This window comes from Heterodontus francisci, chromosome 36 (assembly GCF_036365525.1).
Source record: "Heterodontus francisci isolate sHetFra1 chromosome 36, sHetFra1.hap1, whole genome shotgun sequence".
Lineage (NCBI taxonomy): Eukaryota > Metazoa > Chordata > Chondrichthyes > Heterodontiformes > Heterodontidae > Heterodontus > Heterodontus francisci.
Genome location: NC_090406.1, coordinates 7,004,223 through 7,148,401, shown reverse-complemented (window position 1 = coordinate 7,148,401; position 144,179 = coordinate 7,004,223). Strand labels below are relative to the sequence as shown.

Below are 144,179 nucleotides of genomic sequence, written 5' to 3'. Positions count from 1 at the left end.
GGAACTTACAGTGGGAGAGGGAGGGTCCAGTTGTTGTAGTCCATGTAGGTACCAATGACATAGGCAAGACAAGGAAAGAGATTCTACATAGTCAGTTTGAGGAGCAAAGCACCAAATTAAGAAGCAGAACCTCAAAGGTAATAATTTCTGGATTATTATCTGAACTACGTGCAAATTGGCATTGGGCAAATAAGATTAGAGAAATAAATACGTAGCTCAAAGGCTGATGTGGCAGAAGTGGGTTCCGGTTCGTGGGCCACTGGCACCAGTACTGGGGAAAGTGGGGGCTGTACCATTGGGACGGTCTACGCCTAAACCGTGCTGGAGCTGGTGTTCTATCGAGCCGCATAACTAGGGAAGTACAGAGGATTTTAAACTAAATAGTGGGGACAAGGGATCAAATTTGGGAAGATGTGGTAAAATAAAGAGTAGAATCAAGGCAAGAGAGAAAGGTATGAATATGGGAAATGATAAACAGACCGTGACAGGAAGGGACAGAGCGTACAAATCTAAGAGTAGTCAAGGCTAGATATTACAAAAATAATAAAAGGACAAAACTAAAGGCTCTGTATCTGAATGCACGTAGCATTCAAAACAAAACAGATGAACTGATAGCACAAATTGAAATAAATAAGTACAATCTGATAGACATTACAGAGACATGGCTGCAGGATGACATAGATTGGAATCTGAATATCGAAGGGTACATGACATTTAGGAAAGACAGGAAGCTAGGAAAAGATCGAGGGGTAGCTCTGTTAATTAATGATGGTATTAGCACATTAGAGAGGGATGACCTAAGTTCAGGAAAACTGGATGTAGAAGTAGTTTGGGTAGAAATAAGAAATGATAAAGGTAAGTCATGGGAGTAGTGTACAGGTCCCCTAACAGTGACCACACAGTAGGACAGAGTATAAAGGAAGAAATAATGGGAGCTTGTCAGAAAGGTACGGTGATAATCATGGGGGATTTTAATATACATATAGACTGGAAGAATCAGATGGGCAAAGGTAGCCTGGATGAAGAGTTCATAGAATGTTTTTGGGATAGTTTCATAGAATAGCACGTTCTGGAGCCAACCAGAGAGCAGGCTATACTTGACCTGATATTGTGTAATGAGATAGGATTAATTGATGACCTCATAGTGAAGGTGCCCCTAGGCAGCAGCGATCATAATATGATTGAATTTTGCATCCAGTTCGAGGGGGAGAAGAATGGGTCCAAGACTAAGGCCGGAATTTTACCCTCATCAGACAGGAGCCGTTCACCGACTGAAAAGTCGGTGGCGATCCCGCCTCCGTCTGCCTTGGTGATCCAGTCTGGAGTTTACGGTCCCCAGGCCCTTAATTGGTCTAAGGCGGGACTTCCACCTCATTGAGGCAGGATGTCCTGCCTAATGGAGCTGCCAGCCAATCAACGGGCCGGAAACTGTTAGTCCCAGCAGCGCCACTGGGAGCGGTGGCCACTGCTGGGACTGCACCCAGCTTCCACATGAAGAGGAAGGGCGGCCCCAGGAAATGGTAAGTTTTTGGGGCCTCGCGGGGGGTGATCAGTCAGGCCCTCCGTTGGGTATAGGATGCTTGATCATGTGGGCACCCCCTCCCCCCCAGGTCATCAGAAAGTTGCCCACTTTTAAAAGGTGGCTTTTCCTGGGCCTGGGCCGCCCGCTTGCCAATGGTAAAATCCCTGTGGTGGTGGGCAGAGGCCCTTAAGTTGCCGTTAACTGGGGACTTAAGGGCCTTGATTGGCCTGGGTGGACAGGTCGGTTTTCGCTGCCACTGCCTCGCGTAAGATGGCGGCGGAGGAGGGAGTGGGTCGGGAAGGGCCCCTCCAGCCTCCCACTCCATTTTAGGCCTCCCCCACCCCGCCACCATCCCGCTCTTTGGGGGAGCGTAAAGTTCCAGACTAGTATTTTAAACTTAAGCAAGGGCAATTATGAGGGCATGAAAGCAGAGCTAGCTAAAGTGAACTGGCAAATTAGGTTAAGGGATAGATCAATAGAGATGCAGTGGCAGACATTTAAGGGGATATTTCAGAATACGCTGAATAAATACATTCCAACGAGAAAGAAAAATTCCAAGGGGAGGATGCACCATCTGTGGTTTACTCAAAACATTTAAAGATAGTATCAAACTTAAAGAAAAAGCATATGATTGCGCAAAGATGGGAGGCAGGTCAAAAGATTAAAAAACAGACTAAAAGATTGATCGGGAAAAATTAGTGTACAAAAGAAAGATAGCTAGAAATATAAAAACAGATAGTAAGAGTTTCTATAGATATTTAAAGATGAAGAGAGTTAACAAAGTGAGTGTTGTTCCTATAGAAAGTGAGTCTGGGGAATTAATAATGAAAATAAGGAGATGGCAGATGAATTGAACAGGTATTTTGCACCGGTCTTCACTGTAGAGGATACAAGTAACATCCCAGAAAAAGCTGTAAATCAGGAAATGGAAGGGACGGAGGAACTCAAGAAAATTACAATCACCAGGGAAGTGGTAATGAGAAAACTGTTGGAGCTGCGGGCTGACAAGTCCCCGGGTCCTGATAGACTTCATCCGAGGGTCCTAAAAGAAGTGGCTAGTGCGACAGATGATGCATTGGTTTTAATTTTTCAAAATTCCTTAGATTCAGGGAAGGTTCCAATAGATTGGAAAATAGCGAATGTAACTCCTTTATTCAAAAAGGGAGGGAAACAGAAAGCAGGAAACTACAGGCCAGTTAGCTTAACATCTGTCATAGGGAAAATGTTATTAAAGATGTTATAGCAGGACATTAAAAAAAATTGAAGGTAATCAGGCAGAGTCAACATGGTTTTGTGAAAGGGAAATCATGTTGAACCAATTTATTGGAGTTCTTTGAAGAAGTAACATGTTCTGTGGATAAAGGGGAACTGGTGGATGTACTTAGATTTCCAGAAGGCATTTGATAAGTTATCACATCAAAGGTTATTGCAGAAAATGCTCGTGGTGTAGGGGATAACATATTGGCATGGATTGAAGATTGGCTAGCAAACAGGAAACAGAGAGTAGGCATAAATGGGTCATTTTCTGGTTGGCAAGATGTAATGAGTGGTGTACCACAGGGATCTGTGCTGGGGCCTCAACCTTTTACAATTTATATAAATGACTTGGATGAAGGGGCCGAAGGTATGGTTGCTAAATTTGCTGATGACACAAAGATAGGTAGGAAAGTAAGTTGTGAAGAGGACAAAAGGAGGCTACAAAGGGATATAAATAGATTAAGTGAGTGGGCAAATATCTGGCAAATGGTGTATAATGTGGGAAAATGTGAAATTGTCCATTTTGGCAGAAAGAATAAAAAAGAAGCATATTATCTAAATGGTGAGAGAGTGAGAGAGTGAGAGAGCTCTGAGATGCAGAGGGATCTGGGTGTCCTAGTGCATGAATTGCAAAAGGTTAGTATGCGGGTACAACAAGTAATTAGGAAAGCTAATAGAATGTTATTGTTTATTGCGAGTGGAATTGAATACATAAGTAGAGAGGTTATGCTTCAGTTATACCGGCATTGGTGAGATCACATCTGGAGTACTGTGTACAGTATTGGTTACCTTATTTAGGGAAGGATGTAAATGCATTAGAAGCAGTTCAGAGAAGGTTTACTAGACTAATACCTGGAATGGGCGGGTTGTCTTATGAGGAAAGGTTGGACAGGCTAGGCTTGTATCTGCTGGAGTTTCAGAGAGTAAGAGGCGACTTGATTGAAACTTATAAGATACTGAGGGGTCTTGACAGGGTGGATGGGGAAAGGATGTTTCCTCTCGTGGGAGAATCTAGAACTAGGGGTCACTGTTTAAATATAAAGGGGTTGCCCATTTAAGACAGAGATGAGGAGAAATTTTTCTCTCTGAGGGTCGTGAGTCTTTGGAACTCTCTTCCTCAAAAGGCAGTGGAAGCAGAGTCTTTGAATATTTTTAAGGCAGAGGTAGATAGATTCTTGAGAAGCAAGGGGGTGAAAGGTTATCCGGGTGGGATTGTGAAGTTGAGTTACAATCCAATCAGCCATGATCTTATGAAATGGCGGAGCAGGCTCGAGGGGCCGAGTGGCCTCCTTCTGTTCCTAATTCGTATGTTGGTATGACTCCGGTCCCACACCAACCTGGTTGACTCTTAATTTTCTCTGAAATGGCCTAGCAAGGCACCCAGATGAATCACTACCTTCCCAGGGAAAGCAGGAGTGGGCTATAAATGCTGGCCTTACCAGTGACACTGATGTTCTGAGAATTAATTTTTAGAAGTACATGTAGATAGGGAGGTGAGAGAGAGTCTGCATAACAGGCTTGTTCTTGTATCCTGTCCAAAGGTTTTTGAAGTGCTTTGGGGCGGCACAGTGGCGCAGTGGTTAGCACCGCAGCCTCACAGCTCCAGCGACCCGGGTTCAATTCTGGGTACTGCCTGTGTGGAGTTTGCAAGTTCTCCCTGTGTCTGCGTGGGTTTCCTCCGGGTGCTGCGGTTTCCTCCCACATGCCAAAGACTTGCTGGTTGATAGGTTAATTGGTCATCATAAATTGCCCCTAGTGTAGGTAGGTGGTAGGGAAATATAGGGACAGGTGGGGATGTGGTAGGAATATGGAATTAGTGTAGGATTAGTATAAATGGGTGGTTGATGTTCGGCACAGACTCGGTGGGCCGAAGGGCCTGTTTCAGTGCTGTATCTCTAAACTAAACTAAACTAAACTAAACTCTGACATGAGAACAGTATTCAAGTCTTGGATGAGTATTGGCTTTTGCCAAGTTCAAGGATGAGGAGGCAAGAAGACTTGAAAAAGGAAATGGAGCTTCTGTGAACCTCTGTTCATACATATGTAACTGCAAGGAGTCCAGTTAGTGATAAATGTGTTTGCATGAGCTTTCTATAATTAGGAGGTTGCTGCAGTGGCTCAAGATAGATTAGCTGGCCCTGCAAGCGTGAGTTTAACATTCTGCTTGGAATCCATTGCTGGTCACTCACCCGCCTGCATGCTGCAGAAAGATCCGAGTCAGGGTTTGCATGGGTGGGGTCACCTGTCTCAGATGATAAGCCTTTTCCTCAAAAGAGATGGGCTGGGGTTCACCGCATTGAGACAGGAATACTATTTCTGTTAGTTATCACTGCACCACAATGGCTGCAAAAGCAGTATTGAAAGGAGAAGTTAAAAAAAGAGAGATGGGGGTTGGGTTGTTCTGACTAACGGGTCTTGGGTCTCGCAAATTAACTCTGTCAGAGCTGAGCACTGTTGCACGGTCAATCAGTGACAGCACACGATGTCAAACAAGATCGTGCAAAAAGGAATTGTAACAACGCAGTGCCTTTCACGACCTCAGCAATGCCTCAAAGTGGCGTGTGGTCACTGTTGTAATGTAGGAAACGTGGCAGCCAATTTGCACTCAACAAGGTCCCACAAACAGCTGTTACGAAAGTGACTCTGTGTTTTATTAAATATATTTTTTGAGGATTCATTTTTGAAAGATTGAAGAAATATTAAACTTTGGGGTTTTCAAAGGGGGTCATGTAAAGGCCACTTGACTTTGAAAAACAGTCCCTGGAAATGATTTTTAAAAGGGGCCCTGAGAGGCCTCGTGAGGAAAACAAGCCTTTCTGGGAAACCACTTGACTTCCAGCAACAACAACAAGCCGTTCCAGGAAACCACCTGACTTTCAGCTCAATAAACAGCCGAGAACTTTGGACACCTAGAGAAGTTGTTTAGAAAGAAGTGACAGGTCAAGATTGATGAAGGTCAAAAGATTTTGTTGGTTTCGCTTTTGAATTATTTTGATTTGGGGTTGACTGTATAGAAAGGGAGAGATCTTCCAAAGTGAAAAGAGAGCTTCCAAGGAGAGAAGAGAATTCCTAAGGAAGGAGAGAAGACCACAACCCAGCTCAACTTCCAGCACCTCTCTAAAAGACCCTGAGAAGTCCACTGTTTCAATTCTTCTCCTATCTTTGAAAAGACTACTAAATTAATTCTCAGTACCACCTGAAAAGAATTGTTCTAAAAGATCCCAGTAACCCGTCTACTGGCCAGACTGTATGCCTGTTTTGGAACGCAACATATCTCATGTGCTGTTTCTTCAAGAATGAGCAAGTATTCAGCCCAAGTGATTCTGTGTTTTTTTTGTCTGTAATAGAGCTCTAAAAAAAAATCCCTTTATTTTCCGGTAACCAGTTTATGTGTGTGTGTGAGTATGAGGGGCTAAGGTAAAAAGGGAACTTTAATATTTCAGGCTGTGTGTTTGTGCTTTACTTCATTACTGGTTAAGACTTGTTTTATAATAAACTGATAATTTTTTTGTTTATTAAAAAAAACCCTAGTTGATATGTTTTATTCTGGGATTAAAATAGAGTCTATGATTGACAGTATCGATAAGGGGGAAAAATTTTAAATATATGTTGTGACCCATGGAGAAGTTGAACTAGAATAAACAGTGCACTCCTCCTGCCTCAGTCGTAACACAGCAATGAGATAATGACCAGATAATCTGTTTCTGATGATGTTGGTTGAGGGGTGAATATTGGCCAGGACAACTCCCCTACTCTTTTTCAAAATAGTGCCACGGTATCATTACCTCCACTTGAGAGGGCAGACGGGACCTCAGGTTAACATCCCATCTAACAGATAGCACCTCCAACAGTGCAGCACTCCCTCAGTACTGCACTGGAAGTGTCAATCTAGATTTTGTGCTCAAGTCCCTGGAGCGGGACTCAAATGTAGAACTTTCTGAGTCAGAGATGAAAGTACAACCAACTGAGCCAAGTATGGTATGAATTACCCTTTGTGTGCAAAACTACCCCGAACTACAATCGCATTAAGAGAGGCTGCAGTACCCACTGGCAAAGGGTAATTATCAGTTGTCAACTGTTTGTCTCAGCTCAGTCTGAGGCAGGTTGTTGGGGTATACACTCCCAGTGCAGTGCTGAGGCAGTGCAGCACTGTTGGAGGTGTCATCTTTTGGATGAGACGTCAAACTAAGGTCTGCCCTGTCAGGTGCCATGGCACCATTTTGAAGAAGAGCAGAGGCATTCTCCCTGGTGTCCTAACCAATATTTATCCCTCAATTGACATCACTAAAACAGATTATCTGGTCATTATCACATTGCTGTTTGTGGGAGCTTCCTGTGCGCAAATTGGCTGCCATGTTTCGTACATTACAACAATGACAACATTTCAAAAGTGCTTCATTGGCTGTAAAACACTTTATGATGTCCTGAGGTTGTGAAAGTGTCTACATAAATCCAAGTCTTGCTTTTATTTATACAATACCTGACCCGGAGCATATATTTAGTTTAGATTAGTTTAGAGATACAGCACTGAAACAGGCCCTTCGGCCCAACGAGTCTGTGCCGACCATCAACCACCCATTTACACTAATCCTACACTAATCCCATATTCCTACCACATCCCTACCTGTCCCTATATTTCCCTACCACCTACCTATACTAGGGGCAATTTATAATGGCCAATTAACCTATCAACCTGCAAGTCTTTGGCATGTGGGAGGAAACCGGAGCACCCGGAGGAAACCCACGCAGACACAGGGAGAACTTGCAAACTCCACACAGGCAGTACCCAGAATTGAACCCGGGTCGGTGGAGCTGTGAGGCTGCGGTGCTAACCACTGCGCCACTGTGCCATAATTGTACGAAATGTGAATGTTTCATTTCCAAACCTTAGCATGAGCATAAAATTAGGAACGTTAGGAACAGAAAGATGCCGTTCAGCCCATCAACAGAAATCTATCGATCTCAGTCTTGAAAACTCCAATTGTCCCCCATCCCACCCCCTCAACATCCACAGCCATTTCGGGGAAAGAGTCCCAGATTCCCACCAGCCATTTGTGTGAAAAAAATGACACAAGTATTGGTGTGCAGTGTGATGTACAAGGACAGTATTTGCAGGTTTCTGGGATTCACACTGGCTGTATTTTTGAAGATAAATCTATATCTTAGAGAAGAATTAGAATTATGAGGCTATCAGACTATTCTCAGTGCCCCTCACGTACTAATGAGCCCTTGGATTGAAACCTCTTGCGAAACAACAATCTGAATATGCTTCTTGGACCACAGGAGAACTGCCCAGGAGAGACAATTAACTTCAAGGGGTGGCGAGGAAATTGGAGAGGGGGCTAGCTCATAGCCCGTTACAGACATGCCTAGGACAATGCCAATGAGCAAATTAATAACCCTGTTATCCTACAGACCTTTGCTACCTTAATCCAAAAGATCATTCTGCATTTGGTCCACCACCCAGGACAAAGCAGCCCTTTTGATCAGCACCCCATCCATCACCTTAAACATTCACTCCCTCCATCACCGGCACACAGTGGCAGCAGTGTGTACCATCTACAAGATGCACTGCAGCAATGCACCAAGGCTCCTTCAACAGCACCTTCCTGAAACCTCGAACATCTAGAAGGACAAGGGCAGCAGATGCATGGGAACACCATCACCTGCTAGTTCCCCTCCAAGCCACACACCATCCTGGCTTGGAAATATATCACCGTTCCTTCACTGTTGCTGAGTCAAAATCCTGGAACTCCCTCCCTAACAGCACTGTGGGTGTACCTACCCCACACGTACTGCAGCGGTTCAAGAAGATGGCTCACCACCACCTTCTCAAGGGTGACTACGGGTGGGCAATAAATGCCTAGCCACTGTCACATGCATCCCAAGACTGAATTAAAGGAAAATGTGTGAGTCTAGATAGTGAGAGGCAGGATATCTGATTGAGGAGGACATCACAGGTGAACTTGAAACAAAAACAAGAAATGCTGGAATCACTCAGCAGGTCTGGCAGCATCTGTGGAAAGAGAAGCAGAGTTAACGTTTTGGGTCAGTGACCCTTCTTCGGAACTGACAAATATTAGAAAAGTCACAGATTATAAGCAAGTGAGGTGGGGGTGGGGCAAGAGATAACAAAGGAGAAGGTGCAGATTGGACCAGGCCACATAGCTGACCAAAAGGTCACGGAGCAAAGGCAAACAATATGTTAACAGGTGAACTTGATCCTGTCCCTTCCTCACACAGGGGTTTCTGCTGGGGTCACAGGGCAGCAATCAGAGGGGTGGAACCTTGGTTGATTTTTTAACCTCTCCCCTGCTTTATCAGCACTGAGGCTAATGGTAATTTGCTTCCTCCACCTGCAGGTGAGATCAGCACAGACTGGAGATAGGACTGGGATGCACTGAATGATTGCGGGGAGGGGGAATTTTGTTTTTAAGTGGAAAAATCTTCTTGTCAATGAAGAAATACTATCACAGAAATTGAAAAACTCTTTGACATGATGGTTGTTAGAATTTTCTTTTCTAGAATCAGTTTCAATCGAAACCCCCACACAGTGTAATTTGCATTTCTAATTTAAGCACTGACACATGTTGGATACCAAGAGGCTGAAAGCTACAGCTTACTGTTTCTGATCTTTCTCTCTTTTTGTGTTGTTGTTTGAATTATTTCTCTTTGATGATTTAATATCCTCCCCTCCCAGTTTTCTGCCTTCCCCTCTTGAAACTGGTGACTGCTTGTTGGAAACAGATATCAGTTGCCCCTCCCTCTACCCCAATTGCTGGCCCAATTGGCCAGTCATTGTTTGTGAGCCTAAGCAGTTAAATGGCAGTGGGCTATTGAACTTTGGAGGACATCACAACCCAACCTGATCCTGTCCTTGCCCAGGTCCCTGGATACGAGTGGTCACCCTAGATACTCTCACACTCTCCAACCTTGCCCATAGCTCAACAAAACTGATAGAGACTAGGGATGGAAGTTGGGACGTACCTGATCTGAATGGTTCATTACCACCACAGACTGTGTCTACTGGGTCAATGGGTGGAATCACCTACCTGCTGCTTATTGCCCTCGAACTATTTTGACAAAAAAGGCAGATAACGCCCCTCACTCTTCTCCAGTGGTATCTCAAATCGAGATGCATAATGAGGAACAGCACATATAGCAACCTTAAGAAGTCAATGGTCAAGTGATTGATTCAGTGATTGGGACTCAGTGCTATCATTTCAACAAAAGGGAGAATTCCCCATCCCCCTCTACCCCTTTCCACCCACATAAGCAGAGACGTCCACCCTGAAGGTCATTCCTTGGACACCATTATGTTGGTTGCCCCCTGAGATGACACTTGAGCTGGGAAAGGAAGGACCAATCAATAGCCTCTGATTTGCATATGTGTTACTATTTCACATCAACAAAAAAAACAAATTCAATGGGAGTTGTACTGAGATATCCTAGAATCTGATACAGATCTCTTGCATATTTCACCTTTTTGACTTATTTTCTGTTGACAAACCATGGGCAAGGCCTACGCCTGAAACACAGATACCAACAACATTGAAAAGAGGTAAATTATAGAATCATAGAATGGTGGCAGCACAGAAGGAGGCCATTTGGCCCTCCATGTCCATGCTGACGCTCTGCAAACGCTACTCAGCTAGTCCTACTTCCCATCCTTTCCCCGTAGCCCTGCATTTTTTTCTCTTCGTATAATTTAAGTCCAGTTTTAGTCACCACACTTTAGGAAGGATGTGAGGGTCCTTGAGCGGGTGTAGACATTTACCAGAATGGTTCCAGGGATGAGGGGTTTTAGTTACAAGGTTAGGTTGGAGAAGTTTGGATTGTTCTCCTTGGAGCAAAAGAGATTGCGGGGAGATCTGATCAGCTGTACAAGATTATAACAGGTTTGGATAAGGTACACAAAGTAAAACTGTTCCCATTAGTTGATGCTACAATGTCTAGGGGACGCAGATTTAAGGTTTTGGGCAAGAGATGAGGGAGGGATGTGAGGAAGAACTTTTTTTATGCAGTGAGTGGTAATGACCTGGAACTCGCTGCCTAAGAGGGTGGTGGAAGCGGAGACAATCAATGATTTCAAAAGGAAATTGGATGGGCACTTGAAGGAAATAAACTTTGCAGGGCTACAGGGACGGACTAGATTTCTCTACAGAGAGCTGGCATAGACTCAATGGGCCAAATGGCCTCTTCCTGTGCTGTAAATGACTCCATGCATCTAATTATCCAATTCCCTTTTGAAAGCCACAATTGAATCTGCCTGCACCACACTCAGGGAGTGCATTCCTGATCCTAACCACTCACTGCATAAAAAAGTTTTTCCTTAATTCGCCTTTGGTTTTTTTGGTTCTTAGTGCTTAAGTGATATCAAACATGGGTTTTGATTGTTTATAGGTGATAGGAAAAATTGAAAAAAATGAAGGAGGTAGGGAGTTCAACAAATTTAGGATCCTGGGTAAGTATGAGTTTGAGTAAGAGATGGAACATTTCTTCATTTTAACTCAGTGTGGATTAATGGAAGGCAGAATTGGCACTTAGACCAATGTTTAGAGAAGGAATGACTATAGGTATACTGATAACAGAGAGATAACTGAGACAGAGAAAGGTTTGGAGGTTGAAGAGAATCATCAGTCATCAAAGGTTTAGCTTTTTCCCACCCCTAATCCCATCCAGAAGTTTGAGAAAATCTTTCCAAAATATGGGCATTGCATTCAGTATTGGGCAGACTTAAGTTTTGTGAAGACTTAAGAGTTGACGGGAAAAGGGAGTGTTTAACATGAAAGGGGAGGCAGCTTTAGTAATGAAGAATAGGTCAATTGTGCCAATAGCCAAGAAGGTGCCAGCTGTGGCTCAGTAGGTAATGCTTTTCTTCACTAAGTGAGAAGGTTGTGAGGTTAAATCCCATTCCAGAGACTTGAGTGCATAATGCAGGCTGACACTGTATTGTGGTACTGAGAGAGTGCTGTGTAGTCAATCTGTCTATTGGATGAGATGTTAACCTGAGGTCCTGTTTCTTCTCTCAAGTCAGCATAGAAGTTCTTGTGGCACTATTTTGTCTTCCTGGTGACCTGGCCAATATTTATCCCTTAACCAACATCACTAAAATCAGATTATAGAAACATCGAAAATATACGCCACAGAAGGAGGCTATTTGACCAGATTATGTGGTCATTTATCTCATAGGTGTTTGTGGGAGCTTGCTGTGCGCAAATTGTGTGCCACATTTCATATATTACAACAATGATCACACTGCAGAAATACTTTATTGGTTGTAAAGCACAATGGGACGTTCTGAGATTGTGAACAGCGCCATATAAATACAAGTTCCTTCTTACTTTCTCTTTCAGTGGCCTAAGAAAATGCAAAGCATCAACGTATTGCTATGGCAGACAGAAGTTCCCCCTCACACATAATGTCAATTAACATTCTTTTTCAGTAAAACAAAACCCTTTGCCATGTCATATCGAGTTTACAAAATTCAGAGTCCTCAGGGAGTCAATTGAACTGCTAACGAGACTGATTAATACAATGGTAATTGGCCTCTCAGGATTAACCCATCAGCCAAGACCTGTACTCAACACAAACAGTTACTGAAATAGTCATCACACTTTACCGGACCTCTTTGATTTGATCTCCTGTCTTCCTTCCAATTTTTTGCCCTCTGCTCCTCAATTCGCTGACTCAGGATGGAATCTGTTACAGGACAACTTCTGGTACCCCTTCCCAGTGACCCTTCCTCATGGCTGATTGTTGATGAAGTGTCTCTGCGGGCTATCAGGGGAAGCTCAATGGAGTGTGATCCTCTGCTCATCCCAAAGCTCAGACTGACACGTTCTCCAAAAGGAGTCACAAACAGGAACCCAGGCTGATTTTTCCTCTCCCGAGCCAAGTTTGTAACGTTATATCCTCTTCATTTACTGTATGAAAGTAAACACTAAGTCTATTGAAGCAACTCTGCTGGCCATGCCAAGTGTAGAATTGCAGACACTCGGAATATTTCAATTGTAAAAATTATGGAACAGTTTGTAGGGCATTTGGGGGAGTGGGAAAAGGAAGGCGATGAGGGAAGTGCCTTAAAGAACTTGGAGTAAATGAGTTTTTTTATGCGGTGATCTGGAATGCGCTGCCCGAATGGCGGTGGAAGCAGAATCAATAAGAACTTACAAAAGGAAATTGGAAAAATACTTGAAGAGGAAAGATTTGCAAGGATATAGGGAAAGAGCAGGGCGATGTTGGAATCATTGGATAGCTCTTTCAAAGAGCTGGCACAGGCAAGATGGGCCGAATGGCCTTCTTTTGTGTTGTAAGATTCTATGATTCTAATGTTGGCATCCCAACAGACAGAACATACATATGACCTGCCATTGCTATTGGGGTGGCTTTGTTTGACATATTTTATGTTTTTTGGGGCAGGGAGCAAAGGCCTCTTGAGAGGTGGAACTCCTTTTATTCTGGACCAGCAATGGGCCTTGGTTGCAGCCTCAGAATATAACTATCAACAGCAGCATGGTGGCATTCCATATGGTTTTCTGAAGGAGATTTCTGATTTATAATCAGGTGCTAGCTGTGGCTCAGTGGGTAGCACATCTTGCCTCAGAAGGTTATGGGTTTAAGTCCCACTCCAGATACTTGAGCACATAAACTATGGCTGAGATTCCCAGTGCCAGTATTGATGGAGTGCTGCACTGTTGGGTGAGATGTTAAACCAGGACCCCTTCTGCCTTCTCAGACGAACATAAAAGATTCGCCATTTCAAAGATGGTTGGGGGAGCTCTCCCTGGGGTCCTGGCAATATTTGGCCCTCAACCAACATCACAAAAAGAAGATTATCTGGTCATTATCACATTGCTGTTTGTGGGATCTTGCTGTGCACAAATTGGCTAGTATGTTCCCTACATTACAATAGTGACTACATTTCAAAAAGTTGAAGCACTTTTGGACATCCTGAGGTTGTGAAAGGTGCTATGTAAATGCAAGTTAATTCTTTCTTAACAATTAGTGGAGCAGACCCATAGTCTCTAAGAACTGGTTTGAATCTGCCTCAGACAGAAATTAGCCAGAAGAGACTTGCATCCTATCAGCCCGGCAGGAGTGGAACCCAGGTTCCCAGACATGAAAGGCAAGTGGACAGAATAGGAGAGGAAATAGTGAAGGGTGGGTGACACTAAGGATAGATTCTGTCTTTTAAGAAAGCTGTATTGCAAGAGGAAGGCAAGACTGAAGAGTTCTATGTAGAAGAATGTCAGCATGCGATTCGGCCATGGTGGATGGAAAGTGATAGAGCAACGAGTCTTGTTTTCAACATCATGAGGTTGCAAGAAGGATGAAGAGGTCATAGGATGAGACATTTGGCAATGAGAGTAAACACAAGAGGAATGCTCAAAATCTGACAGTTTGGCTTCTGTTGCTGCAGAGGGTCACACCCTTTTATGAGAATGGACCTTTGTGTGCTCATAAGAGCTGTTATTCATTTCCAAGAACCAATACTGTTGGCCATAAATAGACTCACAGCGGGTTCTTCTTATCAGATAACTAGTAAAGCAGAACCTATAAAGGAGAACTTTGATGTCCCAGGGGTATAGTGGTGTGTGACAGGTTGATTCATAAGCACGTGAAACAAGGAATTAAAAAAAAATGTTTTTAAAATGTGATGTGCTAAAGGTTGTTTCCCAGGCACAAGAGCCAGAGATGGGCTGGCAATACGGGTTTCATCGAACCTTTCGCTACTTTTACAATGAATCTGAGAAACCTAGGGGCAAAGTCAGCAAGGATGGAGAGAATAAGAGAGAAAATGCTTGGTGAGCTGAGAAACGATAATTGTGCCATCTTTCAGATGAGACTTTAAACTGAGGCTCCATTTGCCCTCTCAGGTGGACGCACAAGTTCCCATGGCACTATTTCAAAGAAGAGCAGGGGATTGTAGCCAGTGTTCTGGCCAATATTTATCCCTCAATCAACATATTAAAAACCGAATATCTAGTCACATTACTTGTGATACCTTGCTGTGCACAAATTGACATAACTTTTAGGTTTGTAGGTGGAAGGAGAGACTGAGGGAGATAAGGATTGGGGCTCTGAGAAAGAACGAGTTTGAGTCGGAAATGACCCCATTGGCAATGAGTCTTGATTTCACCAGAGTGAGGATAGAGAGAGAAGAAGATTGTGTGGGATGGAGAGTTGTAGCTCAGGAGTAAAAACACAAGAAATAGGAGCAGGAGTAGACCATAAGGCCTATCGAGCCTGTTCTGCCATTCAAAGTGATCATGGCTGATCTTCGGATTCAACTCCACTTCCCGCCCACTTGCCATATCCCTTGATTCCCTGAGAAACCAAAATTATGTCTATCCCAGCCTTAAATGTAATCAAGGATGGAGCATCCCCAACCCTCTGGGGTAGAGAATTCCAAAGATTCACAACCCTTTGAGTGAAATAATTTCTCCTGATCTCAGTCCTAAATGATCGGCCCCTTATGTTTAGAGATACAGCACTGAAACAGGCCCTTCGGCCACCGAGTCTGTGCAGACCATCAACCACCCATTTATACTAATCCTGCACTAATCCCATATTCCTACCACATCCCCACCTGTCCCTATATTTCCCTACCACCTACCTATACAAGGAGCAATTTATAATGGCCAATTTACCTACCAACCTGCAAGTCTTTTGGTTTGTGGGAGGAAACCGGAGCACCCGGAGAAAACCCACGCAGACACAGGGGGAACTTGCAAACTCCGCACAGGCAGTACCCAGAATTGAACCCAGGTCGCTGGAGCTGTGAGGCTGCAGTGCTAACCACTGCGCCACAGTGCTGCCCTGAGACTGAGCCCCCGAGTTTTAGATTCCCTGACCAGTGGAAATAATCTCTCAGTGTCTACCCTATCCAACCTCTTTAGAATCTTATATGTTTCAATGAGATTACGTCTCATTCTTCTAAACTGTAGAGAATACTGGCCCAATTTACTCAGCCTCTCATCATAGGACAACATAGAAACATCATCGAAGAGAGGAACATCCAAAGGAGCAATGATTAATAGAGAAGTGAAGAGACAGAGACCCGAGACGAGGTAGAATTTTCACAGGAGATTCCACCAAACCATTTAAGATTGCTGAATAATCCATGGGAATTTTGGAGAAATGTAGTAACCAATGTTTCTTGAGATTTCTGCGGATCCTCTGCTGAAGTTACAGTGAACGATCAGGAAAACCTCCATGTAAATTCTACCCAGCATTGCTTTTTTGTTGAATCACCCACATATTGAAGTGGGCAGCACTCTCGCCTCTGAGTCAGAAGGTCGTAGGTTAATGACGCCCTCCAGAGACTCGAGCACAAAATCCAGGCTGACACTCCAGCGCAGTACTGAGGGCGTGCTGCACTGTTGGAGGTGCGGTCTTTCAGATGAGATGTTGAACTGAGGCACTCTCGTGGATCTAAAAGATCCTGTGGCACTATTTTGAAGAAGAGCAGGGGGGTTTTCCCCGGTATCCTGGTCAATATTCATCCCTCAGCCAACATCACTAAGACAGATTATATGGTAATTATCACATTGCTGTCTGTGGGAGGTTGCTATACACAAATTGGTTGCCTCGTTTCCTGCATTACAACCGTGACTAGACTTCAAAAGTACTTCATTCCAATTACTTTGTACAAAGGCTGTCTGCAATACAGGAACAGATAGTAATGGCTTTTGATCTGGAGTGGGAGCTTAGGCTGACTTTCCCCCTGTTTCCCAGAGGTACTGAGATCAATTGTAGCATCTCTACCACCAGCTGAGCTGAGAAATGCCAACTGAACCCAGACCAAAGTTGAGCCTGGAATTTGCCTGGACCGTACATCTCAGTACCACCTCACTTGTACTCTTGAGCTAAAAGAAAACATTTGCTTGGCTTATTGGCAACAGTGGGTGGAGATGCGAAGAGTGAAATGACACTGTGTATGAATTTATGTAATTCCGAGCCTTAACTAGAAGATAGTTTTTACACAACGAGTTGTTGTGATCTGGAATACGTTGTCTGAAGGAATGATGGAAGCAGATTCAATAGTAACTTTCAAAGGGGAATTGGATAAATACTTAAGAAGGAAAAATTTGGATAGCTCTTTCAAGGAGGCAGCAGAGACATGATGGGCTGAATTTTACGTTGCCCCAGCTGGTCGGATGGTGGCTTGGGGACAGAGGGGGGCTCCGGGAGGCTGTCCCACCCCACTCCCACCTCCGGTCAATTTTACAGTGGGTGGGCGGGGGTCAGAAACGGCCCTCCCACCCGAGGCCAATCAAGACCCTTAAGTGGTCACTTAATGGCCACTAAGGGCACTCGACCGCCTCCAGGGGTATTTTACCTGTGACAAACAGGCGTGCTGGGTACATGAAAGGCCGCCCAGCAATAGCTGCCAGCCTTTCTGAGCGCCGGGTGCCCGATTGAGGGCCGTCCCCGCCTCCCAACCCACCCCCGGGACCTAAGACGCCCCACCCCCCAAACGACCACCCTAGCCTCACCAGGGCACGATCGATCTCCCTGGTGAGGCATGCCCAACTTACCTTCCCTTCTGGCTCCATGTCGTTGGCTGGGCTGCAGTCCCTGCAGTGGCCACTGCTCCCAGTGGCGCTGCTGGGACTAAGAGCTGCCGGCCTGCTGATTGGCCGGCAACTCACTGAGGCAGGACTTCCTCCCTCAAGCGGGTGGAAGTCCCGCCTCGGGACAATTGATGTTGGTGGTGAATTCCCGTCCGCCTAAGGTAAAATCCAGCCTGATGGGTCGAACAGCCCCCTTCTGTGCTGTATGATTGTTTTTAGAAGCTTCAAAGAATACTGGCTAATGAGGCAGAAAATCTAACAGAGGCGTCTACAGTATGATTCCCCGATCCTTCACTCCCAGTGGGGACCTGTACTCAAGGGGAATGCAGGTTAGAGTGTTGGGACCATGGTACTGTAGCCCCGCCTCTGACTGGTTCACCCTTTGAGTGACTTCCCTGTTGGGAACACGGAACAACAGAATCAGTTGGATGTTGTATCAGAGCATGTTATGAAGGACATGGTTTTTAACAGAAGTGTGAAGGTCTTTCCAATGTTCCAATGTTTTTTGCTTTTCTCCCCTATGCCACCTCATTCCTGTTTTTTAAACCCCGACTTTCTCTGTTTTTCTCTGCTTATCCACTTTCTCCTCCTCTCCTGCAGAAGTCTCTGACTCGTACTGGGGCTCAATTCCATATTCACAGCAGCCCCCCGCCAATGCTGCACCCAAATGGCCATTTTTCATGCATGAACCTAGACATTGGTAGTATGTGGGCTATTTGGCATTAGGGGGCAGCATAACCCAGCGAGACTGTCCTCACATCATGTTCGTACACGTTTGCATTCCAGCAAAGTGGCGGGGGGGGAGGGTGGTGGGCAGGTTGGGGAGGTGGTTGGGGGAGTTGGTGACATTGGATACAGATCAGGAGTAAGAAACCAAATTGCCATCTCCAGTTGTGGAAGCTTTGTTGCCCCAACTCAGATCAGTTGGAACCTGGGATCCTCCCACCCTCTGTGTTTCAGTACCATAGCTGACAATTCATTAGCAGGACTTCTTTATAGTAAAACTCCCTGCAAAGTTGGGGCGAAGGGAAGGGCCATGGGCTTGTACAACCACACTGGCGAGTTTTGATAATGATCCCCCATTCTGAAAGGCATCACTCAATGGTAATACCAGTCTTTGTACGAACCATTCCATAAAAACAGGAAATGGCTGTGTCTGTGACTAGTTTCCCAGTCCTGATAAAGGGCGTTCTGTGCTCTGTTCCAGTGATGAGTCACGGTCTAATGCTGAAATGGCCTACTGTTCTGATAATGTTGGGTTCTAGGAATTCTGTAGATGCTCAGTAACTCTCCACAGTGAGGAGCTTTTGCTGAGCTATCCTGGTCATAACAATTCTGTCCCACCCCAATCTTCTTTTAAGGAAGAACTTGCCTACATACTGTTCAGGACATTCCAAAGTGCTTCACAGCTAATTAAGTACTTTTTGAAGTGTAGTCACTGTTGTAACATAGGAAACATGGTAGGCAATTCACACACAGCAATGAGATAATGACCAGATCATGTGTTTTAGTGATGTTGGTCTAGGGATAAATATTGGCCCAGGACACCAGGGAGAACTCCCCTGCTCTTCTTTGAATAGTGGCTGTGAGATCTTTTACATCCACCTGAGAGAGCAGATAGAGCCTTCGTCTAATGTCCTACCTAAAAGGCAGCACCCCCTCAGTACGGACCCTCTGACACTGCAGCACTCGCTTTTGTACTCAAATTCTCTGGCGTGGGGCTTGAACTCACAACCTTCTAACTCAAAGGCAAGAGTGCTACTGGAAGGCAGAGCAAATATAGACCTGTTAAAACACAAGTAAATAATGCAAGGCTGGATTGCATCTATTTTAATGCAAGGAGTCTTACAAGTAAGGCAGATGAATTGAGGGCGTTGATTAGCACATGGGAAGATGATATTATTGCTATCACAGAGACATGGTTGAGGGAAGGGCAGGACTGGCAGCTCACTATTCCAGGGTATAGAATCTTCAGGCGTGATGGCAAGGTCGGGGGGTGGGGGTGGTGTAAAAGAGGAGGTGGCATTGCACTATTGATCAAGGAGTCAATTACTGCAGTAAGGAGGAATGATATCTTAGAAGATTCCTCAAATGAGGCCATATGGGTAGAACTTAAAAACAAAAAGGAGGCAATCACTTTGCTGGGACTGTACTACAGGCCTCCAAACAGTCAGGGGGAGATAGAGGAGCAGATATGTAGGCAAATCTCAGAGAGGTGTAAAAATAATAGGGTACTAATAGTAGCAGATTTCAACATCCCCAATATTAACTGGGTTGGTCTTAGTGCAAAAGGCTTAAAGGGGGCGGAATTCTTAAAGTGCATACAGGAGAGCTTTTTGAGCCAGCACGTAGAAAGTCCTACAAGAGAAGGGGCAGTACTGGACCTAACCTTAGGGGAATGAAGCCGGACAAGTGGTAGAAGTGTCAGTGGGAGAGCATTTCGGGTTAGTGACCATAACTCTGTAAGATTTAAGGTAGTTATGGAAAAGGACAAAGATGGACCGGAAATAAAAGTACTGAATTGGGGGAAGGCCGATTTCAATATGATAAAACAGGATCTGGCCAAAGTGGACTGGGAGCAGCTACTTGTAGGAAAGTCTACATCAGACCAGTGGGAGTCATTAAAAAGGAAATAGTGAGAGTTCAGGGCCAACATGTTCCCGTAAAGGTGAAGGGTAGTACCAACCAGTCCAGGGAACCCTGGATGTCAAGGGATATAGAGGACTGGATAAGGAAAAAAAGGAGGCTTATGGCAGATTCAGAGGGCTGAAAACAGCGGAGGCTCGAGAGGAGTATAGTAGGGGGGTACTTAAAAAAGTAATTAAGAGAGCAAAGAGGGAGCATGAAGAAACACTGGCAGGCAAGATAAAGCAACATCTCAAGGCGTTTTATAAGTATATTAAGGGCAAAAGGATAACCAGGGAAAGAGTAGGGCCCATTAGGGACCAAAGTGGCCATCTGTGTGTGGAGCTGGAGGACGTAGGTCGAGGGTTGTTTTTGCGATTGGAAGCCTGCGACCAGTGGTGTACCACAGGGATCGGTGCTGGGACCCTTGCTGTTTGTAGTGTACATTAATGATTTAGACGTGAATATAGGAGATAGGATCAGAAAGTTCTCAGATGACATGAAAATTGGTGGTGTCGTAAATAGTGAGGAGGAAAGCCTTAGACTACAGGATGATATAGATGGGCTGGTAAAATGGGCAGAGCAGTGGCAAATGGAATTTAATCCTGAGAAGTGTGAAGTGATGCATTTTGGGAGGACTAACAAGGCAAGAGAATATACAATGGATGGTAGGACCCTTGGAAGTACAGAGGGTCAGAGGGACCTTGGTGTACTTGTCCATACATCACTGAAGGCAGCAGCATAGGCAGATAAGGTGGTTCGGAAGGCATATGGAATACTTACCTTTATTAGCCGAGGCATAGAATATAAGAGCAGGGAGGTTATGATGGAGCTATATAAAACGCTAGTTAGGCCACAGCTGGAGTACTGTGTACAGTTCTGGGCACCACACTATGGGAAGGATGTGATTGCACTGGAGAGGGTGCAGAGGAGATTCACCAGGATGTTGCCTGGGCTGGAACATTTCAGCTACGAAGAGAGACGGGATAGGCTAGGGTTGTTTTCCTTAGAGCAGAGAAGGCTGAGGGGGAATCTGATTGAGGAATATAAAATTATGAGGGGCATTGATAGGGTAGAAAGGAAGAAACTTTTTCCCTTAGTGGAGGGGTCAATAACCAGGGGGAATAGATTTAAGGTAAGGGGCAGGAGGTTTGGAGGGGATTTGAGGAAAAATGTTTTCACCCAGAGGGTGGTTGGAATCTGGAACGCACTGCCTGAAGAGGTGGTAGAGGCAGGAACACTCACAACATTTAAGAAGTATTTAGATGAGCACTTGAAACGCCATAGCATACAAGGCTACGGGCCAAGTGCTGGAAAATGGAAGTAGAATAGATAGGTGCTTGATGGCCGGCACGAACACAATGGGCCAAAGGGCCTGTTTCTGTGCTGTATAACTCTATGACTCTATGAGCCATGACTAACAGCTATACTTTTCTACTTTGTTCAAATGAATTAATTTTTCCCCTGAGTCTGAACAACTTGTAATACTGAAAACACCTCCCCCTTCCTATATTTTCTTGTGCAGTTCTATGTGTACTGTGTGCCCTCACCCTTAAGCAATGAATGACCTACTATTTGACTGTAGGAGGCATTACAGAAGAGTTTAATTTTGTCCTCACTTGACATTAATGCAAGCACATCTTGTAGTGTGGTTCAAAAAAAACAAGAAATGCTGGAAATACTCAGCAGCTCTGGCAGCATCTGTGGAGAGAGAAGCAGAGTTCAGTGACCCTTTACTGACCTGAAACGTTAACTCTGCTTCTCTCTCCACAGATGCTGCCAGAGCTGCTGAGTATTTCCAGCATTTCCTGTTTTTATTTCAGATTTCCAGCATCTGCAGTATTTTGCTTTTATATTATTGTAGTGTGGTTCACTGGATAACAATTAGGGTCAGGAACCTAGGCTAGTTCTTTACCCGCCTCGCTAGCTCAAAGGGGCTGGGACGAAGTATCACATCCCTCATGGTGACTGCTTAAGATTGCAAAGTGCAAAGAATGAACGAGGCACTTTCCTAATCCATATGCTTCAGTAACTCATTGGGCTGTGCATCTATCCCCAGAGCCATCAGAACCTGGAGCTGAGTGTTAAAGGAGATCAGTGTGCAACAGTTAAATAATTGGTAACTCTGGGGATCAGTGTGTGAGTGTTAAAACGGAAATACTTCCATTTATATAGCGCCTTTCACAACCTCAGGGCACCCCAAAATGCTTTACAGCTCATGAAGCACTTTTGAAGTCTAGCCATTGTTGTAATGCACTGCATCAGCCAATTTGCGCATAGCAAGATCCCACAAACAGATATTTTTTTTTTTAGTGATGTTGATTGAGGGGTAAATATTGGCCGGAACATGAGAGAGAACTCCCTAACTCTTCTTCGAAAATAATGCCATGGAATATTTTTCGTCCACCTGAGAGGGCAGACTGGGGCTTAGGTTTAGCGTCTCATCTAACAGATTGTGCAGCACTCCCTCAGTACTGAACTGGAAGATGGCAACACTAAGGGTCAGTGTATAACAGTCCAAAGATGTGGTAACTCAAGGGAGTCAGCGTGTGTTAGCTTTAAAAGACAAGGGGGCTAATTTTAAATTAAACTGTCCAGTGGGAAACTGACCAGGTGCGATTGGCTGCGAATTTTGCACCCTGCTTGATTTAACTCTCCAACATGAGTTCAGTTACAATTCTTTCTTTTCTTTCTTTTCTTTTGGGCCTCCTTATCTCGAGAGACAATGGATATGCGCCTGGAGGTGGTCAGTGGTTTGTGAAGCAGCGCCTGGAGTGGCTATAAAGGCCAATTCTGGAGTGACAGGCTCTTCCACAGGTGCTGCAGAGAAATTTGTTTGTTGGGGCTGTTGCACAGTTGGCTCTCCCCTTGCGCCTCTGTCTTTTTTCCTGCCAACTACTAAGTCTCTTCGACTCGCCACAATTTAGCCCTGTCTTTATGGCTGCCCGCCAGCTCTGGCGAATGCTGGCAACTGACTCCCACGACTTGTGATCAATGTCACACGATTTCATGTCGCGTTTGCAGACGTCTTTATAACGGAGACATGGACGGCCGGTGGGTCTGATACCAGTGGCGAGCTCGCTGTACAATGTGTCTTTGGGGATCCTGCCATCTTCCATGCGGCTCACATGGCCAAGCCATCTCAAGCGCCGCTGACTCAGTAGTGTGTATAAGCTGGGGGTGTTGGCCGCTTCAAGGACTTCTGTGTTGGAGATATAGTCCTGCCACCTGATGCCAGTTACAATTGCCCCATGGTAATTCTGCAGGGGTCAAATGGCGTAACATCTGCCTGCTCTATTTGCAAAGGTTTGATGTCAAGTGCAAGGTGATCGCAATGGAAAACAAAAATGCGAAAGGAGAGCAAATGAAAGGGAACCTATCTGGAACCCTGCGCACATAGGGCGGCACAGTGGCGCAGTGATTAGCACCACAGCTCCAGCGACCCAGGTTCAATTCTGGGTACTGACTGTGTGGAGTTTGCAAGTTCTCCCTGTGACCGCGTGGGCTTTCGCCGGGTACTCCGGTTTCCTCCCACAGCCAAAGACTTGCAGGTTGATCGGTAAATTGACCATTGTAAATTGCCCCTAGTATAGGTAGGTGGTAGGAGAATTGAGGGAAGGTGGGGATGTGGTAGGAATATGGGATTAATGTAGGATTAGTATAAATGGGTGGTTGATGGTCGGCTCAGACTCGGTGGGCCGAAGGGCCTGTTTCAGTGCTGTATCTCTAAAAAAATAAAAAATAAAAAAATAAAACATAAATGCATTTACACTTTCAAAACAATGCAAAAATATAACGAGGAAGGTCAGGGGTTTCTAAACTCACGGGGGTACCCGTAAGAGATCAAAACACAGCTCTAACTTCTGTCATCATGCAGAGTACCCCAGTGTATCACAATGTTGCGGGGGAGAGGAAGGGGGAATGGCAGGGAAATTGAGTTGACACTTGCACCTCACTGGAAATGAATGAAAGGTTTTTGAGAGAGATTTCAAGATCCCAAATCTTCCTGTCTCACCATTTCTTGATTCACGCTGGGGTACAGTTATTGTCAGCCAATCCCTCGGTACCTTATGGAATCGTACAGCACAGAATGAGGCCATTCAGCCCATCATGCCTGTACTAGTTCTTTGAAAGAGTTATCCAATTAGTCCTCCTCCCCCTCTCTTTACCCATAGCCCTGCAAATTTTTGTTCCCTTTCTAAATATTTATCCAATTCCCTTTAAAAAGTTACTATTGAAGCTGTTTCACTGCCTTTTCAGGCAGTGCTTTGCAGATCATAACAACTCTCTGCGTAAAAAGAAAAATTATCTTCCTCTCCCCTCTGGTTCTTTTGCCAATTATCTTAAATCTGTGTCCTCTGTTTACTGACCTCCTGTCAGCTGAAGCAGTTTCTCCTTATTTACTCTATCAAAACCCTTCATAATTTTGAACACCTACCAAATCTCCCCTTAACCTTCTCTGTTCTAAGGAGCACACTCCCAGCTTTTCTAGTCTCTCACTCTGGTAATATTCTAGTAAACGTCTCTGCACCCTCTCTAGGGCCTTAACATCTTCCTGAAGTATGGTGCCCAGAATTGGAGACAGTATTCCAGCTGAAGCCTAACCGGTGTTTTATAAAGGTTTTGCATAACTTCCTTGCTTTTGTTATCAATTCCTCTATTAATAAAGCCAAGGATCCTGAACACTTATTTAATGGCCTTGTCAACTTGGCGTGCCACCATCATTTGTGAATGTGTACCCCCAGGTCTCTCTGTTCCTGCACCTTACCTGACTGAGCGTCAATGGGCTATTCGGCTGTGGAATTAGGAACACTTTCTGAATTTTTTTTGAAAACCCACAAATGCTGGACAGCTGAATTAAACTAGAAAATGCTAGAGGGGTGTGTCAGCTTCTAAAGAAAGGGGAAAAGACCATTTAATGTCTTGAGTAGGGACCTTTCATTCTCTACTACAGATTCTTTCCCCACTCTGTCTCTGACCTCCCCAACCCTTCGCTGCTGATTCTACTCTCCATGTTTCCAACATGGTGACTGCCCCTCCCCTACCCCTCTGGCCACCCACTGCGACCCCCCCCCCCCCCCCCGTCCCCCATCAGCAACAGATTTTCATGTTATCATGGCTATAATCTCCACAACTCTTCTTCACTCTGCCTACTTCTCTTCCTTCCATCAAATGCCTTCTCAAAACCTGACTCTTGTTCTCCATTAAGTGACCATCTCCTTCCTTTCGGTCACTCCCCCTAACTCTTCAATTCCTGTGAGCGACCATTTTCTTTTCTTTGGGAAACATTGTAACATGTTTTAATCTATTAAAGACAGCGGACAAACACAAGTAGTTGTCAAAACTGAAAACCTGACTGAGGGTCTCTTCCCCACAATCTTACAGATGCTGACAAAGATTCTGTGCATTTTTGTGACTTCCCCTCCCTTGTCATCTCTAGTCTTTAGTCCCAATCCAACCACTAGCTAGGCTAACACCAGCTAATGCAACACAGCCCAAGGATTGAACCTGAGACCTTCGGGGTCTGCTGTGATTCAGTTCCAACTCAAATCGTCACCTCATTTTGCCCCATAATTCCTTTTGAATGGCGATATCCTATTCAGGCTAGACTTCAATGTCTGACTGTGTTGTTGAGGTCGTTGTGGAAATGTCCAGTCTATGGTGTTAGCTTTTTCAAGGCTAAATTTCAACAGGACCTCAAGGATCACAGCAGTTTAAGGAGAAGGTCCAATGCCATCATCTGAAGGGTCACTAGGGATGGGCAATGAATGCGGACCTTGCCAATGATGCCCACATCCTGAGAACAAATTTTTAACAAATGGAGAGCTTGCTTCATTCACATTCCCCATTCTAATGGGAGTATAAGGTTGCAAAATCCGAGAGGCTTCCAAAAAGTTAGTGCACTCAGCTGCTTCGAGGGCAGAGCGTTGGCAGGCTGGACGACAGAATGCCGACTGTTCACCCTGACTCCGAATGACCCATGCCATTGTCAACAGGCTCTCATAGAAGGACAGTTGCCTTTCGTTTCCCAGGGTCGCCAACTCTGGGTTAGACATAGTCCTGGAGGTTGCATCACATGACCTCCTGCCGCCAACTGCCCTGCCCCCACACTCCTGCCATTGGTTGCCCAACATGTCTATCCTCAAAATGCCCACTTTCCGACAGCCAATCAGAAAGCAAACAGACTCTTCTTTAACCAATTGAACAATTCTTGACTGTCAGTCAACAGCCTTTTTTCTCTATCTGATATTTTTATAACTAATAAACTTAAATGTTCAAATACTTTTCTTTCAAAAGCACAATTTTGTTTTTAATGCTCCTTTGATTTTTCTTCCATTGTTGCTCACAGCAGTGTCATGGAGATCAATCTTTAATTCCTGGAGACTCCAGGGCAATCTTGGAGGGTTGGCAACCCTACTCACCCCAAGCCCGACAAGTAATCCCCATCTGATCTTCTGCACCTCCAGCAGCCACTGATAGAATAGTATTGGCAAGAATCAGGGAGTTGCTGTGATGTTCCAACTTGGGTGGATGTCCTAGGAAAACTGAGGGACAATAGGCAGGGAGAAGGGAACATAGGAACAGGAGGAGGTAATTTAGCCCCTAGACCCTGTTCTGCCATTCAGTTATGAACATGACTGATCTGAACTCCATTTACCCACCTTAGTTCTGTCACCCTTAGTATCGTTTCCTAACAAGAATCTATCGATCTCAGAATGACAGTAGCCAAAACAGATTGTGAAAATATGCAGCTGCTTTTGAGCATGCTGGAGGCCCAATGCATTTCAATTGAATTGTATTCCTATGTATCCGTCGCAGCCAATCTACACACGGAAATCCTGTCCTCCTGGTCAGTCAAAGTTTCCGGTGTCAAATCTCTCTCCTTCCCACCTCCATGACCTCTAGGGTCTCCTGAGTCTGGTTTGCATTTCCTTGGCCCTGGTTCAGAGGTCACACTCTCTTTTGTTTGGTCTCTGTGTCGTGTGAAGACTGCATTCTGTTGCTGCATGCTCGCCCTCTGCCCTGCACCCCCAGTGTTTCAAAATCGAGACTCACTGAACCATCTCCTACTCTAATTAATTCTTTCCCAGAGCTATGGACATCCTCACCACACCCCACGCCCCCCAGCCATCCAATTTTCCTATAATCTGCAAGATTTACAAAGCCCAAACTTGATGTCACCTAATCACGAATTCCTCATGGCTTTTGAGCTCTTCTCGGCTCTATGCCGTAGGCCTGTGTAGATGCTTACTTATTTCTGCTGTCTCCTCCTCCAGCCCTAAAACCCTCTGAGATCTCTGCGCTCCTCTAATTCTGGCCTCTTGAGCATCCCCGATTTTAATCGCTGCACCATTGTGCCTTCAGTTGCCTGGGCCCTAAGCTCTGGAATTCCCTCCCTAAACCTCTCTGCCTTTACCTCTCTTTTCTCCTCTAAGACGCTCCTTAAAACCTACCTCTGTATCCAAGCTTTTGGTCACCTGTCCTAATATCTCCTTATGTAGTTGGTGACAAATTTTGTTTGTTAACGTTCCTGTGAAGTGACTTGGCACGTTTTACTATGTCAAAGGTGCTATATAAATGCAGGTCGCTGTTATTCGCTCTCTTTGTGTACATAATTTACATATTTTTTGAAAAAATCAAAACTTCATAACTGTGGGTGTTGTTAATTAGGCAATGATATCACCATGCCAACTGGTTGTCATTGTGCCATCTGCTTTTCCATTAAATATCTGGAACCCTTTGCTCAGACACTTCACCTTGGCATTGCTGCCCAGTTTCAGTTTCCCCTTTTGCTTCTTTCTTCTTCTGAAGATGCATGAGCATGCATTGTCCATGAGACCCATCTTGTGCTCCCGTCACCCCATTCCCAGTAAATTGTCGACTGCCCATCTTCCCATCCCGGCCCCTAGGTCAGCTTTCAAATGTAAATGGACCCCTGGCCTCAGGTACTGGCATCTCCCTTTTCAAAACTGCTGTCATCATTGCCCACCTCCCTCTTCAAAGCGCCCCCACCCCCCCTCGACCCCTCTGTCCTTTCAAATTTCCACCCCAACTCCAACCTCCCTTCCCTCTCTGAAATCTTTGGATTAGCTGCCGTTTCTTCCAACGAAATATTCTGGAGACAGGAAGCATTCTCTTCTCTCCCGCCCACCACCACCTTGCCGTCGATTCCAAGCAGCTCCCAGATCATTGTGTCACACTGAACCAGACTGTTCACAACCTCAATGTCCTATTTGATGCAGAGCTGCTGCTTCTGACCACATCAGTACCCCTAGGCTAAAGAGGAGGAAAGCAAAAAGTCGGAATACCCAGCCATGATTATTGTCTGGTAACTCGCTGTAAAGGGCACACATGCGGACATCAGTTAAAGACAGGATCAGTAATTGCGGCATCGGGGTATCTCCTTTCAACTTTTCTGCAGCTTTGTTAAGGAGTTAATCATTCAATAGAATTAGCCCAAGCCAAGCTGAAACTGCATTATTGCAACAAGATACAGATAATATGCAAAGAACTCCTCAGCTTAAAGGGACTGAGTTTCCTTTGAGGCCTCCCTTGACAATGCTCACAACCAGATGAGGGACATTAGCTACTGAACCAGAGTTAATTTTTTTTTCCATTTCCCAAACCTTTATGGCCTCTCAGTGAGATTGCCAATTAGTGTTTCTCTTGTCCGATTGGTGTTTGGGTTCACAGCTACGGTCCCAGAGGTGAAAGAACAGTTCACAAACTCACTGCACTAGCGGAGTTTCTGAGAACCATATACTGAAAAAAATGGAGACAAATGCTTTTAACAAAAGATTTTTTTTCTGTATTGTGTTTGTATTGTATTCAGCAAAAGCTTGATATGTTCTTGACTTTTAGTACATTATAATTATATTGCACATTTTGAGAGACTGGAGCAACTGGCATTGTTCTCCTTACAGCAGAGATGACTAAGGGGAGATTCAATAGTGGTGTTCAAAATCATGAAGGGTTTTGATAGAGTAAATAAGGAGAAACTGTTTCCAGTGTCAGAAGGGTCAGTAATCAGAAAACATGGATTTAAGGTAATTGGCAAAAAGGCCAGAGGCAGCTTGAGGAAACTTTTTTTCTCCAGCGAGTTGTTGTGATCTGGGATGTGCTGCCTGAAAAGGCAGTGGAAGCAGGTTCAATAGTAATTTTTAAAAGGAAATTGATAAATATCTGAAGGGGAAAACTTTGCAGGGCTATGAGGAAAGAGGAGGGGGAGTGGAACTGATTGGATAGCTCTTTCAAAGAGCTAGCACAGGCACGATGGGTCAAATAATCTCCTTCTGTGCTATGCCTTTCTACGATACAGCACCTAGGGAAGAAAGGCCATCATTTCCTAATAGCTGCATAGTTTCATAATTTTTCAACTGTCCAAAATGCTTCTTTTCATCTAAGTTATAAGATTCTCAAGGGGCTTGACAGGGTAGATTTTGGGAGGATGTTTCCCCTGGCTAGAATTAGGGGCTAGAACTAGGGGTCACAGTCAACCTTCCCTCTAATTTTGTTTTTGGAGTGTGTGGATGATTTATTTAAGTCCGCGACCCCTTTAAATTTTTTATGTGTGGCCCCGCATGCGCAATAACTTAAAAAGGGCTGACTTCTGTGCGGCCTGCACGGGAACATTTGGGTTCTGTGCGACTGGCGGCCACACAGCTTACAGTGAGCAGAATGATGGCGGCGATGAGGAGAAATTTCTTCACTTGTTGTGGATCTTTGGAATTCTCTACCCCAGAGAGCTGTGGATGTCCAGACATTGAGTATATTTAAGACAGAGATTGACAAATTTTTAGCTACTAAGGGAATTAAGGGATATGGGGATAGCACGGGAAGGTGGAATTGAGGTAAAAATCAGCCAAGTTCTTATTGAATGGTGGAATAGGCTCAAAGGGACAAATGACCTACTCCTGTTCCTAGTTCTTGCATTCTTCAGTTTGGATAATACCATCTTGTATCTGTAATAAAGATTAATATTCTGAGATTGAAGTATTACAATGGAGGGCCATTACCACAGTGAGGCATCTTATGAGAGACTTTACCATATTTGCATACAGAGGAAGACACAAAGACAGTAACAGTAATGTTATTGAATAATGTAAGTGAAAGGTCAAGTCTCACAGAGGACCAATTTTGGAAAGGATAGACTAGAGGGTAATAGGAAATCTAAGACATGGTTATATGACAGCAGGGTTATTTTAGTTGTGTCAGCCATGACTTAGTTGGTAGCACTCTCACCTCTGAGTCAGGAGATTGTGGGTTTAAATCTCACTTCAGGGACTTGAGCACTAAATTATAGACTGACATTCCCCGTGCAGTTCTGAGGGAGTGCTACACTATCAGAGGCGCTGTCTTTCGGATTATACCATCTGCTCTCTCAAGTGGACATAAAAGATCCCATGGTACTATTTTGAAGAAGAACAGAGGAGTCCTCCTCGGTGTCCTGGCCAAAATTTAGCCCTCAATGCTCCTTCCGCTGTTTGCATTTGGTCACTGCCTGGGCATGTCAACGTTGTTCAACCTGGCTGGCGCCTTCGCAGATACTTCTTCTCCATTTAGGGCAGTCTCGGGCAAGAGATTCCCACGAATCAGTGGAGATGTCACATTTTTTCAGGTAGGTTTTAAGGACATCTTTGTAGCGTTTCCTCTGCCCTCCTGGTAGCCTCCCGCCGTGACGGAGCTCAGAGTAGAAAGCTTGTTTTGGGAGTGTTGCATCAGACATGTGGACGATGTGGCCTGCCCAGCTTAACTGACTATCCACGGGCAATGTGTCGATACTGGGAATGTTGGCCTGAGAGAGGACACTGATATTGGAGTGCCTGTCCTGCCACTGAATTTGCAGGATCTTGTGGAGGCACCGCTGATGATATCTCTCCAGGGCTTTCAGATGTCTGCTGCACAGTGTCTATGTTTCTGATGCATACAGGAGGGCAGGTAATAGCCAACAATCTCTCTGTACCGCAGGCTATCAGCTCAAGCTCTAGTAACAAATTCAAACCCACAATCTTCATCTCTTTAAAAAGAAAAAAAAAGGACTTGCATTTATATAGCGTTTTCATGACAACTGGACATCTCAAAGCTCTTTACAGCCAATGAAGCACCTTTTGAAGTTGTAATGTGGCAAACGCAGCAGCCAATTTACGCACAAAAGCTCCCACAATTAGCAATGTGATAATGACCAGATAATCTGTTCCTTTGTGATGTTGATTAAGGGATAAACATTGGCCAGGGCACCAGAGTTAACTCCACTGCTCTTCTTCGGAATAGTGCATTGGGATCTTTTACATCCACCCAAGCAGGCAGATTGGGCCTCGATTTAACATCTCATCCAAAAGACAGCACCTCTGACAGTGCAGCACTCCTTCAGTACTGCACTGGAATGTCAGCCTAGATTTTTAGTGCTCAAGCCCTGGAGTGGGACTTGAACCCAGAACCTTGTGGTTCAGAGGTGAGAGTGCTACCAACTGCGACTAATTCATAATTTTTCTCAGCCTAAAGTACATGTTGTATATTTTTTAAAAATAGGCTTTCTATTATCAGAAGTGCTAAAACAGGAGCTAAAATGGAGTTGAGAGGGGAGTGAAGTAAGGAAGCGTCTCCAAATGGAACCACTCTCAACAGACACCTTTCAGGATGAAGCTGGGGTCAGCAAATTAAAGAAGACATGGGAGGAAAATTGAGCGAGTGACGCTTGATTCTGCGCCTCCCACTTTTAAAAATAGACATTAAGAAATTAGGATGGGCAGTTAAAAGCTGCATTTCTTTTTTTTCTTTTCACCAGCCGTTTTGGATCAATCTATTTGGACACGGTCCCTAAAAGCTGGAGTCAGTGACAGTGCTGGGATTTGCCCCTTTTTTAATATTAGATTCATTTATAAATGCGCCACAAATGAAAACGCACAGTCCCGCTGGTGCAAACAGGGAGGCTGAGAGGGGAGGGAGAATGAAAATAATTCTAAATATAATAATAATTAAAAGAACAATGCAAAAATTAAAAAAATTATATTTTACAAAAATGCAAACCCAGAAAGCGCTCCCGTTTTATTCCCCTGCAAATAATTGACAGGCAGGATTGACTGATAGGCGGGTTAACCAATGGGGGAGAGGGTGAGAAGGGCGGCGAATGAGACGGGGAGGAGAAATTGATACAGGAAGCCGGGCGGCCAACGGGAGCGGGGCGTATGCTAATAAGGGAAGGTGGGTAGACCAATGGGAGCGAGGCGGAGGCCGCCGTGAAACTGAAGGAACTTTTTTGTAACAAACACATCAGCTGGAGGCTCACGTGGGGCCGCGGCATCGATCAGTGACACAGCCAGAGAGACAGAGAGTGATAGAAAGAACCCACTCTCTCCATTAGACTTCAAACAAATAAATTCAAAGCAAAAAGCACCAGCTAAAGTGCAGGTCAGGGGACAGTGTAATGAGGCCGGGCACTTGGCACTGCAATAATTGACAGGGGCTGTCAGTGCTTCAGGGATCTCTGGTACAGTATTATATTGAGAGAGGATTTTGTCCTCTTGATTCCCTCCTCTTCCCTCTTCCTTCTCTCTCTCTCTCTACATGTGTGACTGACTTAGTCTTTACAGGCTGCACCAAGATCGCGTTGCAACCCCTAAAGGAGGATGAGGCGGTGCATTTGAAAAGCAGCAAACACTTTATTTTTAACCCGGCTCCAGCAATCGTGTCCAGTTTTTAATCATCCCTTGGACTGGATTTTTCTCTAGTGCTGAAGTTTAATCAGAACACGCCAGAGGAGTGATTTTGGGGAGATCGGGTCCACAGTGTCAGGTTAGTGGCGTCTTCATAATCCTCAGAAAGCTATCTATGTGTTGTGTCCATTAAACATGCAATGTAATTAGATTTAAACATGTAATAAGTCATTAATATCTTCATAGGACAAATGGGCGATTTATATATGGAACAAATAGCATTAAAGAGAAGTTTGAATCACATTTGTCTCTGGGCGGTACAGGGTTGTGGGTTCAAGCTTCACTTCAGGACTGTATAGATTGAAATTTCGTTGTTGCAGGTGTTGTTATTCGAGTGAGATATTAAAGCCAGATCTTGTTTATACAGAGAGTTCAGGTGGACAGTAAAGATCTCATCGCATTATGAGAAGAGCTAAGAGTTCTCCTGATGTCCTGCTAACATTCCTCCTGCAACAAATACCACTTAGAACAGCTTAATGGGTCATTACTGTTAGACGATCTCGCTGTGTACTAGATGCTTGATGTGTTTTCCTACGCAATAGCAGTCACAGAACCCCAGTAACAGATACTACGCAGCGATGTGATAAGCACCATTAAATGCAAGTTTTCTTTGAAAGGGTGAGACAGATACAAACCCATTTCAAAATCCGGAACTGCGCTTTATTTTGAAAGATCTACAGGTGACATTTTCAAATGAAAATCATTTGTCCGGATCCGATGTTGAAAGCGTCCGCTTGTACCGTAGAAGTTTGCAGCACACAAGGAGGCGATTCGGCCCATAGTGTTTGTGTCGGCTTTTTGCTGCAGCGATCCAAAAGAATGCCACTAACTCCCCATAACCCTACGGGCCTATGGCAATGAAACAGAGAGCTTATATATGACTGTAGACCAATGCATGGCTACATTTAGTCCATTTATAAATACTATATTTTAAAGCCAGTGTTTATTATCTCTATAGATTATGTGCTTATTTAACTGTTATTTTATGCTATTAGTAAATAACATTTTATCTAATTTCAAAAGCAATTTGGATTTATTGAAGTGCCTTTAATATAGTAAAACATCTTAAGGCACTTCACAGGTGTGCAAGGAGATGTTAGGACAGGTGACCAAAAGCTTGGTCAAAGAGCTGGGTTTTAAAAAGCGGCTTAAAGGAGGAGAGAGAGGTGGAGAGGTTTGGGGAGGGAATTCCAGAACTTAGGAACTAAGCAGCTGAAGGCATGGCCTCCAATCGAACCATAGAAACATTACAGCACAGAGAGAGGCCATTCAGCCCAACATGTCTGTGTCGGCTGCAAAAACTAGCCACCCAATCTAATTCCACCTTCCAGCAGCTGGTCCGTAGTCTTGCAGGCTACAGCACTTCAGGTGCATGTCCAGGTACCTTTTAAATGAATTGAGGGTTTCTGCCTCCACCACTGATCCGGGCAGTGAATTCCAGACACCCACCATCCTCTGGGTGAAAAAGTTTTCCTCATGTCCCCTCTAATCTAAGCAATGGTGGAGCGATTAAAATTGGGGATGCATACGATACCAGCATTCAAAGTGCATAGTGATTTCGGAGGGCTGGAGGAGGTTACAGAGATAGTGAGGAGTGAGGCCATGAAGAATTTGAACATGAGGATAAGAATTTTAAAAACAAGGCATTGCCAAACTGGGAGCCAGGGTAGATCAATGAGCACAGGAGTGATGGTGAATAGGACTTCATGTTAGTTAGGACACAGGTAGCTAAGTTTTGGATGTGCTCACCTGTTTGAAAGTGAGGAGATACTGGCTGTGCAGCTTCACACAGTTGAATAACCCATTGACACCTACTTCTTCTGCATACTTATGAAGAACGGAGAGTTGAGCCGAGGTATCAGAGGGTGCCCAGAGCCTGTGGCAGTGTGCCCCAAGCAAGAGGAGGCAACTTCACAAGAGAACCAGGAAAAAAAATTTAAAAATAAATTATTGCTGCAAATCTACTGATCAACCAGTGTAACCTTGGCAGGAGATTGGCGGAATTTCTGTTTGTGCCTTTATGTAGGATTTCCACCAAACTTGCAGTGGCCAATCACAATAACGCCAAAGAAATTTCTCGGCATATATTCTGTTCTCGATAAATATTTCTTTTAGCTAATTATTAATCGCAGCCTCAAAAATAATAATACAGAATAAAGGATTTTGGGAGGGGGGGGGGCCTGAAAATTATCATCAGCAAATCAGTGCTTGGAGACTGGAAGCTCTACCAAAGTGGTGATCTTTCAGACTTCCCCGAGATGCTAATAGAGCCAGCTTTGGTTCAGTTGGTAGAAGTCTGAGTCAGAGGGCTGTGGGATCGAGTCCCGCTCCAGAGACTTGAACGTCTAATCCAGGCTGACACCCCCAGATGAGATGTTAAGCCAAGGCCCTGGCTGCCCTTGCAGGTCGATGTATAAGATCCCATAGCATTATTTCGAAAATCAGTGGAGTTCTGCCTGGTATCCTGGCTAATGTTTATCCCTCGATCAACATTGCAGATCATCTGGTTATTTATCCCATTGCTGCTTGTGGGATCTTGCTGTGCACAAATTGGCTGCTGTGTTTCCCTACCTTTCAACAGTAAATACACTTCAAAAGTACTTCATTGGCTGCAAAGTGCCTTGGGATGTCCTGAGGTTGTGAAAGGTGCTATATAAATGCAAGTCTTTCTTTTTTTTGTCATTATGAAGGCAAAAAGTTGTTGATAAATCTGAAAAAATTGGCAAAATGTAAGGGGAAATGCAGCCTGCGAATGTTGGAAATATGCAATAAAACAAATAAAGTAATGGAAATATGCAGTAGGTCATCAGCATCTGAAAGAGAGAAGACAGGTAAAAGTTTCTGTTGAATGGCTTTCTGTGAAAGGCTGCGTCTGTGTGTTGATCAGCTGCTCCATGACCTGCTGCACATTTCTGGCCCTTTTCTGTTTGCATCATTAGAGTCACAGCCCGTTATAATCTTGAACTTACCCGCCAAGATTCCTCTGCCACCTCAATGCTTTCATGAGCAGGGTTCACATGTAAGTTAATGAGCTGGTGGCATGGTAGTGCCATGATTTGGCATTCATTGCACACAGTGGTATGGGTGGCATGGCAAAGGCTAGCAAACACAGTTCACTGTATACCATAATTCAATCGTGACTGTTTTGGTGGGTGGGTGAGTGGGGTGGGGGACTTTGAAGGTCTAAAGTGGGTGCTACCTGCTCACCTACTTCACCCCAGAGACTGGGGTGGGTTGTGATGCCAATACAACCCTGGGCTTCATTAGTCATGGCATAGAGTACCAAAGCAAAGACATTATGAAAGACCTTTATAAATCACCGGTTCAGCTTCAGCTGGAGTATTGTGTCCAGTTCTGGGCACTACACTTTAGGAAGGATGTCAAGGCCTTGGAGAGGGTGCAGAGAAGTTTTACTAGAATGGTACCAGGGATGAGGGGCTTCAGTTTTGTGAGGAGCCTGGAGCTGTTCTCCTTAGAGCAGAAAAGGTTGAGAGGAGATTTGATAGCCGTGTTCAAAATTGAGATTTTGCTAGAGTAAAGACCAAGTAATGGTTTTGACTGGCAGTGGGGTCGCTAATCAGAGGACACAGGTTTAAGAAAAGTGGTAATAGAACCAGAGGGGAGATGAGGAATTTTTTTTTTTAAGTGCAGCGAGATGTTCTGATCTGAAAGGGTTGTCAAAGCAGATTCAGTAGTAACTTTCAAAAGGGAATTTGACTTATATTTGAAAAGGAACAATAAATACAGGGCTATGGGGAAAGAGCAAGTGAGTGGGACTAATTGGATAGCTTTATCAAAGAACTGGCACAGGCACAATGGGCCGAATGATCGTCTTCTGTGTTGTAAGATTCTGTGCTTTGATGATCCTGGGCACAGCAAGGGCAGGCAGGAGCAGGTTACCCGTGGGTATTTTTGATCAGCGTGGGAGAATACAGCAAGAAAAACAACATGCAATAACTTCTAAATTTGTTTGCATATATTTAAAAGAGCAGGCAATGGACCTTTCAAAGAAGTGTCCTATTAACACATCCCAAAGAGAAGGAAAACACCAATAGAATCTAATCCTATAAAAGCTAGGATTGCAAAATTGTGGATAAATTGCCTGTGAAACAGCAGAGACTACACCAGAAATTAATCTAGAGTCTTGGGCACATAATCTACACTGTCACTCCCAGTGCAATACTGAGGGAGTGCTGCACTGTCGGAGTTGCCGTCTTTCAAATGAGACATTAAACCGAGGCCCTGTCTGCCCTCTCAGGTGGATGATAAAATCCCAAGGCACTCTTTGAAGAAAAGCAGGAGAGTTGCTCCAAGTGACCTGGACAATATTTATCCCTGAACCAACATCACTAAAACAGATTATCTGGTCATTTATCTCATTGTTGTTTGTGGGATCTTGCTGTGTGCAAATGGGCAGCTGCGCTTCCTACATTACAACAGAGACTACAACTCAAAAATTACTTCATTGGCTATTAGAGTCCTGAGGTCGTAAAAGACACTATATAAACGCAAGTTTTTTTTTAATTGGCTATGAAACACTTTGGGATGTCCTTAGAATGTGATAAAGATGTTTTTTCTTAAATACAAGATCTCTCTTTTCTTTTGTAATCCCATGATGTGACATGTGAAGAAGAATCTCCCCAAATGACAGGAGACTTGCAATAAACCGACTGCTCGACTAATGCAAGTTCAGCGCTTTTTGAGATGAATGTCTTTGATCGGGGGCATCTTTGACATCTTTTGATCCAGGTGTTGTCAAGTTTAAACATCAGTCAGTGAAGGAAGTGGAGAGTTGCTAAATTGTTACTGAAGCCTGTGAGACTATTGTCTCAAGAGTCGATAGTGACGCTTCAAGAGACAGGCTGTCCCTCTCTTACCCAGATAAGGTTCGATAAACTGTGGTCGCTCCTGACCGAGTGATTAAGGAACCATCTGGTGTGGTATTAAACCATGCACACTGTGCCTGGACTGCGCTGAGGCAGTTGGATGAGACCTTAAACCAAGGGCCCCGGTTTCCCTCTCAGGCGGATGTAAAAGATCCCTTGGCACTATTTCAAAGGACAGCAGGGGGGTTCTCTCCAGTGTCCTGGGCCACGATTTATCCCGCAATCAACATCACTTAAAAAAAAATTATCTGGTCATTATCACATTGCTGTTTGTGGGAGCTTGCTGTACGCAAATTGGCTGCTGTGTTTCCTACATTACAACAGTGACTGCCCTTCAAAAAGTACTTTATTAGCTGTGAAGAACTTTGGGATGACCTGAGGTTGTGAAAGTTGCTATAGAAATACTAGTTTTTTTATTTTTTTGATCTTAGTGCAGCAGTTGCAGTCTGTCATTATTTTCAGTGTTCGAGGAGCAGGAAGAGACTGTTCAGCTATTTCACTATTCAGTTAGTTCATGGCTAATCTGTACCACAACTCCATTTAGCCACCTTTGCTCCATAATCATTTGATATCCTTACCCAACAGCAATCTATCAATCTTAGCCTTGAAAGCTCCAATTGATTCCCCAGCATTCACAGCCTTTTTTGGTAGATTGGAAGTGGTGGGTTGGAGAGAATTCCAGATTTCTCCCACAGCAGGGGAGGGGTCACAGGTCTGCCAGGGGTCCACATTCCTTATTGCTGGCTCCTACTGGAAAGTGCACCCTTGTGGAAGTTGGTGAGGGCAGAGATGGATGAGGAAGCGTTAGCTGTGATGTCCCCTCCCTGGGATGCACTAACCTGCTGACACTCACTCTCCAAGATCACTAATTACGTGTAGCCACTCGGAAGAGTCAATGTTACCCCAGCGAGTGTCAATGCCCGCAGGGCGGCAGTCAGTGAAAACTGCGGAGGAGCAGAAAGAAACCTTAAAAGGCTTTAAGAACCAGACAGATAAGAAGAATTTTTTTTATGCTGCAAGTTGTTGTGATCTGGAATGCACTGCCTGAAAGGGAATTGGATAAGTGCTTGAAGGGGAAAAATTTGCAGAGCAAAGGGGAAAGAGCAGGGGGAATTGAACTAATAGGATAGCTCGTTCAAAGAGCTGGCACAGGCACTGGGACTGAATGGCCTCCTTCTGTGCTGTTAAGTTCTATGATTCTTCCTTTGAAAATAAATCTTCATTACCAACTCTAAATTTGACAAGGTGAGCTTTTGATGAGAAGTGATCTCTTTCTAGTAGTTCATAGGGAGTTAGATGACAAGGGCTGGGAGGAGGCTTGTGTTGAACATACACCTGGCTCCAATGATCTGTTTCTGTTCTGTAATTTCTGCGTGATTCTAGTTTCTGTCTGTGCAGTACCCTCTCCATTCATAACTGAAACAGACAGGAATTTCTATCAAAGTAGAAGGGAGTTTATATCTGTATTTGGTGCCAACCTAATCGAGAGTGAATGATGAATGGTAGGATCTAAGCTGGAAAGATTTTTAACTAAATGGTGCCAAAATGTGGAACCTATTTAAGAACTTTAACAAAATATTCTTATTAAGATGCAGCATCAAACACTCCCATGGCTGGTACAGCATGGGTTAGATACAGAGTAAAGCTCCCTCTATGCTGTCCCCATCAAACACTCTCAGGGCAGGTACAGCATGGGGTTAGATACAGAGTAAAGCTCCTGCTGCACTGTCCCGTCAAACACTCCCAGGACAGGTACATCACGGGGTTAGATGCAGAGTAAAGCTCCCTCTACACTGTCCTCTTCAAACACTCCCAGGACAATTAATGTGTCTGGCTCAATTCTAACCTCCAACACCCTATCGCATCTGTTTTCACACCAGCACTTTGTGGTTTTAGGGCAGCTTTGTGCAGATGGGTTGTACCTAGCGGGACCTTGATTGCAACTGCATAAACCCATTTGACAAAGGGTCCTCGGTAGCCAGCAGACATGTTCATGCTGTCACACTGAGCTCGAAACAAATCCAGGTCGCAGAGGTGTAAAAATGGATGTATTAACAGCACTGCACCAGCTCTAGAGCCGACCCTGAGCTAGATGTTAGGTGATCAAGATTGGCTAAGGGGTTCTTGGTCTTTGAACTCTCTCCCTCCATGTTTGGAAGACCCTCACACCCCATCTGCCCATTGAACTGAGACTTTAGAGCCTGTTGGGTCGTGAGTGGATAAAATCGGGAATCAGCAAGAGAAATAATTCCTTTGTGCTTTGACAAGAATTTACATAATGAGTCAGCTTGGAAGTGCTTTCATTTGTCAGCTATGGTGTCTTTAAAAGGGATCTGTGGTTTTTTTTCCTAGCTCTGAACTGCCTAACATGCTATAATAGAAAATATTTCAATGAATTTAAAAATAACCTCCAACAGTAGCTGTGACATATCCGAACATATTTCAATAGCTTGAAGTGGAGTTGAAGAGAATTTGCCAAGTGTCACGGAGCGAAAGGGAGGCTTCCCTTTGTTAAATATAAAGCCATGGCCGATGTGTTATACTCAGCTTTATATGTGATCCTGAGATGCTTTGGGTCTGCCCTGGTGCAAATTGCAAGCCCAGAACCACCCAAAGAACCACAGCTCTGCTGATCTGATTGGCCCCTGAACAACTTTAAAAAATAAAAAGATTCTTGGGATGTGGGCGTCACTGACAAGGCTGGCATTTATTGCCCATCCCTAGCTGCCTTGACTGAGTGGCTTGCTAGGTCACTTCAGAGGGTGTGGGACTGGAGACATATGCAGGCCCAGACTGGGTAAGGATAACTGGTTTCCAACCCTAAAAGCACATTAGGGAACAGGCTGGGTTCTTAACATTAATTTGATAGCTTTGTAGTCACTTTTACTGAAATTAGCTTTTCATTTTTTAAAAACTGAATTCAATGCATTTCAAAATCCCCTGGTGGGATTTGAGATCCCATTCTCAGGATTATTAATCCAGTCTCTGGATTACCAATCCAGTAACATAACCACTGCACTGAAGACTGATAGGTGGCCTAATAGAGGTCTTTTAATATTTTGAAAGGGTCTGATAAGGTAGACATAGGGAAGATGTTTCCACTTGTGTGGGAGACTAAAGCTAGGGGCCATAAATATAAAATAGTCACAAATCAATCCAGTAGGGAATTCAGGAGAGATTTCCTTACCAGAGAATGATTAGAAAGTGGAACTCGCTACCAAGTGGAGTGGTTCAGGCGAATAGCATACATGCATGAAAGGGAAAGATAAATAAGTACATGAGGGAGAAAAGGGCAGAAAGATATGTTGATAGGATGAGATAAAAAGGGTTGGGAGGAGGCTCATGTGGAGCATAAACAGACATGGAGCAGTTGGGCTGAATGGCCAGTTTCTGTGCTCTACATTCTTTATATGTGAATACTGTACTTTGATCTCTGGTATAACGTGGCCCTCTCATTGTACCTTGAGATGGAAGGCAGCAGCGTAGCAATGGGTTGCTCTAACTCAGCTGAGCTCAGAGGGGGGAGCAGAAAGCAACTGCGCTTTCTAAATAAAACTCCATCTGACTGACACTGGAGGCCGCAAATTATAGGTTGTGCTGGTGCTTAGTCTGACATCAGAACGTGAAAATTACAAGGTTTGTATTTTTAAATACAATTAAATGTGCTGTGTGTGTGCATATAAATATACACGCTACTGTGGCCCACTGCAGAGCCTCTGCAATAGCAGACAGATAGACAGACATGATTAGAGTTAGAATAAATTCCAGCAATTCCAAGAATTGTAATTGCTATTTTTAAAGACAAGGTTTGCAGCTGAGTTCGAGGATGGGGGAGGCACTCTTGTCATGGCTTCTGTCTTCTGTTGCCCTCTTTTGCTCTCTTTCCCTGAGTCCCTTCCCCCTCACTGATGATACTAACTTGTTGGAAGAAAATTCCGACATTACTTCACCAAAGTGACTTCCTCATGTGTATCATAGAACCTTATTGCATCAAAGGAGGCCATTCAGTCCATCATACATTTACTGGCTCTCTGAAGAGCTATCCAATTAGTCCCACTGCCTTCTGCTCTTTTCCCATAGCCCTGCATTTTGTTTTCCTTTTCAGGTATTGATCCAATATCCTTTACTATTGAATCTGTTTTCACTGCTTTTTCAGGCAGTGCATTCCAAATCACAACAACTCACTTTGTGAAAACAATTTCTTCTGATGCTGGTTCTAATGCCAATTGTCTTCAACCCAGAAAGTAAACATCAACAGGCCGTTCGACCATGTGTGGGATTGCAACCAGGATTGATCTTGTCCTCACAAGACATGTACACACACATGCAAGCACACACCACTGGATAGTGATCAGGTACAGCACGCCTGGTTGGTTTCTCCCCCTCTGTCACTCTGGTCAATTGCAGCATTTTAAACTCTGTCCCAGTTATCTCAGGACAGGAACAATGATCAAACCTGGGACCTCTCTTGGTTTCTTTAGCTCAGTGTTCCAGCAGGATCTTCAATCACCCCCTGAGCCAGAGGGCAGAGCTGTGCGGGATTTTTTTGTAATTGTACTTTTCAGGCTGAGAGACATGCTAAGCTACTTCAGAGGGCAGTTAAGAATCAACTATACTGGTGTGGGCCTGGAGTCACACATAGGGAAAGGATTGATCTCCTTCTTTAGCGGACATCAGTAAACCAGATGGGTTTTTGTGACGTTCCCATTTACGAATACCAACCTTTTAATTCCCAGATCTTTCTAAACTGAATTAAAGTAATCTCAGAACTGTCCTAGATGGGATTTGAAGTCATATTCTGCTGGATTATAGACTACGCCTCTCGAATGCTAGACTTGTAACATAACCACTACACTCAATGTCAGCATTAAACACTCCTGGGTCAGGTACCGTATATCCAGATGCAAAGTGGAGCTCCCTCTACACTGCCTCAATAAAGTGTCTCACCCAACATCAGAACAGTATCTCATACTGAACCAATGTAACATTGATTTTCCTTTCCCATATCTCTATGAGTGAGGTTGCCAAATTAGGGTTACAGTAGTGTTGTGGTTATGTTATCAGATTAGTAATTCAGATGCCTGAGCTATAAACCAGCAGGGCATGAGTTCAAATCCCACCAGGATTCAGTTTAGAAAAAAGCCTGGGAATTAACAAGCTGGTATCAGTAAAAGTGACCATTCACTAAAACTCCACTGGTTTACTAATGTTGTTTAGGGGATTAATCCTGGGCTTTTATGTGACACCAGTCCCACAGCAATGTGATTAACCCATAACTGCCCTCTGAAACAGCCGAGCAATCCTCTCAATTTATCAAACCACTAGCAGCAAGAAAGCCCACCAGGACCTTTGCAAGGCCAAGAGGAATGGGCAATAAATCCAGCCTTACCAGCAACACTCACATCCCCAGAATGTATTTTTTTTATTCGTTCGTGGGATGTGGGTGTTGCTGGTTAGGACAGCATTTATTGCCCATCCCTAATTGCCCTTGAGAAGGTGGTGGTGAGCTGCCTTCTTGAACCGCTGCAGTCCATGTGAGGTAGGTACACCCACAGTGCTGTTAGGAAGGGAGTTCCAGGATTTTGACCCAGTGACAGTGAAGGAATGGTGATACAGTTCCAAGTCAGGATGGTGTGTGGCTTGGAGGGGAACTTGCAGGTGGTGGTGTTCCCATGCATCTGCTGCCCTTGTCCTTCTAGGTGGTAGAGGTCGCAGGTTTGGAAGGTGCTGTCGAAGGAGTCTTGGTGAGTTGCTGCAGTGCATCTTGTAGATGGTACACACTGCTGCCACTGTGCGGCGGTGGTGAAGGCAGTGAATGTTGAAGGTGGAGAATGGGGTGCTGATCAAGCAGGCTACTTTATCCTAGATGATGTCCAGCTTCTTGAGCGTTGTTGGAGCTGCTCCATCCGGGCAAGTGGAGAGTATTCCATAACACTCCTGACTTGTGCCTTATAGATGTATAATAAATAATATATGTTGTTATGATGTGATTCACTCTGACTTTGAGCTGGGTTGAGACAGGCCAAACTCATTTCATACAGAACCCCTGCAACCATCAGTGGAACTTTCCACCCTATCAGTCCTGGCTGGATTTTGAACCCATGTCCCAGAGGTGAAAGGTGGGAATCCAACCTATTTCCATGTTTTAAAGAAATGAGGCTAAAAAACAGGTAGGCAAGTAACATATGTGAATAGCGCAATCAGAATTAGAATCATAGAATAGTACAGCACAAAGGAAGTTCATTCAGCCCATCGAGTCTGTGATGGCTCTTTCGAAGAGCAATCCAGTTCGTCCCACTCCCTCGCTATTTCCTCATATCCATACAGTTTTTTTCGTCCTTCAAATATTTATCCAATTCTCTTTTGAAAGCTACCACTGAATCTTTATTCACCATCCAATGGTCGTATAGGGCCGCTCACCTTCAAAACAAAACCTTGCCAATTCTACAAAGAAGCAATAACTGCCAGAGTCAATTTCCTGCATATACAGGATAATAGATGGCAGGCAGTAATTCAGATGAGTGGTTGGATAATGTCACCAACTGTGAGGTATGATTTCCTTCCGACTTTCAATCCTTTACAATCAGTAAATATGTTGGTTTGCCTCAGTTGGTTCCTTTTGATCAAAAGGCTGGTATCACTCCCGGTGCAGCAGTGAGGCAGCGCTGCCCTGTGGAGGTGTCACCTTTCGGATGAGACATTAAACTGAGGCCCCCCGCCTGCCCTCTCAGGCAGAAGTAAAAGTTCCCATCGCCACTATTTTGAAAAAGAGCAGGTGAGTTCTCCCAAAACGATGACCTGATCATTTATTTCATTGCTGTTTGTGGGAGCTTGCTGTGCACAAATTGGCTGCTGCGTTTATTACATTACAACAGTGACTGCACTGAAAGTATTTCATTGGCTGTAAGGCGCTCTGGAACAGCCTGAGATTGTGAAGGACACAGTATAAATGGAAGTCTTTCTTTCTTTAGAGTTGGTTCAGGTGGATGCTAAAGATCCCATGACATTATTTGAAGGGGAGCAGGGGACTTCTTCCTGTGTCCTGAACTCAAAGAAAGACTTGCATTTATGTAGCGCCTTTCATGACCTAGACATCAAAAAGTGCTTTACAGCCAAAGAAGAACTTTTTGAAATGTAGTCAGTGTTGCAATGCAGGAAATGTGCACAGCAAGATCCCACAAACAGCATTGTGATAATGACCAGAAATAGTCTGCTTTTGTGACGGTGGTTGAGGGCTAAATATTCGTCACGCCGCCAGGGAGAACTCCCCCCCCACCCCCCCAGCACTCCCTCAGTACTGCACTGGGAGTGTCAGCCTAGATTCCAGTCTTTTAATTGTGAGGAAGCAACTGAGGCAAACCAGCACATTTACTGATTGTAAAGGATCGCAACTAGGAAGGAAATTATACCTCACACAGTTAGTGACGTTCTCCAACTACTCATCTAAATTACCCGCCTCCACCTATTATCCTCTTTAGGCAGCAAATTGACTCTTCCAGTTCTTCCTTCTTGGGGGTTCCTGATAATTTAGCGCATGGGAACCATTCATGGGGGGCCACCCGCTTTCCCTTATGACCAGTTTGCCCCTGCCTTGGCCAACATTCCTCCCTCACTGTCATGAAGGGTTTTGATAGGGTAAATTGAAAGTAGAAGAAGGGTCGGTAACCAGAGGAGACAGATTTAAAGTGATTGGCAAAAGAACCAGAGGTGACGTTTATTTCCGCAGCGAGTTGTTGTGATCTGGAATGCGCTGCCTGAAAGGGTGGCGGAAGCACATTCAATAGTAACTTTCAAGAGAGAATTGGATAAATACTTGAAGGGAAAATATTTGCAGGGTCTTGGGGAAGGAGCAAGGGGCAGTGGAGTTAACTGAATAGATCTTTCAAAGAGCCAGCATAGGTATGATGGGCTGAATAGCCTCCTTCTGTGTTGTATCATTCTATAATTCTAACCAATGTCGCTAAAACAGCTTAACTGGACATTCATTCTAATTACTGCTTGCGGGACCCTGCTGTCTGCAAAATGGCTGCACTTTAATTGTCTTTGAGATGTTTCTGAGAGATGTGATGAATAAGACGTTATATAAACATGGGTCTTTGATTTTCCTTCTCACCGTTTTAAGGCATCTACTGTGACTGTGCTGAAGGCTACTTGGTGTTGTAAAGAAATAAAGATTGCGTTCGTGCAGTCGGTGAAAATGTGTGGTGACTATTGTGTGACTGTCTGGCATGTGCAGCAGCCAGTCGGCACTTTATGGCTCTCGAACACTGCAGATAACATTTTTAAATTATTTCTGGGATTTATGCAAGGCTGGCATTTATTGCCCACCCCTAGTCACCCTGGGTACAACTGGATGGCTTGCTAAGCCCTTTCAGAGGACAGTTAAGAGGCAATGGGGTAGATTTATGCGATAGTGTAAAGGAGTGACAGGAGGTTGGAGCCTGTTTTACATCTCTCCCAGTTTTTGATCGGCACAGCAGTAAGTGTTTTCAGAATCCTGGAAAAGCATTTTGCAAACAACTCTGAATGGAGTTATATATTGATTAGAGTGTCACCTGGGGCTCAGTTGGTAGCAGTCTCGCCTCTAAGTCACAAGCATCTGGGTTCAAGTCCCATTCCAGGGCTTGAGCAGAAAAATCAAGGCTGATGTTCTGGTACTGAGGGAGTGCTTCACTGTTGGAGGTGCAGTCTTTTGGAAAAGATGTCGGCCCTCTCAGATGGACGTAAAAGATCCCATGGCACTATTTCAGAGAAGAGCAGGGGAGTTATCCCTGGTGTCCTGGCCACTATTTATCCCTCAATCAACATCACAAGATCATCACGTTTCCGTTTGTGGGAGCTTGCTGTGTGCAAATTTGCTGCTGCATTTCTCACTTGACAGCAGCAACTCCACTTAAAGTACTTCATTGGCTGTAAAGTGCTTTGAGATGCTCGGTGGTCGTGAAAAGCGCTATATAAATGCAAGTCGTTCGTCCTTTAAAATGTGCCTTGATACTTGGGGAAGAGGAATTTTGACCAAATCGTTCCCGTCAAAATGCAATGTACGTCTGCGACTTTGAGTAAGGTGAGATATGTGATGAATTTTCTGTCCCCAGAATGGCTGTGAGTCTCTGCGTGCTATTTGTCGACTTACAGGAAAATCTGATGGCCCCTTATGTTCCTTTCAACAGTGTCAAATGTGGCTTAGTGAGTAGCAATCTCACCTTTCATTTAGAAGGTTGTGGGTTCATGTCCCACTTCAGAGATTTGAGCCCATACTCCAGGCTGATGTTTCAGCGCAGTACTGAGGGAGTGTGGCACTGTTGGAGGTGAGATGTTAAACCGAGGCCCCCGTCTGCCTTCACAGGTGGCTATAAAAGACCCAGTGGCATTAATCGAAAAAGAGCAGGTGAGTTTTCCGCAGTGGCCTGGGCCCAATATTTATCCCTCAACCAAACCTCACTGAGAAAACAGCTGATCTTGTCGTTATCACATTGTTGTTTCTGGGATCTTGCTGTGCACAAATTGGCTGATGCGTTTCCTGCAATACAACAGTGACTACACTTTAAAAGTACTCCATTGGCTGTAAAGCACTTTGGGACGTCCTGAGGTTGTGAAAGGTGCTATAGAAATGCGAGTTCTCTCTGTTGTCTTGATCCGAGTGGGCACATTCTGCTGACAGCCACGGAAGGGGTCGGGGGGGAGGGATGGACGTGAGACCTCCTGGGGCCCGACTGTGCTCCGACCATTACCTGGTGTGAGTTCCAGTGGGTGAGCAAAAGCAATGCTCCCCTCCCCCACCCCAGTCAGTTGGGCTTTATTATTGCGGCAAATGGAACAGGATTTTACTCATGAGTAAACTATCAAGACTTGTGTGTGGGGAGGGGGAGCTATTTTGGGGACAGTTTTTCCCTGTCTTTGTCTGAGTATTTAAACCAGGTGTTTGCTGTGCTTCACCCTTTGACCCTCATAGACCAGCTCTTTAACCTATGACCCTCAGAGGCCATTGTAACTTCCTGTTACAATACTATAAATAGAGCATGGACCTATCCTGTTTCCTGTTTGTCACAAATTTTGTTTCCACTCTGTCCGCTTAAATGCTGCACATTGTCCAGTGATGCCTTTTGCTTTGTATGAGGGTGGGCAATTTTTTTTTGTGTGCTCAGCAAGTTGAACAGACCCTGCCTCTGAGAATCTCATTCAGTCTCGAGAAGCCCCTCATGCCTTTAACTAAAAGCAGTGAGCAACATCTTTCCCATGGGTTGCAGCAGACGACCTGATTGGTGCCAATGTCTTCTCTTGCTTGTCATTGTCATTGTCCGCCCTGTTCTCACTCCTCCACAACCCTCTGAGAACTCTGTGTTCCTCCAACTCGGGTCTCTTGTCTGCATCTCCCATTTCTGCCCCCCCCCCCAAATAAAACCCCAACCATCATTGGTGGCTGTGCCTTCAGCCATCCTGGCTCTAGAATTATCTTCTTTAACCTCTCTGTGCCTCTCTCCCCCCATCTCTCTCTCTCTCCTTTAAGATGCTGCTCAAAACCTACCATTTCGGGAGCAAGTCCAATTTCTCGCCCACTGTGTGTTTCACTCTGTCACTCTCTGTCTGTGTCTCTCTGTCACTGTATATGTCTCTGAGTTTGTCTCCTTGTCTGTCTGGCTTCAGTGTGGGTGGAATCTCCTGCTGTTTGATGAGAGTTAACCCATTCTCCAGCCTGAGCTCGCTGCAGGGTCAGGTACTGCACATTACACTAAATTGCAAGAATGCCATTGAAACTATATTTAGAACGAAGTTGGCCAGAACGCATTTAGTTCCAAGCTAAATATAGGTCTGTGCCAGTAAGCAGGGGGGTGGGGGTGGGGGTGGGGCGGGGGGAGGTTGGAGGCGTTGGGGGAGGGTCAGGAAAGGAAGCTGTGAGTACCTCATCTCTAAATGCCTGAAATTTGAGCTGCTTTATGACGTGGCTCATTCCTTGGAGTTTTGCCAGTGTGAAAAGGAAAGAGATGCCCATTGCTCAGTGCTGTCAGTCCAAGTGTTAGTAGCTATTAATCCCTTTATAAATAGACCATTTCCTTTGGCAGAGGGTATCGGGGTGGGAGGGGTGGTGGTGCAAGGGGCATGGAGCTGGAACAAATCGAATTCTGAGTTGCTGCTGGTGAAAATTTGTTGGAAGGCTCAATAATTAACACTGTCCACCCCTGCACTCACCCTGAGCACAGCAGCAGTGCAGCATTGTGGTTATCTAACTGGACTAGTAACCCAGATTCGGGATTTCAAATCCCACTGGGGCTGGTTTGGGAACCTGAATTCAGTTTTTGAAAACCTTGAACTTTGTGCAGGAAGAAAACTGGGATCAGTAAAAGTGAGTTTGAAGCTGTTGGATTGTCTTAAAGAACCCAACTGGCTCACTAATGTACTTCAGAAGGAATCCTACCATCCTTACTGGGTTTCGGCCTACATGTGACTCCAGTCTCACACAAACACGGTCTCTTTACTGCCCCTCTGAAGGGGCCTACAAGCCTCTCAGTGGTAACCAGGGATGGTCCTGCATTGGAAATTTGAGTGCGAGCTGCCTCTTGATCTTCCAGTCGTGGGGAATCGTAGATGAATGTTGCACCTGAAATGCTGACATGCATGGTATGTAGCCAAGGCAACCCACGGGGGGCTGAATGTTATGGAGCCCCCTCCAGAGACAGTTGAGGAGGCGGGGCCCAAGAATTGCGACAGAAGGCGGGGGGGGGGGGGGGGGGGCGGGGTGGTGGGTGGGGGGAGGGTGCAGAGGGTCATGCCTTCCCATCGCACCACAATTTTGATGGGGTTGGGATTGGCCGAGGACAGCCTTCCTGCCCAGAGTTGAGGCCCTTAAGAGGCCTATTTACAGCCATTTGAGGGACTCTTTCCCTCCCATTGCCACTGCCATTAAGCCAGTGGAGGGGTATGCCCCTGCAACACGGGGAGGTCGCCCAGTAAAACAAGGCCTTCCTGCTGACTTGGACAGAGGGGAGGGCCCTTTTCTGTGGGAAATCTGTGGCCCACAGAGGACCCCCACCAGCAAACAACACAGCTCCCTGGTTCCCCTCCTCCTGTACTCCAGGCCCACCCCTCACTGGGGCCTCACCTCACTTACCTGAGGTTTGGATCTTCAGCACTGGGCCTGGGCCCAAGGCCTTTGCAGTACCAGCAGTGGCCACCACTCCCGGTGCACTGCCAATATAACTGAGCTGCCGGCCCTCTGATTGTCTGAGAGCTTTTGGAGGCGGGATCCCCGTCTTTAAAGGGACAGGGATCCTGACGCCAGGCTGTTAATTGACCTGGCTCTGTAGAATTGCGCCAGGGACACAACATTCAGCTGAAGGTGTGCCAATCCAGTAAACGAAGGCCATGTTGGTTGGTTTACCTATTTAGGTGCTTCTGGACCACCTGGCCTAGCATCTAGGCTTTGGCCTATGCTCCAGCTCTGGGTTCTGGACAGTGTGATGGTTTTGCGGTACTTTTAAATTCTGGGGTGCCTTTTAGTTGGAGGGATTGTCTTCATGTCCTGGCTTCCATTTTAAAGTTCTCATCCTTGTGGCCCCACCCCATCCTACTCTGTAACCTCCTTCAGCAAATGGAAAACCTGCGATTTATACAGCACCTTTCACAACCTCAGGACATCCCACGTAACTATTCGCAGGAGTGACCTCCCTGGTGTCTTGGCCAATAGTGACCCCTCAACCAACATCGCGAAAACAGATCATCTGGTCATTGTCACGTTGCTGTTTGTGGAATCTTGCTGTGTGCAAATTGGTTGCCACATTTCCTACATTACAGCACTTCAAAAGTCCTTCATTGGCTGTGAAGCACTTTGGGACATTCTGAGGTTGTGAAAAGCGCTACAGAAATGCAAGTCTTTCTTTTATCACAGAGCAGGCAGACTAGCCGGTATATTAATAGCAGGAAAATAGAGACTCACGGGGAAAGTGGAAGGGGTTAACTCTTATCAAAGTAACAGAAGTATTGCTTGAACTTTGACGATTTCCCATCTCTAAGAAGCGAAGCATTTGTTTTCTTTTTGTTTATCCCTATTGAAATGGAAACTTGTAGCTATGCCAAGTATGGATTCTGCCTTTGTCTGAGATATCACAGTGTGCGATGTTACTACAATCCTGCCAGAGCATCTGTGGAACAGAAATCTGATCACGCAGGGGAAGGGTTGCTTTGCATCCTCAGGAGGCCTTTAGCACGTCTGATCTAGAGGTCCAGGAGTATCTCCCTCACCACCTCCCCACCCATCGACAAACCCCAACAGAAGCTACCAAGGGTGTATAAATTTTTAAAATGTGGAAGGCAGAGTGAATTGAATAATTTATTGCTTCTGAAAACATTGTTTAAACTGACAGTTTCTCCAAAATTGTGCAAACTCATTTTTACTTTTGGGGGGAGGGGGGTGGTACGGTTTGTGGGGGGGGGGTGATGATAGGATTATGAAAATGGGATGAAATTATTGGGTGAGTGTACCTTCTGCCAGAAGAGCTGTTTCCCCTGTTGGAATGTGGACATTCCAATGTTGACAAGATATTCGACCATGGGGGGATGGCAAGGGACACCTAATGCTGAGCCCAAGCCTGTCCCTGAAGATACAAGAATCCAGAACACAAATCTGATGTAGCAGCTTCTGATTCAATCAAGTAAATATTGTATAAATCAACAGCAATCAGCAGGCAGAAGCCTCACAGATGAGGCTTTTCTTTCTTCCAGGTCTCTCTTTATAAAAAAGATTTCCTAGCCCAGGGGCACTGAAGAACTTTGACCCCTATAACCGCACTGGCTGATTATAGCCAAGTCAGCAAAGATACCTGGAAGAGCAATGGAAGCAGATTCAGTAATAACTTTCAAAAAGATTACATAAACCATAAGAAGAAGAATTTGCAAGGCTATGGGGAAAGAGCAGAGGCAGTGGGATCAATTTGGCTCTACTAACGAGCTAGCACAGGTCGATGGGCTGAATGACCTCCTTCTGCGCTCTTACCATTCTTTGATTCTGGGAGATGTTCAAGACTGAACCTGGAACTTTTCTGGCTTGAGTGGTTCAGTTTTGTACTGATCGGTATCCTCAGCAACGGAACTATTGGGGTGCTCCACTGGTTCGCCTTTCCTGAGCGTTTGGATGAGATGTAAAGGCCCCAGGTGAACGTAAAAGATTGCACGGCCGCTAATACTGAGAAGAGGAGGGGAATTCTCCCTGGTGTCCTGAGTAATTTTATCCCTCAACCAAAATCACTAGAAAAAACACAGATTATTGGGTTCTTATCACATTGCTGGTAGTGGGAGCTTGCTGTGCGCATTTGGCTGGTGTGTTTCTTACATTGCAATAGTGACTACACTTCATTGGCTGTAAAGCACATTGGGATGTCCTGAGGGAAACCGAACTCCACCCCAACCCTCGCTCCCACAACCAAAATAAATGGGATAAACGGAAATCCGCCCCCATAGGGACAATTGGAACTGAATTGCCTGAACTCTGTGGGCTGGACTTGTCTCACAGGTCACGGTTTGGGAATCCCCTAATGTAGAGGAGGGTGGGAAGGCTAGTTAATCTCTGTCATGTATTCCGTGGAGGTGAGGTCACATAACCTGTGGTGAGTGTAACGTGCTCGGGAGAAACAGATGACTTTGGTCCCAAAGCTCTCCATCACCAGGGGTTTTCTTCCGCATGTCTGGGGCTGTTGTAGACTCATTGACAAGAGATTGATCTGCTGTGATTAGTGAACAACTCCTTAAGCATTGTATGGTGTGACAACCAGGATGGTAGAGAAGGCAAACTGGATGGACCTTAACCTTTTTATCGTTCACTAATTCCTATTTAGTTGGTTGATTGGCACTGTTGATGCCATACTCTGTCCAAGGTGGCTGTCACTGAGAGAGGTCATTCTGTGAATGCTTCTCTGTCCTGTGCACAGAATGAGAATGGAATGGAGATTAATGAGAGCTGATCAGGGCTGTACTGGTCAACTAAAAAAGATGAAAATCAAAGTTGGCTAAAATTTGTTATGCTTTTCGCAAACAAATCACTTATGAAGACTTGAGCTAAAGCTATAGAGTCATAGAGTCATTTATGGCACAGAAGGAGGCCATTCAGCCCATTGAGTCCATGCCGGCTCTCCTCAGCGCTATCTAGTCAGTCATGCTCCCCCGCTCGATCCCCGTAGCCCTGCAAGTCTATTTCCCTGAAGCATTAAAATTATTTTTAATACTAAATGTTGACTCACTTCCACGCAGCCCCTGTAAAAGCCAACGCTATACCTGGGATCCCCTGCAAATACTGACGCACTCCCAGTCATAAAATATCGACATGTACCTAGGAACACTATAAGTATTGACATAATACTGGGGAACCCCTGTAAATATTGATACACTCCTGGCCATTTCCCCCCCCCCCCCCCACCCCCCATGTAAATTGGCACACTCACTTGTACGTTAACAAACACAGCAGTCTCAAAATATGATTCAATATGATCGGAGTCAGTTGGACAATATTCATAGAATCTTACAGCACAGAAAGAAGCCATTCAGCGCTGTGCCGGTTCTTTGAAAGAGTTATCCAATTAGCATCACTTGCCCCGCCCTTTCCACATAGCTCTGCAAATTTTTGCTTTTCTATCCCATTTCCTTTTGAAAGTTACTATTGAATCTGCTTCCACCGCCCTTTCAGGCAGCGCATTCCAGATCACAACAACTCACTGTGTAAAAACATTCTCCCCATTGCCTTTGTTTGTTTCGCCAATTTTCTTCAATTTGTGTCATCTCGTTACCGACCCTCCCGCCAATTGGAACAGTTTCTCCCAATCTACCTGAACGCTTCTATTTAATCTCCCGTTAACCTTCTCTGCTCTAAGGATAAAAACCCGAACTTCTCCAGTCTCTCTGCATAACTGAAGTCCTGCATCCCTCCATTCTGGTAAATCTTCTCTGCACCCTCTGCAAGGCCTTGACATCCTTGCTTAAGTTTTGTGCCCAGAATTGGGCACAATACGCCAGCTGAGGCCTCGTCAGCATTTTATAAACATTGATGCCCCTATGAAACACTTACAGTACCTAAGTTCAGTTTGAAACCCAGTGGAGTAAAACAACTCTGGGACTGATGTTTACTTGACCATTGCAGAGTTGCAGACAGCACATATGTAAAACATGGGTGCGTGATGTACTTTTGCCACAAGATTTGAACTGCAACTGTATTGAAGGTCACGGGCTTTACTTAGCTGCCTGGGAGGTGACAGGCAGTCATATATTTGTCGCTGCTGAATTTGGGATGCTGACAGATTTGGTGCTGACTAACTAATAACCGATTTACAGGCTCATGCGATGAAATTGCAGAGAGAAAACTTGTATCACAGATCAAGTCTGTGCCAGCCTTTCCTGAAATATTGTGTTTTTGGGACGCAGGGGTGGCATTTGTCTGGTGGGACCCTGTGCAAAGATTCAGTTGGGACCCCCTATGTTTTACCTTAAAGAGGAAAGACTTGCATTTATTTAGCTCCTTTCATGATCTCTAGGCATCCTTAAGTGCTTTACAGCCAATGAAGTACTTCTGAAGTGTAGTCACTGTTGTAACGTAGGAATTCCGGCAGCCAATTTGTGCACAGCAAGCTCCCACGAACAGCAATGTGATAATGTCCAGATATTTAGATTTTCTTTTAGTGGTGTTGGCTGATGGATAAATATTGACCAGGACACTCGGGAGAACCCCTTTGTGAAATAGCACTGTGGGATCTTGTAAACCCACCTGAGAGAGCAGAGAGTTAATGTCTCATCCAAAAGATGGCACCTCCAACCGTGCAGCACTAAATTGTCAGCCCAGATTCTGTGCTCAAATCTCTGGAGTGGGACTTGAACCCACAACCTCATGCTGTAGAGGTAAGTGTGCTATCCACTGAGCCAAGTTCCAACTCAAGGCCAAGCGTAACCCCATTTTGTATTGGTTTCTTTTGACCTGGAGCTGAAATTTTAATCAGAGGCCTCACCAAACGTTCCACACCAAAACAACAATTAGACTCTAATTGACCTCAGACTTCTACTTATTTACAGCAACAAGGCTCTGACATTCAAGGTTCAAGAAGAAATGTGGGCTTCTCTACCTACAAAAAAGTTTGGTGTTTGGGTTCAGTTGAGCGGCTGAGTCGGATAGCATTTAAGAGGAATGGATTAGTTGGGCAGAATGGCTTGCTTCTGCGTAAATTCTACATAACCTGTGACTGGATGGATTTTTAAGGGTAATGCTTAAAACAGGATGCAGCAAGATCTATAGTGTGCTTCCCCCTCCTCCAAGTCAGCTGGCAAAAAGGCCACAGCCAGTGCAGGACACCACTAAGTTTGAAAACTGTGGGAGAGAAATGAGACTTAATTGATACCAATCTCGGGGATTTTCAAAGCCTGCAGATAGCGACGGATAAGAAGTCAAGCACTTGTGAATTTTCAAGAAAGAATAAGTTAGAGTAGGCGATGGTGAGAGAAGTAATCTGAAGGTGCAAGAGGGGGAAGTATGTGTAGACCGCTGTACTTTGGCTCAAGATGGCCTTGTCTTAGGTGATACGTAACGTGATCAAGATTTACTTTAAGTAGCGGTCAGTGCCCAGCAGGTAAGATTTTCCAGTTGACAACAATGGGCCCTGCAATGGACAATGACCCCAACTGCCAAGGGGAGGGAGGTTAGAAGAGATAGCAGTGCCTTGCAGTCCAGGTAGGGTCAACTAGACTTTCTAACAAGCTTCACAGGGAAATCAAAAAGTTTCAGAAATATATGTCAGGGAGATGCAACTTAAATTTATTTTTGGACACGAAGGGAATCCAGGGTTATGGGGATCGGGTGGGAATATGGAGTTGATGTTGAAGATCAACAATGGTCTTAGTGAATGGAGGAGCAGGCTCACAGAGCTATATGGCCTACTCCTGCTCCTATTTCTTATGTTCTTAACAAATCCTTTCGCAGTTACTTTTATTTTTCTCCACAACATAGTGAACTCGTTGAACAAATGTTCAAGAGAAGGGTTTTTGATTCATTGTCCATTATCATTTTAAAGGGAGATAGCTCCATATCTGTAGAGAAGGGGGAATTGAGGGTTTGAGAGACATTAACTAGAGGTTGGCAAATTAATTTTGTGTCATCTGTACATTCCCTGTGACTTTTTGGCAGGGATATTTTGTCTTAGGTTGATTTTTCTTTTTACAAAGCTTACTGTAAATGAGCCCAACACCATTGGGAAACACAGAAAACCAATATTGAGTAGCTATTGCAAGTATGTTGGGTGTGGGATTTAGGGACTTGCCCTCATTATCTTGTTTAGTTTAACCCATTAGGGACTTTACTATGAGGTTGGGCTTGGTGCTGTTGTGTTTTCCATGATTTCTTGTACGGGTGGGAATGAGGGTGCCTAGTACTGAAGTTGCTTCAGGTAGATTTCTTTCAGACGAGTATATGTGAAGAGGGTGTGCATGATTTCTGTTCACTCCCTGGGGGGTGCAGGTTTCAAGGAATTTGGCTTTGAAGTAACGGAGAATGCATTTGTCTCTGGTCGCAGATCATTTTTCTGCATGGCACAGTGAGCCAGTATTCAAGGAATCGAGGAATCCCGGGTTGCCCAACTGTTAACTTTGCAGCTGATGGAGGGACAATGTGCAGTTCCGTCAATGCTCTGCAGCTACACAAGATAAAAGATAGGCTTGCATATATATAGCGCCTTTCACGACCTTGGGACGTGCCAAAGGGGTTTACAGCCAAGGCAGCACTTTACAATGGTAGCTTATAATGTAGAAAACATGGCAGCCAGTTTACACCAAGAAACAACAATGAGATAAATGACTAGTTAATCTGTTTTTAGTGAAGTTGGCTGAAGGGTATTGGCCAGGACATCGGGGAAAACTCCCCTCCTCTTCTGTCCAAATAGTGCCCATGGGACCTTTTACACCCACCTGAGAGGGCAGACTGGGCCTTGGTTTGACATCTCATCTGCAAGGTGGCATCTCCAACAATGCAGCACTCCCTCAGTACTGCACTGGGAGTGACCGCCTAGTCAGGTCGACTGGAATGGGACTTAAACCCACAAATTTCTGACTCAGAGGCGACACCCACTGAGCCACAGCTGACACTGTAACGGGGGGACAAAGCATTTGTGTATTTTGTAACTGCCCTAGCATAATGAAACTGAAGTTGATGACATCCTTAGGAGTTTGCATTGAGAGGTGTACAGCAGAGTTGTCCAGGTTTTTGTCTTCACTGGCTTCAAAGGGGTGTTTCGAACCAATGGTTTTCAAATTCAAAGGGGCGTTTCAAACTAACGAATAAGAAATACAGAACTGAGGTGGCTGGACTTTATGCATCAGATTGCTTGGACTACATGCCTCTCCAGGGCTGCTAGTAGTACATTCCTGCTCTACACGTACAATCTAATCTCAGCCCCCACTGGGGATTCCATCTCTTGCAATGCCCTATGCAGACGACAGGTTCAGGGACAGATCTAGGGAACTGAACATAGGCTTGAGTGCTTACATTTGCTTTGCTGCTGACATACATTCATCAACAACCTTCATCATTAACCATTCCTTTTCGGGGAATGAAAGACGTACATAGGAAAATGGGATTTTGTGGTGGGTTTTGAGGGCATTTTCTGGGACTGCACTCAATAACCAGGCAGCCTCTGGTTGAAAGAATCAGGAGACATTAATTGAAGTTTGATTCAACAGTTGCCTCCTGTTTTGTGAAATGCTACAAGATCTTGTGTTTCTAGGTCTTAAATATGCATGATTTTATTGCACAAGTTAAGGTTGACTCCCCTTGTTATGGTATTGTGCATTGGTTCCGTTGTTCAGCCATATTGTGAGGAGAGTTGAACTGATGTAGTACCTAAAGGAGGCTCAGGGAAAGCTGAAGAGTGAAGATAGTGAAATTCAGTGTGCCAGCCATGGCTTGGTGGTAGCTTTCTCAGCTGAGGGAGTGCTGCATATTGGAGGTGCTGTCTTTTGGATGAGACATTAAACCAAGGCTCTGTCTGACTTTTAGGTGAGTGTAAAAGATTTCATGGCACTATTTGGAGGAAGAACAGGGAGTTCTCCCCTGTGTCTGGGCCAATATCTATCTCTCAACTAATATCACTAAAATAAAACAGATTATCCTGCCATTATCACATTGCTGTTTGTGGGACCTTGCATGCAGGTTGCTTCCTACATTTCCTATGTTATGGCAGTGACTGCACTTCAAAAAGTACTTCATTGGCTTTAAATCTCTTTGGACTGTCTTGAGATCATGAAAGGCGCTATATAAATGCAAGACTTACTTTCCTTCTTAAATTTGGAATTTCCCAATGGATCATTGGGATTGCTTGGTAAGGTAGTGAGTCATTTGACCAGGAAGATCCCAGGTTTGATCCCTGGTCTTGGGTGAATTCATCAGTATCGCCCAGGATGGCACTAGGGCTGCTCCAAGTAGCTTTAATGTCTTTGGTCCAAGGGTGGGTTTAGAAGTTGGAGGGTAGGTGCTCTTCAACACTAGCCAATGACTCCTAGGGTTGCCAACTCTGATGTTTTGATTGGACTTATTCCTGGAGGAGCCATCACATGACCTACTACCACCAACACCCCCCCACCCCCACCCCTACTCTCCTGCCATTGGTCGTCTGACACATTCATCCTTGCAATGCCCCGCCTCCCCGCACCACTCGGAAAATGAACAGACTCGCCATTACCCAATTGGATGATTCTTGACTGTCAATCAAACAGCCTTTCCTCCCATCGCTAATTGATTTTTAGCTAATAAACAAAGTGTTCAAAGAACATTTTTTTAAAAAGACTTTTTTTTTAATGTCCCTATGATTTTTCTCCTGGGTCTGCTTGCAGCAGTCTCCTGGAGACTCCGGGGCAAACCTGTAGGGTTGGCAACCTGAATGACCCTGATGGAAAGAGCATGTTTGTGGATAAAGTCAAGGACGGATATCATGCCCTCAGAGGGAAACAAACCTGCAAACAGCCAATGTCGAGGCCCAGATTTTGGGGTGAGGTACCAGAGGGCAGATTACACAAAAAGGCTTGAGACGCACGAGAGAAAATAGGCAGTCAAACAATTTGAACAATTCAAGTACACAAAAGGGCATTCTTTTCATTTAGTTCACCTATAGGTCGTAGGGAGAAGAGTGTGCCTTTGCGTTACGGTTCTCCTACCCTCTACAATGGCTCTTGATAACTCGCAGCTGTCTCCCTCATTTTGAAGCAAGCTAATGAACGTTGTGTTAAGGGTGCTTGCAAGACATTGCCCAGGAGGACTGGGATTCTCTCGGATTTAAGGTAATGAGTAAGCTGCTTGTTTGAATGACAGGAAGCTGTCATTGGGGAATTCAGTAATTAAGAATTTAAGGGTCCCTTGAGGTTGGTGTACAGAACATGGGTTGGGGAGGGATGGGGAGATTCTTTTTGAAGGCATTGCACATTTACATGCTCGGGTGGTGAAATGTCTGTTTTTTACCAATGACTCCCTCCTCAACTGGCCCCTTTGGTTCCAATCACGTGAGCATACCAGGCCTCAGCCCCTCCTTGGAATTGCTTGGAGGTCCACTGATAGCAACAAGTGGGACTTGAGATAGGGGACAAAGCATTTTTACATAATTGCCCTTCTAAGACATTGGAAAACATTGTGGAACACCAGCCATTGCTTTGGATAATGAGATCTTGCCTACCCGCAGGCCCATTGAGAATAGGTGATAAATGGGGATCTGGCTGACCGTTGAAGTGTTTTGTTGTGATCAAGCTGAAACCATCAGTAAACTGCAGTTGTTGAGAATTTACCTGGCGAGTGTTGTGTTGTTTCTGTTTCCGATGCCAGTTTTGTGGCTGCCCCAACCTTGATATTACTTCCTCTGCTTGCCCAAAGATGTTGACTGTTACTTAGGTACAACTGCTACGGGGAGTGGTTGAGGTGAATAGCAGATGCCTTTAAGAGGAAGCTGGATCAACACATGAGGGAGAAAAGAATAGAAGGTTATGTTGATGGGGTGAGATGAAGAGGGGGCGGGAAGAGGCTCTTATGGAACATAAACTTGGACCAGTTAGGCTGAATGGCCTGTCTCTAGCTGTATGTAATACTAGTTCCACAGGTGCTCCCTGCTGTCTGGCACCTTGTCCTAGTGGCCATTCTGTGCACAGGAGCCTTGGCACCTTGTCCTAGTGGCCATTCTGTGCACAGGAGCCTTGATGACAAGTTTCAATCGTCATGAAAGCATCACAGCCAGGACTAATCCTGCCTAAACCCGATGTTGAAACAGGCACATTTTGCCAGGAGGTGAGGGATTGACTGGAATAGTTAGGAGCTGGAACTATGCGAGTTTACAGTACAGTCGGAGACCATTCAACCCATCATGTTGTGCTTGTGCAGCCCAAAACTCCTCCCACTGTCCTGCCCCATCCCTATAAAGCATCAGTCTTGACTCAGTGGGTGGCATTCTTGCCTCTAAGTTGGAAATTTGTAGGTTCAAGTCCCACTCCAGAGACTTAAGTGCAAAACTAAGCTTATACTCCCAGTGCAGTACTGAGGGGGTGTTGTCTTTCAGATGAGGCATTAATCTGAGGCCCCTTCTGCCCTTTCAGGTGAAGATAAAAGATCCCCATGGCACTATTTCAAAGAACAGCAGGGAAGTTCCCCCCTGTGTCTCTCTCTCAACCAACATGACAAAAAATCAGAGTATCAGGCCATTTCTCACACTGCTGTTTGTGGGAGCTCGCTGTGTGCAAATTGACTGCTGCATTTCCTACATTACAGCAGTGACTTCACTTCAACAAGTACCTCATTGGCTGTAAGGTGCTTTGGGACATCCTGAGGTTGTGAAAGGTGCTATATAAATGCAAGTCTTCCTTTTCTTTGTAAACCTGTATCGTGATCTGATTTAAATACTAATCCAATTTGGCCTTAAAAGATGTGATGGTTTCTGCCTCAACCACTCCCTGTGGCAAAGCATCCCATGCTCCAAGGAATTTGTCCTAACCTCTCTCCACCTTCTACAATAGAGGCAATGATAAATTGATGACCCGTCATTACTGACCCCCTATGAGAGCCTTCCTATAATCAGTCTATATATCAAAGCCCTTATCAGTTTTAAAGGGGTGAGGTGTAATAGTCAGTCACCCTAAACCAGAGGTTACCGCGACAAGTTGCACCTTGCTGGTGAACTACCAACCCATCACAGACTGTTCTGTTGATCTCTTTATTAAAATACCTATTCGGTAATGATTAATTATTTTAAATTGTTCAGTCTGATTCCTGCTGTGCTTAGTATTTTGTGTCTTTTGATTGCAAAATGCCACCATGTGCAAAATGTTCTAATCGAATAAGTTTTGAAGGATAGAGTTGCAAATGATGCCATCAGGTCTGGGGTTTATTCAGGACCAAATGCAGAACTGTGCAGCGAAGGTGTTTAAAAATTCACTCAATGCTGCACTGACCCCTAATTCTATACTTAGTTACATTCATTCCTGAGATGTGGGCGTTGTTGGAAAGACCGACATTTATTGCCCATCCCTAGTTTCCCCAACTGAGTGACTTGCTAGATCACTTCTGAGGGCAGTTAAGAGTCAGCCATGTTGGTGTGGGACTGGAGTCACATATCACCACAAACCGAGTAAGGGCAGCAAGTTTCATTCCCGAAAGGACATTAGTCAACCAGTGGATTTTTAACCAACTTCCTGACAGCTTCATGGTCACTTTTGCCGAAGCCAGCCTTTCATTTCCAGATTTTTTAAAAAGCTTGAATTTAAATTCTTCAATTGCCAAGGTGGTATCTGACTCACGTTCTCTGGTCAGAAAGGTAAAAGCCCATGAGATGCAGGGGAATGTGGCAAGTTGGATCCAAAATTGGCTCAGTGACAGGAAACAAAGGGTAATGGTTGACTGATGTTTTTGTGAATGGAAGGCGATTTCTGATGGTGTTCCACAGGGCTCAGTGTTGGGTCCCTTGCTGTTTGTGGTATATATTAATGATTTAGACTTAAATGTGGGAGGCATGATTGGGAAATTTGCAGATGACACAAAATTTGGCCGTGTAGTTGATAGTGAAGAGGATGGCTGTAGACTCCAGAATGATATCAATGGTTTGGTTGAGTGGGCGGAAAAGTGGCAAATGGAATTCAATCCAGAGAAGTGTGAGGTAATCTATTTGGGAAGGGCAAACACAGCAAGGGAATACACAATAAACAGAAGGATATTGAGAGGGGCAGAAGAAGTGAGAGACCTTGGAGTACATGTCCACAGGTCCCTGAAGGTGGCAGAACAGGTAGATAAAGTGGTGAAGGCATATGGAATGCTTTTCTTTATTGGCCGAGGTATAGAATACAAAAGCAGGGATGTAATGCTGGAACTGTATAAAACGCTGGTTAAGCTACAGCTGGTGTATTGCGTGCAGTTCTGGTCACCACATTACAGGAAGGACATAATTGCTCTGGAGAGAGTACAGAGGAGATTTACAAGAATGTTGCCAGAGCTTGAAAAGTGCAGCTATGAGAGAAGATTGGATAGGCTAGGGTTGTTTTCCTTAGAACAGAGGAGGCTGAGGGGTGACTTAATTGAGGTGTACAAAATTATGAGGGGCCTAGATAGAGTAGACAGATAGGACCTGTTTTCCCTAACAGAGAGGTCAGTTACCAGGGGACACAGATTTAAGGTGATTTGTAGAAGGATTAGAGGGGACATGAGGAAAAACTTTTTCACCCAGAGGTTGGTGGGTGTCTGGAATTCACTGCCCTGATCGGTTGTGGAGGCAGAAACCCTCAACTCATTTAAAAGGTACCTGAACCTGCACCTGAAGTGCTGTAACCTGCAAGGCTACGGACCAGGTGCTGGAAGGTGGGATTAGTTTGGGTGGCTAGTTTTTTCAGCCGGCGCAGGCACGATGGGCTGAATGGCTTCTTTCTGTGCCGTAACTTTTCTATGGTTCTATGGTTCTCTGGATTGTTAATGGTGACCACTTGATTACCAGTTTAATTTATTATCAGTTGGGTGATGACATGATTGGGCTCAGCTTTGATGCCCTCTTTAGTCAAATAACCTGCTGAAGATCAACGTTTAAACTGACAGCAACAACCTGTATTTGTGTAGCTTTTTTAACATGGTAAACAGTACCCTGGCATTTCACAAGAGCATTACTGAACAAAACCTGACACTGAGCCACATAGGAGATATTAGCACAGGTGACCAAAAGCTTGGTCAAACTGGTATGTTTTAAGGAGCATCTTAAAGGTGGAGAGAGAGTTGGGGAGGGTTAGGGAGGGAATTCCACTGCTTTGGGCAGCTGCTGCCAGGGCTGCCAATGGTGGGGTAATGGAAATTGGGGATATGCAAGAGGATGTGCAGAATTGAAGGAGCGCAGAGATAGCAGAGGGCTGTAGGGAGGTTACAGAGATAGGAATGGGGTAGGGCCTTTGAGGGATTTTGAAAGCGAGGATGTGAATTTTTAAATCGACGCTTTGCCGGAATGGGAGACAATGTAGGTCAGCAAGCACAGAGGGTGATAGATGAACAGGACTTGGTGCAAATCAGGGTAAGGAGGGTGTGCAAGGTGGGAAGTCGACGATCCCTATACAGAGTAAAGCTCCAACTGCTCATTTCCAAAAATGTGCCTCAGTCCCAATCCCAGAAGAATTCCCCCTACTGCACTAGTGTGGCTTAGGTTTTCCATTTCCCACAAAAACCTCATCTCCTGCTCACCCTGTGATCATCTTTATTACAGTCCAAAACTGGAGAGGGAGCAGATCGCCATTCATAGAAACAGGCCCATTTGTATGTGAAACGTAGGCTCCACTCTCACACACACTTGGCATTATTTTTAAATGTAGCAACTCACAAGCTAGGGCCTTTGTTTCCTGATTTCAGTTATGCAAGTTACCGGGCTCCACTCCTCAAAGACATGTGCTTTGGATGACTGGTCACACTAACAGAGTTGGCAGGCAGTAAAAGTTGCAGGAAGGATTTTGTGATGAAATGCTAGCCCCCACCCTCAAGAACAGACTCCTCCCAAGCCACCAATGCATAGACCTCCCCCCACTGCCCACAACCAGATTTAATCTCATACTCCATACACAGATACCTCCCAAGCCACCAATTTTCTCCTTAAACCTGATCAATCCCCAATACATGCATTGGGAGCAGATCAGAGAAGGTTCATTAGGCTGATTCCTGGGATGAGCGGTTTGTCTTATGAGGAAAGTTTGAGCAGCTTGGGCCTATTCCCATTGGAGTTTAGAAGAGTGAGAGGTGATCTTATTAAAACATAAGATTCTGAGGGGGTTTGACAGGGTAGATGCTGTGAGGATGTTTCCCGTCATGAGGGAATCTAAAACTAGGGGACACAGTTTCAGAATAAGAGGTCTCCCATTTAAGACGGAGATGAGGAGGAATTTCTTCTCTCAGAGGGTCGTTATTCTTTGGAATTCTCTACCCCTGAGAGGTGTGCAGGCTGGGTCATTGAATATATTCAAGGATGAGTTAGATTTTTGAACTAGAGGAGAGTCAAGGATTTTGGGGAACAGGCAGGAAGGTGGAGTTGAAGCCAAGATCAGATCAACCATGATCTTATTGAATGGCAGAGCAGGCTCGAGGGGCAGTATGGCCCATTCCTGCTCCAGTTCTTATGTTTCTTATGTTCTAATTGGTTGAGGGGAAAGCCGGGTGCCACGAGGATGGACAATGACAGGAGCATGGAGACAGGAGATCCTGTGATGAAACCTCTTGAACTACGTCCAGTCAGAGTTGGCAACCCTTGCTGACACCCCAACATACAGAGCCATTCCCTTGCACAGTCACATCCCTATCTGCCAGCTCAAATGCTCTGCCCAGCCAAGCCCATCGAACCTGTTCCCCCATTCAATTAGATCATGGCCGATGTATTTCTTAACCCATCTACCCACCTCGGTTCCGTATCCCTTAATATCCTTGCCTGATTAAAATCTAGTAATTTCAGCTTTGAAATTTCCAATTGACTTCCAGCCCAACAACTTTACCGGGGGAGATGGTTCCAGATTGCTGCTACCCTATGTGTGATAGAAATGCCTCCTGACATCACTCCTGACCAGTTGGTTCTAATTTTAAGGTTATGCCTCCTTGTTGTGGACTCCCCGCATTAGAGGAAATAGTTTCTCCATATCTAGACTATATAGTCCTTTAATCATCTTCAAACTCCTCAATTAAATCGCCCCTTTGGAACATTTGTGTTAATAAATGGCTGTATTTTGATTTAAACCTGTGTTGACTGAATTTCAGTGTAAATTTATCATAGGATGCACACATTGCACTGACCCTTCCACAGAATGAGAAATCCTGTCAAATACTCTCCACACTTGCTCACCTCCCTGTCAAACCAAAGCCTCCTCTCTATGGTCCCCAAAGAGGTTTTCTCGCCTCATGTCTGGACCTGTTGTAGGATAATTGATAGAGAATGATCACTGAGATTAGTCAATAACCCCATGGTTGTTGTATCTTGTGACTATCAGGATGGTAGAAAGTGAACTAGGTGGACCTTGTTCGTTTTTCGTCCATCAATACCTATGTTCCACACTGATGCAGAGTCTGACCAATCATATTTTCCATTCTCACAGAGTTTCAAACACTTCTCATACTTCTTTTGGAAATCAAAAGCCTGCCAACAAGTTAGATTGGTCCATCTGACATCGCCCAGTTAAAAGTTCAACATCTCACCTCTGGTTCCTAGAATGATGAAATGGCCTCCTTCTGTAACCATTCGGCCCATCCAGCCCATGCCAGTTCTCTGCAAGAGCAATTTAGTCAGTCCCACTCCCTGCTCTTTCCCCATAGCCCTGCAATTTTGTTTCTCTTTAGGTGCTTATCCAATTCCCTTTGGAAAGCCACGATTGAATCTACCTCACCATACTCTCAGGCAGTGCATTCCAGACCTGAACCATTTGCTGCATAAAAAAGATTTTCCTCATTTCGCCTTTGGTTCTTTTGCCATTCACCTTAAATCTGTGTCCTCTGGTCCCTCGACCCTTCCGCCAATGGGAACAGTTTCTTTGTATCCACTCTATCCAGGCCCTCATGATTTTGAACACCTCTATCAAATCACTTCTCAACCTTTTCTCTAAAGTGAACAGCCCCAGATTCTCCAGTCTATCCGTGTAATGGAAGTCCCTCATCCCTGGAACCATTCACAAATCTGAAGAGGTTTCCTTTCCCCTCCCTTCCCTTAGGCCGTAAGTTCTGGAATTCCCTCCCTAAACCTCTGAGTTGCTCCTTAAAACCTACCTCTCTGATCAAACTTTGGTCACCTGTCATAGTGTCTCATTATGTGCTTCAGTGTCAAATTCTGTTTTATGACGCAAAAGTTGTTATATAAATGCAGATTATTTCTGTTGTTATAGTTGACCTGGAAGTGACTAATGCTGACACTGGGAGCCTGAAATGCAGAGTTGCATCCCACAGAATTGATGTCCCTCACTTCATGTTATTTATGGGGGTGTATTTCTCACCCATCCACTTCCACAGCATGTTAGTGGTTGCTGTCTCTTTGTAAGGACAGTAGCAGTAAAATTCCAGGAAGAGCTGGTCAAAACTTCACTGCAGAAGAAGAAATTTTTTTTCTGAGAAATAACTCAAAAACATAATAGAACAAAAAACAGAACAAAACCTTTACTTGGTGAATCATACAGCACAGAAGGAGGCCATTCAGCCCATTGTGCCTGTGCTGGACCTTTGAGAGAGCTATCCAATTTGTCCCACTCCCCTGCTCTTTCCCCATTGCCCTACAATTTCTTCCTGTTCAAGTATTTATCCAATTCCCTTTTGAAAGTTATTATTGAATCTTCTTCCACTGACTGTCCCATTCAGCCAGCCCTTTAATTAGCCTGGTGTACCTGCAGAACCTGCTGTAGTTCTAGGAATTTGAAGACTGTAGGATCCTGACTCCTATAATAAGAAAGGGAAAGGAGGAAGATTCTGTTTCATACATATTAACGGCTCGGATTGGGATGCACAGGGCATAATTTCAAAGTTTGTGGAAGATAACGAAACTCTGAAATGTACTAAACAGTGAGGAGGATTGGTGAAATGGGTAGACAAATGGCAGATGAAGTTTAATGCAGGGAAGTGTGAAGCAATTTCATTTTGGTAGGAAGAATGAGCAAAGGCAATATCTACTAAATGGTATAATTTTAAAGGGGGTGCAGGAGCAGAGAGACCTGGGGGTGAACCTACACAAAGTTGGAGGACCAGTTGAGAAGGCTGTTAAAAAGCATATCGAATTCCTGGCTTTATTAATGGAGGAATAGAGTACAAAAGCAAGAACGTTATGTTAAACCTTTATGAAACACTGGTTAGGACTCAGTTGGAATGTTGGATTCAGTTCTGGGCACCACACTTTAGGAAGAATGTCAAAGCCTTGGAAAGGGTGCAGAGGAGATTTACAGGAATGGTACCAGGGACTTCAGTTATGTGGAAAGACTGGAGAAGCTGGGATTGTTCTCCTTAGAGCAGAGAAGGTTAAGAGGAGATTTGATAGAGGCATTTAAAATCATGAAGAGTTTTGCTGAAGTAAATAGAGAAATTGTTTTTACTAGGTAACCAGAGGACACAGATCTAAGATAATTGGCAAAAGAATGAGAGACAACAGGAGGAAACTTTTTTTACAGCGAGTTGTTGTGATCTGGAATGTGCTGCCTGAAAGGGTGGTGGAAGCAGATTCAATAAGAATTTTTAAAAGAGAATTGGATAAATACTTGAAAAGGAAAACATCTACAAGGCTATGGGGAAAGAGCAGGGAGTAGGATTAATTGAACAGCCATATTAAAGAGGCCGTCATATGAATGATGGGACGAATGGCCTTCTGTGCTGTGTCATTCTGTGGTTCTATGAAATGTCTTGCTTATGAGCCAAGTCCTGTCCCCTTGTCTCCATCTGTGGGCTACAGGTTCTTCTGGCAATGGGCCACTGTCTGGCAACTCACCCAAGTCGGCATCCCTCATGAGTGAGTCAGTGTTGACAAGCTATTCGACCTTGCAGTGCACCACAGCCAATCCTGGTCTTGTCCTCCAGCAGCCTGGGTGGATGGGCCCATCCCAGCAGTGGTCATTGGACAGCGATCAGGAACAGTGACCCCTGGCTGACGTCCTTTTCTTCATACTTCCCTCGCCCATGGGCCAATTGTACAGCTTGTTTGCTGCCTTCAAGCACTTGCTGGGAATAGAATGCGGGGCCGCTCAGTGTACATAGATTAGTCCTTCCTTTACCCTTGGGGCCCTGGGGAATCTCAGTCCATTGCCCCACCCCTCCCCCCCCCGAACCCAATCCCTGGTGTCTGATCTAGTTGAAGCCATTCAGTGACATTTCAGGAATGTCTTACCCATGGAGACATTGTGGGGGAACATATTGGCCCTCAGTTCCCTTGCTAGACTGACCAGCTGCACTGTACTGCACATGGATTATACCCTTATGAGGAATGGGTCCATCTGCATTGGAGGTGGAGAGAATGCCATTGCTTTGGCTATAGCTGCCCAGTGTGTTGACAGACTGGGTGAGAGAGGGGTCGTGGGAATGGAATTGCTTGTTTCCGTTCGTAAACTTAGATTGCAGGGACTGACTAAATATAGTTACTGTCAACCAGGAGCAACCACTTAATCGTCTAGTAAAAATTGTTTGGAGCATAGAACTGTAACATCATTGTGCGAGTATGGCAAATGCAGCATTGTAAAGCTTTGTATACTTATCCTTGACTGTTCGCGGCTACATGTTTTCCAGTATTCCATTCCTTTTTAATTTAAGGTGTCGGCCTAGGTTATGTACCCAAGACCTGGGGCTGCATTTTCCCTGCGGGCTTCCACCGTCAGGCTCAAATGGGGGTCAGAAACCTGCACTGTGTGGGAAACAGTCACTCACGTGTTTTTTCCCCGAATTGGCCAATTAATGGCCAGAGGGCATGCTGTCGAAGCTGGAGGGCCAATAGGAGGCCCTCCAACTTGGAAGCAGCAGCAGGATGCCATGACAGGTAAGTGAGGGAGAGGGTGTCCAAATTGGAGGCACCCTCTCTCCAACGTTTTGAAATTTAAAATAAAAAATAGATCCAGTGCCAGGCCACCATTGTGTGAGTGGTTGGGAGAAACTCTCCAGAGGACAACCTGCAGCTGCAGTTGAACCCCGACAGGCAGGGGGGCCTCTAAGCCTGCCTGGCACGATGCCTCCCCCCCACCCATCTGCCTGCTGCTAGGAAGCTGCCTCCAGGCAGCTCCACTGTCCCCTGCCACCTGCAGTGACATGGAGGCCGACTGGAAAATCCAAGTCATCCTCTGACAATTGGCCTTAAGTAGCCATTAACACGGTCAGTTGGCTACCTGTCACTTGCAGGTGGGTATCCCTGCCACTCCCCGCCACTTCCCCACCCCGCCCTCCAATCCCTCCTCCGGGCAAATGGGCAGGATGGAGCCAGGGTGCTGGTATGTCCCTGGCGGTGCCTAAGTATTCAGCCCCTGGAGTGGGGCTTGAACCCACGACCTCCTGACTCAGACTTGGACGCTACCGACTGATCCAAGCTGTTGATTTCTTTTAGAATCCCTCAGTCTTGCAGAGATAGGGAAGGATGAGGAGGCCATGGATGGATTTGAAAACAAGGTCAGCGGGCACCCAGTGAACAGGACTTGGTGCAAGTTGGGATATGGGCAGCAGAGTTTTGGATGAGCTCAAGTTTATGAAAGGTGGAAATTGGGAGACCGGTCAGGAGAGTGTTGTAATATTCAAGTCTAGAGATAACAAAGACACGATTTAAGGTTTCAGCAGCAGATGAGGCAATGTCAGAGCTGGGCAATCTTACAGAGGTGGAAATAGGCGGTCTTAGTAATCGAGAGGGTATGTGGTCGGAAGCTCATTACGGAGTCAAATATGACAGAAAGGTGGCTAACAGTCTGATTCAGCCTCCAATAGTTGCCAGGGGGAGGGTTGGAGTAGGTAGCTAAGGAAGGGAGTTTGTGGTGGGGACTGAAGACAATGGCTTTGGTCTTCCCAATGTTTAGCTGGAGGAAATTTCTGTTCATCCTGCCCTGGATGTTGGATGAGTAGTCTGACAAATCAGAGACAGTGGCAGGGTCGTGTTGTGCTCTATTGTGCAGAGTAGGATTGCCAACTCTGATTGGGCAGCTCCATGGAGGTTTCATCACATGACCTCCATTTCCATTCCCCACCCAATCAGCCATTGCCCCACCCCACACCTCCAATGTTTTAATAAATAAAAGCATTCAAAGAAAATGAATAGAAAAGCTTTTATTAACACCTTTATGTTTTTAAGATCTGGAATGTGTTGCCTGAAAGGGTGGTGGATTTGGATTCAATAGTAATTTTCAAAAGGGAATTGAGTAAATACAAGGCAATGGGGAAAGAGCAAAGCAAGTCTTGGCACAGACATAATGGACTGAATGGCCTCCTTCTGTGCTGTATCATGCTGTGATACTCCTATTATATTTCTCCTGGAGATGCTCACAGCATCTTTAATTCTTGGAGAACTTCAGGACAATTCTGGAGGATTGGCAACCCTTAATGCAGAGGACTCCTTTCTGTCTCTCTGCGAGAAAGCTCGCGGCTTTGAGCACAGTTGTGAACTTTGAGCAAACCCAGTCTTGCATGTGGACCGACCGCCTTCTTTCTTCTAACGTGCCTATTTATCTTCTGGTTTTCATTCCTCCAAATTACTGGAAGGCTAGGCCCAAAACCAGACTTTGAAGTTCCAGAACTCTGCCGATAATGATCCCTAAAGCAGGGCAATACAGATGAGAATGATTAAAGAACTGGAAGCACAGATACAGCAAAACATAGCCCGTAGTTTTGGTAATAGCAGGCTTTTTTTTTCTACGATAACAGAGCAAAGAAAGTTATAATTAGCAGCATGCAAGATAAATGATTGACCTTCCTATCAGCAGATGCAGGCTTAAAGAGTTTTGTCATGCAGGCCCCCACCTGCCAAGAATGAGGCACATTAATTTTGTCATGGACGTTGATTTTAAACTGTTACTGGAGTGAAGAAAGGACTTGTTAAATGGATCAGCCATGGCTGGAAAAGACATTTGCATATTAGCAGACGGTGCTTGGAAGGACAGAGGACCATTCCCTGACACATTCAACCCACAATGGACCTTGATCACCAGGTATTGTGTGGAAGAGGAGCATTCCAGAGACTGCTAAGGTGATACAGTCCAAGATGTGGTCAGACCAGTTCGTCACATGACTAACCTGCTTGGCAACCTGGGTTTTTCTGAATTGTACAAACAGTTTGAACATAGAAAGACTGTCTGCTCCCATCTCTTTCTCACAACTCTCTGAATCCACTGAAGACACATGAACCCCAAGAGAGAAAAGTCTGCTACAGTGAACAAGATTTAAGAAGACTACTTGGCCCCAACGAAAAGCAAGATCTACCTACAATCATGGACTCTACAGTGAGCTCAAAGATCCGTAACAAAAACTCTTCAGATATTGCCTCAAATTTTTCCACTTTATTTTTCTTCTGCACTTTTCTGTCTCTATTTGCATGTGTGTATCGCGTATGCATACTCGCATGGGCACGTCGTGTATGCGTAGGCGCCAACCGAATTAGAGTTTAAGTTTAATAAATTTCAACTTTTCTTCTTTAAACTTAAGAAAGCCTGTTAGTGCTGGTTTCTTTGCCTTATAATTGAAAAGTGGTGAACAAGGATTCTCCAAGGGGGAGCTAAAAACACGGTGTGTTTAAAATTAAACCCTGTTACAGTAAGACCAGGTGAAGGCTGAGAGGGAACCCTAGACCTCTTTCTCACCTGGTCATAACATTTTGTGTGAAGTTCCTCTGATCTCTATTTTAACCCAGGTGTCCATTTGTTGTTTCTATTCTGGCCCTACAACAGGTCCTATCTCGAGTCCCTCGCATGAGTTCTTGAGTCAATTGCAAAGGAAGAGTAGCTGAAGTTGGTTTGCCATCATCTTCCTCACAGGTTTTATCTTCAGGGTATCTTTTATATAATGTGTACAGCACAGAAACAGGCCATTCGGCCCAACTGGCCCATGCTAGTGTTTATGCTCCACATGAGCCTCTTCCCATTCCTCTTCATCTCATCCCATCAACATATCTTTCTGCTCCTTTCTCCCTTATGTGCTTATCTAACTTCACCTTAAATGCATCTATGCTGTTTGCCTCAACTACTCCCTGTGGTAGCAAGTTCCAAATTCTCACCACTCTCCGGGGAAAGAGGTTGCTCCAGAATTCCCTATTGGATTTATTAGAGACTATCTTATATTACGGATCCCTAGTTCTGGTCTCCCCCCACAACTAAAAACAACTGCTCTACATCTACCCTATCAAATCCTTTCATAATTTTAAAAACCTCTGTCAGGTCACCCTTTAGTCTTCTCTATTCTAGAGAAAAGAGCTCCAGCCTATTCAATCTTTCCTGCAATTTACCCTCTTTTTTTTTATGTAACGAGAGGCCAATTTGCTTAAATGCGTGGGCCGTTTAAATGCTTTTCAATTCTATCTGTCTAGAAATGAACCCCAGTGCTTTGTTTTTTTTTGTATGGCCTTGTTAACTTACATTGTCACTCGTAGTGCTTTGTGTATCTGTACCCACAGATTTGCTGCTCCATCCGATTTAGACACTTATTTTCCGATGAATATGTGGCCTCCTTATTCTTTCTACTAAAATGTACCGCCTCACACTTCCCTATAGCTAACCTTCTGCAAGGTTGGTTGCAACCAAGGCTAAAGAGCCCCATCTACCCTTATGATAAGAAGGGGCTGGTGGGGCTTCCCCTTCCCATCAGATGTAAGTGCCACCCCATCCTCCTTGCTCCCCCTCTACCAGTGAATATTCAGGGACATGTTACAAACCCCAGTCACTGGGGCTGTGTGGAGTGGGGATAAAACCCTTTGAGGTGGGGAATGCTGCCCCTGAGCCACTGGTCACTCCGAACGGCTGTTACTCCTCCACGAGATGTCAACGCAGTAATTAGAGATTCTAGTCTCCTCCTGGGAGTGGGGTTCGACCCCTTCACCTTTTGATTCAAAAAGAAAGAAAGAACTTGAATTTCTATAGCACCCTTCACAACCTCAGGCTATTCCAGAGCGCTTTACAGCCAATGAAGTACATTTTGAAATGTAGTCACTGTTGTATTGTAGGAAACGCGGCAGCCAATTTGAGCACAGCAAGCTCCCACAAACAGCAATGTGATAATGACCAGATCATCTGTTTTGAGTGATATTGATTGAAGGATAAATGTTGGCCAGGACTCTGGGGAGAACTCGCCTGCACTTCTTTGAAATAGTGCAGGTGGAGTCTTCTGCCCTGAGAGAGCAGACGGGGCCTCAGTTTAGTGTCTCATCTGAAAGATGCCACCTCCAACACTGCAGCACTCCTTCAGTGCTGCACTGCGAGTGTCAGCCCAGGTTTTTGTGCTCTGAAGTAGGACTTGACCCCAGAGCTTTCTGACGCGAAGGTGAAAATTATACCATTAAGCCAACAGCTGGCTCCAATGCATGTGTGGACCTCTGTCTTTTAACTGGTTTAGTACCAGAGGTGAGTAGCGAGAGGGATGTCATGTGGGTTGCTTTATGAATGTGTGTTGCAATATCAGGACCAATTATTTCAAAAGCCCTTACAAGCTGCTCAAGCTATTTGCTCTAGATGTTAATGACCTCATCATAAACCACCCTCGACCCTACATTATCCTACAGTTTAGTTCACCTGGGGGATAGTCATTATTCTACTTGTAGTCTGCCTTTAAATTTCAAGCTGCAGCTCATGTCCGTGGACTGCTGGGAGACTAGAGTCAGCTCCTTACTCTCTGATACATTGTTTTATCAAGGCCCTGTGATATTTTTAGTTCTGTTTATGATATCGCTAGTGTTTTATTTATTTACTGTCAGTTATTTATAAAATCTGGCCGTGGTCTGCTTCCGTGAGACTCGCTGCCTCAATGCTGTGTTGGTCCCTTCTTCAATCCATTCAGAGATGCGGGATTAGTGGGTGGACAGAGACGTCCTGTCCAGACTTTGTCCTGTAATTCCCAAGAAGCAGCACTCTGATCTCTCGACCCCCTCTTTATTTCACCAGCAGGGTCACATGCCTGTGAAATAATAGCCAATTCCAACAATGTCTTGGACTAGCCGAGCTCCCCTGGCAGCCCACTGCAGAGAGTCATGACCAAGGCCCTGTCTGTGCTTTCAGGTGGACACTGTTTCAAAGAAGAACAGGGGAGTTCTCCCCAGTGTCCTGGCCAATATTTATCCCACGACTAATATCCAAAATCAGATTATCTGATCATATATCACATTGCCGTTTGTGAGATCTTGCTGGGCACAAAATTGGCTGCCATGTTTCCTGCATTCCTAAAGTGATTACACTTCAAAATAGTACTTGATTGGCTGTAAAGCACTTAGGGATGTCCTGGGGTTGTGAAAGGTGCTATATAAATGCAAGTCTTTCATTTTTAGTTATATTGTATTCAGTTAAATACCAAAACAGGGCTAGTGGGAAGTCAAGTTGTTTGAAGAATAGAAGTTTTCAACAGTGCAAATTAAGAAGCTGGAAGTTGTAAAACTGGGACACTACAGTGCCACCACTGGTGGGAGGGTCTGATTACTGCGTGATGTGTTTACATAGGCAGATTCTATTATAAATGTGGACATAAGAATTTATAACAGAGTGTAGCAACAGAAGTAAAGTTTGTCGACAGAAAGTGCATGGAGACATAGGTTTTTAATATAATCCAGCTTTTATTTGAATGATGATTTTATGCATTTTTTTGCAGTTATCAGGGAGAAGCATGGTGATACTTTCCATTTTGGACACTGGGTGTCAACATCAAACACTCCCAGGGCAGGTACAGCACGGGGTTAGATACAGAATAAAGCTCCCTCTACACGGTCCCCATCAAACACTCCCAGGGCAGGTACAGCACGGGGTTAGATACAGAGTAAAGCTCCCTCTACACTGTCCCCATCAAACACTCCCAGGACAGGTACAGCACAGGGTTAGATACAGAGTAAAGCTATATATCCAATTCCCTTTTGAAAGTTACAGTTGAATTTGCTCACACCACTCTTTCAGGCTGTGCATTCCAGATCATAACAAAATTCAATTCATTGCATAAGTTATCAGTTCCCTTCCTATTTCCTGTGGAGACATAATGCACTTCAGCGATTATGTGCATGAGCGTCATTAGTTATTTGCATTAAAGTGCCCCTTCTGGCTACATTCCTGTATACTGATTTGCATATTTTATCACGGTTCTGTGTCCTGTTCTAACCAGCAGTGACCGGCATCTTCCTGACCAGAGAAGCAAGCATCGCAGGGTACAAAACCCTGGCAGATCACAAGCACAAAGATCATAAAATAAAATGCTTCACTATGTTTGGGGTCTCGGGGCTGTTCCATGATATTCTCCTCCTCCACCCCAGTTGATTTTCTCCCCTTATGTAGATGTTTTGGACTTTGTTTGAAGAGTGAGTAGCAGCCAGCCATCTAACTCTGGATGATATCGCACATGGGGCCAATCCTGCTCTTCATAAAAAGAAGGAAACAAATTGGTGATTGGGTTGGTACCAACCTGTATATAAAAACTGAGTACAGTGCTCTGCATACAATGCTCCCTGTACATCACGCTGTATATCAGATACCGTGTATAACACTGTGTGCAACGCTGGGTGTACAATGGTCAGTGTATAATACAAGTAACTCGGTATATATTACACAGGCGTGACACATTTTGGTGTATTTTTTGTTATGGAATGTGGGCATCACTGGCAAGGCTGCACTTGTTGCCCATCCTGAGTAGATGATGGTGGGCTGCCCTCTTGAACCATGGCAGCCCTTGTTCTGATGGAGCTCCCATGATGGCAAGTAGGGAATTCAACAATTTTGACCAAACGAGGCTGAAGGACAGAGGTATATGTTCAGAATGGTACCTGTCTCAGAGAGGGGGTGGGGAGGGTGTGGGGGGGGGGGTTGGTGTTCCCATGATATTGCTATCATTTTCCTTTTTTAAAAAAATAGGCTTGCATTTATATAGCGCCTTTCATGACCGTCAGACAACTCAAAGTGCTTTAGAGCCAATGAAGTACTGACACTGTTGTAGTGTAGGAAATGCAGCAGCCAATTTGGGCACAGCAAGCTCCCACAAAGAGCAATGACCAGATAATCTGTTTTTGTGGTGTTGATTGAGGAATGAATAGTGGCCAGGACACCAGGGATAACACCCCTGCTGTTCTTCAAAATAGCACCATAGGATCTTTTATATCCCCCTGAGAGGGTAGGTAGGGCCTCACTTTGTTGCCTCTGAAAGGCAGCACCTCCAACAGTATAGTGCTCCCTCAGTACTCTATTGGAGTGTTGGCCTTGATTTTTATGCTCAAATCCTGGAGTTGGACTTGAACCTGGAACCTCGTGAGTTAGAGGCAAGAGTGCTAATCGCTGAGCCACAGCTGACATTCCACTGATATAGGTTTGTAGGGATGGGAGATGCTGTTGTAATAAATTATAGAACACAGTACGTTATTAAGGTCTAACACTGCTGTATATTTTATTTCATTCTTTTTTGAACAACATTCCCTTTACCATTACAATTATGCATTTTCCAATGCAATATATAATCCTCCTCTCTTTATCAAACACATCCTCCAGATTCCTGTGATTAATGCTGTGAGAGATCCCAAATATACCATGAAATATCCCAGAATACTATTGACTTGTTTAGTCACTTTAAATCAGTGGTCTTGATAACACATTGTGTACAAGTGCAATGCCCCGGGAGATAATTTCAAAATTGTCAACCTTGTTTTCAAATCCCTCCAAGGCCTCTCCCCTCCCTAATCTCCTCCAGCTCTATAACCCTCTGACCTCTTGCACATCCCCAGTTTTCATCACTCCAACACTTTCGGCCGTGCCTTTAGCTGCCGAGGCTCTAAGCTCCAGAATTCCCTACCAAACCTCTCCACCTCTCTGCCACTCTCTCCTCCTTTAAGATGCTCCTTAAAACCTACCTCTTTTGACCAAGGGGGGTTCTGATGAAAGGTTCACAGCCCTGAAACAGTAACTCTGTTTCTCTCTCCACAGATGCTGTCAGACCTGCTGAGTATTTCCAGCACTTTCTGTTTTTATTTCTTTTGACCAAGCTTTTAGTCACCTGTCTTAATATCTCCTTATGTGGCTCAATGTCCAATTTTCTTTGATAATGCTCCTGTGAAGCACCTTGGGATGCTTCACTAGGTTAAAGGTGCTATAGAAATCCAAGTTGTTGTTGTTATGAATGGATAACTTCCTTTTTGTATATTGAGCTTCTTGAACCACAAGCTTTATCACATGAGCAAAGCATCACCACCTTCTCTGCCATCCCAAGCCAACATCAACCAATTGATGCAACATTAACACTTAGAATTTCCACCACACTGTGGCTGATATAAAAATAATATTGTCCAGGGCCTTCAGTTTGGACTCGGGCTATTATCCCTTCACTCAACCATTTGAAAGAACGAAAGGTGCAAAAGGCAGTGAAAATTGGAAAGCACATTGGGTCACATTTAGAATCATAGAACGTTATGGCACAGAAGGAGGCCCTTCGTTCCATCTTGTCTGTGCCAGCTCTTTGAAAGAGCTATCCAATTAGTGACACTTGCCTTCTGTTTCTCCACAGCTCTGTAAATCTTTCCTTTTCAAGTATTTATCCAATTCATTGCCCATCCCTCATTCCCCTTGGTGATGGTGGGGCCTCGTGCTTGGATCACCCCAGTCCGTGTGGTGAAGGTATCCCCTCAGTGTTAGCTAGGGAGTCAGGAGTTTGAGATGCAGTGCGATGAATATTGTACTGGGGTTTGCTTTTGGTTTTCAGTGTTCTGCTGCTAAATTGAAGCTTGCAGGCAAGTTATTTCCTGACAGTAACTGGGATAAATTGCTGTACATGTCTCGGGCTGGCTCAGGCTAGCTGTGAGCGACTACAGTAATCCCATTCGTGACCCAAAGCCCAAGTGACATCAAGGGACTATGGGGACAGTTTCTCTGCATCTGTCTTCTCCCTCTCTCCCCCTCTCTCCCTCGCTGACGCAGTTGAGCCTGGAGAGTTTCTGAAGGAGCTGCGGTTCACACATAAATATTTCAGTGTTTGTCAAACAAACATCCTCATTCCCCACAGTTTCCCATACTAGCAAGCAATGAAAGCAGCAACCAAAATCTGGCTATGTAAAAAGCTGCATGATTTTAGCTTTTTTTTCTGTCGCTTGGTCTGTTCAATAACAACGGCAACTTGCATTTAGATAGTGCCTTTACTCTACTAAAAAAATCCCAAGGTGCTTCACAGGAGCGATTTATCAAACAAATATTTGATGCCGAATCACATAGGAGACTTTGGGACAAGTCAAAATGGTAAGTTTTAAGGAGCACCTTAATGGAAGAGGGAGAGGTGGAGAAGTTTAGGGAGGGAATTCCAGAGTTTAGGGCCCAGGCAGATGAAGGCATGGCCACCAATGGTGGAGCGATGAATGAGGCAGGGTATCGCTAGGACTGTTTTGAAATTTTAAGAAAAGTTCTTCACTAACTAACTCCCTTCCACCTTCCTGGTTGTCTTCTCCGTTTTGTCCTGAAGAAATTCACCCTCACCTGTCCTCTAAGTACCTCTAAGGCTCTCCGAAATGGTGCAGGAAAAATGGGGAGCCCCTGGTAACACAGCGCTATGGAATCCACGGGCATTTGTGAAGTCTCCTGCTTTTTCATACAGCCAGTCTGTCCTGTTAGACAGTATATGTTGGCAGCCGGTTCAGCTGGATTTGTTTACACACACAGACACACACGCCACACCCGTACACGTGCATACATTCTCAAACACATGGTGGACTTCAGTTATTTAGTTAGATTGGAGAAGCTGGGGTTGTTCTCCTTAAAGCAGAGAAAATTAAGAGGAGATTTGACAGAGTTGTTCATAATCATGAAGCGTTTTGATAAAGTAAATATAGAGAAACTGTTTCCAGTGACAGAAAGATCACTAACTACAGATTTAAGGTGATTGGCAAAAGAACCAAAGGTGACATAAGGGTCGGGATTTTACAACCCCCCAGATGTCGGGGGTCGTGGTGGGGGTGGGGGGGCCAGAAAATGCCTCCAGCAGAGGCCCGCCATGGTCCTCGATACCAGGAAGGCCAGGCCCGATATTGCCACTGCTGGCTGCGAGGCCTCATGGCGGCCCCTCCTCCCACCGCTCGGCGACAGGACCAAAATCCTGCATATTAAAAAAAATGCAAATAAATGAATTAATTACTTACTTGCTCCCACCGTCTGTTCCGCTCCAATATTGGTGCCAATGGCCGGCACTCCCGTGCCTTTGGATACTTGTCTGGGAATCTGAGGCGTGCCACTGGCGAGGAGGGGGTAGCAGGTAGGTTATTCAGTCCGGGAGGGGGTGGGGAGTGGCATCAGAGTGATTTGATCGGTGTAGGGGATGATGGGAAGGGGTAAAGATTAAAGTTTGTGAACTTTGTTGCGGGGGAAGGTCAAGTGCACAAGGTTTTGGGGAGGGAGAGAGGGCAGGTACTTAATTCTGTTGTTATTGGGGGAGGCGGGAGAGGGTCAGGATCAAGTCATTCAATTTCTTCTAACAAATGTGCCTTTAAATTTTAAATGGTAATGTAGGGCTCGAAGCCCTTTAAAAATGGCATTGGCACTTGTGCAGTGGTGCCTGACACCATTGCCGGAGACGGACAGCCCGTCCCTGCCACATTATCGCGGGGGCAGGATGACGGTCCTCTCTGACCATTTAAATGAGCTCCCCGCGGACTACAATTTTTGGCTTGTGAAATCCAGCCCAAGGATAACCTTTCTTATGCAATGAGTGGTTAGGATCTGGATTGCACTGATGGTGTGATGGATACAGATTCAGCAGTAACCTTCAAAAGGGAATTGGATAAATACTTTTGAAAGAGAAGCAAATTGCAGGGATACGGGGAAAGAGTGGGAGAATGGGACTAACTGAATTGGCTCTTCAAAAGAGCTAACACAAACTTGATGGGCCGAATGGCCTCCTTCAAGGCTGTACTATTCTATGATTCTGGAGTATCACATTCAATTTTCCTGGTCTTTGCTCACTTGGACACTAACAGCTTGGCTGCTTGTGCACGACATAGAATACGCAGTATAGAGACTGGCCTCTTACAACAGCACAGACCAGTTGTGTTTTATACTCCACATGAGCCTCTTCTCACTCTAATGAACTCTCCTCAGTCTACTCACAATATCCTTCCACCTGCCCCCCCCCCCCCCCCCACCTCCGCCACTGACTCCCCCCCTCTCTCAATTCCTTTCACCCTTGTGCATGCATCAAAACTCCCCTTAAGCATTTGGTTTCAGTGCCCATTTGCTGGGGGATGGGAAATTGGCCAGAGGTGAATTCTCCTTGTGAGTGTGGTCAAGCACCCTGGTGACACTGGCTCTTAGGGTTCACCTAATTAATGCTGGAAATACTCAGCAGGTCTGGCAGCATCCGTGGAGAGAGAAGTAGAGTCAACGCCCCAGGTCAGTGGTCAGTTTTTGTATACAAAATTATGAGGGGCAGTGATAGGTTAGATAGGAAGAAACTTTTTCCCTTAGTGGAGGGGTCAATCATCAGGGGGCATAGATTTAAGGTAAGGGGCAGGAGGTTTAGAGGGGATTTGAGGAAAAATGTTTTCACCCAGAGGGTGGTTGGAATCTGGAACGCACTGCCTGAAGAGGTGGTAGAGGCAGGAACCCTCACAACATTTAAGAAGTATTTAGATGAGCACTTGAAATGCCATAGCATACAAGGCTACGGGCCAAGAGCTGGAAAATGGGATTAGAATAGGTAGGTGCTTGATGGCCAGCATAGACACGATGGGCCAAAGGGCCTGTTTCTGTGCTGTATGACTCTATGACTCAGTGACCTTTCAAGGACCATCAAATGATCAATCAAGTCAGCAAAAATGATTGGCAGCAAATTTAACCAATAGTGATATTATTGTCAATTTGAATCCCAACAAACCCCCCCACTCCGCACCCCCATTCTCCAAATTGAATTAGAATTAGAATTAGAACATTACAGCGCAGTACAGGTCCTTCGGCCCTCGATGTTGCGCCGACCTGTGAAACCATCTGACCTACACTATTCCATTTTCATCCATATGTCTATCCAATGACCACTTAAATGCCCTTAAAGTTGGCGAGTCTACTAATGTTGCAGGCAGGGCGTTCCACGCCCCTACTACTCTCTGAGTAAAGAAACTACCTCTGACATCTGTCCTAAATCTATCACCCCTCAACTTAAAGCTATGTCCCCTCGTGTTTGCCATCACCATCCGAGGAAAAAGACTCTCACTATCCACCCTATCCAACCCTCTGATTATCTTATATGTCTCTATTAAGTCACCTCTCCTCCTCCTTCTCTCCAACGAAAACAACCTCAAGTCCCTCAGCCTTTCCTCGTAAGACCTTCCCTCCATACCAGGCAACATCCTAGTAAATCTCCTCTGCACCCTTTCCATAGCTTCCACATCCTTCCTATAATGCGGTGACCAGAACTGCACGCAATACTCCAGGTGCGGTCTCACCAGAGTTTTGTACAGCTGCAGCATGACATCGTGGCTCCTAAACTCGATCCCCCTACTAATAAAAGCTAACACACCATATGCCTTCTTAACAGCCCTATTAACCTGGGTAGCAACCTTCAGGGATTTATGCACCTGGACACCAAGATCTCTCTGTTCATCTATACTACCAAGAATCTTCCCATTAGCCCAGTACTCTGCATTCCTGTTACTCCTTCCAAAGTGAATCACCTCACACTTTTCCGCATTAAACTCCATTTGCCATCTCTCAGCCCAGCTCTGCAGCCTATCTATGTCCCTCTGTACCCTACAACATCCTTCGGCACTATCCACAACTCCACCGACCTTAGTGTCATCCGCAAATTTACTAACCCACCCTTCTACACCCTCATCCAGGGTGTATTTTTGTATTGTCAGCAAATTTGGATATATTACACTCTGTCCCCTCCTCCAAGTCATTAATATAGACAGTAAATAATTGTGACCCTAGGACTGATCCTTGTGGCACTCCACTAGTTACGTCTTTCCAACCTGAAAAAGACCCATTAATCCCGACTCTGTCTTCTGTGAGTTAACCAATCCTCAATCCATGCTAATACATTACCCCCAATACAGTGAGCTCCTATCTTGTGCAATAATCTTTTATGTGGCATCTCATGATCTAACTGAATTGCGTAATAGACTTGAAGGAATGAATGGCCTACACCTGGTCCTTGCTCAGCAGTGGTAAGGAACTAGCCAGGTTAAAATTTGTATGCAGAAATCCTCACCCACATAACAAAACGCTGGAGTTCCGGTGCACTACAATGCCATGCTGCTAGTGGTGACCAAGTTAGCAGTTGAGATCACTATTAACTGCTCCTGCAACACGCTCAAAATTAGTTCACTGAAATCAATGTGTTTAAAAAGAAAACTGAACATCTTGTGACACTCTCCTTCATGCTCAACCTCCTACCAGACCAGTGCTTTCTGGGATAGTACAATTACCCTAAGAGAACATTTCTCTCCCAGACTAAAATCTCCAGGCTTTCATCATCCAATTCTAGGGTACATCATCCAACTGGCATTTTCCCTCAGTCCAACACCAATTAACTCTCCTCTTTTCTTCTCCACCTAAGGTGTCGACTCACAGTTGGGCACAGTTCCACCCTCCACCAACTTGCTCCAAGAGCCCTCTTTCACAAGCAAGGATAGACTGAATCAGCAGGCAGTCAAGAATAATTCTCCCTCCACTTGAAATGTATTGCTTTTCAGCATTGGCTATGATGTTAAGTGGAACTGATATGGTCAATGGGGAAACTATTTCAGCTGGCTGGGGAGGCTCGGACGATGGGGCACAGTCTAGAAATCAGAGCCAGATGTTTTAGGAGTGGATTTAGGAAACACTTATATACACAAATGATGGTAGAAGTTTGGGACTCTCTACCGCAGAAGGCAACTAATGCTGGATCAATTGTCAATTTTGCTTATGATTATTCTCTCTCGGGTTTTATGATGTGACTCATGCTAATAAAAGTTGCACAGTAATTTATTCCCCATTTGAAAGTCCTTCCTTCTACATAAGATTTTGAGTTTTATATTATTTTTATTTAAATAGCAAAAACTTGCAGTAATTTGGGAGGTGGAGAAGTAGAGTTTATTGGACCAGAATATACAACTGTGTCAGCCAACGAGTTGGAGGCAGGATGGGACTTACAGCTGGACTCTCAACAGTCAGTCTATTTTACAGCAAAATCTATTTACTCCTCATGATTGAAGCAGGGTGATTTCTCCAGCATAATGCAGTGAGTGGAGGATAGTTACAAATTATGTGTGTAGAATCAATCCCAGTCACTCAGAGCAGCACTCTGTGGAAATCCTGGGTATAGTGCTGTGGCTATAAGCATCCTAGGAAGTTTCCCTGCAGAACAAGAAGTTGGGAGACTCAAAATTGAGATGGCTTAGTGGCACCACTGGTAGGATGGTGTAATTATAACGTGACATGTTTACATTTACAGTTTCCATTATGAATAAGAATTTATGAATGTGACAATGCTGGTTTTACAGACAGAATTACATGCAGATGTAATTTTTTTGAATATATTATAGGGATGTAATTAATTACAATGTGTATTTATTCCCCCACTCCCCCAGGTAATGATAAAAAAACAGTTCTGTACTTGGATTTGAAACGTCAAAGAGACGAAATTGTTAGACGAGTCGAGAGTGAAAAATGGGGAGAAAGAAGATACAGATCTCCCGGATTGTTGACCAGCGGAATCGACAGGTATGGAACTCCCTGTGGGGAGGGAATGGTGCAGTCTCGAGCCCTGTCCACAAACTGATCCTTGTCCATAACTGACTTCCCTGTCTGCTTTTCCTACCCTTTCTCTTGCCGAGTTGTTCTCCAGTATTTCATGTGTAAGCCCAGTGAACATTGGCAAGCTATTTGGCAGTGGTGGGAATCAGTGCCAAGTCAACACCCTTGCACACTCTAGCTATACAGTGATCAGGAGTGGGGACCTTGGCTGATTCCCTGCCCCTTCCCGTTCCAGAACCTCTCAGGCCAACGATGACCACTCTCTTAAAATACTTAAGATGACAGCTGCTAACTTTGTATACTAGGCATTGAACCTGGAAGGCTTTGTACGGCACTGGGCACTAAATTTACCAAATGACTCAGCCAACAGGTTGCCAACACACTTTAAAAAAAATTGTTCCCTGTCCTCCTCAATTTTTTTTTAAAGCATCATCCCCTTCCCATTATGTCCGTAACTATTGTTGGACTTCTGCCTGTGTTATTCCGCCATTGGGCACCTGGAGGCACAAGAGAGCAGACTGGGCAAATCTGGGTTTTGGTTTTCTCGGCTTTGACGACCCTATCAAGGTCGCGAACTTTGACCTAGGGCAAACAGGTCAGGCGTCCCTTGCATCCCGTTGTTTCGTGGTGACATGAGGGAACATCAGGTGTCGGGGAAAGTGCCCCACATCAAAAAAAGGAGGCAACAGATTTAAAGAAGGAGCTTCCTTGGACTCTTGACTGCAGAAATTGTGGGAAGATGCACTGTTGGGGGTGTTTTCCTGGATTGACACCAAGACTTCACCAAGGGAATGTCGGCCATCTGTTCATGTGAGGGTCGGAGGCGGAATTCCCAGATTGCCAGCATAAATCTAAAACTAAAACAGGAATTTTCACTTCAGTTGAGAGGTGTTAAGCAATAGAAGACAGGGAGCTTTCTATTTCTGTGAAGAGAGGGGTCATGCCCTGGGTTGGCGATAACAGGGGCACCGTCACCATATTAGGGAGTTTCTGGTCAGGTCAAATCCCAGGAGAATCCCAGAATAGATCGCTCCATGATCCCAGTTGAAATTCCACCTTTTTGCCGATCATGGAATGCTAAAGTGATGGGAGAAACTCTCAGAATAAATTGCATCGAATTCTACAGCACAGAAACAGGCCATTCATCCCAACTGGTCTGTGCTGGTTTTTATGCTGCACACGAGCCTCCTCCCACTCTACTTCATCTCACCCTATCAGCACATCTGTCTATTTCTGTCTCCCTTGTGTCTATCTAGCTTCCCCTTAAATAAATCGCCTCAAATACGCTTAGATTTATTAGTGATTATCTTATATTTATGTTTCAAGTTCACTTCAGATTAAAAGTTACTAATCTACCAGCTCCTTCCACGGCTTCATAGATGAGTACACTACCCGGCATGGCATTGGGCCACACACCCCAGAATGTGCCAGGGTTTCTCCCCTTCCCTCAGCTGGATCAGCAGTGGCACAGCTGCAGTAACTGGGCCACCTGGACACCAGAGACCGAGAAAGACACAGCCAAAGACTCTGCCCCCAACCTCCATCCAGTGGAAAGTGCAGATGCGTGGGCTGCCATTCACGGTCGAATAGTCTCGGACACCTAGTTGCCTATCACATTGTAGTTTGTGGGAGCTTGCTGTGCGCACATTTGCTGCGCATTTCCTTCGTTACAACAGTGGCTGCACTTCCAAATATTTAACTGGCTGTAAAGCGCTTTGGGAGGTTGTGAAAGGCACTATAGAAATGCAAGCTCTATTTCTTTTTCTCTAAATGCCCTTTTGGCCCAGGTGAAGCTCCTGAGGGGCCACCCACTGTTTTCAAATCATTTAAAAAGAAACGACAAACAGATTTGCATCAGATTTGCCTAATCTCTGGTTGTGAGTCAGCAGATCACAAGACTGATGAGTCAGTAACATTCAGTCAATGGTGTAAAGTAGTCGAAGCTTCTCATAGGTGAATTCCCAGGCACGGGTAATCACTCGCCACGTGCAAAGTCTCTTCTTTCTCTTGGCTATCTTTGGCTTGTGGTATTCTCATTAAAGAATCGGTTTCAGTCCCTTTTTATTTAATATTGAATCAATTTTTTTGTTTATGAATTCACACTGTCACTCCGAGAATTCTCTATCGCTGGCTATACAAAACAAATTTATATATCTTTATAAAAGCAAAATACTGCAGATGCTGGAAATCTGAAATAAAAATAAGAAATGCTGGGAATACTCAGCAGGTCTGGCAGCATCTGTGGAGAGAGAAGCAGAGTTAACGTTTCAGGTCAGTGACCCTTCATCAGAACATCAACTTCATATAGATTTTTACCTGTTCTCGGGCAGTGTGCATCGCTGGCAAAGATCAGCCAGTTGCCCTGAGAAGATAGTGGTGGCATGGGTTTGATACAACTGACCACGTCAAAGGAAGTTAAGACTCCTAGTTACAGTCAGCCATAGCTCAGTTGCCAGCACTATCACCTCTTGAGTCACAAAGTTGTGGGTTCAAGTCACACTCAAGTGCTGGAGTGTGATATTTTAGGTTAATGCTCCAGTGCAGTACAGAGGAAGTGCTGCACTGCCAGAGGTGCTGTCTTCTTAGATGATAAGTTAAACTGAGGCTCTGTTTCCCCTTGGATGTAAAAGATCCCATGGCACTATTTCAAAGAACACAGGGGAGTTTGCCCTGGTATGCTTGGGCCACTATCTATCCCTCAACCAACCCCACTAAAAAAAAACAGATTATCTTGTCATTATTACATTGCTGTTTGTGGGAGCTTGCTGACAAATTGGCTGCTATGTTTCCTACATTACAACAGTGACTGCGCGTCATTGGCTGTAAAGCATTTTGGGATGTCTGGTGGTCATGAAAGGCACTATATAAGTGTGAGTCTGTCTTTTTTTAGCATAGGACTGGAGTCACATATAGGCCTAGACTGGGTAAGGATGGTAGGTTTCCTTCTCTAAAGGACGTTAATGAACCAGTTGGGTTTTTAAGTCATTCCAGGCACTAGTTTCTTATTTTCAGATTTCTTTTTTGAAACCGAATTCAAGCTCTCAAGCTGCCATGGCGGGATTTGAACTGATATTGTCTGGGATATTATTGCAGGTGTCTGGATTACTAGTCCAGTAGTAACTGCCTCTCCACTTTGCTCAATTAGGGCCCCCAACTCTGGTTGAAGATATTCCTGGATAGTTTCATCCTGTGTCCAAGGGCTCCAACTGGTCAAATAGCCTTTTCTCCCCCATCACCAATATTTTTTTTACACCTAATAAACAAAATGTGTTCAAAGAAAATTATAAAACCACACATCTATTTTTAATGCCTCTACGCTTTTTTCTCTGGGATTTACTCTCAGCGGAGTCCATGCGATTAACCTTTAATTCCTGGAGACTCCATGACCCCTCCAGTGGAGGGTTGACAACCCTACAATAACAATTCGCACTTAGATAGCACCTTTAATGTAGTAAACTGCCCCAAGGCGCTTCTCAGCAGCGTTATCCGACAAAATTTGACACCGAGCCACGTATGGGCAGGTGACTGAAAGCTTGGCTAAAGAAGTAGATTTTAAGGAGCATTTTAAAGGAGGAGAGAGAGGCGGAGAGGTTTAGGGAGGGAATTCCAGAGCTTAGAGCCCAGCAAGCTGCAGGCCTGGCTGCCAATGGAACGATTAAAATTGGAATGCTCAAGAGGCCAGAATTGGCAGAGTGCAGAGATCTCGGAGGGTTGTGGAGCTGGAGGAGATCACACAGACTTTTTGACCAATTAATTTATGCAGTAAGCATTGATTTAATACAAGGTTTTTGTCACTCTTCTCTCCTCTCTGAGCCACTGACTCATACTGGGAAACGGTTGCCTGGGTGCTGTCTAAAATACACCAAATGATGCAGACTCTGCACGGGAGCAGAGTAGACAGTTGCACCCGTGCATTCTGTATCGTCAGGTTCCTGCTGTACGTGCGAAACCACAGTCACACAGCAGGGGCCTTGTTGTGGTCTGATGCCAGCCCGTTGTGTTATTGTCTCCTTGTCACCTCATCTTAGTGTGAAATTATGAGAGACGGTCAGAGAGGAGATTCAGTCTCCTTCATTGTGGCACGGTCTGCACCTGTTCATCTCTAAAGGTGGTCGGAGAATCCATTTATAGAATCTCTCAGTACACAAGGAGGCCATTCGGCCCTGTGTGCCTTTGCTGGCTCTTTAAAAGAACTGTCCAATTAGTCCTACTCTGCCCTGCTCTTTTCCCCCGTAACCTTGCAAATTTTTTCCCTTCAAATATTTCAAGTCCTAGGCGTTTATAATATCTTTACCCTTCCTCCATAGGGGCAGTTCAATAGAAGCTAAAAGCACTTGAAAGTTCAGAGAGTTCCTGTTCTCTAAGTTTATTCCCGCCCCTCCTGAAGGAGGTGACTCACATTGGGGCACAGTTCCATAGCCACTGGCAGGCTTTCATCCTTTGTTCGAGTGACTGTTCCTCATTCAGCCGACTAGACAGGGAGTGTCAGAAGTCTATTCAATCTGAGCGAGCTGGGCTTTCACTGATAAGTACCTGTTGGCCTCAGCTGGCAGAACCTCTCACCCGTGGCTCAGCGGGTAGCACTCTTGCCCTTGATTCAGAAGACCAAGGTTCAAGTCATTTAGAGACTTGAAGACAAAATCCAGGCTGACAGTGCCAGTACAATGCTACGGGGGTGCTGCAATGTCGAAAGTGTTAACTTTAGTGCGACTCTAGGTTTGCCTGTTCTGGTCCCTTGTGTGGATGGACATTAAAGATCCCACAGTGTTATTCAAAGAAGGGCAGGGAGGTGTCCTGGCCAGTATCCATTCCTCACCACCACCACTGATAGTAGGGTGACTGATCATTCACTTTATAGAATTGATATGAGACTGCGGAAAGCACAAAATGTCATTGCCTTCAAAGCCATTTGTTGCATGTAACAATCCCTGCTTTGAGATGTTTCTCAGATGTGGTAAAGTCTGACATAAGTTCAAGGTTTCCTATTCAAAGATTCACAGTGAGGTTGCGATTCTCTCCTTGCTGGACTTCCCATATGCGTTTCCTGCTGGACAGTGATCAGTGATTGATGCTTCTGTGAAGCACCTTGGAATGTTTTACTACATTAAAGGCGCTAGATAAATGCAAGTTTTTACTGTTGTTCCTATTTTACATGGTTCAGTACCACAAAAGGCTCTTCATCAAGCAGCAAGTGGGGGCCTTGGGAGTCTGTGTTTAACTTAAAGAAGAATCTTTGAGTGATTTTTGGGTGAATTCCACTGTTGGGGTGAATTCCGTTGCCTTGACGATAACATCACCAACCCCAAATGGCTTCTCTTCCCTCTTATTTCTCTTTGCCACCCCCACTTCTCCCTACCCTGATAAGCTTTCACCTTTCCCTCCTCGCAGGTGACCTTCACCAAGCGGAAGTTCGGCCTGATGAAGAAGGCGTATGAGCTGAGCGTGCTGTGCGATTGCGAGATTGCCCTGATCATCTTCAACAGCACCAATCGGCTCTTCCAATACGCCAGCACCGACATGGACCGGGTGCTGCTGAAGTACACGGAGTACAGTGAGCCGCACGAGAGCCGCACCAACTCCGACATCTTAGAGGTAAGGAGGCCGTCAGTCCTGGGGATGGGTCAAGCCATCGACCCCTCCATCTAACTCCAGTCAGTCCCAGTCAGGCCCTCTTCTAACTTGTCTTCACTGTTGGCCACGTAATGATGGATTGAGGGATGGGGCACTGAATTTTGGAAGTTGCTCAGGGTCTAAGTTGGACGAGGCGTAGAGTCTTCCATTCCCGCACGCCCCAGGACAAATCTTAGAGTTTTCCATTAACCACCCCACTTCCCAACCTGTAAAAATCTTGAAGTCTTCATTTCAATGTTTTTGGAGATGTGGGCTTCACTGACAAGGCTGCCATTTATTGGCCATTCCTTGTTTCCCTGAGAAGGTGGTAATGGGCCTCCTTCATGAACTGCTGGTTGCCGTTTGATGCAATCAAATGGCTTGCTTGACCATTTTGATTGGTTGTGAACAATAATGTATATGTTTAGTGGGAGTGGGTCTGAGTTGCCAACCCTCCAGGATTGCTCTGGAGTCTCCAGGAATTAAAGGTTAATCTCGAGGGCACTGCAGTGAACAACACCTGGAGAAGGATCATAGGGGACAATAACAAAAAGTATTATTCTATGAACATTTATTAGATATAAAAATATTGGAACTGGGAAAAAAGGTTGTTTGACGGACGGTCAAGTATTATCCAATCAAGTAATGAAAAGCATATTTGCTTTCCAATTGGCTGTGGGAAGGTGGGACACCAAGAATGGATGTGTCGGGTGGGTGAGGATCGGGCAGTTTACGGCAGGAAGTTACATGATGAAACCTCCAGGAATATGTCCAACCTGAGTTGGCAACCACTAACATGGGTGGGGAGTGAGTTTAAGAGCCTGTTAGTTGCCAAAACCAGAATCGTGTTTGGGTGAAAGATAACCTAAGGTTCAAATATTATGCCGAAGGCTTTCAGACCTGTTTCCAATGATCACGTGGGTTAGTGGGATTGTGTTCTATGTACCTATGCATGTACTAATAAAGTTCATTCAGAACTCAGCTGGTTGTTAATAAGGTTTTCACTTAGAGCACTGGGCTCTGATGAGGCCTAATGTGTTCTGTACAAACAAGACACCAACCTTTTCACATCAGGATGTTTAAATAATGATAGAAAATCATTTTGTGCAGCAAGTTCTAATCTCTGTCTTTTTCTCTTTTATGTAATTTGTACAATCAGCGGCAAAACAATTGCAGCTCAGCTGATGGTGGTTGCTCTGGATGTTGTTTTAGTGAGGAGCATTCAGAAAAACCAATAGGGAACATCGTCCTCTCTCGCTGCCACTTAGAAATTTAAAACATCAGGGGGTTGCCTCAACACGTAATCTGGATTTCGAGGGAGCATGTTTTGACTTGCTGCTCTTGAATTTTCTAAAGGACGAGTGGTCATTCTTAGATTCAGTAAACCTGTTTCCACGCCAACCAAGCGTTCTGTATAGAATCAGCAGGCCACATGTCTGAGATTGGGCCTTTCTCTTACCTAAGAACTCATTTGTTTGAGTCTCGAACGAGATAAAATGACAGAAACTTACAGGGGGCAAGGAGACCATTCGTCCTGTCGTGTCTGTGCTGCCTTTGAAAGAGCAGTCGTGCTTAGTCCCACATCCCCGCTTTTTATCTGTAACCCTGTAAATTCCTCATTTAAGTTCCCTGTCCAATTCCCTTTAAAAGTTTTTCATGATATAAACTTCCACCATTTTTTCAGGTAGAGCATTCCAGATTCCGATAACTCCCTGAGTGAAAAAGATTCTCCTCATCTCCTCTGCACATCTTTTTTCCAATGATTTTATGTCAAGACCTGTGGTCATTCACTCACTTGCCAGAGGGAATAATTTTTCTCAATCAGCTGTACCAAAACCTCTCATCGTCTTGGAAAACTCTATTAGGTCACCTCTTAACCTTCTCTGTTCCAAGGAGAACAGTCCTAACTTTTCCAACCTGTCCTCATAACTGAAGTTCCTCATCCCTGGTAACATTCTGGAAAACCCTTCTCTGCACCCTTTCTAAGGCTTTAACAACTTTCCTGAAGTGTGGTGCCCAGAATTATCTCAATATTCCACCTGAGGCCTAACCAGTGATTCATAAATTTCTAGCATGATCTCTTTGCTTTTATATATATTTTTAAACCCAAGTAACCCCTAAGCTTTTTTTTTAACCACCTTATCGACTTGCCCTGCCACTTTTAAGGATTTGTTTATATGGACACCAAGGTACAAACATATGAATTAGGAACAAGAGTAGGCCACTCGGCCCCTCAAGCCTGTTCCGCCATTCAATAAGATCGCGATTGATCTGATTGTAACCTCAACTCCACATTCCCGCCTACCCCCAATAACCTTTCACCCCCTTGCTGCCCATCTACATTTTTAAAAATCATGACAAAGTAGCCAAGAATTTACTCTGCATGTGGTGCTGAATGTTTCTTCAAACTGTGATTTCTGCCTAGACACTGAGAAAAAAAGGTTTAAATGGGTGTGAGAGTCCAGATCTGGAGATTGATGACTCTGTTGAGCCAAGCCTGGAGGTAAACGACAAATACAGAAAATATGAAACGATGAATCACATGAACAACAGACAGAGGGTTTGTGTAAGTAGTTTGGAATGGTTTACAATTTTTTTGTGGAATTTATTTTCTCTTCCTCTGAAAGCTCCCCACATCACATACTTTTCACATCCAAAAGAAGCCTACTTTTAGGCTTCAGGCCTCAATTTCAGGCTTCTCGCCAATTTTATACGACAGGATCACTGTTTGGATTGACTTTTTCCCTGGTCCCAATGGGAAAGAGCATGGCCTTTATTTACCATCACCCCCGCCCCCTCCCCAACACTCCCCTAGTGGGAGTCCAATTCTGGGCACCGCACTTTAGGAAGGATATAAAGGTGTTAGAGAGAGTGCGGAAAAGATTCACGAGAATGGTTCTCGGGATGAGGAACTTCAGTGATGAAGATAGACTGGAGAAGTTGGGACTGTTTTCCTTGAAGAAGTGAAGGCTGAGAGGAGATTTGATAGAGGTATTCAAAATCATGAGGGGTCTGGACAGAGTAGATAGGGAGAAACTGTTCCCACTCGTGAAAGGATCGAGAACGAGAGGGCACCAGATTTAAAGTAATTGATAAAAGAAGCAAAAGTGACACGAGGAAAAACTTTTTCACGCAGCAAGTGGTTAATGTCTGGAATGCGCTGTCTGAGAACGTGGTGGAGGCAGGTTCAATTGAAGCATTCAAAGGGAATTAGACAGTTATATGAAAAGGAAGAATGTGCAGGGTTACGGGGGAGTGGCACCAGGTGAACTGCTCAGTCGGAGAGCTATTCAGACATGATGGGCCAAATAGCCTCTTCGGCACTGTAACAATTCTATGATTGTGATTCTGTGGAACATCCTCTGGAATCACAAGGTACAAACTACATTCTAATGCAATTTTATCTTCTCACTTTCTAAAGCTCCTTCATTGTGTAAATGCATCTTTAAATAAGGGTTCTAAATTCTACATATTCTGCACCAGTGAACATCTCTTGGGGAAATACTGCAAATATTGATACATGCCCAGGGACTTCTGTCCTAACCTCTAAATGACAGTGTAAGGAACCCAGAGGAAAAAGGTGCTGTAGTTGCAGAAGATATTTATTAATTATACAGCAACAACAACAACTTGCATTGTATAGCACCTTTAAAAGCCGTAAAACTTCCCAAGGCGCCTAACCAGAGCATTATTGATAATAACATTTTGGCACCGAGCCACATAAGGAGATATTAAGATAGGTGACTAAAAGCTTGGTCAGAGAGGTAGGTTTTGAGGAGCATCTTAAAGGAGGAGAGAGAGGAGGAGTGGTTTAGGGAGACAATTCCAGAACTTAGGTCCTTGGTAGCTGAAAGCATGGCCGCCAATGGTGGAGTGATGGAGATCAGGGATGCCCAAGAGGCCTGAATTGGAGGAGCGCAGAGATCTCGGAGGATTGTAGGGCCGGGGATAATAATGTACAAGCAAGTTAATAAATTGAAACATTACAGAACATAGAATCCTTGAGATGATACGGACAGAAATCTGATCGCCTCTTGGACCTTAATGTTATACGTGAACTGCTATGTGAGAAAGGTCCAGACTAGCATTACTGGACACATGCAGGTTTTTGGCACTAGTGTAATCATACACTGCCACTCACTAGCAGCATCAAGTGTCAAAAACTGGGAACTGCATCAAAAAAGTAATTGAAGAGTCTGAATAGTGTGAACCTGTGCATTCAGGACAGGAATGAAGAAGTATCTTTTGTAATGTTTCAGGAAGATTATATTTAAAAATCTCTCTATGTAGCACTCTTACCTCTGAGTCAGAAGGTTGTTGGTTCAACTCCCACTCCAGAGACTTGAGCACAAAATTTAGACGCTACTAAGCGAGTATTGCATTGTTGAAGGTGTTGTCTTTTGGATTAGGCGTTAAATCGTCTCCCCTCTCAGGTAGATATAAAAGATCCCATGGCACTATTTTGAGGAAGAGGAGGGGAGTTCTTCCCTGTGTCCTGTCCAATATTTGTCCATAGGAACTAAAAGACAGATTATCTGGTCATCATCTCATTGCTGTTTGTGGGATCTTGCTGTGTGAAAATTGGCTGCCACGTTTCCTACATTACAACAACGCTCAAGGAAGTACTTGATTTGGCTGTGAAGCGCTTTGGGACATCCTGAGGTGGAAGAGGTGCTGTATAAATTCAAGTTCTTTCTTTCTAAATTCGATTGGTGGTGAGTCTTATTGTCCTGGAGATTTCAGATTGGAGTTCCTGCCTGTGTCACATTGGCACAGGTGGTTTTAGAGGGCCTGCAATTGCTTTCATCTGACCTGGGCCAAGGGGGAAAAATAAAATCAGCCAAGGTTCCTTCTCCAGATTCTTGTCCAGTGAAAAGTTAGCTGTTAGCTGAAAACAGGATGAACTGTGATGTGTATTGGCCTGCAAACACTGCTGTCTATGGCTGCACATTTAGAGCTGCCACTTGGGTGAAGTATGGGTGAATAGTCAACAGCTATTGCTCCTCACCTCAGTGGAAGCTTTTGTCTACAGGGGAAGCTAAGTTGGGACAACGAATCCCATTTAGGTTATGAGAGATTACGTATTACAAGCTGCCCCCTTCTTTACTATAGATACAATGATGCCTGAGATCTTGATCCAAAATCTTCACTGAACCATCACGTTCTCTGGCAAGCTACAAGTATATTTATCAGTACAGAGCACTGCCAGAGTCCAGGCTATATAAGGCCACAAAAACAGTCACCCAAAACTCAGACCTGTAACCCTGAAAATATTCAGCGGTTTAAAATTTTGGAAATATTCCTTCATTATTGCTGCCAAGTTCTTGTTGCTCCCTTGTTGTGAAATGGACTGTCCACTTGTGATGTGAATCTTGCATTATCTGATCACCTTGTAATGTCCTTCAATAGAATAGCCCATTTGAAAAGATGAGGGTGGGGGAGGCATGGAGCAACCCAAGCTCAGGGAATAGAGATTCAAGATGGCAACTTATTTTGTTGTATTTCATGCTTTGTTTTCTCTACTAAAGTCTCACAGGACGTCTGTTCTTTTCCCAAACTGGGCAGCTCCTCCTAGACCTCCACATATGTTAAGGCTATTGTAGGGTGCTGAGGCATACGACAGGGACCTGGGGCCACCAGCAGCAGTAGGAACCATATTCAATGGATCTCCTCATATTATACCTTCTTGCCACAGAGAATTGCGATTGTACCAGTTATTCCTGGCACTTTGTTTGCTTGCTTTTGCTGGAGAGAGGACAATCCCAGCATTCACAGCAATAGTGAAAGCCTCCTATTCAAACTACCAGTCCTAAGGGTGAGCAAGAAATCGCAAATCCTGCAGTCAGGTGGACTGTGGAGAGAAAGAGAGGAACAGGAAAAAAAAAACATCCAAATGAGAATACGAAGGCGTATAGAAGAATATATCAAAGTCACTTTGTCATCCTTGTGGCCCAAATAATGGATGAAGTTTGCTAATTAGAATCACAGAATCGTAGAATTATATCGCACAGAAGGAGGCCATTTGGCTTATTGTGCTTGTGCCAGCTGTTCCAAAGAGCCATCCAACTAGTCCCACTCCCCTGTCCTTACCACGTAGCCCTGAAGAATTTATCCAATTCCCTTTTGAAAGTTACTGTTGAATCTTCTTCCACTGCCCTTTCAGGCAGCACATTCCAGATCACGACAGTTTACTGCATGAATAAATTTCTCCTCATTTCACCTCTGATTCTTTTGCCAGTTACCTTAAATCTGTGCCCTCTGGTTACCTACCCTACTGCCCTACTGGAAACAGTTTCTCCTTATTTGCTCTATCAAAAACTCTTGTGTGAGGCGATGCCTCGTGTGGATAAATCCCTATTGAAATTCCTCACTTAGGATATACTTAGGGATATACTTGTGTTGAAGGCAGTTCAAAGAAGGTTCACTAGGTTGATTCCTGATGTTAATGGGTTGTCTTATGAGGAAAGTTTGAACAAGTTTGGCCTATGCTCATTGGAGGTTAGAAGAATGAGAGGTGATCTTATTGAAACATATGATGCTGAGGGGGCTTGACAGGGTGGATGTTGAGAGGATGTTTCCCGTGGAGGGGGAATCTAGAACTAGGGGGTATAGTTTCAGAATAAGGTGTCTCCCTTTTAAGATGGAGATGAGGAGGAGTTGAGTACAGGAGTAGTGAAGTCTTGCTCCAATTGGTTAGACCGCACCTGGAGTACTGTGTGCAGTTATGGTCCCCTTACCTTAGGAAGGATATTATTGCCATAGAGGGAGTGCAACAAAGGTTCACCAGACTTGTTCCCGGGATGGCGGGACTGTCCTATGAAGAGAGATTGGGGAAACTGGGCCTGTATTCTCTAGAGTTTTGAAGAATGAGAGGTAATCTCATTGAAACCTACAAAATACTTAAAGGGATAGACAGGGTAGATGCAGCTAAGATGTTTCCCCTGGTTGGGGAGTCTAGAACCAGCGGACACAATTTCAAATTTAGGGGGAAGCCACTTAGGACAGAGATGAGGGGAAATTTCTCTACTCAGAGGGTTGTGAATCTTTGGAATTCTCTACCCCAGAGAGCTGTGGAAGCTCAGTCATTGAGTATGTTTAAAGCAGAGATTGACAGATTTCTAAATGCCAATGACATGGGGATAGTGTGGGGGAAAAAGGCATTGAAGTGGATGATCAGCCATGATCGTATTGAATGGTGGAGCAGCCTCAATGGGCTGAATGGCCTACTCCTGTTCCTATGAATTTATTCTCCCAGAGGGTTGCTAATCTTTGAATTCTCTAACCCCTGAGATCCGTGAAGGTTGAGCCATTGAATATATTCAAGGTTATGTTCGATTTTTGAATTCTAGGGAAGTCGAGGTTTACTGGGGAGCAGGCAGTGAAGTGGAGTTGAAGCTGAGGTCAGATTTGCCATGATCTATTGAATGGTAGAGCAGACTCGAGGGACCGAATGGCCTACTCCTGCTCCTATTTTTTATATTAACTTACATTATAATGGTCAAACTTTGGCCAATGTTGACTGACCCCTAACCCCTAAAAGGGCCTGGCTTCTGCCCACTGTCTTGCACAACACCACTGGTTTGCAATCAGAAATTCGATGAGATGAGGATTCTGGACATGGACGCTACCTGCTCTGCGAATCCGACCAATTCTTGGTCTTCTAAAAGGAAACACTCTTTTCTATTGCTGCTGCATTGATTATTCCAATACTCTTCTGGCCAGCCTCCCACTGTGCAATCGCTGTAAACTGGAGCTCACCCCAAACTCTGCTGCATGTATCCTAACCCGCACCAAGTCCCATTCTCCAATCACCTGCTGTGCTCGCTGACCTACATTGGTTCCTAGTCCAACAATACCTCACTTAAAATTCTCATCCTTGTTTTCAAATCCCTCCAAGGTCTCACCTCTCTGTAACCTCCCCCGGTCCCACAACCCTCCAAGATCTCTGCACTCCGCTAATTCTGGTCTCCTGCAGTTCCAAATTCCATCGCTCCACCATTAGCGGCCGTGCCTTCAGCTATCTAGGAGCCAAACTCTGGAATTCCCTTGCTAAACCTCTCCGCCTCTCTCCACCTTTAAGATGCTGCTTAAAATCTACTTCTTCTGACAAAGCTGCTGGTCATCTGTCTCAATATCTCCTGTGTTTGATATACTCCTGTGAAGCGTCTTGGAACATTTACTTGTGTTTAAGGTGCTATATAAACGCAAGTTGTTGTTATTTATCATGGATTTTGACAATGAAGAGTTATTATTGTGATTACTTGTCTTTGTTTCACCCTCTTGCCTCATGTCTCTCTCTCTCTCTCTCTCTCTCTCTCTCTCAGGCAGGCACACTGTCTAACCATGAAGTGTCAATTCTGGCTGCAGCACAGAGTACCACCAGTTTGGCTTACAGCAGCCCGACTGGGTCCATCCTAAATCGAGGACCAGTGCCACAGCCAATCATACCTCGAAGCGCTCATTCATCAGGGTTGACGTCGCAAGTGTCCACAATTTCTCATTCAGGTACGTTGCTGGAATCGTATTGGTCTAGTCCAAGCATTTGCAAATGTTCCCTTACTTCAGTTAATATTAATGTCTCATATCAATTTGACTCATTGGCCGGAATTTTAGGAGCCTCCCCCCACCGCCAAAGAGCAGGATGGTGGTGGGTGGGGGCGGGGTACGTAAAATGGAGCGGGAGGCTCGGGGGGCCCTTCCTGACCTGCTCCCGTCTTTGCCGCCACTTTATGCAGGGCGGCAGCAGCAAAAAATAGCCCACCCACCCCAGGCCAATCAAGGTCCTTAAGTGGCCAGTTAATGGCCACTTAAGGGCCTCTGCTCACCGCCACGGGGATTTTACCCTTGCCTGGTTGGCAGCCCAGGCCCGAGAAAAGCCACCTTTTAAAAGTAGGCGGCTTTCTGACGGCCAGGGTGGCGGAGGGGCGGGGGGTGCCCTCCTGATCAGGCACCCTATGCCTGACGGAGGGCTGCCCCCGATGCCAGAACCACGCCCAACACCCCCCCCCCCGTACCTACAATCGACCGCCCTTGCCTGGCCGATTGCCCCTGGCAAGGCCCTGAACACTTACCCGTTCTCCCGGGGCTCCCCGACATCTTCTGACTGCAGCTGAGTTGCAGTCCCAGCAGTGGCCATTGCCCCCAGTGGCGCTGCTGGGACAGAGAGCTGCCGGCCCGCTGATTGGCCGGCAGCTCCACATTAGGCAGGACTTACTGCCTCAATGAGGTGGAAGTCCCGCTTCAGACCAATTAAAGGTCTGGGGACCATAAAATGCAGTCCGGATCCCCAGGCCAGGCTGAGGCAGGCTCGCCACCGACTTTTCAGTCTGTGGGCGACTCCGGTCCAACGAGGGTAAAATTCAACCCATTCTCTTAAAATCATATGGGTAGGATTTTCAGCCCCTGCTGGAGCTGGGATCGGAGGCAGGTGGAGCCAAAAATTAGCCCCACCGACCAGCGTGACGCTTCCCTGGCTCCATCCCACCTCTGGGCCATTTTTACAGAGGTGGGATCAGGGCCGGCAGGGCTAACCGCCCACACCCGGGGGCCGGATTAGGTGCCTGGAGGCAAGCCCCTGGCTGCAGGTTGGGGTTGGGCAAGCGTTCAGGCAGGCCAAGAGGCCCTCCCTGCCTGTCTCAGTGCAGGAGCAGCTGCAGGCCATCCTGTAGAGGGGTTTCCCCTGCCACAGTGGTGTCCTGGCAGTTGAATCTATTTTTTAATGAAAGATTTTAAAAAGTTGGAGAGAGGATGCCTCCATTTTGAAGCACCCTCTCTCTTACTCACCTTACATAGCAGTCTGCTGCTCCTCTCAAGCAGGAAGGCCTCTGATTGGCCCTTCAGCTTCAAGAGCCTGCCCGGCATCCTTAATTGGACAAAGAACTTGTCTCCATGCCAATTAAGGGTGCACCTCGGTGAAAATCCCAATGAGTGACTGTTTCTCCCCATGGGGCGGTTTTAGGACCTGGAAACAGTCCAAATCTCTGTTTCCTGCCCCCAGAGGGAAAATCCAGCCTATCGAATCTTACAGCACAGAAGGAGGCCATTCATCCCATCGTGTCTGTACCAGCCCTTTGAAAGAGCTATCTAATTAGTCCCACTGACGTGCTCTTTTCCCATATCCCTGCAAATCTTGCCTTTTCAGGTTTATATCCAATTTCTATTTGAAAATTAGAAAAGACTTTCCTCATATTGCCGCTGCTCCTTTTACAAATGATCTTAAATCTGTGTCCTCTGATCTCGTGGTATCCCATTTCAGACACTTGAACATAAAATCTAGGCTGACACTCCAGTGCCAGTACTGAGAGAATGCTACACTGCCAGAGTTGCAGCCTTTTGGATGAGACATTAAACAGGCACCCATGTCTGCCCTCTCAGATGGAAGTAGAGCAGCGGAGTTATCCCTAGTATGATGGTCAATATTTATCCCTCAGTCCACATCCCTAAATAAAAATTATTGCATTGCTGTTTGTGGGATTAGTTTAGAGATACAGCACTGAAACAGGCCCTTCGGCCCACCGAGTCTGTGCCGACCATCAACCACCCATTTATACTAATACTCTAATTCCATATGCTTACCACATCCCCACCTGTCCCTATATTTCCCTACCACCTACCTATACTCGGGGCAATTTATAATGTCCAATTAACCTATCAACCAGCAAGTCTTTGGCATGTGGGAGGAAACCGGAGCACCCGGAGGAAACCCACACAGACACAGGGAGAACTTGCAAACTCCACACAGGCAGTACCCAGAAGTGAACCCGGGTCGCTGGAGCTGTGAGGCTGCGGTGCTAACCACTGCGCCACTGTGCCGCCCTTCATGCTGTGTACAAATCAGCTGCTGTGTTTCCTACATTACAACAGTGACTACACTTCAAAAGTGCTCCATTGCTTGCAAAGTGCTTTGGATGTCCTGAGGTTGTGCAAGTCTTTCTTTTTAGCAGCCAGTCCAGTGGGAGAGAGTATAATGATTTTCTTCAATTTTTTAATGTTCTTATGATGCACTATAATGCATTTGAGTTAGTCCCAAGCTGTTATCCTTGGCGATGGGAGATGGGAACCAAGTCGATCCTCTGCTGTGCATTTGGTAAGTCCATGGCTGAGTGTGGTAGGGTTGCAATGCTCTAGACCTGAAAGATAGTGGGCCTGGTACACTTCTCACTGAGCTCCAGCTGACCCTGTAGGCCAACATCCTAGCAGGTAAAGTGGGCTTAACTGGGCATTCAGCGAAGAACTTAGAGTCATAGAATATCACAGCACAGAAACAGGCCATTTGGCCCTTCAAGTCCTCACTGTTGTTTGTCTTCACGTCAGCCTAGTCTAATTCCACTCTCCCGCCAGCTACCCTGTACCATATTCTGTTCTTTCTGTTTTCAAGCAACGATCTAGTTCCCTTTTATAAGAATGAGGTAGTTGAGCTGTTGCATGTGGGCTTTTAGTCAGTTTTGGCTCCTTCACAAACTGTGGGGTAGTGGACAGCGGGGGTGGAGGGAAGCAGTGGGTGGGGAAGTCCCTAATTCTCAGTTGTTGTGTCAATTCTGCACTATCTCCCAAGGCTTGAGTATAAGTAGATAATATCCCAACAGGAATAGAGTGTGCACTGAATGTCAGGCCAATGTAAAGTCTCCTTATTTGGATTTCTCAACAGTTTGGCTCGGAGGTTCCGAAAAGCAAAAAGAAAGACTTGCATTTATATAGCACCTTTAACAACCTCTGGACATCCCAAAGTGCTTTACAGCCAATCAAGTTCTTTTTTGAAGTGTAGTCACCGTTGTAAATTATGAGATGGAAATGCAATGGCCAATTTGTGCACAGTAAGATCCCACAAACAGCAATGTGACAATGACCAGATAATCAGTTTTAGTGATGTTGATTGAGGGACAAATATTGGCCCAGGACACCGAGGAGAACTCGCCTGCTCATTTCCACCTGAAAAGGCAGACAGGGCCTTGGTTTAACATCTCATCTAAAAGACAGCACCTCTGACAGTGCAGCACCCCTCCCCACTGCACTAGAGTGTCTGCCTAGATTTTTATGCTCTGGAGTGGGGCTTGAACCCATGACCGTCTGGCACGGAGGCGAGAGTGCTACCCACTGAGCCACAAAAGTCTACATGATGATGGGTTTCTGCGCATGTCTAAAGAGAAATGTTATTTTTCAAATCTATACAACGGCATCAATAACCTCCGCTGGTTTATTGAGAAATCATCAGTGTTTAATTACTGGTAAAACTCAGTGCCCCGTACACTTGGTAATGTTCCCGGCATCAGAAGGTCTTGTTTCTGTTCCTGAATCTTGTTGCTATTTTTATTTCCTCTGAACCCTAGCTACAGCTCTATATCACAGGCGTCCTTCCTTAGACTCACATCTGTTTGGGTTTCTTTGAATGAAATTTACATGAAGCCCACGCAATTTGGAGAGCTCGGGTTTGGTCCATTGAATGGAAAAATACCATTTCACCTTTCAAAATGCCCATGCCTTTTTATTCACCTGGGCCCTCTCTGCCATCAGCCTTTCTCCCCAGCTAAAATCAATCTGCCAAGTACAGTAGAGAGAAAAATAATGCCATGCGTTCAGGAAATGAGCTGGAACTCTGGAGTTCCAGAAACGTTCTTTTTTTAAAATAAAAAATCTGCTTCTGTGTTCCCTTCTGGTTTTCAAGATACAGACAGGCACAGACACACATGCACATGCACACAGACGCACATATGTTCCAGACGGGCTTACTGGATAGTGGTCAGGTTGGACTTCTGTCTGATTTCCACCCCATGCCCTTCCTAGCCCAGGAGAGTTGAGGCCAATATAGTGCCTCACCTAGTAACCCTTCTGAGTTCAGCTGCTCAGCACAGACTGTTAATTGAAGCTGGGAATGCCTGGGCTGCATAGCCCAGTCTGCTGCCCTTACCAACAAATCCACAAGGATGCACAAACTGAAGCTGTGGTGAGATTCTTGGATGACACAATCCAACATCCTCCTGTTCATTCTTCAACTGGAAGAAGCAAATCAAACATTTAGACTTCAGGGTTTGCTGAAATCTATGTAAATTTGGAAACAGATATGTTTAGGGGCTCTGTCGTGTATCAGAGATTTAAAGAATCAGCAATATATAGGCTGTTTAGAAAGAGGAAGAAGATAGCTCAAATACAGGGAAAATAGCCAATAATCAATGACAAAAGCCAATAATCAATATCCTGGCCAATAATCAATGATACTAGACAGCAATTGGAACCGGGCAAATAAAAGGGCACAAGCCAAAGATCAAGCGACTCATCAAATAAACAATCCAACGATTGGTGATGGCACTAAGAAACAGGATGTCCCCAATATGGAGAATCTAGCCATGAGTCAGTAATGCTAACCAACAACTGGGAGACTCCAAACCCACCCAGAGTTAGTGAATCTGGCTGTGCTCCTGGACTGGGGCAGAACCAATTGCTTGTGTGACACAGAAGAGAAAGGAAGGGTTAACATTTAAGGTCTGCGACCTTTCTGTCAAGGAAGAATCTCCACAGAGGCTGCCTGACCTGCCGAGTGTTTCCAGCATTATATTATTTTTGTTTCTGAATCCAGCATCCACAGTATTTTTCTTTTTGCTTTTTTAGTAAGGAGACACTGGCTGTTCCAACTAGAGAAAGAAAGGACTTGCATTTCCATAGTGCTTTTCACAACCCGAGGACATTCCAAGGTGTTTCACAGCAAATGAAGTACTTCCTGAAGTGTGGATGCTGTTGTAATGTAGGAAATGAAGCAGTTGATTTGTGCACAGCAAGATCCCACAAACAGCAATGTGTTAATGATCAGATAATCTGTTTTAGTGATGTCAGCTGAGGGATAAATACTGGGCAGAAGACTGGGAAAAAACTCTTTTAATCTTCTTCAAGATAGTGCCCTGGGATCTTTTACGCCCATCTGAGAGGGCATATAGGGTCTCAATTTAATGTCTTATCTGAAAGATGGCACTTCCGACAGTGTAGCATTCCCTCAGTACTGCACTGGGAGTGTCAGCCTAGATTATAGATTATCTCTCTGGAGTGAGATTTGAAACATCTGACCATTAGGCAATATTCTACCAGTTGATCCTAGCTGACCCAGAGTCCCTTTTGCTTAAACAGAACAGGCATGGGGGAGCAGTGGAGCTATAGCAGGAGCAGGGTTGGAAAACACAAACCGACCGTAAAGGAAGAGGTGAGGGAAAGATAGGGTGTGAATGGGTTAAAATCTGCTCGCTGACTCATCCAACCACAGTGTACAGTACTTAGTACGATTTCCTGCCTTGGTTGCTTCAGGAACAAATGAGCTCATTAACTCCGTGAGTGCCACACAGTTTCCAGCCCTAGGGTTACGTGCATGAGCGTCTTAACCCCACTTCCCCACCACCCCCCGCCCTTGATTCTGACATGAGTGAGGGGGCAGAAGGAAGTGCAGAATTTGAGAATGACCCTGTTCCTTTACACTGGTGACAGCATTAATGCAGTACCACATGGTCAGACGGGGGTTGCATTGTGTGAGTTTGACAGTTTTGCAGTGTTGGGCGTGGGCCAGCCTCTTGCCCAGCAGACAGAGTAGGTTGCTCGCAGATGGCTCTCACATGCTTCCTGTGGGCTAATTTCAAAGAGACATTAGCACAGGATGACTCACTTTCCCACCCGAGAGAGAACAGCGCAGAGGGCAATAGGGAAAGAAGAACCATTACTGCATTGAATTAAGTCCTCAATGAGTGTGAGCAGCTCTTCTAAACTGCATTTATCTCCTTGGAACAGGGATAGACCATTCTCCCCTCCAACCTGCTCCACCATTCTATTAGATCATGGTGCCCTCTACCTCAGCCCCATTTACCCACCATGATTTTATACCCCTTGATGTCCTTACCTACCAAAAATCTGTCGATCTCTGTCTCGAACACTTTAATTGACTCCCAGCACTCGAGGCCTTTTGTGGAAGAGAGTTCCAGATTTTCACTACCCTTTGTGTGGAAAAAAGTATTTCCTGGGGTCACTCCTGAACAGCTTGGCTCTAATTTGAAGATTCTGCCCTCTTGTTCTGGACTCCCCCACCAGAGGAAATATATTCTCTCTACCAACCCTTTGGAATTCCGTTATCATTTTAAACTGTCTTCTAAACTTTACAAACCAAATATTTGTATTTATATAGTCCATTCTCACAACCTCAAAATATCTCAAGTTGCTTCACACAGTAAATTACTTTTGAGGTGCAGTGACCTATTTTTATTCATTATTACGATGTGGGCATTGCTGGCATGTCTTGACCAACCCTAATTGCCCTTCAGGGCACAGTTAAAGGTCAGCCATATTGGTGTGGGACAGGAGTCACATTTAGGCCAGACCAGGTAAGGCGAGCAGGTTCCTTTTCTTAAAGAAACAGAAGATTTATGGCACAGATCGAGGCCTTTCGGTCCATTGTGTGCATGCTGGTCAAAAAAGAGCTATCCAGCCTAATCCCACTTTCCAATTCTTGTCTGTAGCCTGGTAGGCTACGATACGTATTCAAGTATTTTAAAAATGGTTTCTACCTCTACCACCCTCTCAGGCAGTGAGTTCCAGACCCCCCACCACCCTCTGGGTGAAAAAACATTTCCTCAACTTCCCTCTAATCCTTCTGCCAATTATTTTAAATCCATGGCTCTGGTTAATGGCCTCTCTGCTAAGGGAAGTAAGTCCTCCCTATCCACTTCATCTCGGCTCCTCATAATTTTATACACAAAAGACATTAGTGAATCAGTTGCTTTTTTTGAATGACCACCCAACAGCTTCACAGTCACTTTTACTGATACCAGCTTTTTATTCTCAGATTTTTAAACTGAATTTGAATTCTCAAACGGCCATAGTGGAAATTGAACTCCAGATCTCTATTATTTGTCCAATCTCTGTATTATTCGTCCAGTAACATAATCACTGCACTGCCATATCTAGATTAAAGAGACAGTCAGTCAGCTTCTGTGCCAGTAACACCTCATACATAATCAGAAAAATGGTCAGTTAATCTGGGGTTTTTAGTTTGGTTATGTTGGTTGAGGGAGAAATGTCAGTTGGTTCATTGGATGAATTTCCTTACTGTTCTTTGAATAAAGCCATGGGACTTTATAACGCCCACCTGAACGGGCAGCCAGGAACTTGGCTTAACCTCTCACCTGGTGGGCGATGCTTCATATAATGTGCTCCCTCAGTGTAGCACAGTGGAGGGCCAACAAGAACTTCTAGTAATATAACATCTTTAACATAATTTTCAAAAAGTCCTCAGGTACTCCCCAGATGAAAAAGAAGATGGCATTCTGTGAAAGGAGAGATTATGAGGGGGTTCGAAAAATTTGTTTAATGAGTTGGGTTTTGAGGTGACCTTCCAAGGAGGAGAGGTCAAGAAGTTTACAAACGAACAGACGAGAATGCCGGACAGGGAGAAGACCCACTGGTCCATCTTTCCTGTGCCATAGAGTCCTGATACCTCATACATCATGATACAGACACTCACCACCTTACCTGGAGCCATGTAAGCTCCTGGGAGAGGCAAAACGAAGATAAAAACTGAGGACAATTAGGGATAAAAACTTGGGCAATGCCTCTGCGACCCCATTAGGAGATCGAAACTAGTCAGGAGATTACATTGATCCTGATTTACATTATAGTATTTATCCCTCTTGTACAAGGGGATCTCCCTGCTTGAAGGAAATCGGATCATCGGCATCTACCTGTTGCACATCTCCATTTTTGTCTGGAAAAAGAACCACCCAACATCCAACTTAGTTCAGCCCTTGTGTAACTTTTTTAGGGAGGAAGATCCAGTGAATAGGAGCCAGGCAGCTGAAGGCTTCACCTCCAATGGTTGGACGAAGAGATTGAGGGTGAGGAGTCATGGGGGGGTGGTGGGGGGGAGGATGTGCTCTGGGCAGTGGTCAACATAAATTATGTGCTCAAGTCCTGGACTGGGCTTGAAGCCACAACTTGGCAATCCTGAGGCAAAAGTGCTACCAACTGAGCCAAGCTGCCATCCAGCCATTTTTAATAGACTGGGCAAGAGATTGGACAAAGTGCAGATATAGACCTGTTGGACCAAATAGCCTGTTTCTGTGCTGTAAATTCTATGTCATTCCCATTTGGGTTTTCTGACTGTGAGGGAGTGTCACTGTCCAATTTTTCCTCTCCCCAGCACTTCCGTCCACCAGCTTCTCCCAATAGTTGGCAGGGGAATTATAAGATAGTTGACCATTTCTAGTTGTTCACTTACCCATCAGGCCATGCCTGTTTACAGCAAGTTACAGTGTCCTTGTCCTCGTGATGTATTGGCTGAGCATGCCGCATTTTTGTTTGGGAACAAGACAGATAACAGATTGAGAACAACAAGATACTGCCATGGACAAGGCCAGAGTGTACATAATTAGACCCTGGCATATGGGGTATAATTACAGAGCAACTGGACAGTGGGTTTATAGAACTCCCGGGATGTCCAGAGAATCCTCCTTACTGCTGGAAGTCAGGGTCCGAACAGAACGTGATCTGGGGTAGCCAGATTGTATCATTATTATTGTGATCTAGAATGCGTTGCCTGAAAGACAGTGGAAGCAGATTCAACAAAAACTTTCAAAATGACATTGGATAAATACTTGAAAGGGAAAGATTTTCACGGCAGTCATGGTCCTTGGGATCACCTGGATGCTGCAGATTGATTTGCATCAGTCCATATTTATCTGGAGGTGCAGACTCTGCTCTCTGAGTCCTTTAGGCAATCAAAATTGATCTGGGTTATCATGTAGACTCTGATTTATGTTCTGAATTTATATAAAAATAGTAAAGGGAACGTTAAAATGTCCTTCAGCAACATTTCAGCTTTGGGTTCCAAGGTAATTGTGAGTGTGAGAAAGGACTTTATAATCCTTCTGGTAAGGTCCAGATGTTCGATAACCTCTCTCACTCCAGGCTAAGACTGTTTACAGTATTGAGACAGCCAGATCGCTCCCTGTACACTATTGAAAATCTAAACAAATGTTGAGCCATTGGTTATGTTGGTTGAGGGAGAAATGTCGGTTGGTTCATTGGACGAATTTCCCGTTCAATTTGCCATTGAATGCCTGATTAACTGTGAGAGGTTAAGAGAGGGCATTATGCAGAACAGGGAGCTCCGAAATGGCAGTGCTGATCAAATCAGTGCTGCACGCTGAATGACGTCGTGATCTGCCTGCTCTGCATACTGCCTGTGGGCATTAGGTGTGCGTGCATGTTGCAGACACCATTTTCATACTTTAAGAGGACTCATAACCCGAAATACCTGCACCACAGCCCAACTTTGCCTCTCCCCCCACAGCAACTTTTATTTCCTTTTCTCTTTCTCCAAAAAACACGGAAGGCCACTTGGATCAATCCCAGCATGGCAAAGCCCCAGTGTCATGGGACATCTCACTTCATGGACCCCTTCTCTTTGCCTGCTTCCATGATTCTGTCTTCTGGAAATAATTATTCCTCAATAAAAGTCCAATTTTCGGCTCAGTCCAGGACTTGAACACACAAATCTAGGCTGACTTCCACCCTCCCTTCGCCCAACCATTGGTGCTAGTGCTTTCAGCTGCCTAGATCTCTTTCTCTGGAATTTCCTCCCTAACAAATTTACAAAAAGGCAGAACTAGGTTGGACGTTCTTTTCCCAGAGAATAGTGGGCATGTGAAAAGCCCTGGTTAGACCACATCTGGACACATCTGAAGGCACATCTGGTTCTGGGCACCACACCTTAGAAAGGATATAATTGGCCTTGGAAGGAGTGCAGTGTAGATTCACCAGAATGTTGCCAGGGCTCCAAGGGTTAAATTATGAGCAGAGATTACATAAAGTAGGCCTGTATTCCCTGGAATGTAGAAGGTTATCAGGTGGTTTGATTGAGTTTTTATAACCTTAAAGTCAGAGCCAGGCCATTCATGTGAAAGGTGGTAAAAGTGTAGAACTGTTTCCCACAAAAAGCAGCAGACGATATACCAATTAATCGTTTTAAATCTGCAATCAAATTTTTGTTAGACAAGGGTATTAAGGGATACGGGTAAAGGCGAGTATAGGATTCAGATGAGCCATGATCTCATTGAATGATGGAACAGGCTTGATGAGCTAAATGGCCTCTTTCTGTTCATATGTAGCAGGCTTGTGTGCTGAATGCTGATTCACTGTATTCAGTGCAGTGGTTCACTGTGCATGACCTGTGGGCAATGACCTGAAATTTCCATCAAACACAAGCTGCTGTGGGCAAGAAAGGAGGACCTCAACTCTTAGACTCCAAGCCATCTCCAGTAATGTTTCCATGCTACTTAGACTGCTTCCATTTTTCTGTTGCATCGCCCTTTCTCCTGTACTGCCACGGGCTCCCTCTGGTACCAGTCATTAAGCAGCCATTCTGAATAGGAGCTGCATGCCTGGATATTTGGCTGTGGAGGGCATCAAAGCAGAGGCAAACTACAGTCCTCACGCGCAGTTCCCACCTGGGTTTCACTGTAGTGTGTTCAAGAGCGGTAATTTAAAAAGAACCTGGCTAAATTCTCCCATGCCAGACCTTTTTTGTCACAACTTTATTTTTTTATACATTGAGAAACCCGGTGAAGGGCCACGTCCGAGGGTGAAAAGAAGATGAGCTTGATCAGGAAGTAGTGGTTATGTGACGCCAAGTTTGGGTTTTGAAAACCTGAAGCTTGTGGGTGCAGGGGAAGACTAAAGGTTTTTTTGAAAAAAAAAAATATTTCGCATTATCACTGCATCCTGTATTGGGGTAGCTTTGTGCCCTACTGTGCGGAGCTTAGCTGTGAACTGGAAGCTTATGTTCTGGAAGCATATCGTGCTCCACGTTTACTGGGGGCTGGATTTTACCAGTCCTCTGGGGACTAGGTGGGGGGTGGGGGTGGGGAGATAGGAGTCGTAAATTGGCGAGGGAGGGTGGGGGTGGAGTGCTCATTGTCTTTCCGCTGCCATGGCATTTTACCAGCAGCGGGGATGGTAGAAGATGGCCCTCTCACCCAGTGGCCAATGGAGTCATTTGTGGCCAATTAATGGCCTCTTCCTACCTCTGCAGATAGGCCCTCCGCCACATGGGGACACTGCCTGCTTAACCCTGGTGGCCTCCCTGTGGAGGATGGGCGAGGCCCCCGATCAGGCACTCTGAGGCCCACGGAGGGGTTACCTTGGCAGTAATGGCAACAGCTCCTCCCTGCCCTGGCCCTGGCCCTGTCTTCCCACTGCCCCCCCCCTCCCAACTTGCCAGGACCTGCCTGACTGGCCCCTCTTCTAGGTGTAGTCCCAGCAATAGCCACCGCGTCCAGCGGCGCTGCTGCCCCCCGCCCAATTGGGTGGCAGCTCCTGGGGGCGGGCGTCGGTCCTTTAAATCGATGGCAGCCCTGGTGGCAATGAATTAGTTTCCGGATGGCTGAAAAATGCGATCGGGGGTTCCATAAACAGCCAATGTGGGGCTGCCCCCCCCCCCCCCCCCCAGCTTTCGGACCCCTTGTTGGGGGCCCCCTCCGGCCCGGCAAAATTCCAGCAACAGAGACCTAGAAAGAACAGGTGGGAGGTAGCATGTCCTGTGTATACAGAGCTCAGACTCACTCCCTTTAATTTCAGCAGCAGAATGGCAGATCCACATTCTCATCAGGACAACCTTTTCCTCGAACCTGGCCTTGTTTCACACTACATTGCAGAGCCAATGGGCACAGTCTTGTGTAAGAGCATTGTAAAGGAGTGGGGCCAGCCTTTGGCTCGGTGGCAGCCATTCTCAGTCAGAAGGTGCAGAGTTTAAACCCTGCTCCAGACAGCCTGCAGCTCTGGTTCTGAATTTTGGGTCGACATCCAGCAGGCTACTTATATCTGGTGGGTGTCTCCCCATTCCCCCCACCATCCCCCCTGACCCTCATTGTATGGGTTGTGGGAGCACATCCCTTCCCCCTCCCGCTGTATGTGCTCGTATAAAGATGGTCACAGCCATTGAAGGAATGCTCACATCACGGCCTGTCAGACTGTTAATCAGCTCTGTGAATCCTTCCATTGCTTCACACTGTTGAAGATACAAAAACACAGACTTAAGGGAGCATTGGAGGGTCACAGATTAGAGACCATTAGTGTCTGAGTCCAATAGGTCTTTCATTTCAACACAGGGAGGAGGGAGTGTGAAGGTTGGGAGGACTTAGAGGTTTAGAGGAGGAGAGGGAAGTTGAGGGGGAGAAGGAGGGCTGGGGAAGGGGTGGTGGGTTAGCAGGCTTGTGGGAAGGAACAGCAGTCTAATGTTAGAACAGACGCAGGAAATGAAGCGGACAGCTGGCCCCGCCAGCAGAGGAAATCAGGGGGGAACAGGAAGGTGTTTGTTTGAAATATTCTCCCAATCAAAGAGTATCAGAAGTGATGATACAGAGAATGTTGCAGTGTCAGCTCAGCTCTGTGAGCTCGATATTCCATCTCACACTTCCCGAGGGAGATGTCGTCAGATGCAAAGGGTTTCGCCTTTCTCACCCAAACTGACGTCTTCACCACAGTTCTCTCACTTTCTGCCATTCCATTTCACACAACAACAATTGCATTTATATAGTGCCTTTACTGTTGTAAAATGTCCTAAGGGGCTTCACAGGCGTATCATCAAACATAATTTGATGCTGAGCCACATTATGAGATATTAGGACAGTGACCAAAAGCTTGGTCAAAGAGGTAGCTTTTAAGGAGCATCTTAAAGGAGGGAGGGAATTCCAGAGCTTAGGGCCCGGGCAGCTGAAGGCAAGGCGGCCAATGGTGGGGCCATAAAAATCAGGGGATGCGCAAGAATTGGAGGAGCGCAGATATATGGAGGGTTGTAAGGTTGATGGAGATTACAGAAATGTGGAGGGGCAAAGCCATGGAGGGATTTGAAAATGACGATGAGAACTTTTAAATCGAGGTTTGCAGGGAAATATTTGATGAAGAAAATTTTTTAAGGGAGAGGGCAGGGGAATAGTACTAAGTGGATATATTTCTCAGAGAGCTGATACAGGCAGGATGGGCTGAATGGCCTCCTTTTGTGCTGTTAGCTTATAAGCTTCCTATCCTGAAAGCATTCTCTTGGGATATGGCTTCACTGTATCCTCCACCAACCCTCGCAACTGCTCATACACAGTGTGTTGGCCTTGATGGTAAAGCAATTCAACCACAGTCAGCATCACATATTGAACCAGATCACTGGTATTTTCAACTTGTGTTCACACAGGCAAGACACTCTCCCTCTAGTACGTCACTCAGTAGTGATTAGGGAACCGAAACCCCACTTGATTTTCCTCTGCTTAGTCCTGGGCTAATGAGAATAATTGTAGCTCCCAACTGAGACCTAACAACTGCCAGCAGAGCTGAGATTTCACTTGTATCCTTCCTGTGCCTCAGTACCTCACACGTGAATTGTTTACCTACTCATCCACCAGGCAGGCCGGGGGGAGATGTGAGGTGTTGGTTCATGAAGGGGTCATAGGAGGCGGCCATTGTTTAACCTCTCCTGGCTCATGTGAGAAAGAGTTCCAGCCTACCTCAACAAACTGTGTTGAGTTTTTTTTAATGGTTCTGGGGACATGGACGTCAGTAGCAAAGTGGTCATTTATTGCCCGTCCCTAGCTGCCCTGAGAAAGTTGTGATGGGCCATCTTCTTGAACCAATGGGTTTGACACAAGTGAGTGAAGAGGTCTAACAAGACAGAGATTTAGTTAAGATGTTGATGTGGGACTGAACTCACATATAGGCAAAACTGGATAAGGATAGCAGGATTCCTCTCCTAAACGGACATTAGTGAGCAAGTTGGATTTAAATGACAATTTGATAGCTTCATGGTCACTTTTACTGATTCCAACTTTTTAAAGATGTTTTTTAAACTGAATTCAAATTCCCAAACTGGTATAGTGGGGAGTTTGAACTCATGTCCTCTGGGTTATGGGTCCAATAAAAAAAAACTACATTTATATAGCAATTTTCATGACCATAGGACGTCTCAAAGTGCTTTACAGCCAATGAAGCACTTTTGAAGTGTCGTCCTGCTGTAATGTAGGAAATGTGGCAGCCAATTTGTGCACAGCAAGATCCCACAAGCAGCAATGTGATGACCAGACAATCTGTTTTTGTGATGTTGGTTGAGGGAGAAATATTGGCCAAGACACCAGGAAAACTCCACTGCTCTTCTTGGAAATAGTGTTGTGGGATCTTTTATGCCCACGTGAAAGGGCAGACAGGGCCTTGGCTTAAAATCTCATCCAAAAGACAGCATCTCTGACAGTGCGGCACTCCCTCAGTACTACCCTGGAGTGTCAGTCTTGATTTTTGTGCTGAAGGCCTGGAGTGGGACTTGAACCTAGAACATTGTGACTCGGGTAAGATACGGATACTCGAATAACATAATTGCTAGTAGTCTTTGTCTCTGAACTGACCTGCAACGAGAAAGGGGCATTGACCTTTATTCCCCCCTCCTTGTGCTGCTCCCCCAATCACCCCACCCAGCACAAAGAGAGTAGGCGGGAGCGCTTACTTCCACATAACTCTTTAAAAGCAGCCCATTCAAAGTTTTCAAAGTTTCCAGCTGACACCTTTTGCACTGTGCTTTCCCATCGAATCTGAATTATAGCCAGTAGTGACCAGTCATGGTGTGGGACAGCTTCTTGGACAGAGCGTTGCCCCACTTGGCATTCGTGTCATCGGGCTTTATCTGAATTATCCAGCTGTGTATCGTGTTCACACACACCCAGAACTGCTTCACATCAACAATAACAACTTGCATTTATATAGCGCCTTTAACGTAGTAACACATCCCAAAGTGCTTCACAGGAGCGTTATCAGATAACATTTGACACCAAGCCGCCGCATAAGGAGAGAATAGGACAGGACTTGATCAAAGAGATAGTTTTAAGGAGTATCTTATAGGAGGGGAGAGAGAGGGTAGAGGTTTAGGGAGGGAATTCCAGAGGTTACAGCCTAGACAACTGAAGGCATAGCTGCCAATGCTGGAGTGATTAAAATAACATCAACACAAAAACTGGTAGATCCTCACCTTCAGATCTCCTACAGCCAGGGGGTCTGTGAGGGAATTCTGGTGGTGGGGGGTTGGGGGGGGTGGGTTGGTGGTGGCAGCTGTGAGGGAATATGAGGGTTCCGTGAGGGAATCCTAGAGTGTCTGTGGGGAAATTGTGTGGGTTTCGCAAGGCTGTCAGATTTTTGTTTGAGTCTGAACAAAGTGTCTGAAATTTGGTATTTCTTCTGTATATTACTTACTGGTGTGTAATTTCTGTTGCTGCATACTTATTCTTATTTTTTTTTAAACCTGCAATGTAAGTACTATTGTCCCTTTAGAAGAAAGAAAAAGGCAGAATTCGCATTTATAATGCACCTTTCTTATCCTCAGTGAGTTGTTTATTCCTTTTTTTAATTCATTCTCGGGATGTGGGTGCCACTGGAAGGGCTGCCATTTATTGCCTGTCCACAGTTGCCCTTGAGAAGGAGTTGATGTGCCTTCTTCCATTTGATACAACTGAGTGGTCTGCGAGGCCACATCAGAGGGCAGTTTGCAGTCAACCACGAAGGTGTGCAACTGGAGTCATATCTAGGTCCAGACCAGGCAAGGATGGCAGGATCCCTTCTCTAACGCACATTAATGAACCAGTTGGGTTTGTAACAAAAATCCCATTCATGGTCGCTTTTACTGATCCCATATTTTTATTTCCAGATTTTCTTCTAAACTGAATTCAAATTCTCAAACCGGCATGGTGGGATTTGAATTTGAAAGTGTGTCTGCTTGTTGTTAATAGGCAAAGATGGCAGTCAATTTGCACACAGCAAGATCCCACAGAGAGAATTGCTTTTGGTGTTGTTGGTTGACTGGGAATTGCCTGAGCTTCTTTGAATAGTAGCATGGGATCTTCTACATCCAACTGAATACCTTGCAACACCACTCACTGCATGGAATGTCAGCCTAGGTAAGGTGTCAGCTGTGGCTCAGTGAGTAGTACTTGCCCCTCTGATTTATAAGGTTGTGGGTTCAAGCCCTATCCAGAACTTCAAGCACAAAATCCAGGCTGACTCTCCAGTATGGTACTGAGGGAGTGCTGTACTGTCAGAGGTGCTGTCTTGCAGATGTGATGTTAGATCAAGGCCCTGCCTGCTCTCTCAGGTTGCTGTAAAAGATCCCATTGCACTATTTTGAAGAAGAACAGAGGAGTTTTGCCTGGCCAATATCTATCCCTTAACCAACATAATTAAAAACAGATTATCTGGTCATTATCACATTGCTGTTTGTGGGATCTTGCTGTACACAAATTTGCTGCTGTATTTCCTACATTACAACCGTGAGTGAACTTCATTGGCTTTAAAGTGCTTTGGGATGTTCTGAGCTCGTGAACGATGCTTTATAAATGCAGGTCTTTTTTCGATTTTGCACTCAAATAGTGATTGAGGTTTAAATCTACATCTTGCAGCCTTGTAGCAGCTCAGTGAAGCTGAACCTGTCTTTAGGATGTTACAACAGGAAGCTTAGGCATATATTCATCTTTGTAGGGGATCCCCTGAATGTCTCAATGTTCACAGGGAGTCAGTATGAACATCTGCAAGGATTTCCAATTATGCAGAGGTTCCTCATAAATATCTTATTATTTAAAAGGTGGGGCAGCCAGGGAGTCTATTAATAATATTTCTGGCGTGTCCCGGGAGTGTGTCAACATTGTCCTGATTGAATCCAGGTCTCAGAGGTGAAAGGTCACAATAGTTAACCCACTGCACCATCCAGTTCCCTTTCTGAGTATGTTGACTGAAGTTTACTGAAGGAAAGTGTGACCTGATTTTGTCAATGAGCAGTGCTAGCGAATCAGCACAAGTGTTAAAAATTAGAGAGAAAAATACTTCAAATAAAAGGAGTTTCATTGTCAACTAAATAAATAAGGCAGGTCTAACCCGACCTTTTAATCAGAGATGGCATGAATCTAATCAGTGACTTTGTTGTGGCTGGAACTCTCCGGTTCATATTGGAGCCTGTCTTTTCTGAGAATACTCTGAGGCCTCACTCGGCGTCTGTCTGACTGACTCAGGAGTGTAAAGGGCAGCAGAGACATTGGTACAGAACAGTTACCATGTGCAGAATGACCTGCGCCACACTTAGAAGGGTTGCCAACCCTCCAGGATTGTTCTGGATCTCCAGGGACTGAAGATTAATTTCCAGGATGCTGATGGGAGCAACAACTAGGGAGAAGATACAGAGGGAAAATATATATAATAATAATGCTTTGGTTTATCAGTTGTAAAAATGTTAAGAGTTTGGGAAGGAAAAGGCTGTTTGACTGATGGGCAAGAATCATCCAATTGGGTAGAAGGTGGGGAGACAGTGGCATAGTGGTAATGTCACTCAGCTAGTAATCCAGACGTCCAGGATAATATTCTGGTGACATAGGTTCAACCCATCACAGCAGCTGGTGAAATTTAAATTCAATTAATTGATTTAAAAAATCTGGAATTGAAAGCTAGTCTCAGTAATAGTGCCATGAAAGTGTCATCGATTGTTGTAAAAACCCATCTGGTTCACTAATGTCCCTTAGGGAAGGAAATCTGTCATCCTTACTTGGTCTGGCCTATTTGTGACTCTAGACCCACGGCAATGTGGCTGACTCTTAACTGCCCTCTGAAATGGCCTAACAAACCACTCAGTTCTCAAGGGCAATTAGGGATGGGCAACAAATGCTGGCCTGGCCAGTGATGCCCACATCCCATGAAAGAATTTTAAAAAATGAAGAGTCTGCTTGTGTTTCAATTGGCTGGGAAGGTGTTGTGTCACATGTTGGGCAGCCAATAGGGGAGAAGTATGAGGCAATTTGGAGGGAGGAGGTCATGTGATGAATTCTCCAGGAATCCATCCATCCAGACAGAGTTTACAACCCTAGCACTTTGCTGAGAGCACTTAGTCTGACCCACCCGACTACAAAGTGGGGAGGGGGAGGTGGAAAATGTCTGGGATAATGTAGGGAATGAAAAAAAGCAGCGAGAGACTTAAAGAGATATTTTATTACATTAAAGATGCTATACAACAACAACTATCATTTATAAAGCACTTTTAACGTAGTAAAAAAATCCCAGAAAACAGTTGTCAAACAAAATTTGACACTGATCTACATTGAGATATTTAGCACAGGTGACCAAAAGTTTGGTCAAAGAGGTAGATTTTATGGAGTATATTAACGATGGGACAGAGAAGTAGGGAGAGGTCCAGGGAGTGTATTCCAGAGTTTCGGACCTAGGCAGCTGAAGGGATGGCCGCCAGTGGCAGAGCAATTAATATCATGGATGCTGAAGAGACCAGAATTGGAGGAAGGCAGAGATCCTGGAGGGTTGTAGGGCTGGAGGAGATTACAGAGATAGGAAGGGGATGAGGCCATGGAGGGATTTGAAAACAAGATGGAGAATTTTTCAATGTCTTTGTTATTGCTGTTGAAATAACTACCTCAGATGTGCCAATTTTTAAAAGACAAATTTAACTTTCTTCATGCCAGTTCTCTCCTCTGTGCGGTGTGTGGTTTCACAGTGCAGATGCCCCTCTGGCATCTCGGTCGAATGGCCACTTAGGCTGTGAGTGTCAGTGTGCACAACGAATGCCTAAAAGAGACAGTTTGGCATTATCACATTGCTGTTTGTGGGATCTTGCTGTGTTCAAATTGGCTGCTGCTGTTCCCTACATTACAACAGTGGCTACACTTCAAATAAGCAACTTCATTGGCTGTAAAGCATCCTGAGCTTGTAAAGGTGCTGTATAAAATGCAAGTTATCTTTTTTTAAGTATCAGAAATGTAATTACAACCAAATCTGGATTGTCTTTTAGCCAGGTGTGGCGAGTGACTATCGTGTTGGACAATGCTTCTATATACAAACATGCAAAAAGAAATGGACAGGGATATCCCATGGCTGTATATTATGTGGTGCATTGGAGATACCTCAGGATGTTTGTGCTGCAACTCCAAGGAAGGAGTTTTAACAAAGTCAATTGCATCATCCATGGCTACTGCATCAAAATGAAACTTAACATCATTTTCACAGTTGTATCTTGGTGAGCAAGCCGGATTTCCTGTTGAGCATTACTCAGTGCTGTGCAGTTCCACGGTTTCAAATCGAGCTGGTGCCTCGGAGAGGTTGGGGTTAGAGGGGGAGCTGACTGCAGTGCTGCCTGACTGATTCCATTAGTGCAACGCACAGATTCACACTGAGTCACAACGTGGGCTGCCGCTCAGTTTGCAGAGTGTCTGCCGTGTCAGCCAACAAAAAGAGTCTGCATTTATATAGCACCTTTGACATAGTAAAACATCCCAAGGTGTTTCGCTTCACCTGAGTGATTACCAGATAAAATTAAAACTGAGTCACACAAGAAGATATTAAGACAGGTGATCAAAAGGTTGGTCGAAGAGGTAGGTTTTAAAGTGCGTCTTAAAGGAGGAGAGCGAGTTTAAGAGACAGAAGGGTTTAGAGAAGGATTTCAGAACTGCTTGTTGCTCCCAATCCTAAAAACCCAAGGATACATTCCCAGTCTCGGGTCCCTCTCCGGTCTAGTACTATTGCATCTCTGTTACTCTGAACTTCAGCACCATTGTATCCCTAGCAATAACATTATACTGTTTGTACTAGGACACTCCCAGTGCAGTGCTGTGGGAGTGCTGCACTGTCGGAGGTGCTGTCTTTCGCATAAGACGTCAAATTGAAGCCCCATCTACCTTTTCAGGTGGACGTAAAAGATCCCATGGCCACTATTTTGAAGAAGAGCAGGGGCATTCTCCCTAGTGTCCTGGCCAATATTTATCCCTTGACCACCATCACTAATAAAAAATGATCTTGTCATTATCACACTGCTGTTTTTAGGAGCATACTGTGCACCAATTGAATGCTGCATTTCCTACATTACAACAGTGACTACGCTTTAAAAGTATTGGTTGTGAAGCACTTTGGGACACCCTGAGGTTGTGAAAGGTGCTATAGAAATGCAAGGCTTTCTTTTACAAAGGAAGAAATAAATCTGTGAAAGATATTGTCCTTTTCTGATCCTTGGTTCTGTAAACGAAGGCGAGTTATTTAATGCTTTGAGGAAATGAGGAAAAGCTCTTGAGTTTGAGCCTCTGCTGCTAAATATCTAACATTTCTATCTTGCATTTTGACTTGAACAACAAAAAGAAAAGAAGCGGTATAGTAACTATGGAAACGGAAATCTGGACATAATCCACCGCCCACGAGATCAGCATATGGTATAAAAATAGAACCTGTGATAATTCTTGCAAAGTACTGGGGCTGAAAAAAAATCCAAAAATTCTCACAAGGGTTAATTCTGTCTTACAAATATTTTCCATTCCTAGATGGAAGTGCACAGTAATATCGCGACTGGTAGGAGTGTTGTGTAGGCCGAAGCCTGTGATTGTAGCCACAGGGCCGTGGTGTGTACAGGAAGTGGGTTTGTTCACAATGTACAAAGGATTTGTGTCAGCTAAGGCATGCCTTATATTGCCTCATCCTCTACGTGGACCCGAGCCCTAAGTCAGTGTTACTCTGTAATGTTTGGTCAAGCCCCATCACCCCAGTGATCTTGCTTGAGAACTGCTTAACATGTGGGCAGTGAACTGATGGGATTTGAGCCTTTAAAGTGTGGTTTCCCACACAGTAAGAATCGCAGGTGCAGATCTGTGTCCCAGTTGGCAAGTGGAAGCCAAGGATTATCTCACGGGAGGAGGGGGATAGGGGATAAAAAGCCTACGGGTCCAGTATTCCATTCTAAAAGAGGCTTTCACTTGCTACATAGAGGCAGGGATAATCCTGTCGTGTGGTAAGTGTTCCATTGTCGTCTTGAGATTCAGCAATACTCTGTCATTTTCTTAGAAATAAACGAGAGGAGACAGCATTCAATCCCAGTTTGCCCACCATGGGGAGGTGGGGGCCTAGTGGTAATGTCGCTGGACTAGTAATCCAGAGCCCAGGTTAATGCTCTGGGGACAAGGGTTCAAATCCCACCATGGCTGATGATGAAATTTGAATTCAATTAATAAATCTGGAATTAAAAGCTAGTCTAGTAGTGACCATGAAACCGTTGTTGTAAAAACCTATCTGGTTCACTTTTGGGAAGGAAATCTGCCGTCCTTACCTGGTCTGGCCTACATGTGACTCCAGACCCAAAGCAATGTGGTTGACTTTTAAATGCCCTCTGGAATGGCCGAGCAAGCCACTCAGTTCAAGGGCAGTTGGGGATGGGTAACAAATGCTGGCCTAGTCAGCAATGCCCACATCCCACAAACGAATAAAAAAATTGCAGAGCTGATGAGGACATGAATGAAAGAATACAAGAATAGAGAGCAAGGGCAACCAGGGATGGGCAATAAATGTTATCTTTGCCAACGATGCCCACATCTTGTGAATGAATAAATTTATTTTAAGAATCCTAAACCCATGTAGGGTTGCCATATGTTTGGACATATTCCTGGAGGTTTCATCACATGATCCCCTGCCTCTGACTGCCCCCCCACCCCACCTCGAGGATGGACGTATTGGGCCATTGGCTGTCCATGTCCATCTTCAATGCGCCCTGCTTTTCAACGGGCAATCAGAAAGTGAACAGACCATCAGCCAAGCAGCCTGTTTTCCCCCCACCAAGTCGAATATTTTTTAACTAATAAACAAAATTGTTTTTCTAAAAAAAAAACACAATTTCTTTTGTTGACCCTATGACACAGCTGTGTCCAGGAGATTAACCTTTCATTCCTGGAGACTCCAGGGCAATACTGGAGGGTTGGCAACTCTCTGCCATGCTAAACGCAGGTGAGTCACCTGGCTAGTGGGGGCAGGGGTTGTGGGGCGGAGTTGATGCTGTGGAGCATCTCTTCTTCCCCTGGGGAAACCTGACACAACTGTGACCCTTTATATAACACAATTTTAAAACATGATTCAAAGATGTACTGATCACTAAAATAGTTTTTTTTTAAGTGTTAGCGGGGACCCCTGATAAAGGTTGACCACAGTCACGTTCAAATTCCCTTTATCATTATATCTGTTTACAGTTAATTCCTATTAAAATGATTTATACAGAGAAAAATGGATCCCTAGGAGTGAGTTACAGGCTGGAATCTAATCGAAGTGTTCGGGGGGTTTATATATAGAATAACAGATCCCTGGGAGTGAGTTACAGGCTGGAATCTAATAGAAGGGTTTGGGGTGGTTTATATATAGAATAACAAACCCTGGGAGTGAGTTACAGGCTGGAATCTAATAGAAGGGTTTGGGGTAGTTTATATATAGAATAACAAACCCTGGGAGTGAGTTACAGACTGGAATCTAATCGAAGTGTTCGGGGGGTTTATATAGAGAATAACAGATCCCTGGGAGTGAGTTACAGGCTGGAATCTAATAGAAGGGTTTGGGGTGGTTTATATATAGAATAACAAACCCTGGGAGTGAGTTACAGACTGGAATCTAATCGAAGTGTTCGGGGGGTTTATATAGAGAATAACAAATCCCTGGGAGTGAGTTACAGGCTGGAATCTAATCGAAGGGTTTGGGGTGGTTTATATATAGAATAACAAACCCTGGGAGTGAGTTACAGACTGGAATCTAATCGAAGTGTTCGGGGGGTTTATATAGAGAATAACAGATCCCTGGGAGTGAGTTACAGACTGGAATCTAATAGAAGGGTTTGGGGTGGTTTATATATAGAATAACAGATCCCTGGGAGTGAGTTACAGACTGGAATCTAATCGAAGTGTTCAGGGTGGTTTATATATAGAATAACAGATCCCTGGGAGTGAGTTACAGACTGGAATCTAATCGAAGTGTTCGGGGGGTTTATATATAGAGTAACAGATATCCAGGAGTGAGTTACAGGCTGGAATCTAATCGAGGGGTTCGGGTAGTTTATATATAGAGTAACAGATATCCAGGTTTAAATTGCAGGCTGGAATTTAATCAAGGGGATTGGGGCAGATTATGTTGAGTATAACTGATACCTAAATCTAGACAACTTCATTTCAAGATGTGTACGGCAGTCATTATGCAAGTATCTTACGTGCAGGATTCGTCTGAGCCGGGGTGAGACAAAGGTGACCATAACCCACTTGTGGCATTGGATGTGCAAATTCATGTCTCAGCTTCACCTTGTACTTTGATGTTGTGTTCCAGTGCTGACCAGAATCCATCCCCTACCTCTATCATCTGATATCAAACGAAACGTGACTTCACAAAGCGAGGGATTCAGATAACAAGCCACAAAGTCACAGATTGAGGGATCTTTAAACTAGTATCACTACCCAAAGATGTATTTTTGCTGGGATGGCAGATTCATTAATGACGATAAGGGAAAAAAAATTGCAAGGCAATGGAAAAAAGTGAGGCTAATTGGATAACTCCTTTAGAGCTGGCACAGGCATGATGGGCTGAATGGCCTCCTTTTAGGCTGTGTGATTCAATGACAACTTTCTTCACCCTTAGCTTGAGTGGTCATTCTACAGCTAAGTGGCTAGCCCTCTTGCCTCCGAATCAGAAGGTTGTGAGTTCAGGCTTCATTGCAGAAACTTGAGCACAAAAATTCAGGCTGATGCTCCTGGTGCCAGTACTGAGGGAGTGCTGCACTGTCGGAGATGCCATCTTTCAGAGGAGACTTTAAATCAAGGCTCCCTCTGACCTCTCAGGTGGATGTAAAAGGTCCCATGGCAGTATTTTGAAGAAGAGCAGAGGAGGCCATGGCCAATAGTTATTTCTCAACCAACACCTAAAATAGATTATCTGGTCATTATCACATTGCTATTGGCGGAATCTAAAAAGTACTTCATTGGCCCTGAAAGGTACTTTATAAATGGAAGTCTTTCTTTTCCTGTGTAAGTCCAGACTGTAAGTCAAGTCCCAACTGCGATCAGCCCAACAGTGCTATCAACCGGCACTTACACAGCAATAACCTGCTCACTGATGCTCAGTTTGAGTTCCTCCAGGGCCACGATTCCAGAACTCATTACAGCCTTGGTCCAAACATAGACAAAAGAGCTGAACACCAAAGGTCAGGTGAGAGTGACTGTCCTTGACATCAAGGCAGCATTTGACCGAGTATGGCATCAAGGAGCCCTAGCAAAATTGAAGTCAATGGGAATCAGGGGAAAACTCTCCAATCATCTCAGCCCTAGGACATTGCTGCAGGAGTTCCTCAGGGTAGTGTCCTAGGCCCAACCATCTTCAGCTGCTTCATCAACGATCTTTCCTCCATCATAAGGTCAGAAGTGAGGATGTTCGCTGATGATTGCACAATGTTCAGCACCATTCGCGACTCCTCAGATACTGAAGCAGTCTGTGCCTGCGTGCAGCAAGACCTGGACAACATTCAGGCTTGGGCTGATAAAGTGGCAAGTAACATTTGCGCCACACTAGTGCCAGGCAATGACCATCTCCAAAACAAGCAAATCTAACCATTTCTCCTTGATGTTGAATGGCATTACCATTGCTATATCCCCCACCAACATACTGAGAGTTACCATTGACCAGAAACTTAACTGAGCCAGTCATATAAATATTGCAGCTGCAGGAGCAGGTCAGAGGCTGCAAATTCTGTGTTGAGTAACTCATCTCCACTTGCCTGGATGGGTGCAACTCCAACAACACTCAAGAAGCTCGACACCATCCAGGATAAAGCAGCCCACTTGATTGGCACCCCCTCTACAAATATTCACTCCCTCCACCACTGACGCACAGTGGTAGCAGTGTGTACCATCTACAAGATGCACTGCAGCAACTCAGCAAGGCTCCTTCAACAGCACCTTCCAAACCTGCGAACACTACCATTTAGAGTTGTTGAGGTGAGTTACTCGCCGCAGATGCATGGGAACACCACCACCTTCAAGTTCCCCTTCAAGCCACACACCATCCTGATATATCGCTGTTCCTTCACTGTCGCTGGGTCAAAATCCTGGAACTCCCTTCCTAACAGCACTGTGGGTGTACCTACACTTCAAGGACTGCAGCGGTTCAAGAAGGCAACTCACCACCACCTTCTCAAGGGAAATTAGGGATGGGCAATAAATGCTGGCCTAGCCAGCGAAGCCCACATCCCATGATTGAATTTTAAAAACTCATTAGAGATCAGGAATTGAGCTTCAGCCTACTGTCCCTACGACTTCATGCTGTCTTACTGTTGTATGCTCGCTGAGGCCAGAGAATGAAGCACATTCTATTTTGGGAACATTGTGTCAGCATCAAACACTCACAGGTCAGCTCTGAACCCAAATTAGGGTACAGCACTATAGTGGTCACATTACTCCTAATTGAGAGGCCTGGCCTAGTAATCCAGGGAATGGGAGTTTAAATGCCACTGCGGCAGTTTGAGAATTTGTTTTCAGTTTTAGAAAGATGGAAATAAAAAGCTGACCTGGCATTGGTAAAAGTGGGCACAAAGCTGTGGGATTATTGTTAAAAACCCAGCTGTTTCACTAATAGTCCTTTAGGGAATGAAATCTACCGTCCTTGTGCAGTCTGGGCCTATATGTGACTCCAGTCCCACGCTAATGTGGTTGGCTCTCAACTGCCCTCTGAAGTGGCCACTCAGTCAGGGCAACTAAGGATGGGCAGTAAGTATCGGCCTTGCCAGTTAGACCCAAATCCTGAGAATCAATCTATTAAAATCCCCCTATCCTACCAGGCTGATCCTCCACCCTGAAAACTCACTGCATTGCAACCAAATTTGCATAGCAGGAGCCCATAAATGTGACCCCCCCTACAACAACAACTTGCATTTATAAAGCACCTGTAACATAGTAAAACGTCCCAAGGTACTTCAAAGGCATGTAATCAACCTGAAACACTCAGCACGTTGGGCGGCATCTGCATGGAGAGAAACAGAGTTAATGTTTCAGGTCAGTGTTGAGATAACATTGGAGGCTATCGTTCAATGCTCAATCCAGTTTCTTGTGTCCAGTCTACATTATAAACTGCCCATAATTTGTCATTAAATTTGGCAGCCTTGCTCAAAGTGGCCGTGCAAGTGACTGGTGTGAGGTTAAGGCTGAGACCCATTGTTGGAGCAGAGTAGAGGGATTTACTTTGGATCTAACCCACGCTACAATCTGAAATTAAAAAACAGAAGATGCTGGAATCACTCGGCACCATCCGTGCAAAGAAACAGAGTTAATGTTTCAGGGCAGTGTAATTGAGCCAAAGAAGGAAATATTAGGGTTGGTAAGAAAAAGCTCAAAAAGCCAAAGAGGTAGGTTTTAAGGAGGGACTTTAAGGAGGAGGAAAGAGCGATGAAGATGTTTAAGGAGGGAATTCCAGAACTTAGGGCCTAGATGGCTGAAGGCCAAGGGTGGAACGAAGAAATGGGGAGATGAACAAGAGGGTGGAGTTGGAGGAATGCAGGGGTCTCGGAAGGTCCTAAGGCAGGAGGAGGTTTTAACTTTGCTCCCTCCCACAATTTATAGCATTCTAACATCTAAGCTTGTTGTTACACCTAACCACCACTTCTTCTCAATTTAGCTTGCCCCCTCTCCGAATATTTTCACCGTTGATATTAGCTTCCATTGTGAGCATTGCCATTCACTTACATTTCTCAATGAGTTTTGAAGATAAACCTGCAATGTAAATGTGGTCAAATCTTGTTTCCTGTTTGTTTATCACCATACTCTGTGTATTTTTTGTGGGACAGGTGCTGGTTACTTGAATACCCATGTCTCACCAGGAATGCTGGTCTCCTCTGGTAACCTCAATAGAACCATGGCAACAAGGTCCCCAACCCCTGTGAATCTTGGGCCTGACAACCGCAGAGGTGAAATGCACGCTGTCTCAACTGGCTCCAGGAATATGGCAGCTTCACTGGTGAGAGCTTAATTGTGATTGGTTAGCCACTTATTCCTACATTTCATAGGTTACCAGAATTCCTTTGATTTTTCTCTGCAGTTAGATGATAATTCTGGGGACATGCATACAGGCAGTGGGTTAGCACACTGGCTTTTTGGGACCTGAGTCTAAAGCCTTAACAAGAACATAAGAAATAGGAGCAGGAGTAGACCAAACAGCCCCTCAAGCCTCCTCCGTCATTGACTACGATCACAGCTGACCTTTTACATCAACTCCACTTTCCCGCCTGCTCTCCATATCCCTTGATTCCCTTAGATTCCAAAAATCTATCAATCACAGTCTTGAAATATTCAACGACTGAGCATCCACAAGTCGAGGATTCCAAAGATTCACAACCCTCTGAATGAAGAAATTTCTCCTCACCTCAGTCCTGAATGGCTGACCCCTAGCCATGAGACTATGGCCTTAGTTTTAGACTCTCCATCCAGGGGAAACAGCCTCTCATTCTTCTAAACTCCAGAGAATATAGGCCCATACCGCTCAATCTCTCCTCATAGGACATCCCTCTCATCCCAGGAATCAATCTAGTGAACCTTTGTTGCACCTTTTCCAAAACACTGATTGGATGACTGTCTCACCTATCTGATAGGCTGTACCATTGACATTGGACAATCCAATAGGTAGAAGGTGTTCACCAACAGAATAAAATTGGCCCAAATTTGAAACAAGTTAACAATCTAACTCGGAGGGCTAGAATTGAAATGTCACTCCCAGTAGCTTGAGGGACACTCTTCTTAGGTTGGGCCAAAGGCATGTTGTTGCAACAGGGTAAATGAAGCTTTATCTTAAACACTGGCTGTGGTGTAACTACCAGGGAGTGATTGATTCACCATTGTAGAGATAGCATTAGTTACTTTTGTTCAATGCTCAATATCTCATGTCCAGTCTACATTACAAAACTACCTAAAATTAAATTGGCAGCCATGCTCAAAGTACAAGTGGCTGCTGTGATGTTTGAACTGGGTTTCATTGAAGGAGTAGAGGGAGCTTTACTCTGGATCTAATCCATCATACAGTTGGAAATAAAAACAGAAAAGCTGGAAACACTCAGCAGCTCAGGCAGCATCTGTCGAGAGAGGAGCAGAGTTAATGTTTCAGGGTGATGACCTCTCTTCAGACCTGGAAGAAGTTAGAGATTTAACTAGTTATAAGCAAATGCAGAGCGCGTGAATCGGTGTTGGGGGTGGGCAGTAGAAAAGAACAAAAAGGAAAAGTCTGTGCTAGGGTGGAGGGCAGGCATGACATCAGACCTGGAAATGCTTAATTGTGACCGGGAAGCATTTGATTTCCCATTTTAAATAGAGCATTTCACATAAAATTATACAGTAAATAAATATTCTGTCATTTCAAGGATTTAATGTGCTATTTTTAACCTTTTCTTTCTCTCACCAGAGAACAAATACTTCAGCTCTACAATCCACCTCACCGATGGTTACCATGGCAACTCCCAGTCTGACTAGTCATGGGTTAGGGGGTTACTCCTCCAGCCTAACTGGTAAGAATATTCGCTGATTAATGTATTTTAAGGCTGTCCATTACCTCTCGTGATTGTTCGATTCCCTCACTCATTCCCACAGTACCAGGCTGTGAAGATGATTCATGAGGCAACTCTAATGGTTTAGTTGATCAATGCTTCCTTCTGTGAGCCCTAGAGAGCAGGAAGATCCCAGGGTTGATTGTCCTTGACCTACACTGAATTGGCTGCTCTCAGGCAGGGCAACAATAGGGACCAAGAACTAGTCTCATCTTGGTGACCCAGTGTCAGCTTGACTCAGTTGGTAACACTGCTGCCTCTGAGTCAGAAGGTTCTGCAACCCCACTCCAGAACATGAGCACAAAATCCAGGCTGACATTCCCAGTGGCAGTATTGAGCAAGCACTGCCCTGTCAGAAGTGCTGACTTTCGAACGAGACATTAAACTGAGGCCCCATCTGCCCTCTCCAGTGGACATAAAAGAAATCGTGAGACTACAGGAAGAAGAGCAGGGGAGCTCTCGCCGGTGACCAGGACAATATTTATCCCTCAATCACTATCACTAAAAACTGATTATTTGCTCATTATCACATTGCTGTTTGTAGCTCTGTGCACATTCGAGTTCGATTCAACTTTCGATGAGTGTGTAAATTGGCCAATAGCGAATTGACTGCTCATTAAACACTCCGCCTGATTTTCTCTTCCACAGGTTAGATACAGAGTCAAGCTCCCTCTACACTGTCCCCATCAAACACTCCCAGGACAGGTACAGTACGGGGGTTAGATACAGAGTAAAGCTCTCTCTAAAAAAAAAAGAAAAAAAAAACCAGGGTCAGATACAGAGTAAAGCTCCCTCTACTCGGTCCCATTAAACACTCCCAGAGCAGGTACAGCACGGGTTAGAAACAGAGTAAAGCTCCCTCTGCAATGTCCATATCAAACACTCCAGGTACAGCACGGGGTTAGATACAGAGTAAAGCTTCCTCTACTCGGTCCCATTAAACACTACTAGGGCAGGTACAGCACGGGGGTTAGATACAGAGTAAAGCTCCCTCTGCACTGTCCCCATCAAACCCTCCAGGTACAGCATGGGATTAGATACAGAGTAAAGCTCCCTCTGCACTGTCCCCATCAAACCCTCCAGGTACAGCACGGGGGTTAGATACAGAGTAAAGCTCCCTCTGCACTGTCCCCATCAAACCCTCCAGGTACAGCATGGGTTAGATACAGAGTAAAGCTTCATCTACACTGTCCCCATCAAACCCTCCAGGTACAGCATGGGTTAGATACAGAGTAAAGCTTCATCTACACTGTCCCCATCAAACACTCCAGGTACAGCATGGGTTAGATACAGAGTAAAGCTCCCTCTACACTGTCCCCATCAAACCCTCCAGGTACAGCATGGGATTAGATACAGAGTAAAGCTCCCTCTGCAATGTCCATATCAAACCCTCCAGGTACAGCATGGGGTTAGATACAGAGTAAAGCTTCCTCTACTCGGTCCCATTAAACACTACTAGGGCAGGTACAGCACGGGGATTAGATACAGAGTAAAGCTCCCTCTACACTGTCCCCATTAAACACTCCGAGTGCAGGTACAGCCCGGGTTAGATAGTCCAAGGTTATGTTCATGCCCAGTGTCCCTGGAGAAAGAGCATACGGTTCGTTTGAGGCCTTCCGCGACCGGTAGGCACTGCAGGGGCTGGAGTGCATCATAGATGCCAAAAATTGCATTTTAGTTTGAGTTTTGTTTTATTTATCTGTTCTGAATAAATTTATTTATTTAAAATATAAAGAGGGCCTGAAGAATAAGGGCCTCCTTGACAAAAATAAAGGGTTAGATACAAAGTAAAGCTCCCACGATGATGTCCCCACAACTGAGCTGTCACTTCAGAATAGTGCCCCTTCATGCCTATAGTGTGACTGTTCTTATAAACGTCACCATCAGCCATTCTGCGGCCACACCGAGTAAAAAAACACGGCAGCCAATTTGTGCACAGCAAGATCGCACAAATTGCAATGAGACACTTAACCAAGATACTTAGGAGTTGTTTTATGACGTTGACTACACAGCGCTAGGACCAGGAGTGAATGCTTCGAAATTCATCTTGCACTGGGCTCTTACACCCAGAAGATAGAGGAAACTTTTCTGCTCATCACTTTGGTCTGAAATAGAACCTTTTGATGTTAACAGAATGTGCTTGTCGTTTACTGTTTATAATTAGCTTCCCAGAGAGCAGAGAGTACACGCACAGAGTTCCTTTGTGGCCACATTCATTGTGTGTGCTTTGTAGCCTAGGTCTGAGAGGTGAGCACAATACAGACATTGGTTTCAGGTTATAATTTTAAAAGCTGTTCAGTGGAAGTTTGATGTTCCTCGCTTGTCTGGTCTTGCTGGACTTGTTGTTTACCACTGCCACCTCATGGTTGAAAGAGGCTAGGACAACTGAATCCTGTAAGCAGCCGACATAAATCATGTAAGAAATAAGAACAGGTGTAGGATATTCGGCCCTTTAAGCCTGCTCTGTCATTCAATAAGATCATGGCTGATCTTCTACATCAACTTCACTTGCCCGCCTGCTCCCCATTTCCCTCGATTCCCTTAGTGCCCAAAAATCTATCGATCTCTGTCTTGAATATACTCAACGACTGAGCATCCACAGCTCTCTGGGGTAGAGAATTCCAAACATTCACAACCCTCTGAGTGAAGAAATTTCTCCTCGTCACAAAACGTACTGAGGAAATAGCTGAGAATTGGATCTTTGTTCCTGTGAAGTCTAATTTTACTGTTAATGTTGAGCAGTGTGCAGCCAATTGAGGGGAAACGTAAACTCCTCTCTTTGCTACTCGGCCATGTTTAATTTTGGCTCTATCGTTGATTGACTGTAAACGGGCTTCAGTACATCATGTCTCTAAATTAGATGGTGTGGTTACAGCCTTGTTCCATTGTTACTGTCTCCTTGGTTGCAAACCCTCCAGAATTGCCCTGGCGCCTCCGGGAATTAAAGATTAGTCTCCTGGACACTGGTCGAGAACAAACCCAGGAGGAAAATCATGTTGCAAAAATTGTACATTTATTTCATTTTCTTTGAACATGTTTTTGTCTATTCGTTAGAGATTAACAGGGAAGCAGGGGGAATATGAGGGCTGTTTGACCAGATGGGGAGGTTGGAGGTGAGAGGTCATGTCAAAAATTGGACAGAAATATGTTCAAGCAGAGTTGGTAACTGCCACTAACTTGTGTGAAACTGATTGGCCTCATTAGACGGAGGGTCAGTCCTCCATTTCCTTTACCCCACCATTGGCAACCATGCTCTCAGCTGCTGAGGCCCCAAGCTCTGGAATTTTCTCCCTAAACCTATCTGCCATTTACTTCTCCTTTAAGACATTAAAAGCTACCTCTTTGACAAGCTTTTGGTCACCTGTCCTAAAACCTCCTTATGTAACTCAGTGTCAGATGTTTAAGGAAAAGAAAGACAGAATTTGTAGTTATAGCCTCGGCAGATTTTGTGCACAACAAGATCCCACAAACTTGAATGAGATGAATGACCAAAAGAAAGACTTGCATTTATATAGTGCCTTTTACAACCTCAGGATGTCACAAAGCAATTTGCAGCCAATGATGCACTTTTGCAGTGCAATCACAGTTGTGAAGTGGGGAAATGTGGTGGCCAATTTGCACACAGCAAGATCCCACAAACAGCAATGAAATATTGGCCAAATCATTTGTCTTTTTTTTAGCTATTGGTTGAGCGGTAAATATTGGCCAGAATATCATGAAGAACTCCCCTGATCTTCTTTGAAATAAAGCCATTGGATCTTTTAGCTCCAACTGAGGGGGCAGAGGGGGTCTCGGTTTAATATATCATGTGAAATTCGTCACCTCCAACAGTGCAGCTCTCCCTCAGTACAGCGCTGGGAGTGTCAGTCTAGGTTTTGTACTCGAGTCTCTGGACTGGGATTTGAATGCACAACATTCTGACACAAGCAGCAGAGCCATCAGCAGAGGTGTGGCTGACACTGATTAAATAAATAGAATCATAGAATGCAGAAGGAGGCCATTTGGCCCATTGTGCTTGTGCTGGTTCTTTGAGACAACTATCCAATTAGTCCTACACCCCTACTCTTTCCCCATAACCCTTTAAATCTTTTTCAAGTCTATGTCCAGTTTCCCTTTTGAAAGTTACCATTGAATCTGCTTCCACTGCCCTTTCAGGCAGCGCATTCCAGATCATCACAACTCACTTATTCTAAAGTTGCTCCAACCTCACATACACCTACTGGGTATAATTAAATGTCACCTCTTTTCCTGTTCCCTGTTGATCTGCAGGTTATTCGCTTAACGACAATGCTTCTGTCTCTGTGTACAACTCACCGAGCGGAGTCCATCAGGACCAGACTGCTATTTGGCAACTGCGGCAGCACCAGCACCACCATCCGCACCAGGCTGACCTTCAACCTTCAGCACACGCCCATCTGGGGTAAGTCAAATACTGGGGTAGTATTCACCCTGAGTGTCTATTGGCAGCACTGTATTCACGAATGAGTTGGAGGAGGGCAGCAACATACGGCAGGACTTGCTGCAGTCTATTTTACAGCAAATAGCAAGCCAAACAGGGTCTATTTAAAAAAGAGTCTCTACAAACCATGGCAAACAGAACTCATGACTGAAACTACAGCAACTTCTCCCGATAATGGCAGGGTGATTTCTCCAGCAAGATGCAGTTAGTGGAGGATAGTTACATGACACAAATTAGGTGCGTAAAATCAATCCTGGTCACTGACAGCAGTGTGACCTCCCGATGTGATTGATGGGGGAATTACCCGATCATCTCCATTCTAGCTGGAACCTCTGGTGTCACTATATGTAGCAAAATTACCCCTTATCTGTTTCCAGGTCCCATTAATGCTAGTTTGATTTTTGACGTGGAGCTTTTGAGACTTGAGTGAATGCATTATTGGGTTTGTCTCCTGCTTTTAGCATATAACATGGGTGAGTTTGAAGATTGTGCATTGAATATGCAAGGCCTGGCTGTAATCACACTACATTTATAATACTGCTTCTGGCATGGACTTGATGGACCGAATGGCCTCCTTCTTTGCCGTAAATGACTCCGACATTTACCTTCCCCATCCACAACCTGCTGTGTGTCAGCAACAAATCACCTCATGTTCCTTTAGGGCTGCAACTTAAAATCTGATGATCTTAATCTTGAACTTTATTTTTAATTTTTTTTTTTAATGATGCTTTGCTTTCTGAGAGATTTTTAAAAAAAGTTATCCATGATCAAGCAGACAGGAAAGCAGATCATTTTTGATGCATTACTTAATATTCTCAACTCCCCACACAGCAAGTGCTGGGACAAAGGCACGTCACAAAGGTGAAAGGAATAGATAGGCTCTGAGCTGAAGCGAAAAGGTTAAATTCTGAGGGCAGGTTGTATAGATTAGGATTGTATTCCCTGGAGTAGAGAAGATTAAGGGGAGGCTTTAATTGATGTGTTTAAGATGATTAAAGGAGTTGATCAGGTAGATAGAGAGAAACTATTTCCTTTGATGGGAGGTGGGAGGTGGGGGATGTAGGGAGTGGGGGGAGTCCAGAGCAGGGAGGAACAACCTTAAAATTCGAGCCAGGCCGTTCAGGGGTGATGTCAGGAAACAGTTCTTCACACAAAGGGGATAGAAATCTGGAACACTCTCCCAAAATGTTGTTGAGGCTGGCGGGGTCAATTGGAATGTCAAAACTTTGAGATTGATAGACTTTTGTTAGGCATGAGTATTAGGGGTTACAGAACCAAAGTGGGTAGATGGAGTTAACGTACACATCAGCCATGATCTAATTTTTTGTTGCCTCTCTCTCTTTCCATGCTAGGGTTATTGGCAACTCTCACCTGAGCCAGAGTCCCAGCCTGGCCTTGCCCTCCTTTCAAACAGTTAGCATCAAGTCAGAACGCGCCTCACCCCACAGCGATGGCGGAGGGGGAGGCGGCGGAATGTTCCAGCACCACGAGGGACGGTTGGCGCTCAGCGGGATGGACAGTGCCCGCAGCCCCTGTGAGGACCCCAAGGATTACGCCAAGGGCTACCAGTGCCCCATCGTGCTGACCCGGCCTCCAGCCAGGGACGAGGACAGCCTCACGGTCAAGCGGATGCGCATTGTGGATGGCTGGCAGAGATGACATTCTGCGGTTATGCCAGAATTTACCATTTAAAAAAAAAAACTGACAGAGGCAGCTCCTGAATCTTGCTTTTATTTTTTGCAGTTCTTCCTGTGCTCGATCGTAGGAACCAGGAATTAATTTACTTTGAATCTGTTAACCCTTTGAGAACCAGGCTGGCATTTACCACTTTGTTTGCAGTTGGGAAATCAGGGTAAAGGGCATGTTCACCACCCCGTACCTCCACCCCCTCCCCTCCCCACACCTCTCTCTCTGCCCCTCCTTACCTTCTTCCCAGCGCCTCGGCTGGCTAGAGGCCTTCATACAGGCTTCTCCCACTCTGATACTGTCCCGAGGTACATTTATTTTTTTGTATTCCTTCTCCTTCCTCCTTTAATTTCCAGAGCTCAGCTCTGCGCAACAATGTGGTAAATGCACCCCGCCCCAATGTGCATGTATTTGTCTCCACAGGGACCATGAAATGTCCTGAGCTGAATTCCTGGCCCATGGCTGAGGCAGGGAAAGCCAGACAGGACAGGGATAGGCCATGATGGGACGATGGTTTCCGCGGGCGCTGGGCGCCCCTGGTACACCCAGCCCAAGTGGCCATTCCTCACGTGTGTGCTGGCAGGCTGTTCGACTATAAGCAGCATCACGGCCATGCCTGATCTTTTCCTCACCCGATCTCCCCACACACACACACACACACATCCTAGCAGGGAGCATGGAGAATGATCAGGAACAGAAACCCTGGCTCAGAACGCCCCCACTCCATCTGGTTCACCCCCTAGGTTGGTGAGGCAAAATGTATTTCCCCAACAACCCCCAACTTCTAGCAGCCCGGGCTGAAATTATGCTAACTCGCACAGACAGGAATCGATCTGGGGAACTTCCTGGTTTTACATGAGTCAGAAGGGGTGCAGTTCCCCATTATGCCATGACTGGGGGTGTCAATCAGCAGAGGATTACTGCTATCAGCTCTGTGTTCATCCACAGCCCAACCGAGATCAGGAACTCACTCTTGCCTGCCTCTAGTTAGCATATTTACACCAAACCACACTGCCACGTGGGAAGCACAGCTGGCCCAGGGAGGATAGTTGATAATCCAACACCTGGCTATTTTGGAAGGGGGAGATGGGGATAGGGAAACACAATTGAATGTGGAGCCCACTGGAGCAATTATTGTCCACTCCCCACTAATCATTCTACTTCTGTGCCCGCTAGACATAGAAACATTAGGAAAGTGGGAGCAGTTCGTTTTAACCAAATTTGCTGAGCGGGAATCCCGTGGGATTGGGTGGAATGCTGGTTTTACACTCCTCTTGATATTACTGCTCACTGATTTAAACCGAGAGTAAAATTGGACAGGGCATAAAAACCAGTGATGCACCTGATCCTGTTAGCTTTATAGAGATGACACATTCTGTCATTTATTCTATGACTATCACAGGTTCAAGATGGATTTCCTTAAGCTCTGTGCATCTTAACTCACCGTAAATTTAAATGTAGAACAAAAAACTAGCTCCAAAAAAAAGCCCCGAGTTTCCCTGCTGTTCCTGGGGCGCAATGGGAGTGTATCACAGGTTCTCAATACTCCTGAATATTCGAGTCTTGAAGGGTTACAATCCGCCTGGTTTCAAATGGGAAACTGTTCCTTTGTTAAATATTGTTCAGTTTTATTTTTTAAAAAGTGAAGGTTTTTCGCAGTGCGAATAGATTTCTGTGTCACTTTTCTCTCGTGTTGTGCGAGACCCGTTGAAAGGTAGGGGTAAAAGGGAAAGTGTGTGGCAAATTGTTTCTTTTGTGCGTTCGGGGAGGGGGTGCCTGTGTCATTTTTTTGTCATGAGGGTGAAATTGTATGAGTGGCACGATACTTTTCATTAATATGTTTCTGGTCGGGAGGAAAACACAAGTCAGCTTGCCAAACATGTTTAAAATCAATATTCTCATTATTCCACCTTACCCTCTCCTCCCTCTGAATAAGGAATTTTCCTCCACACAAGATCAGGGGGCAGGTTGTTCAACCTTGCCCGTCTAAGAGCGAAGTCCAAAGTACGGAAAGTCCTCATCAGGGAACTCCTCTTTGCTGATGATGCTGCTTTAACATCTCACACTGAAGAGTGCCTGCAGAGTCTCATCGACAGGTTTGCGGCTGCCTGCAATGAATTTGGCCTAACCATCAGCCTCAAGAAAACGAACATCATGGGGCAGGACGTCAGAAATGCTCCATCCATCAATATTGGCGACCACGCTCTGGAAGTGGTTCAAGAGTTCACCTACCTAGGCTCAACTATCACCAATAACCTGTCTCTAGATGCAGAAATCAACAAGTGCATGGGAAAGTCTTCCACTGCTATGTCCAGACTGGCCAAGAGAGTGTGGGAAAATGGCGCACTGACACGGAACACAAAAGTCCGAGTGTATCAAGCCTGTGTCCTCAGTACCTTGCTCTATGGCAGCGAGGCCTGGACAACGTATGTCAGCCAAGAGCGACGTCTCAATTCATTCCATCTTCGCTGCCTCCGGAGAATACTTGGCATCAGGTGGCAGGACCGTATCTCCAACACAGAAGTCCTCGAGGCGGCCAACATCCCCAACTTATACACACTACTGAGTCAGTGGCGCTTGAGATGGCTTGGCCATGTGAGCCGCATGGAAGATGGCAGGATCCCCAAAGACACATTGTACAGCGAGCTCGCCACTGGTATCAGACCCACTGGCCGTCCATGTCTCCGCTTTAAAGACGTCTGCAAACGCGACATGAAGTCCTGTGACATTGATCACAAGTCGTGGGAGTCAGTTGCCAGCGTTCGCCAGAGCTGGCGGGCAGCCATAAAGGTGGGGCTAAAGTGTGGCGAGTCGAAGAGACAGCAGTTATTGGGAAAAAAGACAGAGGCGCAAGGAGAGAGCCAACTGTGTAACAGCCCCGACAAACAAGTTTTTCTACAGCACCTGTGGAAGAGTCTGTCACACTAGAATTGGCCTTTATAGCCACTCCAGGCACTGCTCCACACACCACTGACCACCTCCAGGCGCTTACCCATTGTCTCTCGAGACAAGGAGGCCAAAGAAGAAGACCCTCTCCTCCCTCCTCTTCCCTTGTCTCCCCTCCCCTGGCCATCAACTCACCTCCCTTCCCCTGGCCGCCGCTCCTTTCCCTTCCCTTCCCACTCCCCTCACCTTCCTTCCCACTCCCCTCCCTTCCATTCCCTTCCCCCTCCCTTCTCTTCCCTTTCCCCTCCCTTCCCTTCCCCCTCCCCTCCCTTTTCTTCCCCCTCTTTTCCTTCCCCCTCTTTTCCTTCCCCTTCCCCCTCCCTTCCCTTCCCTTCCCCCTCTCCTCCCTTCCCCCTCTCCTTCCTTTCCCTCCCCTCCTTCCCTTGGTGTCCAGGAGACAGTATCCCACTAACAGCCATTGCCTTTGTGACAGGAAGGAGAGAAACTAAGGAAGGAGAGAAAGGATTCAATAAAACATTCCCTGTAGCTGTCAGAAATCCCTCTCAGCTAAACTAGGCACCAAAAATTGTTTATAAAAGCAAAATACTGCGGATGCTGGAAATCTGAAATAAAAACGAGAAATGCTGGAACCACTCAGCATCTGTGAAAAGAGAAGCAGAGTTAACGTTTCGGGTCAGTGACCCTTCTTCGGAACCGAAGAAGGGTCACTGACCCGAAACGTTAACCAAAAATTGTTTTTTTGTTCAAGGAAATGTCATGTCTTTTTCCAGTGATAATCATGTCTTGGTTGGTAAGAGTTTGTGTGAAGTTTTGCAGAATGTAGGCAAGTTTTAGAACTTGGGTCTTGATTACCTTCCCCATCCCCAAAACCCCTCTTAAAATTATCCCTCAGCTCCCCCGCCCAATCCAATGTTGAAATTGGAGTTGAAACCTCTTAACTCCCAAAGATAAGGAGATCTTAATAACAAAGAGCATCCATGAGATTTCATTGAATGCTGCAGCTCTGTTAATCTGTCCTTCTCAGTGCTGGGGATGACGCAGTCCAAGGAAGAGCAGATATTGCAATGATTTGAACAAAAAAGAGAACAGCTATTGCTGAGACTTACAATGCACTGAAAAAATTCAGTGTTTTATCATTTCACTTGTAATGAGTTACTTCAGGACCGCTTCAAGCTCTGTGAACACTTTGAGTTTCAATCTTGCTCTTGTATTTAACGCATGTAAGAAGGAAAGGCACAGTTCCTACATTTAACTGCAATGTCCTTTTGTCTGTCTGGTGTCATCTCAACCCTTTGAGGCTGACTGTGCTCTCTCTTCCTATAAAATCCAAATCTGTCCTTTGGGAGAGTTAATCCTTTGGGAGACTCCATCTTTTGGGAAACTCTTCTAGCACCTGCCTCGCATCTTTGGAAAAAGTTTATTACATGAGCCCTCTCAATCTCTCTCTCTCTCCATTGTAACATTTCTAATCAATGCTTCCTAAACTATCCTCTCTTATTCCCCTTAAGGTCCAAATATGCTGTCCTACCCACTCTTGCTCTTCCCTGCATCCTCACTGTGATGAAATTAAGACTCCCAATCTAACTCGTTCTTCATAGTTGTGATGCTTCTCCCATCCCTTGGTCTTCCCTTCATTTGTCGGTTGACAGGCTTTCAAAGCCTAAGCTTGCTGTCTTTTAACCACTGCTTTTTAGCTTGCTTCATTATCTCTCCTACTCACTGGTCATTAATAAATCCAATAAGAAGTTCAGGAGAAGTTTCTTTACTCAGAGAGTGGTGAGAATGTGGAACTCGTCACCACAGGGTTTAGTTGAGGAGAATGGGATAGATGCATTTAAGGGAAAGCAAGATGAGCGCACGACGGAGAAAGGAATAGAAGGATATGCTAACAGGGTGAAATGAAGAGGGTAGGGAGGAGGTTCTTGTGGAGCATAAACACAGCGTGAACCAGTTGGGTCAAATGACCTGTTTCTGTGCTGTAAATACTTGGTAATACTTTGTCCAATCTTGTTGGTGCCCTACACTGACAGTCTTCAACCAGGATTCCCAATTTTAAAAATTAAACGCAGAGTAAAATCCATTTTACTGTAGTGTAATGAAGGAAATCTCCGAGTATTTTTTTTCTCCTGTAACTATGTAGTGATCCTCTTGAAGATAGAAACTTTAGGTTCCATCCTCAATGACTGTTCTCAAGGGACAAGGGTGCAATGGGACATTGGTTGTGATAGGGCATTGGTTGTGATAGGGTATTGGTTGTGATAGGGTATTGGTTGCGAAAGGACATTGGGTGCAAAAGGTTTCCTGTTGAAGTTGTTACAGATGGTTTCTTGTCGGTGAGAAGGAGTGACTAACAGTGTCTCCCATTCTCCCCACAATGTTGAAGTTTGAATGACACCTGTGCCAGTGATCGGAAGAAAGTGTTAGACCTTGAGGGATATCAAAGGAAATAGGAACTGGCCAGAGGGTGCAATGGCATGTTGCCAGCTCTGGTTAGACGTATTCCTGGAGGTTTAGTCACATGATCTCTCATCTCCAACCGCGCCATCCAAACAGTCTTTTTCCATCTCCAAATTTTTGATTGCTAACGAACAAAGTGATTAAAGATTTTTTTAAGTACCATCTATTTTGGTGCCTGATGTGATTTTGTTTCTCTCCTGTGCTTTGCTCACAGTCATGTCCAGGAGATTAGCCTTTAATTCCTGGAAACTCCAGGGCAGTCCTGGAGGGTTAGCAACATCTGATACATGCCACCTTCTGGCATACATGTCCCTCTGGTAGATGGTGACACATGCCACCTTCTAGTGGATCGGACGATGTTACAATCAGAATACATGCCAGCACAATACAGGGCCATGCCAGGGAGTGTTTGATCAGTCAGAATGAGACAGATTGAAAGCTGCTATAAATAAACTATGTTTATTTTCTAGAGTGATGCCCAACTAATTAGGTCTCATTTTAAAACTATTTGGCACTCCTAATGGCCAACACTTCCCACTTCTGAGGCAAAGCAGTTAGAATTGTGTGGCACCATCACAAGTTACTTTCAGATGACTGAAGGAGATCTGACCTCATTCTTCCAGATTTCCAATCCCAATGTCTCTCCTTTACAGCATCCTCTGTTCCACAAATGAGTCCAGTAACCTGGCTTTAAGCACACTACCTGGTAACCCCTGTGTTATGGTCAGGCGGAGCGTGATACAGGCAGGGGAAGTGTTATGGATCTGGGAGAGCGTTACGGTCAGGGGGAGCATGTTACAGACAGGGAGAGTAGTACAGACAGGGAGAGTGTTACGGGCAGGGTGAGCGTGTTGCATCAGGAAGTGGGGAGAATGCAGTATTTCTGAATCTACATGGAATTGCAGTGTGTCCCAGGCTGCTATATTTAATGGAGGGAAAAATACAGATAGATGAGGGGATCTGAGAATCACACATGTAGTTGGGAGACGATATTCAGCACTCAGAGGGTTAATGGGCTAGTGTTCCTTTCATTCAGTTTACGCACAATCATCAATAAAAAAAATCGATGCAGAGGATCCGCCAGGAGACAATTTTACTCAGCCTCCCACCCCACCTCCCCATTAGTTTGAATGAAACGACAAACTCTCTCTGATACTCAGTGATGTTCATTTTGCGTGTCCAAAGCTGCATTCTTTTCTGGCGTACTGTTCCAGAATGTTTTAGACCTTTCCAGAAGGTTCTGCGTAATTGGCTTTCGAGATTCTATTTGAATATTGCAGTGTTTTCTTTCTTTTCCATTCCCCGAACCCCCACAACGGGCCTGTACATAAAGATGGAGGTGGAAATCTCCAGGGAAAAGCGCTATTGTCTTTTATTAAGTTAACTTAAAAAAATAAAGTTTTATCATGCTTCACCGTGCCGTTGTTTTCCTTCTTTAAAGCAGAACCAAACGAGATGGGGGGAGCAGATCAGAGGGCCCACAAACCTAGAACCGAAGCAGAAAACTACTAGAAACACACAAGTAGCTGAACAAGAAATTAGTGTTGAGGGTGAAGACTTTCGGTGGAGGGGAGAGGGGTGGCGGGGGACAGGGGGGTGTCATTTTAACCTTCACCTGCCCAACGGGAATGGGGTGAGTTCAGGTCAGTCACCCGTTTTTACACAGTGTTGTTGACCTCGATAACAGCAACTTGCATTTATATAGCGCCTTTAATATAGTAAAACGTTCCAAGGTGTTTCTCAGGAGTGTTAATAAGACAAAATTTGATATGGAACCACATAGGAAGATATTGGGAAAGGCAACCAACACATTGGTCAAAGAGGTAGGTTTTATAAGGCACATATTTAAGGAGGAGAGAGGTGGAGAGACGTAGAGGTTTCGGGAGGGAATTCCAGAGCTTTGCGCCTAGGCAACTGAAGGCACAGCCACCAACGGTGGAACGATTAAGATCAAGGATGTGCAAGAGATGTAGGTGACACTGACAAGGCCAGATTTATTTTCCATTCCTAGCTGCCTTTTTTGTGAATGAGTGGCTTCAAGAGAGTATTAAATACCAATCACGCAGTAAGGGAGAAATATCACATGTAGGGCAGATAGGTTTCCCTTTTTGTAGGATATTGGCAAAGCAGTTGGGTTTTTATGTGCATGCAAGCCCACAAATGACCAGATTTATTAAATCTCATAAATATGTGAAATTTTATTTGAAATCTACAAATCTATTATCTAAGCCACCATGCTACCATAGCCCAGGGTGTTATATTCCAGACAGCTAGTTGGTGAAGGATGATACTGGAGCCGATCTTTACTCAGTCCTACATTTATTTGCAGAGTGAAACATTACAAGCATACATCTCCTAACTTAACCACAACACCGTTTCAGTGTCTTTTTTTATGCACTCAAGTGAAACTGCAATTAATGCCCTCCACCTGCATATAATTAAATATAATTGATATACAATTAGCAAAGGGACCCTGGTTTACCTCAGTTGAAACATGAGACATCCAGTAAGATCACAGAGGAGGGATCATGATGTGTGACGCTAATGCTAATACTCCCGGTGCAGTACTGAGGGAGCACTGCACTGTCGGAGATGCTGTCAACGAGGTGGGTGAGATATTAAACTGAGGTCCTGTCTGCCCTCTCAGTTGGGCATAAGAGAACCCACGGCACTGTTTATGAAGAAGTGCAGGGGGAGTTCTCCCTGGTATCCTGGCCAATATTTATCTCTCAACTAGTATCAATGAAAAGAAAGATAGATAATCTGATCATTATCGCATTGCTGTTTGTGGGATCTTGCTGTGTGCAAATTGCCTGCGACATTTCCTACTTTATAATAGTGACTACACTTCAAAAATACTTCATTGGCTGTAAAGCACTTTTAAGCATGAGGTCATAAAGGTGTTTTAGAAATGCAAGCTCTTTTTTTGCAATGGGACCAGTCTGATGGGAATGTCAACTAAATATGCAAATGAAACCCTTTTGGCTAAGAGCCAGAATGGCTCAGTGAGCAGCTGCTAAACCTAGACCAAGCCCTAAGCAGTCACAAAGCAACAAAACCCCAGGTTCAATTCCTGCCTTATGCAGAATTAGCTGATTTCAGTTAAGGCAGCAATTGCCTTCAGTATTCCTGGACTAAGGAAGAGTAGAATCAGCCGGTGTTCCTGCCCCTCCAGTTATCCAGTGACTCTAGTCCCTATGTGTGTCTCTATGTGTGATCAGAGTCAGCTGTGACTGTGCAGTTCCCCTGTGACTCTCACTGTCTGCTTAAAAAAGCCTTGCATTTATATAGCACCTTTCATGACCACTGGACATCCCAATGTGCTTTTCAGCCAATGAAGTACTTTTTGAAGTGTAGTCACTGATGTATTGTAGGAAACAGCCAATTTGTGCACAGCAAGCTCCCATAAACAGCAATGTGATAATCACCAGATATCTGTTTTTTGTGATAGTGATTGAAGGATAAATGTTAGTAATATACAGAGGAAAACTCCCCTCGTCTTCTTCAAAATAGTGGCCATGGGATTTTGACCTCCAACTGAGAGGGCAGATAAGGCCTTGGTTCAACATCTCACCTGAAAGATGGCACCTCCAACAGTGCAGCACTCCCTCAGTACTGCAGTGCAGTGTCAGACTAGATTTTTCTGCTTAAGGCCTGGGGTGGGACATCGTCTTCTGGCTCAACTGAGCCACAGCTGCTGGAGATGGCGGGTCCCTGTGAGTGTCAATGTCAGGTGAGGATCTGATCAGGGCTTGGGCCTGAGGCCCTCTGTAGTCGAAATGCCTGTGGACGCTCTCCCTGTCTGGGATCACACAAGAAAAATCGTCATTTGCCTGAGGTAGGGCTGAGTCGGTGTTCGTGAGAGGAGAAAAGGGAGAAAATCAACACGAGCGAAGTTGGGAGTAATTTATTTATTTTGAGATACAGCACTGAAACAGGCCCTTCGGCCCACCGAGTCTGTGCTGACCAACAACCACCCATTTATACTAATCCTATATTAACCCCATATTCTCTACCACATCCACACCTTTCTCCTACCTACACTAGGGGCAATTTACAATGGCCAATTTACCTATCAACCTGCAAGTCTGGCGGAAACCCACACGGTCACAGGGAGAACTTGCAAACTCCACACAGGCAGTACCCAGAACTGAACCCAGGTTGCTGGAGCTGTGAGGCTGTGGTGCTAACCACTGCGCCGCTGTGCCGCCCACTATAACAGTATATTTTATATATAACTGAATAAAATAACGCATTTCAATCATGACCACTGGATTTCTGTTGGGCTGAAATATAGAATGTGATCCCAAAACACTGGCTGAAAAGTCCAGCTTCCCATCTCTCAGCATACAGCATCCTCACAGTGTCAGCCTTGGCTCACGGAGTAGCACTCTTGCCACTGATTCCGGAGATTTTGGGTGTAAATCCCCCTCCAAAAACTTTGCATATAATACAGGCTGACATTCCTAGTGGGGTACTGGATGGCCAGAACTGCTGTCCTTCAGATGTTAAAGTGAGGCCTTACCTCCCTCTCAAATGGGCGTAAAAGATCCTGTGACACTATTTTGAAGAAGAGCAGGGGATTTCTTCACAGCGTTCTCAACTACATTTATCCCTCAACCAACATCACTACAAAATAAAATAGATTATCTGGTCATTATCACATTGCTGTTTGTGGGATCTTGCTGTGCGCAAATTGGCTATTTCCTACATTATAGCAATGACCGCACTTCAAAACTACTTCAGTGCTTTGGGACATCCTGAGGTGGTATAAGGTGCTATAGAAATGCAAGTCTATCTTTCATGCAGTAAAAAGTTTAGATTATTCAGTCACTGTAAGGCATGTTCTGACCTTCAGCAGAAACTTCCAGTAATAATGAGGTTCTGATGAAAGGTCAGGATATACACAATGCATTGCAGGCAGCAAAGATGGAAATTAGTGAGCTTCTTTTCCAGGTAGCTGTATGTCATAGAATCATAGCATCGTAAAAGTTTAAAGCACAGAAAGAGGCCACTTAGCCCATCATGTCTGTGCCGGCCAAAAATCGATCCACCTTTTCTAATCTCACCTTCCAGCATTTGGTCCGTAGCCCCGCAGATTACGGCACTTGAGGTGCATATCCAAACTCCTTTTGAATGAGTTGAGGGTCTCTGTCTCAACTACCCTTTCAGGCAGTGAGTTCCAGACCATCACCACCCTCTGGGTGAAAATGTTTTTCCTCATCTCCCCTCTAATCTTTCTACCAATCACTTTAAATCTATGCCCCCTCGTCACTGATCTCTCTGCTAAGGTGAATTGACCCTTCACCTCCACTCTATCCAGGCCCCTCACAATTTTGTACATTTCAATCAGATCTCCCCTCAGCCTTCTCTGTTCCAAGGAGAACAACCCCAGCCTATCCAATCTTTCCTCATAGCTGCATTTTTCCAGTCCAGTCCTCGTAAATCTCCTCTGTACCCTCTCTAGTGCAATTACATCCTTTCTGTAATGAGGTGACCAGAACTGCACACAGTACTCAAGTTGTGGCCTAACCAATGATCTATACAGTTCCAGCATAACCTCCCTGCTCTTATATTCTATACCTCGGCTAATAAAGGAAAGGATTCCATATGCCTTCTAAACCACCTTATTGACCTGTCCTGCTACCTTCAGGGATGTGTGGACATTCATTCCAAGGTCCCTCACTTCCTCTCCACTTCTCCATATTTTCCCATTAATCATGTATTCGTTTGCCTTGTTTGACCTCCCCAAATGCATCAACTCACACTTCTCCAGGTTGAATTCCATTTGCCACTTTTCTGCCCATCTGACCAGACCATCACTATCTCCTTGCAGCCTCCAGCTATCCTCCTTGCTATCTACCACAGGGCCAATTTTTGTGTCATCTGCAAACTTTTTGATCATGCCCCCTACATTTACACCCAAATTGTTAATATATACCACAAAAAGCAGGGGATCAAGTACTGAACCCTGCGGTATGCCACTGGAAACAGCCCTTCAGTCGCAAAAATACCCGTCAACAAATACCCTTTGTTTCCTGCCACTGAACCAATTTTGTATCCACCTTGCTGCATTTCCCTGGATCGCATGGGATTTAATTTTTTTAATCAAACTGCCATGTGGGACCTTGTCAAAAGCCTTGCTAAAATCCATGTAGACCACATCAACTGCACTACCCTCATCTATGCATCCTTGCTACTTCTTCCAAAAATTCGATCAAGTTGGTCAAACAAGATCTTCCCTT

General features: G+C 45.0%; 1 protein-coding gene across 1 annotated transcript; it reads left to right on the top strand.

Annotated features, from left to right (window-relative positions):
* The first annotated feature begins 32,238 nt into the window (after nt 1–32,238).
* Nucleotides 32,239–132,543, top strand: mef2b (myocyte enhancer factor 2b). Its single transcript, XM_068016070.1, has 9 exons — nt 32,239–32,775; nt 83,260–83,392; nt 88,814–89,017; nt 91,461–91,601; nt 97,360–97,540; nt 124,680–124,849; nt 126,284–126,386; nt 130,695–130,845; nt 132,237–132,543. The coding sequence occupies exons 2-9, from the start codon at nt 83,339–83,341 to the stop codon at nt 132,541–132,543; spliced, it is 1,311 nt and encodes a 436-aa protein (XP_067872171.1). The 5' UTR covers nt 32,239–32,775; nt 83,260–83,338.
* Nucleotides 132,544–144,179: the final 11,636 nt, after the last annotated feature.

Excerpts from the sequence above, each read along its gene's own strand:
- mef2b (XM_068016070.1), top strand. The coding sequence starts at position 83,339 with ATGGGGAGAAAGAAGATACAGATCTCCCGGATTGTTGACCAGCGGAAT. Across the intron at positions 126,387-130,694 it reads TTACTCCTCCAGCCTAACTG|GTTATTCGCTTAACGACAAT; the intron begins GTAAGAATATTC and ends GTTGATCTGCAG. Across the intron at positions 130,846-132,236 it reads TCAGCACACGCCCATCTGGG|GGTTATTGGCAACTCTCACC; the intron begins GTAAGTCAAATA and ends TTTCCATGCTAG.